Consider the following 112,031-nt stretch of genomic DNA (forward strand, 5'->3'; position numbering starts at 1 on the left):
GCTGGGGACCGTGGGATAGAGAGGATTGCTCCGCTGCTGAGAGTTTGCAAGGCGCCCAGACGACCAAAAAAAGGTGGTACCGACGAATCTGCGAAATCTAAAGTCGTCGTAACAGAATGGCAAACTTAGAAATGCGCATGACGCTTTCGCGACAAAGAGCGAAATCGCTGCTATTTAACCCATTTAACAATTGTAATGAAGGTAACGGGGGTTAGCCCAGAAATTCTGAGTCTGCACTGTCATTCGGAAAAGGGCCATGTAAATAATTCGGCCCGAATCTACCGAATTGAAATCGCAGCCACCCCAAAAGGTGGTACTGAGCTAACCAGAGTCGACTTCGGTACTTTCGTCCGAAAACGAAATTGTAAAGTCTCTTAGCAGAGCACCGTCAGAAAAGCCAGTAAGCGAGATAACTATTCCTCGCATTAATATTCGGCTATTTATTTATCTTTAAATACTGGGGTATGATAGAGTGTTGAATCTGCTCGGGCAAAGAAAAGAAACAGGTTTGTTTGTTTTTTATAAAAAAAACAATGTTTTCAATTCAGGTAATTTTGACACTTTGCAAAATATTTGTTAGAATAGGTGGTGACCATTTTTATTTTTAAGTTGTAGCAAAGGACAGTCCTGTTGCATGTCAAGGATCAAAGGTTTACAATACTCTTCTCTCCTCCGCACCAATAAATTGCTCCTGAATTCAAAATATAAATACAGTATGTGACACCTTGGTTGTACATATGCATGCACACACAGAGAGTTAATTTTCATTTAGGCTTGCTACATAATGAAGAAACATACATTTTGATTATGTCCCTAAATATAAGTATATTTAAAGCCTCTCAGCAATACTTAGCTCAGTTGTTTGCTAGTTCCCTTTTACTCTGCTTTATAGTGTGGTGAAAGACTGGAGAGAGATTACTCCGGTTTTGGATAACTGAGCCCTTTCTTCCATTTTCATATTTTGCAATATTTGAAAATTTCCAGGTGTAAACGTTGGTGAAAACTGTTATTTAAACAAAAACCTAATATTCTAAATTTTGGGATGGAAAATCCCAAATTATTCTGAGATCCACATGATTTGCCATAGTTGAAAGTCTGAAAGTCTGATATGTTGACGTCTGGCAATGTTCAGATATTTAGGTAACATTGCTCCCCCAGCCCACCCCCCACACAGTGGTTCAACCTTACCCGTCCACTTCCTGTCAATGTATTTGAATGATTTATCTTCCCATTTTGTTTTGATGGTGGGTAGAATTTTGGCTTATCATCATGTATGCAATGAGTCTGGGAAATGATGTGACATTTCTTGGCTGGGCCAACATCTGTCAAGCAAGGGCCAAGCCAATGACACAGGATATTTTAATTTAATTTAATTTAATTTAATTATGTAAACAGAGTCTTTTGCATTTATAGTATTTCCTCCCCCCCCCCCAAAAAAAAGTGTTGGTTTTTTAAACCCATCCTAAGCCCAAAAGAACAGAGGATAGAAGCTGAAATAATAAAACAATTAAGAGTCACTAACTGATACAGCAGACTTAAATGTCTGCTTCAACCTCTTCTGTCTTAAAAAGCAAGCTACAAATGAACTTGACCATGCCAATTCAATTTCCAGATGTGTTTGAAACTCCCAAACTGAGAAAGAATTGTGTATTTATTTGTTTTTGCTTTTTAAAAAATGTTTCCAGGGTCTTAAAGCTAAAGGCAGACACCCTATTTTGGTCAAAGGTTTCCTTTCTCCCTTTTGAAAGCAGTACAGTATTGAGATGTGGGCAGGAGATGTTAAAGCAGTAGAGTGTGCTACTCATTTTGTTTTCCACCAGAGGGCACCACATGTTCAGGTCTAAAAATTTAACCTCTGGCTGATCTCTACAAATACATAGGCACGAACAAGAGGATTAGTGGCAGATTGATTTTGACCCCTGTACCTTTCCACAAAGGTGGTGTGGCTATAACTCCATTGCAGAGCACATGGTTTGCATGTGTAAAGTCCCAGAATCTATCCATGGCAACTCCTGATTCCTGTTTGCCTCTCAGTGTGAACCAGATCAACCTGGTACTCTTCCAATGTTTTCAGACTGTAATTCCCATCATCCTTGACAATTGGCCGCAATGGCCGAAGCTGAGGAGAGTGATATGCCCAAAGTATCTTGAGGGCCAGGGGTTGACTGTCCCTGCTTATAGCGACTGAAATCCACACATGTCTGAAACCATTTTTCAATGGCAAGAGTCACTATCTAGCCGAGGGGTAGCAAACATGGCACTCATCAGATGTAATTGGACTACAGGGGCCATGGATGCTGGGAATTGTAGTCCACATTGGAAGAACACCAGATCAGCTACATCCCTTCTGACACTTATTTGCCAGAACGTCCGTTTGCCCACACCCAAAGGTTGCAACTGCAGCAAAGGAGCATGTTTCCAGGCTTTGTTGAATGTCCTTTTCCTCTCCCTAAGGAGTAACCACAGCAAATCCTAACGCACCCAGAGTTCAGAAGGCTGGGGAGACTGTGCTCCACCACCACCCCCCCAGTTGTCAGTTGTTCCTGACCACTGTCAATGGTGTTTGGTGTTGATAAACAGCCTCGGCTCAGTATTCCTGAAGGAGCGATTGTTCAGCCCGGACACTGAGGTCCAGCTCCGAGGGCCTTCTGGCAGTTCCCTCCCTGCGAGAAGTGGAGGTTACAGGGAACCAGGCAGAGGGCCTTCTTGGTAGTGGCGCCCGCCCTGCGGAACAACCTCCCTTCAGATGTCAAGGAGATAAAGAACTACATAACTTTTAGAAAACACCTGAAGGCAGTCCTGTATCGGGAAGTTTTTAATGTTTGATGTTTTGTTATGAAGCTGACCCAGCCAGATGGGTGGGGTATAAGTAATTAATCATCATCATCATTGACGTTCACTGTCCCAGGATAATGCGGTGAAGATTCTGGGATGGGTGTTTACTTAGGCCTGATACTCCTCTGGCTACATCCACACACGTGAAAGTGTGTACTTTGGAATCTGCATGGAAGCCCAAAGCTTGCCTAGTTTTCTCTTCCAAACCTTGGAGGGTACATAAATACTGTGTATGTGTGTGTATCCCAGCCATCCTGTGTTCTTGCTCCCATCCAGCCTGGAAGATTAATGAGACTCTGTCTCAGCCCACTGTTGCTTTTGACCTTCTCTCTCCGTTTCTCAGGCCTTCTTGGCTTCTTCCCAGCTGGGACCAGGAGTATTCCCAGACAGCGTAAACATTTCACCAACCTGGGAGCGCAGCCAGGGTTCGAAAGGGATTATATATATAGTTCAGCTCTTGTCCAGAAGGGAGGGAACGGGAGGGCCTTGCGAGATCAAGAGTTGTCAAAGCCCAGGGGTGGGGGGTGGGAGAGACAAATGTTCCAAAACAAGGAACGGAATGAGGAGAGGCAAAAGAGAGCCAGCTGTGGAGGCATTCCTGCAGCTTGAAAAGGCACACCAATCCCCAGAGTGGTTTAACAATCAAGCCTTCCTTCCCAAGGGAACTCTGGGAATTCTAGTTCTGAGAAGGGAACGGGAGTCTCCTGGCAACTCTCCACAGCCACAAACTACAGTTTCCATGATACAGTGGTACCTCAGTTTACGAACTTAATCCATTCCGGAAGTCTGTTCTTAAACCAAAACTGTTCTTAAACTGAGGCGCGCTTTCCCTAATGAGGCCTCCCATCGCCAGTGCCCTTCCACCATTCGGATTTGTTCTTAGACTGAGGTAAAGTTCTCAAACCCAAGACACTATGTCCGATTTTGCAGACTTTGTAAACCTAAACCGGACTGTTCTTAAACCGAGGTACCACTGTACTTTGGGGGAAGCCATGACTGTTAAAAGTGACCTAAAGGCGCTTGACATGTCTGGTGTGGATGTGTCCTCAGGGCAGGACTAGGGATGCCCAGGTTTAAATCCCCTCCTTGGATGATTTTGGGCCACTCTCGGCCTAACTCACTTCGCAGGGTTGTTGTGAGGATAAAAGAACCATAGACACTGCCCTGAGTTAGCTCCTTGGAATAAAGGGCAGAATATAAATGCAATAATAAATGTATGCTCTTGCAATCATTTCAAGTACGTAGGTTTTTGGGAACAGTTACTTTCTAGTAGATGGGGAACCTAAGGGCAGCTCTGCTGGTTCAGGCCAGAGGCCTATCTCACTCAGCACCGTAATCACATCGTCTACGACAGCCTTTCTCAACCTGTGGGTCCCCAGATATTGTTGGACTACAACTCCCATCACCCCTAGCTAGCAAGGCCAGAGTTCAGGGATGATGGGAATTGTAGTCCAACAACATCTGGGGACCCATAGGTTGAGAACCGCTGGCCTACGAGAAGATTGCAAGCAAAACCTGAGCTCAATAGCAACCCTCCCCATCTAGTTCACCCCCCTGCAATGCAAGAATCTTAACACAGTCGCCCATCCAATCGGAAACCATCCTGGCTCCAGCAGCAAAGCCCATCATTCGCCTCTGGAAAGTACTTCCTGTTGCCTCTGCTGAATCTCCACAAATATTCACCTTTGCTAGGTCACCCTAGGTTCTCAGACTCTGGAGAGAGAGGGAGAATATCTTTTCTCCATCCATGCAACCGCGGCTTCCTCTGAGACACCATCAAGATATGCAGAGGTCCTCAAATCAGTTCCCTACATCCTGTGTTAGATCGGGTGACAGACCGCCAGTGCTCAGCTGCTGGGGAGGTGTTTTGATTGGCAGAATCTCTTGCAGAAGACACAAGGCTATATACACTCAAATGAGCCTCATGAGACCTGTGGGATACTAGACCGGCAGGGTAAATGCCAATTCCATGCTTGCAGTCTGCAGTAGTGCAAGTCCATTCTGTCAGCTCCACATTCTGCCACCTAATTCTGCTGTTCTGTACAGATCCGGAGTGATTTCTGTAGAAGAGAGTCAAAACGTTAAGAGAAAGGAGAAGTGGGCTGGAACGGCAATGGCAGGAAACGTGGGGAAAACATTAACAGATTAGGACATATTTTTTAAAAAACAAAACCACACAGCATTACACAGCACTTTGAGCAAATAAAAGAAGAAGAAGAGAGAACTTAGGTTCAAAAAAATAAATGGAAAGTCAGACAACCACTGGTTAGCTTAACACATACTTCAAGAAGGCAGCTGAGAGAGAGGAAACCATATAGCAGTATTTTAAAATTTTGTTGATTTCTTAAGAACAACGGGTTGCACACATGCAGTAGGTAAATATTTAGATATGCAAGTATCTGAGTTGCACACAGCTCCTGATCAGATATGATTAGACCTGTTTTGAGCATAATGCTAGCATTCACTATGCCAAACAGAAAACTGGTCCAAAAACCATTTGAGCAAATACACAATTGGATAACAAACTCTAAAAACAGAGTCCAGAACCTGCTCCGAGCAAAACTCGGCAGGGAGCATTCCTACCACGGGTGTGCTTGCACCTACCTTAAGAACAACAGTTGTTCGTTGCAAGCAGTAATTTTAGTACAGTGGTACCTCGGGTTAAATGCTTATTTCATTCTGGAGGTCCGTTCTTAACCTGAAGCACCACTTTAGCTAATGGGGCTTCCCGCTGCCGCCACCACGCCACGATTTCTGTTCTCATCCTGAAGCAAAGTTCTTCATCCGAGGTCCTATTTCTGGGTTAGCGGAGCCTGTAACCTGAAGCGTATGTAATCCGAGGTACCACTGTGCTACTCAACTTTGAGTAGCACCAACAGTGCTGAACAAGCATTTTATGCCTCCAACTAGTGGCTGTTTTGTGAGTAGAAGTGTCACTGAGGTTGAACATTAAGTTGGTATCTCAGCTCAACAGAGCCATTGGGCCAACTTGCCAGGCAAATGCTCCCACAGGTAACAAAAATCCCTGCATATAGAAGGCCAGGCTGAAGGCTAGGTTGGGAAATCCCTTTCTGTCTTAGCTTTCAACCTGCAGGGTTATGTTCTTGTATATATGTTATTTTGGGGAAAAGAATATTTACACATTTCTGCCTTCTGAAATAGTACATATATGGTGCCGAAGAGCAGCTTGAAATAAATGTTGCACACTTCCTTAGAAGAACAAAACACACACACATATATACAAACGAAGAAAATTAAAAATGGCCAATTGTGGCTCACAATCTATAGTTCCCATAAAGTTAACTTGGACAACTTTTGCTTTTTTTCCCCCATAAAAAAGATTTATTTTTCATTTTAAAAATATACAGAATAAAAAGTGCCAGAAATTGGTCTCCCTTGCTCCACCAAGGAGAGAGCAGAACAGAAATACATGGTCAAGTGCAGACTGAGACATACAGCGTGTTCTGTCCCCATGTGTGAACACCCCCCCCAGCCTCATGTGGCTAAGTATGCGAATTAAACAATTGCTCCTTATAGGGAAAACGATGCTTAAAAGCCAAGGCAATGTCTGTCTTGAGGCATACAAGCTACTGAACTGGTGTGGCTCATAGTAAGCTTTTAACACCGACCATGGTTATTGGGACTCCAATTCCCATCATTTCCTGACCATTAGGCATGTTGGCTGGGGCTGATGGGAGCTGGAGTCTAAGAAAGAGGGTACCGCATTGGCCAGCCAGGGTTTATACAGTCTGTCCATCCCCCCAAATAGCCTATTATTAACACTCGTTACTGTGCTGAATATTAGGCATTTCTGATTAGGCAAGTCTCTCCAGATATGTAGTAATATTGGCATGTGTTTTAATTTGCTTTTTAGCTTCCTGTTAATTGCTAATTATTTTTGAATGCTTTAATAGTCGTTTTTAACCGCTGTTCGCTAATAATGTTTTATTCTTTCTTGAAAACTGCTTTGAGGTTTTATTACAGTCAAGCGGTGTATAAGCCTTGTAAAATAAATACATAAATAAAATAAACATTGTGCGCCAGGCAACATCCTGGACTGCCATCAGTCCTTTTCTCCTTTGCTAAGTCATCAGCGACAACTTTAGCGGCTCACTAGAAATGCGAATCGGCTTTTAACTAGGGATGTGTGCCCCCACCCTCGCACCCAAAAGGCATTTTATTAAGCAAATAAAACATCTGCAATGGTGAGTAGAGAACACAGGAGGAAAGGGTGTTTAAAAAAGTCCTCCTTTGCCCATTCAAAAACTCTTGACTCTCCCCCACTCACAAAAGCTACTTTTCCTGTAGGTCCCTGTATCTCTCTTTAAGTCATTGCGAGGGGAGGGGGCAGATGGCAGGAAGACTGATTTTGAGCAGATGAACATCCGAGGAGGAAACAGCAGTTCCTTAGCTCAACCAGAAGCGACTTGCAGCTGCTTTACTTCCTTGTTTGTTTTTAAGAACGCATATCAGGCGATGTCTCGCTTTAAATATCCCGCCTATAAAAACAAGTTGCGTCCTAATCTAGTGCAGGGTTATCAGACCTCATTGGGCCTGGGATTTTTAAGAAAATGTCATGGGTGCCAAATACACACACACACACACACACACACATTTCACAGATAAAAAATCAGAAATCTGATCTGGTGATCAGAAATACACGCACACACGGAAACAACAGGCAAAACACTGACCTCCCCTCATACACACGACAAATAAAACAAGATTTGAAAAAAGGCACCCCCACAACCAAATAGCAACAAAAAGGCCTTCCCAAAATCCTCATTTTAAAAACGGGAAAGGCAGATCTTGGGCAAAGGGGGTGTATGAGGGCACCGCATTGGAGACCTAACCTCTAGCCTGGTCCAGCAAAGAGAACTCAAGGCACATGTAGGCAGATGTGGGCCAACTCAGGGGCTGCCACCAAGTTTTTCAAAATTTGCTGGGAAAAGTTGCAAAGCTAGGCCAAATTTGCCCCCTGCTCCTGACACTGGGGTCACCAAGGTCAGGTTTTAACTACCACCCCAAATTATAATAGCAGGCCTCTGAAGATCGCAGGCTAGGCTGGGTGGAGCAGGATGTCGGTGGGAACAGGAGATTGCTCAATACCTTGGCCACAAGCTCCCATCACAAGGATTCAGATAACTTTGTGATTCGGGGCCACATAAATAATTTGCTGTGGGGGTCTCGTGATGAACAGGTCACACACAAAGCGCTGATCTGTCTGCTTGTACGCAAGGGGTGTTTTGTAGGAACAGAACGGATAACCCCCCCCCAAAAAAAAAGCAGAAAAAAGAACACCAGCAGCTGTGGGTGGTTCAGCTTCAGATATTCCTTCAAGTCATCCGCTTCCTCCTTGTCCAACAAAAATATACCATTTCCCTTCAAGCCCAGCAGCTGAGGATGAACTGTCCTTCTATAGAGAAAAAGAACCGCGGTGTCTTCAACACCACCCAAGGGAATGAGTCATCTTGAAAACATTCCCTTGCTCAATATCTGGAAAGACAGGGTTTCTCTAGAAATTGCTGCCTGGGACCAGGGACAGAGTGTGCATTTATGTGTGGGGAGTGTGTGTGTTTCTCTTTCATGTGCACACAAAACACACACCACTCTGCTAAAACTGCCCACATCCTTTCTCTGACCTTAGGAGCCCTCACTGCTGCCATTAGGTTGCACCCCCCACCTAGCTTTCTTGCCAGCACTGGGAGGAAGGGAAGATGTTGCCGTTGCTTAGCAACCCCCACTTCCAGAGCTGGTCCAGCCCTTGGCCAGCCAGTTCAGAGGCACAAAGCCTGCGGTGGTGCTGATGGAAAACAACAGGACGGCTAGCAGTGGCAACCAACAGTCCGGCCAGGGCTGGAAAATGTGTGACTGTCCCAATGTTATTGGGCTCCCAAGTCTTATCAGGACTGCCAGCCAGCATGGCCAACAGTCAGAGATTGGTTCCTTAAGTTTAGAGGACTTATAGGGAATATAAGCAACTAGTGGGCTAAAATAATTTCGCTGTTTCTGCAGTTGCATTCCCATCTAGCCAACTTTCTGGGACCTACATGGTAGTGGTACGTGGGGCAAAAGTGGACAGACTGTGAATTTCTACTTTCACAAAGTAGGCTGATGCCTGTCCATGCACTCACATTAAGCTCTCACTGCCCAGGAAAGGAAGAATCGTCGTCAGATTTCAAGGGCACATTCCAGCCAGGCAAAAACACTCAAGGAAGACGGGAAGCAGGACCAATGAGGAATGTGGCCTGGGAACAGGGGGAGTGGCCTACAGAGAGCCCCCCAGGGGCCAGAAAGAGAGGCCTGGACTTGAACCCAGGGCCAGAGGTTCTCCATCCCTGCCATAGAGGTATTCCTCCTGGAGTGAGGAGGAAGACAAATGGCAAGGCAGGTTGACTCATTCAGACCCGCCTACCCATTTTTTAAAAATCCCAGCTCGTTTGAGTAACACCTTTCTCTCTCTCTGGTTTTGAGGGGGACTGCAAGAGGGAACAAAGCCACAAGAAAACAAACCACAACCAAATAAGCAAAGCCGCCACCCTTCTCCCAGGGGGAAAGTGCCGTCTCTTTACTCAAAGGCCACGTTCGGTAAACATTTCAGTGCATCCCGGAAACTCCATCGGGCAGCGGCAATTTGGGCAGGGAATTCAAGTTTGCGGCTCCTTTTCCATTTCAAGAAATCCTTCTGCGTTCATATACCTTTTTATTTCCTTTTTATTTTTTCCGGGGGACACGAAATAATTTTGTTATAAAGGTTGCGGGCGGAACGAACACCTTCCAAAAAAGCAAAAAAAATAAAAATAGAAAGAGGCGAGGTCACAGCCACTTTTGATAAAGTTCCAGCGACTTCGCAGTCCCCACAACCAAGCCGGTAATCAGGACGTCTGCAAGGCAGTCCCTCCTCTCCTGGAAATAACAACTGTCCCGGGAGCCATGGGCCAGGCCAACAAGCTTCACACCACCTGCAGCGCCGTGGCTTCTCCATCGAGCTGGTACTTGATCTGGTTGAGTTCCTCCAGCTCCTGCTGGTGCCGGTCCGTTTTGTGTCCCACTAGCGAGCGGTAGAAATGCAAAGCGAAGATGATGAAGACCACGCCCACCGGGACCATAATGATGGTGGAAGCCATGGCGGCGTTCCACCCGGAGTTGTCCGGAGAGGCCGAAGTCGGGGCCGGGGCGGTGGCGTTGCCGCCAGAAGGGGCCGGCGCGGGGACGCAGCACTTCCGAGCGGAGGCGACGCTTCCGACGGGCAAGAACTTGACCCAGCAAATCAGCACCACCTCGGTGAGGAAGAGAAAGATCCCCAGGGCTGTGGAGAAGCCCCAGGCCAGCTCGATGTAGCGGTGCATGCGTTCGTGGGGGGACTCGTTGACCGAGTTGAGGTTGTGGATATTGCTGACGGCCTCGATGTTGGGCAGGATACAGGTGCTGACCATGAGGGCGAAGAGGTGGACAGCCACCAGCACCGTCGTGCAGGCGCTGAACGCCACCAGCAGCTCCCGGGGGTAGTCGTAATCCTCCAGTTGCACCTCGACCATGGCGACCTGGGGGGAGAAAGGACACACACACATGCAGAATTAGGATCCGATACCAAATAGGCTAGTGCCAATGCCAGTCACGCTCAGAGCAGTGTTAGAAACTCAGATATATAAGCTAATTGCCATATGGCACCTTAAAAAACACTTCCACTGAAGGAGCAGGTCCGTAGCTTGGAGGTAGCTTGGATCCTTTGCAGCCGCTTGAGGCTCAGGTGGCCTCAGTGGCCCTGAGTGCCTTCCATCAGCTTTGGCAGGTGGCCCAGCTACGCCCCTATCTGGACAGGGATAGCCTAACTACCATTTTCTATGCTTTGTTATCCTCAAGGTTATACGCAGGGCTGCCTTGAAGACGGTTTGGGAACTTCAACTTGTGCAGAATTCAGCGGCCAGGTTGCTCACCGGAGCAAGACGGTTTGAGCATATTACACCGATTCTGGTCCGACTGCACTGGCTGCCAATTAGTTTCCGGGCCCAATTTAAAGTGCTGGTTTTGTCCTATAAAGCCTGAAACGGCTCAGGACCGCAATAGCTCAAGGACCGCCTCTTTCCATATGGACCTAACCAGACTCTGAGATCACCTTCTGAGGCCCCCCTTTGTGTGCCTCCTCCTTGAGAGGTCCAGAGGGTGGCAACACAAGAACGGGCCTTCTCTGCAGTGGCTCCCAGTCTGTGGAATGCTCTTCCAAGGAGAGTTCGCCTAGCACCTTCATTACACACCTTTAGGCCACAGGCAAAAATGTTCCTTTTTAACCAGGCCTTTGGTTGACTTATACCCTTTTAAAATGCGGCTCTTTTGCGGGGGGTGTTAGTGCATTATTGTTTTTATTTTGATTTTATATATTGTGATCTTTTCTGTGAACCACACAGAGACCTCCAGGTATAGGGTGTTATATATATTCAGAAGAAGAAGAAAAAGAAGTTGCTGTTATCACAACTGGGGCTGATGGGAGTCGGAGAGCCCCATGTTGGCTACCCCTGTGCTAAGCAGTCTGCATGTTGGCTTAGGTCATGGGTAGGCAAACTAAGGCCCGGGGCCCAGATCTGGCCCAATTACCTTCTCAATCCAGCCCACGGACGGTCCAGAAATCAGCGTGTTTTTACATGAGTAGAACGTGTCCTTTTATTTAAAACGCATCTCTGGGTTATTTGTGGGGCATGGGAATTCGTTAATTTTTTTCCCTTCAAAATATAGTCCGGCCCCCCACAAGGTCTGAGGGACAGTGGACCGGCCCCCTGCTGAAAAAGTTTGCTGACCCCTGGCTTAGGCCCAGAAAGACCCGGCAGGTTTGCTCAGAAATTAAGCCCTGCTGAGTTCAAAGGGACTTGGTCTTGTGTTTAGGATGGCAGCCCGAGTTTCTTTGGGATGAGGGAGCATCTAAGCTGCAGCGTCTTCGTATGTTAGTTTATTAGTTACCAAAATAAAGCAGAGCACGAGTGAAGAGGAACAGGCACTCCTAAAGCACGCAGCAAATCCAGCCACTCCTGTGTCACATTCTGAGAGGAATTTGCAAAGCACCCCACCCAGAGGCTGCACCCCGCTTTCCAGTTAACCCCTGAAATAAACTCTCCGCTTTCTACCAATCTGTCTGCGGTTTCCACACACTTACTGGTTGCCCAGTCCAGAAACAGCCAGAGTCATGGCAGGGACATAAAGGGTCGTTTGTCAACTTGAGGCAAGAACCACAGCTAAAATATGCGCCGCTATAGTGTTTCTGTGCATGTACAAAGCACTTCCAAAGAGATAGTTTAGTAATTCTCAGAACCACAGCCACCTAATTCCAGCATTATTATCCCAATGTGGGAAGACAGGCCAAGGAGTTGTGGCCCCACAATCAGTGCCTCTAGTTTTCAACTGAACGTGGCTGTTTGGGGCAGTGACTTGATATGGGACTAATATGGCTTGCCCCACAGATATCTGGGGAGCGGGTGGAGCAGCTCCTCCAATATCTCTGCAGCTCCCTCATGCTGCTGTCAAAGAGAGCCAGTGTGGTGTAGCAGCTGAACTAGGGACTAGGATCTGAGAGACCAGAATTCAAATCCCCACACAGCTCATTGGGTAGGCATGTTGGCAGCTCTCCCTCACGGGAGCGTTGTGAGGAAACAAAGAAGTGGCTTGCAGGAGGGCCACCTACACTGCCTTGAGCTTCTGGGAGGAAAGGCAGAAAACAACCGGAAAATGAGGGTTCTGTACAATCTGCCTTTGGTGCCATTCCCCACGGCAACACACACACAATTCAGCGGCTGAGGCAGAGACCCATCATAGCTGCCCTTAGAAGCGGCATTCCTGCTAAACTCCCACTTGGCAGTGGGACCCTTTGCAGGGATGGCGGGGGGGGGGGGGAGAGTGTCCCATATTCCCATTTGTTCACAGTTCCAGCTCTGGCTAGGATCCCAGGGCCTTGGCAGTTTCCCCAGAGAATGGGGATTGGTTTGGGGGGCAGAGGAAAGAGAGAGGGAGGGAATGGCAGAGGAAGGAAGGATTTAACCCACAGCAAGAGAGTTTTCCACAGCCTGGGAAGCAAAGGAGGAGCAAGAGGTTTAAGGAGCCCCCCCCCCCCAGATATGGGGGAGCCCCTCCAAACAAACTGAAGCGTGTCCTTAAAAAACCTCCCCAAAGTAACCCCAAGAGGGGCTGCTGCGTCACCGCAAACTAACCCCCTCCGACCTCGAAGCCCTGAGTCAAGTTACGTTGAAAGGGAGGCGGTGGCGGCCGAGGGCTTATTTTCAGAAAGTGGGCCACATTAAACCGAGTGATGACAGCTGGCTGGCAAGGGCCCTATGAGGCAGCACGTGCCACAGACTCAGCTGGAGGTGACAGGGAATGAATGGGAGGAATTGGAAAGTCAGGGGGGAAGGGATGGGGGACCCACAGCCAGGGTTCAAACGCCTCCCCCCCCCCCCATTGCAGTCTGCTACTGCAAGGCCTGGCCCTCCAATGACCAGGCTCTATTTCTCTATTTTCTTCTCAAACATCCTGGCCCCCCAAAAGCTGCAGTGACTCAAGAGCATGTGCAGAGCATGAATTTTATTTCTGCGGCGGTGGTTCTCATTCCCTCCCCCCTCTGGGCCACATTCGGAATAAAAAGGGGCTGACACTGCCCTGATTTTTTTATTAATAAGAAAGGCATTGGAAAACAAAAAGAAGCAACTCCTAGCAGTGCTTGGACTCAACAGAGAACACAACTACTTTATAATATGATCATAAAGTATAAAACGAGGCTGCTACATAAGAACATGAATCACTGCCAAAATATAATTATGAACGAGCCTCTTACATAGGTACTTTAAGTATGTATACAAGCTCAGTGAGAGGTGTGAGCTTGCTTTTGCCGGGTAATCTCATTTATATTAGGTCTAATATGAGACTCCGATTCTCGTTTCCTCATCAACACAAAGAAGCCTTTCTCTTTTCTGATCTTTCATATTTGTCAGACTTGAAAATCCCTGTTCACAGCAATATGCAGCGGAGAACTGTGGAAGAATAGCCAAATGCTCTTGAAGAGGCGCGTGGGTAGTTTCTGGTTGTACAGTCGTACCTTGGAAGTCAAACGGAATCCATTCCAGAAATCCGTTTGACTTCCAAAACGTTCGAAAACCAAATCGTGGCTTCTGATTGGCTGCCAATCAGAAGCCATCGAAGTCCCGTCAGACGTTCGGCTTCCAAAAGAACATACACAAACTGGAACAATCACTTCCCAGTTTGCGGCATTTGGGAGCCAAAATATCCAAGTTCCAGGGAGTTCGGGATCCAAGGTACGACTGTATATCCCCCCCCCCCCCGCAAAATATATATATATATAGATAGATACTATACTGCACTGAAATGTTTCTTTGATTGTCCTTGAATCTTCCCCCTGCACCTGCTACCCTCTCCTTTGAGAACCACTGACTAAGGAAAGGGAGCCTCATCTAAACGCCTCTCCACACCCACTGGAAACACATTACGATGTTTTAATAATTGAATATTAACAGCTGTGCAAACCTGAGAAAACCCCGATAGCTGCTTGTTAGCTTCGGGGGCAGGACTGCTGGCTAGGTGGCAGCAGCTGTAGCCTACTCAACCTTGGACCCTAACAAGTGCCTCTGAGCATATGCAGAGTGCCTCCCACGTGCAGAGTGAGGAAGACGGACAGGAGAGGTATGGCTAAGGGATAGCCAACATGGCAACCTCCAGATGTCATTGGGCCCTCGCCCAACTCCCATCCGCACAAAGTCAGGGGTGATGGGTATTGTAGTCCAACTCCATGGGCTACCCCTGCCCTAGGCCCAGAAGAAAGCTACGGCTGGATCTGCAGCAAATGTTGTGCATTGCTTGGAGGGGAGGAAAGGAGGCTCCCTCACGCAGCTCCCTGCTCTAACCACTACACCACACTCCTGCTGCCCTTTGGCTCCCAGGATTTCCTGCTTTAAGAGTGATCCAAATGACAAAGCTCATGGCCAGAGTTCCCCACACCCGCTCTGAGCCTCGTTGGGAGGTCCCTTTTGAGAGCGACTGGCCGAGAAACCCAGAATATCGGCTCAGTCAGGCACACAGGGTCACTGAGGGATTTTGACCAAGCGTTCAACTCTTGGCTCCTGCAGCCCAGTGAGGGCCTCCTGCCAGCAGCCGCCCTGTTCACAAGCTCTAGGAAACTCAGAAGCAAAAAAGCAAAGAGCCCCCAATGCACATTTGCCTTGCCATCATTCCTGGGAAGCCAAAGCCAAAAGTGTTTGTGCACCTCTGAGGCAAATTATGTGTGCAAGGCACACTCACCAGGGTCATACATCGTCTCCCAAGCAAGACTAGGCTAGAAGCCCCTCAAATTGCTTCAAAAAATGAGAGGTGCAGGCCACAGACATGCCCGGAAGTATGTGGGAAGTCGGTTCTGCCGTGACCCACAATTTCCAGGTGACCTTAAACTGGCGATTCAGCCCCCTATGGGAGAAGGTCCCCGTTCATAAACAAAGCAGGACAGAAGAAGCTCTGGGTGCACTCAGAGGGCCTCACAGGGATCCTTACAACAACCTTGCTAGGTAAGCCGGTGACCTTCCCCGCTCTCCCCCCGGCCAATCATATTACAGGGCAGGTGGTGAGGGACTGTGGCAGCTTGCCTAAGCAGAGGCGAGATTTGAACTCAAGACTTCTCCACCTCAAAGCCCAGGCATCTTAGCCACCAGCCTTCCATTTCCAATCTGCCCACCCCACGCCGCCACCCCCAAACCAAATGGCGCTCCCGTCAGAGAAGAGCCTTCTTCGCGTTGCGTTTCACAAGCTCCCCCACCCCAAAAAACTGGTCCTGAAATAGGCCTTGCAGCCGGTCTCCCTTCTCAGATCCTCCCTTCCCTGACTAAGCTCCCCCTGTTGCTTTGGTTACAAGCAAATGAGATCACGCCGTGCGGAATGCAGTCTTGCCTTGGGACCTGGCTGGCCAAAGAGGCAGGGAATCTAAATGCGCCAGGCCTGCACTGCGCATTCTCCCTTTCAAGCCCACCCTCCTTTCAAGGGAACCTGGGCCGGCTCAGGTACGCAGGCCCCACGCCCCTGCTGCTATACTCCTGCGACAACCCTGCGAGGTGGGTTGGGCCTGGAACGACCATCTGGAGGTCAGCTTTGCGCCTAAGTGGGGATTAGAAAAGTCCAAAACTCCGCAGTTTATAAAGTCTGGCACCTTAACGCAGGTAGAGAAAGCGCCTTTTAAAACGGGCCAATTTGGGGCCAGGGCAAAGGACAACGAGCGAGGGCAACCACAATAGGAAGGAACAGATGGAGGAGACATAGGAGCAGCCTTCACATCTATGCTTGCAATGGGAAAATAAACCCCATGGGACTCAGGATTGTATTTCCAAGTAGACACACCTAGGATCCGGCTGCGTTAAAAATCCATGCAGCCAATTTCGCCGTGGGCATCAGTTAACTACCTCAGTTCAAGCCATCTGTGCGATATGCCCATTCATTCAGGCAAAATATGGGGGTCATATTACAGCCATATAGCGAAGCAGTAGGACTGCAGCTCAGTGGTAGAGCATGCAAGGAGGCACTGGGTTCAATCCCTGGCTCCTCCAGACAGGACTGGGGAAAACGTCAGCCAGAATCCCTGGAGAGAAGCTGCCAGTCAGTGTAGACAGTACTGAGGCAGATGGGCCGGCATAAGGAAGCTCCCTGGAGATGCTGGAGGTTCTGCATGCAGAGGAAGAGGCTCTGCCCCTCAGCCATGGCTTCTCTCCCCCCCCCCCCAAAGTAACAGACTTTCGTGGGGTTATTTACACAGTTACCATCATGCTGCCCTGCCACCTCACAGGGTTGTTGTAAAGGAGAAAGTACACACAATGTGCTCCGTATGTGCAATAGCCTTATACCTGAAGGAGCGTCTCCACCCCCATCGTTCTGCCCGGACACTGAGGTCCAGCGCTGAGGGCCTTCTGGCAGTTCCCTTGCTGTGAGAAGCCAAGTTACAGGGAACCAGGCAGAGGGCCTTCTCGGTAGTGGCACCCACCCTGTGGAACACCCTCCCACCAGATGTCAAAGAGAACAACTACTAGCAGACTTTTAGAAGACATCTGAAGGCAGCCTTGTTTAGGGAAGCTTTTAATGTTTGACGGACTATTGTATTTAAATATTTTGTTGGAAGCCGCCCAGAGTGGCTGGGGAAACCCAGCCAGATGGGCGGGGTATGTATGTATGTATAAATAAATTATTATTATTATTATTATTATTATTATTATTAACGACAACTGAAAAAGGCAAGAGATGGGGAGCTCTGCTGGGGGATGAAGTATTTGTTGATAGTTGAAAGGACTGATGGTCACACAGGGACCCCGGGTTCAAAACGGAAGGACAAGGAATGAATAAAGACACACCCTCAAGCACAAATACATATGCAAGCATTTTGTGCATTGATGTTCTAGTGATGATTTATTTAAAAGGAACTAGTTCATGCCCCCCCTTTTTTTTTGCAGATGCTGCTGGGTTTTGAATTGCAAGCAGGAGCCTACAGGATATAGGGTGTGGCGCTCTTGAAAGTAAGTTTACCTAAGGTGGGAGAAAGCCAGAATCTGCTGGATGGGATGGGCGGCCCGGGATCACAGGAAGAAAAGAAAGCAGAGGAAAATCGTCCGGAGCCCGGAACTAAAGGCTGGGTCCATGCAAGAACCGCTAATGCCAACAGCATGGTTTTAAGAGCGGAAACTTCAATCAGATACAGCGCATGTGTGTGTAATCATCCCCATATCACCACCATCCTGTTTTCAGTCCTTCTATTTCTGAGGTTCAGGCTGTGTGTGTCACTGCTTCTCCACCCACCCACAAGAGCCAGACATCAACAGCTTTCTAAGAAAATCAGTTGGGGTGGGGACCTTGAGAGGCTGACCATGCCAAGTAGATACAGAATGCTAACTGTGTGCAAGTGGCTTTGGATCAGGAGCACTTCACGCTGCAACATTTTGTTGCAAGTCCCCAACTATACAGGCTGTATTTACAACTATTGAAGAATGGCGGCATCTTAAGCCAAGCACTTCCAGTCCTAGGTAGAATGCCTTTCTCTCACCCTGCAAAATACCTCAAGGCAACACGTCCATGAGCATGTACAGAGTGCGTTTCCTTTGGAAAAGGAGTTTAAGAAGGTTGTTGTTGCATTTTCCCCTCTAAGGGACCTAAAAACACATTGCTTCTAAGTATATGCACAGTCTAATTCCCTTCTGACCAGAAGCAATTATTCTCATAAGGGCAGCATATCAATGAAAGGAGGATCTTTAAACTGCATGCTGTTTTTGTTTTTTAAACACAAACAAACACTAAATACACACACACACACACACACACACACACACACAATATTTTGTCCAACTTTGCATCCTTCTTTGTGGTAAAACCAGAATGTTAAACTCTATCCAAATGGTGGTGCTGTATGCCCCACTTACGAAACACCCCAAAGTGGAAGTTTAAACCGCATCTGAGATGCTTAATTCCAGGAGAATCCATGTGAAAGGGAGAAAAGGGGAAGCAAACGAGAGTTTTGGGTCACTAGAAAGTAAAAAAAAAAAAGGTCTGTAAGTGTTTGGGTTGCAAAGAGCAGCCTGAACTTGCACATTTTAAAACCAGAGGCGCCAAACTACCGTACATGGGCATCTTCCTTTAGATGTTCCCCCTGCCCCCGAATAGTTGTCCATCTGTATAATTTAATTTTAATTTCCTGTCCCATTTCCCTCTCCCACCAACCTTGCCTGCCTCTTTTGGCAATCAACAGGCTGAAACATTGGCCAAGGCACTCATTTGCCTATAAGCAAATATCCCCAGGCTGTCTTCACCCAATTGTGCATTTTTCGTATCTGGGAGTTCTGTCTGGAATTAGTAAGACATTTGTTACACACTCAGTGTGTCTCTTAAGAAGCTTCTAAGCAATCCTGTTCTCAGTTAAACATATATCTATATTATTCTAGTGGTGGCGGGAGGGGAGCAGGGGCAAGGTTAAAAAAAAATCAAAGAAGGATGCTTTGAGAAAATGCAATGCACAGCACTCCACACTCCAATTCACTGAATTCACTGCATATGCTCATTTGGAGCCAATCTGTAGGTGCTTATAAATAATAAAAACAACAAGGGCTGTATAATGACCATTAGGAATTGCACAGCAGGTTTTGAACCCAGCTCTGCATCTAATTTTTGAGGCACTGGCAATGTGGACTGGCAAGCGGGCTATGGGCCCAAGAGAGTTTGATGTAGGGTGGCACCCCCACACAGATTCAGGCACACAGCTGGTCAGGCTTATCGTCGGAGATAGAAAAGCCCACAAGTGGTTCTCTTCTTTCTTGGCTGCAAAATACAGTAACAAGAAACCTTCCACAGCAACCAAAAATCAGCAGCTTTACTCTGCCTAATGGTAGGGCCAGCCTGACAATTGGAGTCATGTCTCCTGCTTGTGGGTTTCACATAGGCAATGTCTGGTTGGCCACTGTGTGAACAGGATGCTGGATTCAGATGGGCCTCTGGCCTGATTCTGCCACAGGGCTCTTCTTAGGAGAGCAGGGTTCAATTCCCCACTCAGTCCTGCAGGGTGACTCTGAGCCAGTCACTCTCTCGAAGCCTAAACCACCTCACAGGGCTGTTGTGAAACGGGTTGGGAAGGAAAACCCTGCATCCTAGCTCATTGGAAGAAAATGTGGGATGTGTATTTTATTTTTATTTTTTTAAGTACAGTGGTACCTCGGTTTTTGAACATAATCCGTTCCGGAAGACCATTCAAGTTCCGAAATGTTCGTCAACAAAGACATTCGAAAACCGAGCTGCCACTGTAATGGGAATTATTTTACACGATATGCTGGGGTCAAAGGTGGCAATTCTAAGCCTTCAGTGAAATGCAGGGGAGCCACAATTTTGTGGTTAACTTGGATTGAGGGGTTCTCTGTGCATGCTCAGACACCCTCTCTACTTCTGATGCATGGCAGAATCCCTGGAGTTCTAGGTTAAGCCCTACGAGCAGAGAGTTGTGGAGAAGAACTGAGAGAGGGAGGTTTGAGATGGCTCCAAAATGCAAAGTCACATGACAAGGAACATAAATCTAAGTCTAGAGAGTATTTTCAAACTATGTGGGAAAGACAGATCCCTTTCCAAGACACCCAGGATCTGAATTCCAGTCACATTACAGCACACACCAACTTCTTAAGCACTTCAAATGACAGCCTTATTGCGGCATAAGCTTTTGGGGACACAATCAGATACACTTAGGGCCCTTCGAACATTTCAGGGCGGACATACTGCTTCAAGTCAGTAAATGTCCCACAACTTCCTGATGGAATCCTGTATTTTCTTTTTTTTATTCCAAAAATGTTCTGGGGTGGATTTTTTGTACTATAGCATCAGAATGCACCTCCAGATGGCAATAATGAAGCAGGAAGAAGCGTGGGCACTACAGTTTAAACCCATCACTAATGTGCCATCACTGCATCCATGGCATATTGACACTTGCAAAACAACAAAGCAAAACAAAACCAACCACCACCCAATATCTGGAGGAACTACATGTGCCACAACAAAAGCTCTGGCATTTAAAATGCCGCAAGACTCTTTGGGGTTGTTTGCAGATCTGTTTGCGAGGAGAAGAGGCAGGAGGGATTTGAGGGCTCTCTCCAAATCAACATCCGTTCCCCAGCTGGTGGCTTAGTTTTTTAGCTCAGCGGCAAGTCAGCAAATCTGTCTTCTCTTGCAAGGATCGGGCCCTGTTCCTACATGCTCACTGCAGCTGAACAACAGCCGCACAGAAGGGCCACTAGGCTGAAACCATCTCAAGCTTTCCACCCTATTTTGGAAAGGATAAGTGAGGATGAGAGAGAGAAAGAAGAATGGACCATAATGGGGGGACCACACCTAACTTCTCTGCTCCAACCCACCAACTCCCATGCCAGTCCTCAAGTGTCCTGCATGGAACCGCTTGGATTTTGGATTTGATATCCCGCCTTTCACTCCCTTTAAGGAGTCTCAAAGCGGCTAACATTCTCCTTTCCCTTCCTCCCCCACAACAAACACTCTGTGAGGTGAGTGGGGCTGAGAGACTTCAAAGAAGTGTGACGGGCCCAAGGTCACCCAGCAGCCGCATGTGGAGGAGCAGGGACGCGAACCCGGTTCACCAGATTACGAGACTACCGCTCTTAACCACTACACCACACTGGCTCTCTACTCTCCACTCTGGAAAGACCTGATCCTGTTTTACAAAAAAAGTAGATTTTGGTCAAAACTCCTAGGCTCTTTTCATAACTCTAGGAAGCACCTCACTCCTTGAACCACAAGCCAAGGAGTGAGGCAGGAGATTGAAGTTTGCAATAGTTAATGTACTAGGATTATCTGGGACAAGGGAAGAAATGACCAGTGGTTAGTGGAGTGAGATGTCCAGGTTCTCCTTGGAGGAGAAAACCGTAAGCAGGCTTAGCCAGGTGTGAAAAGGAAGCAGGGCCCATAAGTTCTTCAGAAAGTGAGCACAGTGCCTAGTGGTTACATCCCTGGAACAAGAGCTGTTGCTTCTGTGTTCTCTGGGCAATGTGAGGGATGCACCCAGTTAGGAAGCATTATACGGCCAGTGGATCAGCAGGTCTGGGTTATTTCTTGGCTGGGGTGGGGTAGAGTGGGGAAGCACAGTTACAGCAGAGTTTCCCAAACCTGGGTCTCCAGCTGTTTGGGGACTACAATTCCCATCATCCCTGACCACAGATCCTGCTAACTAGGGATGGTGGGAGTCATAGTCCAAAAAACAGCCAAGTTTGGGGTTAGAATCACAGCAGTGTAGAGTTGGAAGGGAACCCCGAGGGTCATCTAGTCCAACCCGCGCCAAGGAATGTCAGAGTAGCCTTCGCCAACCTGGCGCCCTCCATGCGCTCTGGACTGCGGCTCCCACCAGCCCTGGACGGGACGGGCGCTGCGAGACCAAAACCTCGTGTGTGTAGAAGGAGGGCGCCCCGGGGGGCCTGGCGGAGGCTGGGCGGGAACCCCCCCCCCCGGTCGGGCTCCATCCTTCCCAAACCGTGGGGTCTCTCCTTACCATGGCGAAGCCGGAGAGCAGCGCCGAGGTGCGGCTGGACGCCTTGAGCTTGGCCCGGCTGAGGTAGAGGCGGCGCCAGTTGAGCGCATGCAGCGAGTGCTGGTTGGCGCTCATGAGCTCCAGGTAGCTCCGACGGACGAACTCGCGGTACGTGGCCGAGACGCCCAGCGTCTCCGAGGCCTCGGGGTTCAACGGCTCCCGCTCGCCGTCCGCCCCGTCGCCGTCCGCCCCCTCGGAGCCGCCGGCCGCCTTCATCAGTCCCGGAGGAGGAGGGCAGCGGGGCCGGGCGCGGCGCGGAGGGACAAGCGGCAGCAGCAGCAGCAGCAGCAACGCCGGCCGAGGGGGCAGAAGTTGGGGGGCTGGAAGGGGCGGGCAAACTCCGAGGGGCTGCGAGGAGGGAATAGAGGGGGCGCAATAGGGATGGGGGGCGGAACCCCCGGAGGAGATGGGATAAGCGGGGAGGGAGCGGGGAGAAAGTAGCCGCCAGGTGTTTAGCCGGTCAGAGGTTGGAGGGGGCGCCCGGAGAGGAAAGTGTTGTGGGGGAGGCGCCCTCCGCAAATTGGGGAGAGGGGGCAGCGGGAGCGCGGCGAGACCCGCGAAGATCAAAAGGAGGAGGCGGGGAGGAAGTGGGTGGGAAGGAGGGCAGAAAAGAGGGGCGTCGGGGAGCCGAGGAGGGGAAGCCCCGTTGGCGGGAGAGCGCGCGGATCCGACGCCGCGCCGGGGCGAAGAAAGTTGCGCTTCGCTCGGGCGGCGGGGCTGGGCGAGAGAAGGCGGGCGGGAAGGAAGGAGGGAGGGAGAGAGGGCGGGGAGAGAGAGGGAGGGAGGCAGAAAGAGAAGCAGAGGAGTTTGCTCTGGCCGCGGGCGGCGTTTAAAGGGGAAGTGGCGACGCGGCAAAGATCCGTTTCCTTTTCGCGAACGTGGCTCGATTTTACTCTCCCAATAGCCCTGCGAGGTAGGAGAACCGCGGGGAGACTCAGCATTGCGAAGCGGAGCCTGGTCTGCAGGAAGCGGGACCGTCCGGGGCGGAGATGGTCACGGCGCAGGCCGAGTGCAGGATTACTCAGAAGTAAGCCCCTTGGAGCTTCGTGCAACTCGCTTCTCTGAAGGGGCAGGCGGGGAATAAAAGGGATCCAGGGAACCTGCTCAAGCCGGGATCCACTGGCTGACAATCCGCTCCCACAGACCTTTTTTCTCAACATGTCTTTGGAGATCCGGCTGCGTCTGTATTGGAACTTAAAAATGCGTTTTAAGATGTTTTATCACTTGTTGTTTGCCACCTTGGGCCTCTTTGGGAGGAAGGTTGCGATATGAACATAATAAACCAGGGAAAGAATGAAAGAAAAGAGTTTTCTGATTCAGAATATGAGAGTACAACCTTTGGCTGATTAATATTCTACTACAGCATTTTAAATGTGTTTGGGTGGGTTATTGTTTTGTTGTTTCTGTTTTAACTGTTCGTGCTTTTATCTTGTATTTTTTATCTCGTGAACTGCCCTGAGATCTTTCTGTTAATCAGTTTCATTAAGAGTTTTCAACGTGCGATACAATAAAAACCAAACTAAATAAAATTAAAATTAAAAATACAGAAGAAGAAAAATAAATGAGGGAAGGGGGGGAAAAAGAGGAGAAAAAAGAGAATAAAAAAGAGAGATAATATAATATAATATAATAAATATAATATAATATAATATCACAAAGTTGTGTATCTCCATTATATTTTAATTTTCAATCCATGTGCAGAGAAGTGAATCTTGCCAATAGCTTTGCTTCTTCATCTTCACACCTTGAGAAAAACCCCTCATACCCGCCCTGAGATCTTTTGATGAAGGGCAGTATATAAATCTAATACAGTGGTACCTCGGGTTAAGTACTTAATTCGTTCCGGAGGTCCGTTCTTAACCTGAAACTGTTCTTAACCTGAAGCACCACTTTAGCTAATGGGGCCTCCCGCTGCTGCTGCACGATTTCTGTTCTCATTCTGAAGCAAGGTTCTTAACCTGAAGCACTATTTCTGGGTTAGTGGAGTCTGTAACCTAAAGTGTATGTAACCTGAAGCGTATGTAACCTGAGGTACCACTATAAATAATAATAAAAGCACCTGATGTAGAGTATATGAGCAGCCTGGACAGCCCAGATGGCTAGAGCCCCGAGGTTGCAGGTTTGATCCCTGGATGTGCAGCTGCCTATTCCTGCATAGGGTTGCATTAGATCAGGCATAGGCAAATTCGGCCCTCCAGATGTGTTGGGACTACAATTCCCATCATCCCTGACCACTGGGCCTGTTAGCTAGGGATGATGGAAGTTGTAGTCCCAAAACATCTGGAGCGCTGAGTTTGCCTATGCCTGCATTAGATGATCCTCAGGGTCCCATCCAACTATGATTCTATGGGGGACGCTCCTTGGCTCCACCAGAAAAGGCACGTCAGATGAAACCAGTTCTCTGGGAGGGGAAGCATTAAACAGAGACTTGAGCAGGAGGCTGGCTTCTCATTTAGGGCAGAGGTTTGGTCAACATACAACACATACGTGAGGTGACGCAGCAATGCCACACCAGCAAGACAGGGCATGTTTGGTTTTTATCACTGTGCCAAAAAAAAATCATTATAAATAACATGCCTTATATTTACATTTGAGCAGGTGAACCTGACCTGAACTGGATGGTCAAGTGTGCTTGAAGGAGTTGCTGAACATTAACTGGCCTGGAAGAACTTCATTTGTAGCTGAACCTTAAACAGGAACTGAACCAAATTTTTCATGATTTGACTCACTTGCTGAGGAATGGCTGCCAGTCAAAATATTTGTGGGCACCAGGCTGGGGAAAACTGGCATACAGTGGTACCTCAGGTTAAGTACTTAATTTGTTCCGGAGGTCCGTTCTTAACCTGAAGCACCACTTTAGCTAATGGGGCCTCATGCTGCCGCCGCGCCACCAGAGCACAATTTCTGTTCTCATCCTGAAGCAAAGTTCTTAACTCAAGGTAATATTTCTGGGTTAGCAGAGTCTGTAACCTGAAGCATATGTAACCTGAGGTACCACTGTATAGGAGTTCAGCCTTAAATTTAACCGTTTTTCCATATTTTGGGGTGCCCAGTTGGCTGTGTTACAAACACTGTGTTTGTCACCCAAATGCCGAGCAAAATATTTTCTCTGAAACAGGTACACCGAAACGTTAAGCTATTGCTTTTAATGTCACAGGGACAGACCATTGGTTTTTTATTATGAGCATTGTACTTTTATGGCAGTACAATGTCATATTTATACATTACCCTGATAATTTCCTATGATTAGATTAGCATTTGAGTCAATGTTTGTACGCTTGTTGTACATGTGGTTTTAAAAAACAATAATTACCCTGATTTTTATACCTAAGCACACAGAGATTGCTACTGCGATAAATTTATTATTTTCTCTGTCTGTTTGTCAACCACCCCCACTCCCAGCACTGCTGTCCCGATTAAAAATCAGAGTTGCCAACTTTTGCTTTAAAGTCGCATTGTTTGGTCTTAAAACCGAGAGATCTGACCACAGATGTGCTGCGTCAGGCCTGCTGCAAGCCAGCAAGGCTGACCTGCAGCCAGTCACAAGCCACCCTCATGCACAGTCACTTTGGATGGGGCACAAAGCAGGGGGAAAGGCAGAGGGGGGTCAGTTGAAAGATGCTGCAAAGGCCCGCCCTACATCTTCGCCCCACAGTGAAGGGAGGGTGTGGGGCAGAAGGAGATGGCAAAATCCTGAGACAATTGAATGGACTGCATCCCATCAAGGGGAAATTGGGCAGTGCTATTTCTACTAGATATGGAGACCAAACCACTGGCTAGACTTTTCCTGGGGACTGCCAGATGGGCTGGCCACATACAGCGGCAGCTTCATCAGAATATATTCTCCACCCATGAGGCTGCATGCACGCCATTGCATTTAAAATAACGGGAACTGTAATTTACATCTCATAGAGCTGCAATTTTCAACACCCTTACAAACAGCCAAGGAGAACTTAATTTTACAAATACAGTGGTACCTTGGTTCTCAAACACCTTAGTACTCAGACAACTTGGAACCCGGTTTGCAAACTTTTTTTGGAAGCCAAACGTGTTCCGTTTTGAGTGTTACGCTGAGGTCGGTCTGTTTTTGCTATTTATTTTGCGTTTTTGTGGCGCTTTTGTTTTTGTGATTGTGTGGAACCCAGTTCAGCTACTGATGGATTGATTGTGTGACTGCAGTACATTGTTTATTGCTTTCATTTTAAGAATCAATGGTCTCGTTAGACAGTAAAATTCATGTTAAATTGCTGTTTTAGGGATTGTTTTTTTAAAAGTCTGGAACAGATTAATCCATTTTGCATTACAGTGGTACCTCAGGTTAAGTATTTAATTCATTCTGGAGGTCTGTTCTTAACCTGAAACTGAAGCACCACTTTAGCTAATGGGGCCCTCCTGCTGCTGCCGCGCCGCCGGAGCACAACTTCTGTTCTCATCCTGAAGCAAAGTTCTTAACCCAAGGTAATATTTCTGGGTTAGTGGAGTCTGTAACCTGAAGCTTATGTAACCTGAAGCTTATGTAACCAGAGGTACCACTGTACTTTCTATGGGAAAGCACACCTTGGTTTTGGAACGGACTTCTGGGACGGATTAAGTTTGAGAACCAAGGTACCACTGTAAATAAAAGGGGAGAAAAAACTGAAAGGGGAAGAAACGTGGAAGGGAACGAGATCCATCGAGGGCGTAACACACAAAACCCCTTGAAGGGAAGGGATATTAAGCAGGAGAGGATTCAAACCAGTGGAAGGATGGAATCGATGTGGGGAAATCGGCCCTGTGTGCCACTGCCCAGCGGTGGTTGAAAGCCGGAACTGCAGGGAATTCAGCGGAGAAAAGGAATCTCCTTTCATCAATAGCCTTAGAGCAGGTCAGGTGAAGAAGGTACCTGGCTAAAAGCTTCTAGGTCAGAACAAAGAAACTTGACCATCTTCACACACCTAGTCTTGTGCCCTGGAGTACTTCTGTGGTAGGGCTGCCGTACGTCCATCTCAACCTCCAACAACTTTCGGGGTGTCCTGGTTTTTTACTTTTGAAATATGGCAACCCTAGCTATGGAGACCCGAGGGGGCTAAAAAATAATGCAGAACAGCATCAAGAAAGATGGAGTGAAACCCTGGTCCCATCAGGCTCACACGCAACTTACTTTCTCCTTCCTATTTATCAAAAGTATCGGGGATTGGAACCGGGTCTTCTGGAGGGTTTGCAATGCCTTCTCCTTTTGTGCCAGCCATAACGTTCAAACCGTGTTCTCAACCATAACCAGTGCCTTCCCCTTTCAGCTGTGTAACAAACTGTTTTGGAAACGGGGTGTCTCAAACACAGCATTTGCTATAAGACTTGGGGGTGGGTGGACGAAGTTAGCTGGCCTACAAGATTAAAAAGTAATCATTTCATTAGGATTTTCCTTTTGGGATCCCGATCAGCAGTTTGGGCCCTATGCTTAAATATTTTATTTATGCATGCGAGTGATTCAATGACAAAACAAAGCCTATCTGCAAAATAAACACGTGTTTTATAGGTTTGATATACCTATGCACCATAGGTTTATACAGGAATTTCTCAACCAGAGACTCCTGTTTCAATAAAACAAATGGTTTTGCTTTATTGTGTTTTTAAAGATGTTTCTATGTTTTTATAGCGGGTTTTTATACCGGGTTGAAGCCTGTTTTCGCATTAAGTGGTATATAAATCAATTGATTACATAAATAACAAGAACTAGTGTGGTTTGGCAGCTACAGCAACCTTTATCAACCTGCTGCCCTCCAGATGTATTGGCCTGCAATTCCCAAAGGCCCTGGGCCAGTACTGGGTTCGAATGCTGGATCCAAGCTCAAAGATCAGCGGGTGACCTTGGGAAATTTAAACTATCTGTGAACCCAAGGTACGCTTCCCACCCCCTGCCCCCCCCCCGGAAGCTGCCCACTGCATCTTTCAATGAGTCACAGTCCGAACTGTGCACCCTCCCCCTTTGAAACTTCCCAAGGGACTGAACCAGAGCAGGATCACCCTCAGTGTGGAGAGACCAGACAGAATTAGGAGTCATCTACTAAGGGAAAAGAAACAATATAGAGCATCTTGGGTGCCTTTTTGAGCCTCTCTGTGCCATACTACAAATGCAGCAAGAGAGAGGTGGTTGGATGGACTGAACCACTTCAGGCTGTTTTTCTAATGTTCCTTGCATTAAATCAATCCCTGCAAGTAAAGAACTAGCATCTCAGGAAGGGAGCTCCTTTCCCTGCCAGTTTTTCTACTTGCAGAGAATTCTTTTTTAAAAAAATAATAATGAGTGCATTCAGAATTTCTACCCTCGACCTCCCATCTCGCCTTGTACAGACTTTCTAACACCTAATTTTGCTGCAGGTATAAAGACAAAGGCCTGTTGACCGTCAGGCAGGGGCACATTCAGAACAGCGATTCACACAGAAACACAACAGGTGAGCTCATCCGAAGTTCGCAGTCACACACTCTAAAATGAAATAGTTTCTGATTCAAAGCTGAAAGGTGCCGCCAGTTTCAGTCCTGGCAAAATGGCATCTCGAGGTGTCAGATATGCATCCGTCTTAATAAAGACACTGTATAATGCAAATCCTCTTCTCTCCACTGACAACCCCCCGCCTCAAGAAGACTCAGCTATCGGACCAACGCAAAATAAAAACAAATTAAAACCTTTAAAAAAAACAAAAGGAGAGTTTATAAAAAAATATTTCCAGAAACCATAAAACAGAACCCAATGAAAATAATAATAATAATAAAAATTAATTAAAAACCCCAACATTTTTTTATTCGCAACATTTCTTTCGGAAGGAAAATAAAACCAGGGGAGGGGGGAAATAATGAAAAACAGGCTTTTTAAGACCAAAACATACTTCCTTTTTTTGATTTTTTTTTTTCAGTTTTCGTTTATATAGCAAACAGTTATTGTACAATAATAGAACCCCTGAAATTCAGATTGGAACCTGGTCTCGCGCCCGCCCCTCCCCGGCATCCGAGCAGTTCCCAAAGGGTGGGGGGTCTGGGACAGAGATGTGCAGGTCAAACATTGCGAAAGACACATTGCTCCAAAGTGGATTCTTTAAAGTTTTCGCTTTTTCTTTCTTTCTCTCCCATCTCCCCTCCACCTCCCCTCCCCGGGGCTTATCTTTGTCTCGGTGGATACAGGTGAGGAGGAGGAGGAGGAGAAAAAACGTGGGCCTGTGTGCGGTTTAAAAGTTGTAGCCAAAGATGGAGAAAATCGCCTTGGAGGGGAGGAAACGAGGAGGAGCTGGAATATAGCTTTGGTCCGCTAAACTGGGGAAAGGGGTTTCGTGTATGCAATACGCCAGTGACCGGAAAACGTTCCGTATTATACCTCTTGGGGGGCAAATCCCTTGGAACATTTTGTGGGAGGCTACATCTGTGGGGTGGGAGGAAAGGTTTCTTCGTTTCATTTTGCGGGGGGGGGGGGTGATAGCAAATGCATCCCCCATATTCTTCTATCATTCCAGAAGCAAACCATTTAGGCTTGAGAGACAGCTGCCTGTATATTAATGCTCATATGCCTTTCAAGTGATTGCGGGTGGGAGAAAATACGGGTGGTTGGGGAAGGGGGAGCGGAGGGGTGGGCTTATCACCTGCAGCCCCCCTCCCTGTCCAAAGGGAGCATTTTTGCCCCTCTCTGGGGTTCATCTGACTTCCCACCCCTCGCGGCCCCCCGCCCAAAGCAGCAGTCTGTAGCACAGTAGCGCACCCTTAGATGATAATTCTCGCTTTTCTCTCTCTCGCTTGCTCTTTTCACCGTTTCTTTTAAAACCTGAGGTATTTTTCTTTTCTTAGTTAAAACATCCATTAAAAACAAATATTTTCTTTTCTTAAAAAAACAAAAAAAACAAAAAACCCTAAACGATATGTCTGAAAACAGCACCTCCGTCCCCCTCATTTGGACAAGGGAATCTGAGGGGTTGGGGTGGGGGTCACCACATGGCACAGGGAGTGTGACCCCCTACTCCTTTTACATTACGTGTTTTTGCCTCTCCCCATCCTCCACAATCCATAAAGCACACAGTGAAACCCAGACCCATAAATTGCCATTTCTTAGTGTACGGGTCTCCTTTGGTCGGAGGAGGAATTGAGATCGAGGAGACAAGGAACAGAGCAAAGGCTGCTGTGGCGAGAGCAGGCCTCATTTGCGCCAAGGAGGGTGAGCCCTGGAATCAAGTAGTACGCATTTATGCTGTGTTCAAAGGAGAGTTAGAGTTTTTTTGAGGATGTTGGGGGGGAGAGAGGACTGTTTGATCTTCTCCCTCCCCCCCATAAATGCACAATACTGACCTCCCTTCCTTGCCCCACACTTGCCTCCGTTGTATCCTAGCCCCTCTCCCTCCTCACAGCTCCTCACCATCTTTAATACTCTTTTTGTTTTAGGAGCTTCTAAGAGGCGACTGTGGAAGGAGGGAAATTATTCTATGAGGAAGGGGAAATCCAGAAAAGAAGGGAGCAGGGCAAGGGGAGAAAGTAAGATACCTTGGCCCTCTTTGGCTAATCAAGTGAGAGGGAAGGATTTTAGTAATAACAAAAAACAAAACAAAACAAAAAAACCACCACGGACAAATGAAATTTTTAAAAAAGCAACGATGAAAACCGATTTTCTTAAAACAATATAAAAGCACCCAACAGAACCTTAAAAAAAACAAAAAGACACCAAAAACCTCGCCTCCGATTCCACAACCTATCGCTGCGTGTGTGTTTTTTCAAGTAATGCTTTAGTAATAAATGAACGTTCAAGTATATATTAACAAAAAAAAACCAACAAAAAAAGAAGTAGTTATGGTTACCGATTTGACCAAAAATAAAATAAAATAAGAAAAACCACCACCCAACCCAGCCTCAAGCCATTTCTCCTCTTCCTCCCCATATGATGGCGGCACCCTCTGAGGACCCAGGCGGAGGTGGAGGGGAAGGGGGCCGAGGAAGAGAAGGGGCTCCGGGAAATCTTTGTAACAAGAAAGTTGGGTTGGGGGGGGCGGCAGGGAGGCTTCCCCCCACCCAAGCTGTGGGAATCCGGGTGACCTGCGATGATGCCCCCCACTGGCGACTGACCGCCTCTCCCTCCTGAAACCCAGCCGAGTCCCATCCCCGTTGGGAGGAAACCTAAAGAAGCAAAAATGGCTCAGTGAGCAGAGCTGGGCACCTTGGACGGCTGCAACCAGCCTCCCTTCCAGGGACGGGCCAGCGTGGCGGAAGGGAAGAAGAGCTCCCGTTAGCCACATCAATCCCACCTCCGCCGCAGAAGGGAGCCAAGAAATGGCCGACAAACAGGCACGTCTTCGGTCCGGAACATTCTTTTTCGTGCCTTTTTTCTACAGTATTCCCCCCCCCCCTTCTCCTCCTGCCACCACGCTCTTTAGAAAAGGGAAAAAACGACCACGGGGGTGGGAAGAAAACGCAACCGAGGGGGGAAACGTGTGTGTTCAAGTTTGACAACTCCGCGGCCGAGAGGAGGGCGACCAGAATTAAGACAAGGCTACCCAAGCCCAACATGCGTGGTGCTGTGGGAAAGAAAACGCAGCTCTCTGCTCTCCCCCCTCCCTTAAAAGTGGTTATTAAAGCTTATGGACCAAAGAAGGAAAGTGGGGTGGGACAAGGGTTTGGAGGGGCTGGCAGAGAAGGGGGGGTCAGGGCAGACAGCAGGATCTCCTCTCCTGGGAGGGGTTTTCAAAAGTAAAAATCAAGCATAGCAAGACAGCAGGCTCAAGCCGTTCATCTTGCTTGCCCCCCACCCCCCCAGGGGCTGACACAGACACACATTACTGGCAGGGGGCAGGGGGCAGATAGAAAGGAAGGATCATGACTTCCAAGTTGGAAATACTGCTGGAGTGGAATGGTAGGCGGAGGTGCCAGGATGGGATGGAAGAGGAATACACAAGGGGGGTGACAGCAGGCAGGGCTGTTTGGATTAACAGGTATATGTGCTTTGGGGGGGTGAGGGTGGAGAATTGGTGCGTGGTTCACATGTATGGGTGCAAGCGGCCACCTTTTTATGGTGCTCCTGGTAGCGACACCCCCAAAGTTGTCTGACTGGAGGCGGAGGGAGGATGCTCCTCGTGTTAATTTCTCAACACGGCTCCTCCAACATTACCTTCGCGGTACGGAACGGTGTCCGGAGAGGGAGGCCTTAGGAGCTGTGCTATGCAGACAGAGGGCAGCAGGAGAGGCGCCGTGCCTGCCTGCGCACATGTGAAGGGCCGTGGCACTTTCAAGGCGCTCCCTCCTTACGAGCTCCTTGCATGCACAAGGGATAGCGCTGAGAGAGACGGGACGTTTCAAGTCACACTTGGCCTTGCGTGCTCCCTTGCAGCCTTCTGATGTGCGTTTCCACACAGGGACGTACAAGGTGGATCCGAAGCGTTTTTGGGAAGGATATCCCAAGCTTCTGAATCTCTCCACGGTCTACCAGTGAACTGGGGTGGGGGGCGGCTGGGGACTAAAGACGGGGAGGCAAGTGTTGTGGGACGGACGTTCTTCGGGGAGTCTCCACGCACACAGCTTGCGTGCGCATGCGTGTATGTCGATTGTGTGTGCGTGTGTAAACAATACAGCAGCGGAGACGGCATGTGTACGGATTGCCATGTGCGCACATGTGGGGGGGGTGTTATCGTTTTGGCTTGCAGGGCCAGGAACACGGGGTCCAGATCTGGGCCGCGGGAGACCGCCTGCGCATTCAGCCCCCGCGTATGCGTGGCGACCCACGGCCTGTGCCCTCCCAGTGGAAGTGGGGCGGACGGAATTTCAGTGGGTGTGTAGTGAGGGGGGGCAGGAGGGATCGAAGTATCAGCTGCCTGGCTCCCCCGCCCCACCCTTTGTAAAAACCGCACTGAAAAAATGAGTGCTTGGGGAGGGAGGGATGGGGGGAAAGACAGGCAGGCAGGCACACACACTTTCAAAATCATAAAGGCAGCATGTGGGGGGGCGGGATGGAGGAGGTTGGAGTGCACATATGCATTGGGGAGAGGGCCGGAGTGAGAAAAATAACCTGACACCATAAAATGAGCTGCCTTCCTCCTGAGCCAGCATTTCAAGGCTGTGTGTCAACCTCCCTCACCCCGAGAGAAAGAGACCATGGTACCGACTGCGGCACAGACAGGTTGGGGTTGGGGGGGGGCGGAGAGTACGACGCAGTGCATGATGGGAGGAGGAGGAAAATGCCTTTTCCCAGCATTGTAAAGCAACAAGGCTACCCCAGGCCCCACTTACTCCGTGGCTCTGTCCTGGAACGAGGGGGGGGGGTGGAGCAAGAGGCAGACGACCCCCACCCTGGCAGGGGTGGGGAGTGGGGTGGGGTGGGGGGAGCACAACCCTCCACCCCTCTTCTTTAGCTGCGCACGTCGAGGGGGGTGGAGACGCCACTCCGGTTCAGTGCATGGCTTTAAGTAAAAAGGTTCTCTCAGAGTCCGCGTCCGGTTTGTCCGACTGGCAAGGCATAGTCTCCCTTGCGCCTCCACCCCAGGGCGGGTATTAGCTGTCCTTCAGCAGCAATTTCTCCTCGGGGCAACGGAAAGGAGGCTCGGGAGGCGCCGAGCCAGGGGCCGGGGGGACGGAGGTGCTGTTGGAGACAGAGTCCTCGGCAAAGCGGGCGCAGGCCTCGGGCGTGACGTGGTGGCAGGTGCGCAGGTCGATGCGGGAGAGGCGCGGGCAGCGGCGGAAAAGGGGCAGACACTGATCCGTCAGCCGGTTGCACCCTGCGGAGAAGGGGTAGGGAAAGGGAGAACAGGCAGGTCAAAAGTCAGGAATAAAGGTTTTGCTTCAGATCCCCCCTGGTGTGGGGAAAGCAGGTTCGTTCTCAAAGGAACAGGGACCAGGCCTCCACCCTCCAAAAAGGCAAGATTACTATCTCAGCATGGAAAAGCAAACTATAGGCTAAATCTGCAGCTTGCAAGAATTCAGGGAAATTTGAAAGTGAGGACGCAAAAAATAAGGTCTCGGGGATGGAGTTTTTCAAGCCAACGACCCACCGAACATGCCTGGCATGTAAGTTTTTGGGGTTTTTTTAGGTGGCATGCATAGGAAATATCTAAGTTCACTTATTCTAAGGGTGGAAGGCATATCTTCACTACATATTTAATAGGCCTAATAGTAATTTCATCGGCTGAGGGAACTATGGGAACTGGTCTTTCTAATTAGATTCTCAGCATAGAATGAACATACTACAATTCCTAGGATTTGGGGGGATGGCTGGGAGCCATGATAGTTTAAGAACTTGTAAAACTAGCACACACTTATAAGGCTGATACACCCTGCACAGTTGTCTAGCTGCTCTTTGCGTTGTCTCCTGACAAGAAGCAGTCATTCTTGTCTCTTTCCTGAGCCACACTTGGAAGTTCTGAGGCTGTGCTTGGGACTAGGTGGAGGTAACAATAAAAATTACATCTGTGTTGTTGTTGTTGTTGTTGTTGTTCTTGTTTAAGGACAACCATTCCCTGCAACATTCAGATCTGGCTAGGGAAAGGAGGGGGCAGACGACTGAGGCTTGCATAGGCAGCACAAGACCCAAAAAGTGCCAGTAGGGACGTCCTAAGTGGTGGAGACCTATGATAAGACTTGCCTAAAGAGCAGGAAAGGATTGGTACCAGAGCAACCAGGAGAGAGTCAACATGGTGTAGTGAGTGTCAGACTATGGCCTGGGAGAGACCAGGGTTCAAATCCCCACCCGCCAACAAAGCTGACCTTATGACAGTCAACCAGTGTGGTGTAGTGGTTAAGAGCAGTAGATTCGTAATCTGGTGAACCGGGTTCGATTCCCCACTCCTCCACATGCAGCTGCTGGGTGACCTTGGGCCAGTCACACTTCTCTGAAGTTTCTCAGCCTCACTCACCTCACAGAGTGTTTGTTGTGGGAGAGGAAGGGAAAGGAGATTGTTAGCCGCTTTGAGACTCCTTCAGGTCTAAAGCGGGATATTAAATCCAAAATCCAAAAACCTAACCAGCCTCGCAGGGCTGTTGTGAGGATCAAAATGGGCTGGGGGAGAACCACGTTTGCCACCTTGAGCTCTTTGGAGGAAAGGTGGAATATAAATGAGACAAACCAAAATTGGTAAGAGAGAAGACTGAGGAACGACATTCGGGGAGAGGAAGGAAATCCCCGACACTCACCGGCGAGGTTGAGCTCGGCAAGGGTCTCTCGGAGTGGGGAGTTAGCAGCAGTCAGCAGGTTAACAGACTGGTCGCCCACGTGGTTGCAGTGGCTCAGGTCCAGTTTGGCAAGCTGGGGCGTGTGCCGGATCACCAAGCGCAGCGAGGAGTCCGTGATGTCCAGCCCAGAGAGCCGCAGCTCGGAAACATTCTGGAGCCGACCCCGACTGTCGGTCTGGCCTGGCGGTTGCAGGGGGAAGGAAGCAGACGAGTTAGGCAGGGCAGCCAGGCCAGAGGGCGCAATCCCTTTTGGAGGCGGCCGGCTCAAGCTGCTGTTAAAGGGTGGCAGTTTGAGGTTTGTCCAACGGCATTTGCAGATTTTGTATCCGAGGAAGCCCTCCAGAAGCTGCTGCACTCCAACTCCCATCGGTTCCAGCTGGCTGAGCCAATGGCAAGGGTTGATGGGAGTTGTAGTCCAGTTTCGAGAGGGCGTCGCCTTGGCTGCCCCTGAAACACAAGCACCCACCCCCCAGAAACAAGGCAATGGACTGTGTGGTATTTTTAAAAAATAAAGAAATAAGATTCCAGGTTGATGAGCAAGGTGCCCACTTTTACGGATCACCTTAAGTACAGACAAATCCCCTTCTCTTAGCAAGTATTTCCAGAGGAAGCTAGCTAGGACTGTTGTCTATACGGCATGAAACAAAAAATTCCCTGGTACTTAAAAAACTAATCAGGATGGAACATGATTGGTTGCAAATTTTAAGCAATTGTTTGAAAGGTGCAGGTCAGTAATATACAGTTAATGATGTCTAATGTCCTGGAAGAATTTTGCAGGGAGAGCAAGGAACACAATCCATTATTTTATGCCTGCAGTTTGATGAAGGAAAGGAACAGAGTCGACTGCGGGCCCTTCCCCAAAGGGCCTCTCCACCCCACCCCATTGCGCGCCCCGTTTTACCCGGCTTGGCATCCGGGGCAGGCAACAGCAGTTCGCGGAGGTGAGAGTCCTTGACGTCCTCAATCCAACGCAAATCCAGGAGCCGCAGGGAGGGGAAGTTGGCTGTGCTGAGCGCCGACACGGAGCACCAAGAGCAGCCTGTCAGGATGAGTTCCTTGAGGCCTGGGGGGGATGAGGAGATGACACTTTGTCACTGAGGTTCTCCTCCGCACCTTCAGCTGGTCCTGCCCCCACTTCCTTTGAGAAGTGACGAGTGCTGCTTCGCAGCTCAGGGTCTCCCCCCAGTAAAAAAATATACCCTCGCACCCACCGTCAAGAGGGCAGGAAGCCTGGAGGGCAAAGGACTGGGGGGGGCACTGACTTCTGTGCACCCAGAGAGCAGAGGCTAGAGTGTAGGAGACTTGCACCTGTGTATGGAATTGCTCCTGGGTCGTGACCCTGGCTCCCCATCTCCTCCACCTGCTGCCCACCCAACCAAACCACCTCCTGCTTCAAGGCAGAGTGGCTCACTGAAGTGGGACACCTGTGGCTGGGCTGTTCCATGTGAGACTCAGAGTGTGGGGGGATAGGGTTGGCTCTCCTGATTCAATGCTCCTCTCCAGAAGCAGAATTTTTTTCCTGGGGCGCCTGTTTGTAAAGTAAAATGCTGAAAGAGGAAGCAGGCTCATTTCTCATTTTGAAAAAGCAGGGAAATATTTTGTCTTGTATCGCAGGCTCTTCAAATGCTAGAAACTTACTCTTTAAAAAATAATGATAAAAAAACCCAGGGATTTGATACCATGGTTCATTCCAGGGTGTGGGGACTCCCCCCACCCCATCCAATGGGTGCCTTTGCTTAAAACAAAGTACATTTGGGGGGGCATGAAGGTGTCAAGGAGAAGATTAAGAGGGAACCCCTTTCCTGGTCATGCAGTTTTTCTCATATATATATATATATATATATATATATATACACATACACACGCATAAATATATATATATCTCTCTCCAAAACATCCCCATTCACTTCTTATCTTCTTTTCATCCCAATTTCATGACCACACAGGTTTTCCATGCAGAAGGATTAGTGTTTTCCTCCCCTGTTGCATGGGGAGGGACCACTCCATAAAGTGAGGTCCCGCCTCTATCGGAAGTGTCTGCCCTGAATCAATCAGGCCGCCCTCCCAAGACATCGCCAAGGAAACCAAGGCCGAAGGCAGGAAATGCCACCTGGACAACCCTGTCGCCATGGGGACGTTTCGGATCCCGATACCAAACACAGCTATCATTTTGACTGTGATAATTTTTGTAAGGTGCCTTGAAAGCCTCTCTGTGCTGTACAACAGGATGCAAATGCCTTAAAGAAGTAAAATAAGGTGGTACCGCCTAGGCACAGTCCCCCTTCTGGACACCAGACATTCCCTTTAGCCAATTATCTCCCACCTCCTAACAAACAAGGCCCCAAAAACTTCTTTACTACTCAGTCCTGAAAGCCATATGCCAAACCCTGACAACTCAAGTCTACTTCCGGCTGGGCTTACTTTCTCAATGACTTTGCTGAGGCCCAGATAGTTAGCGACAGGGAGCCACTTCTTCGTGTGTCCCCTACATGAGAGGTCCGGAGGGTGGCAACACGAGAACGGGCCTCTTCTGTGGTAGCTCCCCATTTGTGGAATGCTCTTTCCAGGGAGGTTTGCCTTGCCTTTTAGGTGCCAGGCAAAATATTTTCTTTATAACCAGGCCTTTGGCTGATCAAACATTCTATGGCCTTTTAAATGTGCTTGTGGGAGGGGGGTGTTATTGGTTTGTTTTTGTTTATGTATTATGTATTTCCTGTTCTCATTTTCTTTATGGTGTGTGTGTGTGTGTGTGTGTGTGTGTGTGTGTGTGTGTGAACTGCCCTGGGAGTGAGTTAGTTAGTTAGTTAGTTAGTTAGTTAGTTAGTTAGTTATACCCTGCCCATTTGGCTGGGTTTCCCCAGCCACTTGAAGTGGCTCCCAACAGAATATTAAAAACACAATAAAACATCAAACATTAAAAACTTCCCTAAACAAGACTGCCTTCAGATGTCTTCTAAAAGTCAGATAGTTGTTTTTCCCCTTGACATCTGATGGGAGGGCATTCCACAGGGTGGGTGCCACTACTGAGAAGCCCCTCTGCCTGGTTCCCTGCAATTATTTAATAAATAATAATCATGGAATCATAGAGTTGGAAGGGACCCGGAGGATCATCTCGTCCAACTCCTTGCGATGCAGGAATATGCAGCTGTCCCTTATGGAGATCGAACCTGCAATCTTGGCGTTATCAGCACCACACTCTAACCAACTGAGATACTTATTCAGATAACAACAGTAACTGGAATATCTGAAGACCAGGGCGGGGTGTGTAGGTCTGTAAGCACTTTTGCTCCTTCCAGAGCCTCTGGCTGCTGGGAAACAGAAGCTGAAAGAGACGCTCCCTCTGAGCCACAACATCCAGTTGCTACACCAGGTGTTTGCAGGCTGGGGTGATTTCTGCCAAGACCTGCCATGGCCCAGAGATCCAGCAGCAGCATTGCAACTGGGCTGTGTGCTCATATAGCCGCTTTTGCCGCTCACTAGAAACCACTGCCTAACTTTAAATCATTGTGCGCCACCTTGAGACTTTTGATTAGCAAAGGGGGTGTAAGTGCTCCTCCACACACCCCACACACCCCACAAAAAACCCACAATACCTTGCAACCTGTTGAGAAGCCACATTAGCTGCTTCTTGGAGATGTTGGTCCAGCTAAGGTCAAGGCTGGCCGGCTGCCGGCGGATGATGCCACTCAGCATGGAGGGAGTGATGGATTTCCGACGGCTCAGGTCAATGTGCGTCCATAGCTGCTTGTCACAGCACCTGGGGCGAGGGGAAGAGCGGCAGAAGGGGAGAACTCAGCCCAGGAGATGGCGGGGGTGCAAAAACACATCTGTGTGCAATCGTTCATTAGCAGGGCTAAAAGGTTTAGAATTGGTGGGTTGATCCAGGATTGTATATATAAAAAAGGTAAAGGACCCCTGGCCTGTTAAGACCAGTCAAAGGCGACTATGGGGTTGCGGCGCTCATCTCGCTTTCAGGCCGAGAGAGCCAGTGCTTGTCTGCAGACAGCTTTCCAGTCCTGTGGCCAGCGTGACTAAAATGCTTCTGGCACAATGGAACACCATGACGGAAACCAGAGCACACGGAAACGCTGTTTACCTTCCTGCCGCAATGGTACCTATTTATCTACTTGCACTGGCATGCTTTCGAAATGCTAGGTTGCCAGAAGCTGGGACAGAGCAACAGGAGCTCACCCCATCACAGGGATTTAAACCGCCGATCTTCCAATCGGCAAGCCCAAGAGGCTTAGTGGTTTAGACCACAGCGCCACCCGCATCCGGGATTGTACTTAATGTAGGAGGAGTCCTGCTGCATCAAGCCCAAGTCCAGCACTCTGCTCTCACAGCGGCCAAGCAGGTGCCTACAGGAAGGTGGCAGGCAGGACCCGAGTGCCACAGCAACTCTTCCCAATTGGGATTCCCAGCAAACTGACATTCAGACAAACACTTGGCTAGTAGCCACAGGCGACCAAAAATTCAGTGGGCTGGTGGAGGTGGAGAGGCAAATCTTTCCCTTCCTTCCCAAGGACGTTTGGGTTTCTGTCCTGTGCAAAGGAAGAGAAGCCTCTCTCTCTCAGCTCTGCCATCCTGTTTGGTAGAGGTAATTTAAGGCTACTATCCTGCTTTTGTGCATTGGCTGTGAAGAAAGGGGTTTTCCTCTTCTGCGTCCAGCATGGAAACACAAGAGACCAGCCTCTTAGCTGGCTGGTAAAAACCCACTACAGGCTATTAAGGGCGCAGGGTGGGGTTCATTCACAAGACATGTGAAAGGTCACAGGGTCTTCATTCCTGAGCTAAAGTTTTCATTCATTTGCTTCCAAACTATGTCTCAGAAGCAGGACAGCCGCACAATTAAAAAAATTTCTTAAGTCAATCCAATGAGTTTTTAAATGACCCGTCATATCAAGTCAATTGCCTACATCTGCATGCAACAACGAGAAGGGGAAAAAAACAGTTCTGGAGGGGGAAAGGCATCCTTCCATTGGTCTTTGATGGTGAACACATCTCTCACAACAAACACTGTGCAAAAACAGCCTTCCCACTCCTGCCTAGAGAGTGAATATTGCATCTGCCACTTGTCGCTTTTATAACTGCATTAAGAAAAAACTTTTTAAAAATTCTGTGTTGCTCAGTTAAATGGAAGTGTCTGTATTGGTCTGTAATCAATCAACCCTGAATTGATCAAAGGTTGCAGTTTGACCCAGCAGTTGCCAGGAGAGATGGAGCTCCTCAATGAGAACCATCAGAAATGGCAGACTAGCTTTCCAGAAGGATAGCTGGACCTCCCCAATACAAACTTCCCCTCTGCAGTGTTTAATTTTTGGATATCTTTGCTAATATTTCTTTCTTTCTGTTTTAAACCCAAAGTCTCCAAAAGGCGTGATTCCCAAACCTGGTTGCTAGAGATCCTTTTAACTAGAGATGCTGGGAGTTCAACATTGGACCCTCTGCATGCCAAGGACAAGCTGCAACCCTAAGTTATGCCAACATGACTCTTGAGAAGTCAAAATGGAGCATCACATTAGGCAATGAATATACAAATGAATGCTCCCACCCCTTTTCCTCTATCCCCATAGCCCTGATACGTTTCGCATGGGCTGGGCATGGGAAGCTGTTTCCTGCCCATCGGAAAGTGAAACTAGCAAGGCGGAAGTGGTTTTTTTTTAAAAAAGGAAGTGTTTTGGGGGTTTTTAAGCCCACTTTTAGGTTCTGACAGCTACATAGCTAAAGACCCCATGTTCAGACAGAAGAGGTCTGCCACGTAGAAGGAGCCGCTCCATTTGCCTGCGCACAGCAGGACGACCTGCAAGACAGTGGGACTTTTCTGTAATGGCGTGAAGAAAACACCTCCCTGCCACCAATCCACATGGCAAGACACTGCTGGCAAATGACACCAAAGCAGGCTAAGATGGCAAGCACAGGGAGGAACGTGGCAACTGTCCTTGGCATTTGAGTTTTGAACCCCTCCTGTGCAAGACTGTTCTGCCTTCCCCACCCCTCACTCCTGTTTCTTACTACTTGCTTTGCCAAAAATGGATAATAATAATAAGATTGTTGACATAGATATGCGTAGAAGCCTTGAAGAAGAATAGGGCTTGAAAGCAGAAGGATAAGGCAATTTCTTAAATCCCCGAAGCCTTCATTATCACGTACAGAGAAACTTCAAGTGCGTATCACTGCGTTTGTTCTGATTTCTGTCTCATTGACCTTGGCCTCTTCCTTCCCACAGTTGAAACTTCCAAAAATCAAGGTCATCTTTTGCTGCTTGCCTTGCTTTTACAAAGCATGCCCAGGCTGGTGGAAACTGCTCGAAAGCACCATGTCCAGCAAGGACGCTCTGCTTATCTAGGGGGAGAGGACTTCCCAGCATTCCTTGAGACCAGTGAGATCTTGGGTCATAACTGACCTTGGCCCGGTCGATCTCGTGAGGGTGACAATAGAGGGAGGAAGAGATATGATACCAGCCCCCCTGAGCTCCTTAAGATACTGAGCAAATAAAGAGAAATAGTGAGCGTAACCCAGGAACAAGGAGCACACACGTGAAGAGGCTGGGAACCTGCCTGCCATAAAGTTGGACAACTGCGCTTATCTAGTTCAGTGCTGGCAACACTAACTGGCAGCAGCTGTCCAGGATTTCAAGAAAGGGACATCTCCAATATAGCGGCCCTGAGACCCCTCCTTGGTTCATTCCCGTGCCATGCACAGCTCAGTGCAAAGAGAAATAAGCCCCCCATTCCTGGCATGGGCAGCTCTCGCCAAGAGAAATCCCACGCATGAGCTCAGGCAGAAAATCTCCATCAGAACATTACAAGGCTCCCTAACGCAGACCAGTCTTCCCTCCAGACACAGCAGTCCCCATTAGGGCTGGGCGATATAGCGATACATCATCCAAAACCGGTTTTGAAGTCGTATCGTGATATCCGTTTCCTAACTTTTGAACTGGCAATATATCACAAAGCATGTTATGCATGTATGTATGCTATGCAAAAAATCACAATGCGGGTGGAAACCGTGAAGCCAGCCAACGAGTCTCTCGATTTCTGCACCCCGTTATCTGTGCTGGCTCAACTCACAAGAATCACAAGAGCAGGCGCCGGCAAAAATCACAATGCAGGAAAAACCGTGAAGTCAGCCAATACCTCTACATCCTTATTTCGGACATCGTGGTATCAGCATATCGTGATGTTTCACTGGTGATACATCGCAATGTTGAAAACCAGATTATGGCCCAACTCTACTACCCATCCTGAGATTGTCGGTGTCACCATCAGCGCTTGTGGCATTCGCACTCCTGTCTCCCCGTCATCTCCATTCACAGGTTACGCAGCTGCTGAATATGCCCATCCTGGGTCTGCCAAACAATATGGCTCCAGGCAGTTCAGGGAACGCAACAGGAAGCAGCTGTACAAGTGCGACCTAAAATCTGCTCCCCCACCCCGCCCTGCTCCCGGGACCTCTCTGGCGCTCCCCGCCTGCTCCTCCGGGCAAGCCCCCGGCCACCCCGGCACTCACCAACGGCTCCACGTCCGGCACACCCTCATGCAGACGCACAGCTCCCGATAGCTGAGGTATTGGAAGACGGCCAACCAAACGTCCCGCTGCATGATATGGTCGGATCCGCTGTCCAAGGGCAGGGAGTCGGGCTCGGGGCTGTCGGGCGGCGGACGCACCACGTGCCGCTCCAGCTGCAGCAGAGGCTTGGGCGGCGAGGGCACCAGGGGCCAGTTGAGGAACTGAGTCCGCGCCACCATGCGCAGGCCCGTCTGCCCGGCGGGCCGGCCCGCCTTGCGCCCGCCCGCCTGCTGCTTGGCCCGCTCGCTGCCCCGGCTGGTCGGGCGGTGATTGTTCTCTTTCTCCTGAGAGTTCCCCCGAGCTTTCGGCTGCTTGCCGTTGCGCGCTGTCTCGGAGCTGCCGTTGCGACGCCCGCCCTCCGACGCCTCCTCCTCTTCCTCCTCGTCCTCTTCCTCGTCGTCCTCGCTGGCGCTGAAGCCCAGGGCGGCCAGGCGCTGGGAGCGGGTGGCTGGGGAGGCGGCTCGGCTCGACACGCCCCCGCTGGAGCCGTCCGAGCCCCGAGAGTCCGTGTCGGAGTCAGAGTCCGAACTGGAGCTCGAGCTGCTGCTGTTCTTCACCCGCTCCAACATCTGGCACATCTGCTTGAAGCGCTCCAACTTTTCCCGCTGGTGGGACTTGTCCGACTGCGTGGAGGGCTCCAGGGGGCCCGGAGGACCCTTCGGCTTCTGGCGGGAAAGGAAAGACCGGTAGTCAAGAGAGCTTGTGCCCTGGGTTGCTAGCTTGGTTTGGCTTTCATCCGGATGCCCTCCCTGCTTGCAGGACTACAACTCCCATCATCCCTGACCATTGGTCATGCTGGCTGGGGGTGGATGTGTCTTGGGAATTCACTCTCTGGAGGGCACCACAATCCCACCCTGCCTGGACCTTTTCATCACATGTTGTCTTGAAAAAGAAGCTGAGGTAGCTCAGTTGGTATGCGACTCTTAATCTCAGGATTAGGGGTTCAAGCCCCATGTTGGGCAAAAGATTGCAGGGGGTTGGACTAAATGACCCTAGTGGTCCCTTCCAATTCTACGATTCTAGGATCCCCGTTCTAGGATCCCCCTTCCAGAGGGTGTTTACCAAGACTGGATTAAGACCTTTAGAGGCCCTAAGGCTAAGCACTTAAAAAGATTTTGGTACCCCCACATATATCTAATTCAAAATAGAAATCGTGTAATAAATTGTTATTGTTTGAAATTAAATAAAACATACAGTAAGATGGAAAATGTCTATTTTTTTTTTTGTACACTTCCACTTTATTCCATGAAAAACACAATTTAATTACCGCATTTTTTGCTCTATAAGACTCACTTTTTCCCTCCTAAAAAGTAAGAGGAAATGTGTGTGCGTCTTATGGAGTGAATGCAGGCTGCACAACTATCCCAGAAGCCAGAACAGCAAGAGGGATTGCTGCTTTCACTGCGCAGCGATCCCTCTTGCTGTTCTGGCTTCTGAGATTCAGAATATTTTTTTTTCTTGTTTTCCTCCTCCAAAAACTATGTGCGTCTTGTGGTCTGGTGCGTCTTATAGAGTGAAAAATACAGTACTATCTTACAGCTGAATTAACGTAGATAGATTTTGTCTCAGAATTTGCGAACTGAAAAGTGAAGTTGCTGGTCCATGGTAAATCCAGCAATGGAAAATTTCTGTGGTGCTCCCCTCTTCCCTTAATGTCCTAAGCATGTGCTTATTTTGCTTTATGGTAAATCCAGACCTGGCGCTTACCAATGGTAGGGTTGACATATTTGTTTCAAAACAACGGATTCTTGCCAGGAGGGAAGATCCCAGCATCCTGCTACCCTAGATATATATGAAATGCAACTCTCAACACTCAAGAGACACAGCCTGGGCTCAGGGCTCCCACGTACAGTCTGCTTGGAATTCCACAACAGAAGACAAGGCGGAATGCAAGCGGACTGAATAAAGCAACCCCCAACCACCTCCCAAGATCAACAGAGAGCAAGCCCTTTAAGTCTGGCCTCTACGTGATCCAGCTGCCTTCGTAACATCTAGATTAGATGATGGGGAATGCACCCACAAAGGTGAGTGATTAGTTAAGGTCTCTAGAGAAAACTCCAGGTCCAGCTGCACCCCCCTTCAGACAGGAGGCTGATACCACTTTCTCCACAAATCTAACCATGGAGGTGGGCAAGGAATCTACTTTGCTGCCGTAGCAGCATCTCTGACCAAGCATTTAGCAGTTTTTGACTGGACGCTGCTTTTCTGCCATGCCCTGCTTTGGAATGTTTCTGTAACGAAACTGTTTCAAACAGTTGCTTGCAGGGCGCTTTAGCGAACGTTGTTGTTGGAAGACAAGACAGAAACATGGTTGTTGTTTTTTAATCAAGTTGCCTGGAGACTCACCAAAGCCCAAGTTGGGGCATCTTCTGGACAAAGCGGGCAAGTTTGGAAAAACCAATAGCCACTGGTCAGTAATTTTTTTACGGAGTGTTTTAGTGTTTTCCAAATGACGTTACCTGCCTTGTGGCTTTGAGATGGACAGGTTATAAATCAAATAGTTGTAAAGGATCAAGTAACCACATCATGTTTGTGAAAATCGCAAACGCCTGTATTCGCAGCTGTATCTCAGTGCTCTTCACTTATGCATATTTGACATCCCGCTAGGAGGGTGCCGCTGTCAGCCTGGGGAACTGTCCTTTGGCAGGATACCCCCCTCCCCAAATGGTCAGGTGGGATAATATTCCCTGTCATATGACTGCAGCCCCACCTAGTGGCCAAAGGAAACACGAGCGCAGTCCTTCTGGATCAGATCAATCACACCACAGCGTTCTGTTCTCACATTGACCAACCAGATGACTCTATGAGAAGGGCAACTCTCTCATTCCTGATCCCCAGCGACAGGTATTCAAAGGCATACTGCAATTCTGGAGCCTTATTCTCCATCCATTCCACTAAACCCCTTTTAAAGCCTCCCAAGTTGGCAGCCGTTGCCGCAGTCTGTGGGGTTGCTGGCGATGCACATGAAAAGGATGCATCACTTGGGGTGCCCCTGAAGCCAGCTGGACCGGCAAGAATTTTTTGGGGGGTAGAGTAGCCACTTAGTGACAGCATCAGACTACGGTGTGAAGGCACCTGGGAAGCTCAACATGTCCTGCTCTGGATGAGAGACCAATGAAGGCAATGAAAAAACTGAGAATATGCTTAGCAGAGAATCCCAGCCCACTTTTCCTGAAGGCGTTTCCCCCCCCCCCCCCCCATGTGGGATTGTGGCTCAGTGAGAACATATTTTGTATGAAAAAAAAGAAAAGGGTCTCTGCTCAGCCCTGAAGCTCACTGGATGACCTTGGGAACAGTGTCGTCTCTCAGCCTAATCTACGTCAAAGGGCTGCTGCAGGGATCAAAAACGGAGACGAGCCACATATTGCTGCCGTCTGTTTCCATGGGAAAAGGTGGGATAGAATAAACAAATAAAATTCAGCCTTGAAACAGGAGAAGGCTGCTGCTGCCCAGCTACCTCCTATCTACTGCCTCAGCCAGAACCAAGGACTTGCTCTTCTCCTTTCACCACATGAAACTGCTTCTGCTTCTGCAGGATGCCTCTCTCGGTACCAGGCATTGCAGAAACCCACTCGGGCTTCCCAAAAGGCCTCCCCTACGTCTGATTGGGCAAGGCTCTTCCTACGTGCCTGAAGGCTGCCAGCCACTCACAGACGCCCCAGCTAAACCCCACCTCTCACCTCTAAGTCGCTGGCGGTGATCTGATTCAAGTGGATGGAGGGGTGGGAGATGGTGCCCTTCACCTCAAAGTCCCCGCTGCCCATGCGGCTCCAGGTCTGCATGGATTGCAACTTGTTCCCATCGGGCTGCTGCTCAGTGGCCTGGAAAGGAAAGGTGCGGGCAGAGGGGAGAGAGAGAGAGAAAGAAAGAGAGACAAACAAAAGTTCAAGTGAGCTAGAGAGAGAGAGATGCGTCTTAGGACACGCAAGCGACTTGAGAAAAACGTGCACTGAATTGTGTGAACCTCCGTTTGGAATCTGACAACAGCAGCCCCCTGGGCTTATATGAAAGGGATTGGGACCTGGGAGATGGCTCGGCATTCTGCCCAGTGAAAATGCAGCAGGCTCGGCCTCTGCCACTCTAGAGGACGGAGAAGGAAACGTCAGGGAAGCTGATTGTAGCTAAATGTTAGGAGAAACTTCCTCAACAGCACAAGCTGTTTGACAGCAGAAAGACAACTGCCCCAGGAGGTGGGGGGTGGACTCTTCTTCGCTTGGGGGTGTTTTTGAGACCAGGTAGCGGATGAGCTAAAGCTGAGCAGTCAGACATCTGCTTAGCATGCAGAAAGTCCCAACTTCTCCTAGTACGACTGGGAGAGACTCCCTGCCTCAAATCCTAGAAAGCTCCGCTGCCAGTTAGTGCAGATTAAGACTGAACTAGGCAGGCCAATGGTCTGAGTTGGCATGAGGCAGCTTCCTGGGTTGATACTGTACGGAGGAGGATGGAATGGAGGTTCTGCGACCTGATGTTGTGCAGAGCTATGCTGGTGGACAGAACAGGCGCACGTCTTGCTCAAACGTGCTAGAGAAATACAAGGTGCACTCACATGCTGGTAAGCAGGTCACTCCCTTTCCACTTCTCTCCGCACAGCCTCCGTGTCCTGGTTCCCCCTGCTATCCCCCTGTTCTCAAGCTGGGCGAGAAAACTCACAAGCACTCACCTTCTTCAAATGCTTTTCCCGCGTGCCTTTTAACTGCAAGAGAGAAGAGAAGACTGTTGGAATTCTGGGCTGCAGTGTCTCTAATTCAGAAGACCCAATAAGGATTTTGAGGGCAAAGGAAAGCCTTTGGGAATGAGGGCAAGCTGGGAGGCTGTCCCATCAGGTGCAGCAAGTTACTGGGTGTAAAGAAACAAAGGGAAAAGGTGCAATGGGATGTTCTGGAGGAAGGAGTTAGCTCTCCCCTCTGCCCATCCCTCTTAGTGGGGTCAGCGCAGAAGACCAAAACCATAAGCCTGATCAACAACTCAGGGACTAAAAATGCCCATTTGCGGGGTCCAATGTAAACCACACTTGCAAATGGACAAAGCAGGGCTGACTGTCAGCACCAATCATTGGGTCTGAGAAGCTGCCACCCGATGCCCAGTGACTGATAGGTGGGCAGCCCCATATACCTGCCCTAAGCAGGGTGCTGAGGGCAGGCCAGTTCTTGATCTGGCTCTGGAGCTGAAACACATGCTCCATTCCTGCTCCAATGTGCCAGGAAGGAACTGGAACTCCTGGATCTCACTCTCAGTAGGAAGGAGTAACAGAGCTCAACCTCATGTTAAGCAATCTCAGGCCTAATTTCAAAAAGCCTCTGCAAGCCATCAGTTCAGATCACTAGGAACAGCCGTTTGTCCCTCCTCTGGCCCCCACCCCATTGGGTCAAAAGAAAGAAGGGGTGTCAGAAAGAACCTCCCCGCTCGGAGGCAGCCTGGCACAGAATCTCAGCTGCTCTGAGACAAAACGCGAAAAGAGCTATTGCCTTCGCATATTGCTCATGGCCTTCCTGGAAGCAGCTGTCTGCCACTGCGAGGAAATGGGATGCTTGGCCAAAATGGAACATTGGTATGATCCAGCTGGAGTCTTCTAGTGGGGTGATCCTAGGAGGCCAGAGGTCCTCCACGTTTAGTGGGCTCAGAAACACATTTGGAAATCTGAGGAACAGGCTCCATGATTTAAATCGCCCTTTGACACCTTGCCAATGTAAATCACCTTGATTTGAAATCAAACCATCCCCCACCAAAAGGGGGGGAAAGATCCTGAAAGGCATTGTAAAAAAAGAAAAGGGGGCAGGAAGATAGAGGGGCTTGGTTAGCACTGAAGGAGGGTCTCAGGGGGGTGCTGTGGTGCCCAGAACCACACTGGAGACCCCAGGAGAGGGCCCTGGGTCCCTGGCCAGGCACGCAACATCCGTCAGACAGAGCGGCAGCCTCTGACCTTTTTCTTGGGCCCTGCGTCTGGGGGTGGCAGCTCCTTCTCCTTCTTCCGCTTGTGGGTCCCGGCCTGAACTGGGCTTTCCTCCGTGGGTGGCGGGGGCAAAGGCGGCGCCGGCGCCAACTTCTTCTTGTTCTGAGCAGGCTCGTCCGTCAGCTTCCACCGGACGCCATCCTCGCCGTTGTCGGAACGCCGCTTCCCCGTGCCGTCGCCCGAGTCCTGCGGGCGCAAGGAGGGGAGAGGGGCAGGGGCAGTTAGCGGTCACCTACGTGCAAGATGGAGCAAGGGAAGGGGGAGGAAGAGGGCAAGCAGCCTGCCAGCCACTTCCTGCTGCCCAAAGAGAACAGGGGGATGGTGGGATGGGCTTTGGCAAAAGCGAGAGGACTCTCAAGAGCAGCAGGATAGGGGTCACCTGCATTGGGCACAGACCCGACAGCAGCAGGATGCGGCCACTCGCAAGACGGCTCAACACATGTGGGGAGTTTTATTTTAAACATGGCAAGTTGTCCTTGAGCGTGGACTAGCGTAAACATGTTTTCCAGACGGCAGACAAAGAGCCAGACACTAGTTTTGCTCAGGGACTCCAAAGGGGGATAAAAAAGGAAGGCGGGAAGAATAAGATTCTTGCATTTCTTGCAGGGTGGATAAAAATCAATGATTTTTTTATTTAAAAGTTTTTTAAAAATCAGATTTTTAAAAATTTAAATCAGATTTTAAAAATAAAATGCTTTCGGAGGAAAAATCTTTCTAAAGATAGGTTTCTATTTAAATTACATAATAGTCATTTGTTTCAAGTTTTTCATGTGTGCTAAAACTCGGTCTAAGTTTGTTTTTTTAATTGTTTAATCGCATAAGTTAACAAACATGTATACATATGCTATAATGTTATTGCTTTAGTTACATAAATTGTTTAAATTATTATTAAGGAAATGATTGTTTTTCTCCTTCCAATAAAGTACAGCAGAAAACATTGTCCAAATATAAATAGTTAACTTATTAAACCTCACAATAATTTCATAATTATCTGTATATGTGTTTCTAATAATATAAACAAATCAGTAATTTTTGTAAACTGTAAAAAGTATTCTGAAAATTTATTATTCCAAAACCAAAACCTTCATCTGGTTGTAAATATTAAGATTATACCAGCAAGAATGAGTCTTTCTGTAAGAAAATGATTTAAATCAAGTCTTATTGACTAGTGATTTAAATCATGATTTAAATCAAATCCACCCTGATTTCTTGTAATCTTTTCGTGCTGAGGAAAGAACTGGTGGAAGGCAGGCAGGGGAGACATCACCACTGTGATACACAGATTCTCCCCTGAAAAGCACGACAGCCTTTTCAAAATGTTGCTCCTCGTGGGCAGTTTCCAAAATGGAAAATGTGCCCTTTTATATTTATCATCAGCAGAACATCAACCACAACATTCGTTTGCCTCCTGGAGGTACACAGTTGGCTGGGACACATAAGGAGTGTCAATTTAGGGGACAAAACTTAATTTTTGCAAATTTCTTCAGTGAGAGGTCTTAATACATTTCTGAGCGTGAGGAATGCACATCTGCTATTATTTTTGTGACTGGGTAACATTTAGCTTGGTGAGTCTATGTTTGGTAAAGAAGCATATAAGTTGCTTTCTGAGAATCAAATAATTTCAATTTTATCTTCTGAACATGTCAGCTAATGTTAAATAAAATAATAATAATAATAATAATATATAAAACATTAATATATAATACATTTATATGATTTTTATGTCTTTTACACACAATTTAGTTTTGTTTGGTAAATAAAATAAATATTACCATATTTACGCAAATCTAACGTGCCATTGAATCTAATGCGCACCTCAATTTTCAAAACCTTGGAACCAAAAAAGTAATTGCTTGCGAATGTAAATGTGCCATCAAATCTAATGCACACCCTAATTTTCACGACATAATTTGGCCAAAAAAATTACCCATTACATTTGAGTAAATACGGTAATTAAACCAGAATAACTTTTGAATTCCCAAGTCATGTTGCAACTTTTTAGCACCCTTCATTTTTGGAATTTGGAAGCTGAAAAAATAAAACTTGCTCCAAATTGGGGCGGGATCTTTGCTGTACGTAACTTCCTCCTCAGGAGATTTGAGTGGATCTCTCCACTTTAAGCTTCAGACAAGCTGTTAAGACCCCATTTTAGGGGAATGCCATTTTATACATACATATCTAGATACACAAGACCCTGGTTGGGGAGGAGAGACCCGGTTGCATACAGGCGATGATTCACTGGGGAGAAATCTGAGGGCCCAGTGATTCAGCACCCCCTTTGCCTCATGAGGTCTGGAAGCATGACTCTACCAAGGCAACAAGCAGCTCCGCTCTCTTTTGAGGATGGTGGGCCAGGAGGCCTCAAGAAGAGTTTATTTCCACATGACAACAGGAAATACTGAGCAGGAGTAACGGGAGTGAGGAATTTCAGGCCGCGTATTCCCTGCGCCCAGGGCCCCACAACCATCCATCACTCCCCCCCAGTGCTGGCTGGGAGGGGGCGAGGGAAAAGCACAGAACCTGGGAGCCTAACCTGGATGTGGAAGCAGCCACTTAGGGCAAGGAGCCCAAAGGGCAAAATCAAACTGAAAGGATACACACACAAACCTGGCTCCATTACGCCCACCCTCCCCAGCACATACACACAGAGCCTCCCAAAGCAAGACTGGCCTGGAAGGGCACGGATGGCCCCCCCAACCCACACTGGGCTGGCCGTGCAAAGGTCTTCCATCGCCCCCACCACACTGCAAAGCAGACCCAGACGTACTTTCATCGATTTGCCTTCTCTCTTGCACTTGGGGCATTCCCAACAGTTTGGAATCTCGTTGTTGATGACCCCTTCGGCTTTCCCCATCTGCAAAAGAGAAAAGGGGTGACAGCATCTGTTAGGCCCAAAGAGTGGGGTTGTTGTTGTCGTTTGAAAGGGCCAGTTTCTCTCTCTCTCTCTTTCGTTCACTCCCTCACCTTCAAGCAGCCCGGATGCACAATCTCGTTGCAAATGGTGCACTCCATGAGCGACAGGTTGAACTTCTCCTCTTCGCCCTCCACTGTGTCCTCTTTCCCGGCCTCCCCACACACCAGGCACACGGCCGTGTGAGGTAGAACTGGCTGCAACGAGAGAGGGGTGGGAAGTGAGGGGCAGGGGTGGAGGGTCGGGGGTAGGGATGGGGGTTCACTCATGTGAGGCTCCTTCCCACCCCGCAGAAACAGGTTATAACGAGGAACTGCGGGAAAAGTCAACGAATCGACAGTACATTAGATGCGTGCAGCGGCTCTCCCATGCAGCTGAGATGCCTGAAGAAGCCTATCTTTGGCAATTTCCCAATCCATCGTGCTCGTGGGAACGCACTGCATTTTTTCGCCACTGAATGCAATGCCCGGTTCTAAACTTTGCATCAGAAGTATTGGTTAAAACGCGTTCTATGCGAACTGGGGTAGCTCAGTTCGTAGAGCATGAGGCTCTTATTCTCAGGGTTGCAGATTCAAGCCCCACGTTGGGTAGGTTCCTGCTTTGCCTCGAAGGCTCCCTCGTGGTCCCTTCCAACTCGACAATTCTATGATTCTGTAATTCTTTCACAAGGAACACACACCCCACACACATACACAGAGCACTGGGTTCCTGAGCTTTCATAAGAGGGGCAATCACTGACATAAGACTTTGAAACACAAGACAAGCCACTCTACAGATATTTCAGGGAAACAATAGCACTCAGCAATTGCTATGGGACTTTCTATGAGACTGGGGAGAAATGATCGGATGGGAGGCTCCTAGAATAACTGCGGCTTGCAGCATCTAAACAGATCAAAGATTACTTTTGCTTCAAATCAAACAAGTCTCCTGCAGCCTATAGAAAGCAGATCCAAAACATGCGAAACAAGAAACCCAAATCATGTGATAAACTCAGTTCCTGGGCTACACAATTCCAGGATTGGGAGACGGAGGCATCTTTGAATGCTCACATATACAAACAAAAGCCTGCAAGCAAAAGCCGGCTTGCAAGAAGAACCTGCAGCTCTTCTGCCTGACATGGCAGCTGTTTAGATGCAGAGAGTTCCTTTGCAAAGTTCCTCACTTGCTCACATGATGTGATCTGGTTTTACATGCAACGCTCAGCAGGTTCCAACATGCAGTAAAATAGCTCGAGGGACAGTGCTGACACATCAGAGAGCACGTGAGGCAAACTGAGTATGTGAAAGCCCTCCTATGTAGAGATGATAATAATAATAATAATAATAATAATAATAATAATACAAATCCTGCATGCAGAAGGGAGTAAGTCAGCATGTCAGGCAAGACACTTTCACTTTCCAAGTCTCCCTCCCTAACATACTAGCTTTCTATATGTAGGGAGCAGTGTGGTCTTGCACAGATGCAGATATAGTTGTAAGCATGGAGAATTCCTCCATGCCAAGCCCCCCACCTGCATCCTGAATTATTAAACCCCGGTTAGAACTGTACCCCACACTTTTTTTCTACACGTCTGACGTATCTGAGAGTCACACGCAAAGCCAGAAGAGACAGGAACATGCGGCAAGAATGAGGACTTTGAAAAGAGATGCGGCTGGCATTTTTAATGACCTGCCTCAACCCTTGAGAGAACCTGGAGTGCATGAGAGTTTATGAAGACTCCCTCAATGCAGGCTTGACGGCATTTACCTTCACAATCCTAAGGACCAGAAACTTATGCCGCATTTAAAATCACGTTCAAATTTTCTTAGCTAATTTAAAATCACAGCACATCTCAAGCAATTAACCCAGAAATCACTTGTCATGTTTCTTTCATGGGCAGGCAAGTTAGAAAATGGACATAATTGGAAACACAGTTCATATTCCACATTGGATGGTTGGCGATGAAAGGTATGGTCTTTGGCTCTTTTAGAGAAATTGGCACAACAAAAGAGACATTGAGGAATCATCTAAGAGCAGTGATGGCCAAACTTGGCCCTCCAGGTGTTTTGGGACTACAATTCCCATCATCCCTGACCACTGGTCCTGTTAGCTAGGGATGATGGGAATTGTAGGCCCAAAAACACCTGGAGGGCCAAGTGTGGCCATCACTGATCTAAGAAGATACCTTTACTGAACTTTAGTGTCCTCTCCTATAAGTTAACAGAGGTGACTCTGGACTTTCATACGGCATGGCAGTCCAGTTCATTTTGGAGCGAATAGTGACACACACTTTGAATGCCGCTATTGGATAGCCAGTGCCTTACCACTTTGCCGTTGGGCATATTAGTTTTTCCGTGAAAACTTTAATAAAATCAATGGGTTGTTTTTTTACGCCTCCCTTACCAATCTGCACCAACCTGCCCCTCTATTTGCCGCGCTGGAGTCAGGGGACCAGCAGCCCCAAACCCTGGACAGAAACTCACCCTGCAAACCACCCTCCCTGCCACTTCCCCACTCACCGCCGTGCACTGCCGCTGGAGGCAGGACTGCTTCATGCGCCCTGGCCCCCCAAACTTCTTCATGTCCTTGCAGAAGTGGCACTCCCCACACTCCGACCGCAGGCAAGCTTTGCACTTCCGGCACCGCGTCCGCCGCCGGCGAGCTCCAGCCCCCGCCCCTTTGCTGGACGACATTGGCTACGTCCCGCTTCAGCTACTCTCTGGGCTGCAAGGGGAGAGAAAGAGAGAGAGAGGTGCGCAAGCGATGAGCGAGCCACCGCTTTCCAAGGCGGGCAGGCAGGTGGGCAAGGAAAGTGGCAGCCACCGAGGTGAAGAGGCAAACTGAAACGCAAAAACAAGTGAACCGAGATCCTGGCATAATCGTCAAGGGGAGGAAACTGTTAAACATGCAATGTGCTGGAAGAAGAAACTGGAGCGGTGGAAACCCTTTGCTCACAGGCCCGGCTAAGACTGCCAAGATTTCCAATGCGGCCTGCAAGGTCATGATGGACGCACCAAGGCCACCTGCCCTACATCTGATGTCATGTAAGGGCCAAGCAAAGATGTGGCTCAGATGAAAAGGAGGGTGCAGACAAAGCTGATCAGCCCTGCGCAACACGCCAGATGCAGAGAGCAGACGTCCCCATCATCAAGGCGTCATGGAATGAACAGTTCAGGTCAAGAAATATTGCACCCATTCAAAGTGAAATTGGGGCAACCCACTACATCAGGACGCCTTGGTGTCCCTCCCAGCTTTGGGAAGGGTGAAGGGACAAGGGGTCCAGCGTCAATATGCACCTGCAGTTTGGCAGATTCAGGGAACTTGGGGTCTGCAGTAGGCCCACAACTCTAAGCCTGTGAAGAACCTTAGTGCCCCACAGAGGGTGGAACAGCAAAGCAGTGCATCCCATTGCCGTCTAGGCTAGGACAGGTCACGCGACAAACCCGGACGTCTTGCAGAACTTTTCAGTCAGGCCTGGTTCTTTGGTGCGAGCAATCAAGAGCCTCATTTTGCAGCTCTCATTTTGCCACAGACTGCATTGCTCAACTTCACCTACAGCAGCTCGTTCCGTGCTATCGCTCTGTGTGTGTGTGTGTGTGTGTGTGTGCGCGCGCGCACACACACACACACACACAGGATTTTCATTCTTCTCCAAGATCAGGGAAATGCTCCGTACACGCGACAGAGAGCTCTTGACATGCTTCTTGTTATAAACAGGAAGCCTGTGTATATGGCGATGGCTTTAGATTCTGTCCGAAACAGAACTGGGAGGGGAGGAACACTTCACACCCCTTAGGAGCAAACCACTTTACTGGAGCAGGGAGAAAAAGGTATATGTGTTTGCAGGCCCCAACTGCCACAAAAACTAATTTTTAAAAAATGCTCTCCTGTTGAACAAACTACACATATACACAGACATAACACCCTACAGCTCTCTCAGAAATATCGCACAGCAGAGTAAGGAACCAAGAGAGATTACAATATCAGCACCAAGAATGCAGAGCAAATCAACCTTTGCTGAATATAACCGCACGGCAAAGTTCAGAAACAGAAGTTTTAAAAAGAGAAAATAAACTCATTGACAATTTTAGAACCTCTGCTTCCCAGCATCTGAAAAGTCTTAAATCTTCTACGATCCTGTCCAAACTTAATAAAACCCAATATTGATAGTTGCAAAACTACGACTAGGATCCAAAAACAAACAAAGCCAACAAGCCCAATCCTTCTCGCACAATTAATTCTATGTGCTTAAAAGGGCTTTGGGACACCTGCATTTCCGGACAAAGCTCCCAATCCCACAGAGGAGCCACTTTTGAATCCTCTTTATCTTTCTTTCAAAAGCAGCTGGTGTTATGGGATGAGGTTTGCTGTTTCTGTCTGTTTGCACCCTGATCTATATGAAAAAATACAGAAAGAAAGCTAGGGCTCTAGTTTATTTATTTCCTTCCCTGGGTTACTTGTTCCAAGACATGATCTTCAGGTACATGAAGCAGCAACCTTGCTAACACTAAGCAGACTGTGCAGCAACACCTTTTTATAAGCTGTTTTAAGGTCCATCATGGGAGAAATGCAGGATATATGGGGAGTAAATTTAAGTGATAAAAGGGGTCCCCATCCAACAGAGAGTCTTCTGGTTTGCCTCAGCCTCCGGAGAGTTCTCAAGGAAAACAAACTTCCCTCCCCTGTAACAGTTATCACACAAAAATGGGTTAGGAGTCAAAATATCAGAAACCCACAACAATGTTTGGAAGGGGGAAATATCAAGCAGGGAGGGCAAAAATTGCAAGAAGAAACCTTGAGCATATTTGTGCTCCAAAACAAAAAGGTTCAGCACCAAAGCTTCCATTTTCATCCCCAATAAAAACTGAGGTGCATGGCAACCTGAGTAAATGACGCAAAATTGAGAAGCTCCCCCCTTTCCACATTATTTATTCTGTTTATGCTCATGACAGAGAGCAAATATTTCCCTAAGATTTTCTCTCTACCCCTCCACCCCATCACTGAAAATCCAGCACAGCTCTCTCATCCCCACTGAGCCGCAACCTTTCAAACCTAGAAACACGGTCCTGATGCTGACTGCACTGTCTAAACATCAACTTTTGCACATGCCCAATACAATCACAGAATACGCATGGGTCTAGATGCAATTATACAGCAATAGCCAATAAAGAAGAACAAATCTAAGAACCTTTGCAGTGGGTTTTTTAGTGTTATTGAAGGAAAAGCGCCCAATTAATTATTTTTTTACAGCGGTTGGAGGGTGCGTTTTTAAAAAAGGGTAACTCTTCTGAAATACTTGAAAAAAACGTAGTTGTCCTCAGCTGATAAAATCTACTTAGTCTTATTCTGTTGGCAGAGGAGTAAGGGGCATCCAAGGAAATGCCTTGCTGATCGAGCTACTGCAATGGTAAGAAAGATGGACTCAGATCCTACCTCTGTCAGAGATTCATCATATATCCTTTGACGCATCACTTCGGCTCAACCACGGGCCTGGCTCTCTCTAAAATAAGAGCAACACTGAACCACCTCACAAAAACTCTGTGCAGGTTACAAGCCTGATATTAATGACAAAGCTGTAGCGGAATAAAAAGAAGCTGGATTCTAATAATGCGGCAGCTCAATGGGGACCTTTTAGGTTAAATCAAGGGATGGACTTCACTGCTCTCACTATTCTGCCTGCTTACACCAAAGTCACAAAAGACACTGCGATTTACAGCTGCTTTAATTACAGGTGCCCATGGTGCTGGGATGCCGGTTCTCCCCCCCCCCCCAATCTACTGTTTTATAGAAGGGGCTGAAAGGAAACAGGTGAGTCCCCCTCCTAAAGAGACAGGGAGATCAGCAAATGAGAAGGACAGCAGAAGCACCCTAGCTATGGGAGGCACCTTTTAAAAAAAGAAAAAGAAAGAGTGATTCTCTGTTACTTGTTAACATGTGGCTGCCAAGATTGCACTGCTTTAATGCGGTTTATGACAAGGAAGGGGGACCTGTGGCTCTCCAGATGCTGCTGAACTACAACTCCCATCATCCCTGGCCATTGGCCATGTTGGAATCCAACAACATCTGGAAGGCCACAGGTTGCCCACCTCTGGTTTAGAATGAGGCATTTGCAGGTTTCATGTCGCTAGGTGAACCTTCACGAGGAAATACTGCAGGCAGGGCATGAAAAATATTTCATGCTTCTAGAAACCAGTATCTGGTTTAGAAAAAAAGAGAAAAGAAGGAAACGCCAAGTCACTGATTGAGGGTGGGGGAACAAGTCAAATTCTTGGGAACCAACATGGTATCTCAAAAGAAATTTCCCAGTTCTGTCTGGAGGCCTGCTTGCCAAGCTGGCAGCTCAGATGTGGAATTGATACAAAAATGATAAACGACAATTATCAGTAGTATGGGCATGGGATGTTTGAGTTCTACCTTCATAAAACAAAGGGAAGAACTACTGTAATGTACAAGGAGCTTCCTGTCAATATGGATTGGAAGTGGAGCTTTTTGGGGGATAGGATACAGAGGAGAGAAATCGCACAGTAATAAACAGAGGATGAAAGCAAGGCTGTAGAAAGCTTTTCTATGGGTAGCACTTCCCAAAACATTATTAGTCCCACTGAAATAAAACTACATGCTTAATCTAAGAGCAACCATTTTCACAGGGCCTTTCTTGAAGCAGGGAGAGATGGAACAGGGGAAAGATGGCAGAGGAGGAGGATGTTGGCTAGAGGAGGCTGGAAACTCAGAAAACAGATTTCATATCAGAAGCAGAAAGGGAAAGCCAAAAAGGAAAGGGCTACATTTGCATCATTAGCAACTGTCGCTGATGACAATTGTTAATATAACACCATCAACAGGTACATGGCACAGTAATGCAACCAAAAAACAACTGGTCCCTGACCTGAGGTGCTTGCCCCATTGTCTCCTCCACCATCACTACTTAGATCCCAAGGCCTCTGAGAAAAGTTTTAAAAACCACAAAACCACAGCTGGTTCAGATATACTTCTCTGCTCTTTCTACATGATGTCCAGTTGAACTTCCCTTGCGCCATGACATCACCACATCCGTCCATTGGCAGTGAATGATGTGACAGAGCCACTGGGTTGTTAGAGAGGAAAGTTCTTCCAGGTATGACATAGAGGAGGGGGAAGGGAAGCAGAAGCAGAACTGGTGTTTTCTGAGCAAGTGCTGTTTTGCGAGTAACATCCAATTTTGCCCTAAATTCTCACGGCGGAGAGAAGCAAAGGAAACAGGGGACAAATACAATCAAGGGGAGTTAACACATATTTCAGAGAAAGGATCTGTCCCGGTTGGGGAGCAAGGCCTAAAGCATCAAACCAAAAGATCCAAGGAGGAATTAGAGAAGAGAAAGTGGTGGCACCACACTGAATGGCCTCTGCCTGCAATGAACTTACGGTATAGACAGCAGAACACTTCAGTTCCCCAAACTGGAGGGGGAGGGACAGACCTGGGCATGCCCATAACCTTTTGATGTTCTTTGCTGCAAAACATCATCACTTCATCTTTTGATAGATATATATTTTGTAAATTAGGGCAGGGGGTGCTATTAGGGATGAGCTGGTAAAGGGGGAGGAACAGGTTAGGTGGCAGAAGGCCTCGGTGAACCTGAATAAGCCACTTGATCTTGCTGTGCTCTCCCCCCCCCACACACACATACCACAGTGCCCCCGCTTGCAAATGGTCACCAAACACATCCCACAAGCAGCCCCCCCCCCGACTTCCTAAGGCCGCCCGCCCGCCAGCCGCCCCCTCGCATGTGGGTTCAGGTGGGAGGCAGGCAGGCAGGCAGGCAGTCGAGAGGGCCGTGGTGTCTATGGGAACTTGGCTGCGATACCTCATCACGCCCCAGCATGGCCTCAGAGCTGACAGGCCCGGTCCTGGCAAGGGATCCCGAACACCTCAGCCCGGCCCAGCACGGTGCCGGCTGCTGGCTCCCCTCGGCTCCTCTCCGCCATCTGCAACCTGCTTGACACATCTCCGCTCTCGCCGCCCCTTTAAAAGCCTCTAAGTCCAGGCAGCTCTCGGGGGCGAGCCTCCTCCGGCAGATCCCTCCGGATCCCGCAGCTCCTCGAGGCGGGAGAGCGGAGCCATCCCGGATCCAGGGCCCCCTGAAATCGGCAGACACGGCCCATCCCCTCCTCTCCTCCGCTTCCCTTCCCCTCCCCTCCCTCCCCCAGGGCTTAAAACATGAGAAACACAGAGAGAGAGAGGGAGGCAGGAGCGCTTTACGGCCGGCAATTCCTTCCCCTGGAAATCGGAGAGGAGAAACTTTGGTTCCACGCTTGCCCCCGCGCACACACATCCACACACACAGGCGCAGGACACGCGCGCGCGCCCCGGAGCCACTCCGCTCCTCTCCTCCGCTTCCCCCTGGTGCCCGTCAGATGCTGCTGCCCACCCAGGAGAGGACCCCCTCTTCCCAGTTAAAAAAAAGCAAGCCGGCCAGAAAAAAAGATGCACCCCGGTATCCGCTCGCTCGCACGCCTGCTTTCCTTTTGGGTACAAAAAAATAAATAAATACCGACGCCCCCCGCCCCCACTCAAAACAATCCAGCCCAAGGTGACAGCACGTAAGGGTGGGAAAGAGGGAGAATGCCCAAGAAAACAAAAACAACAAAGGAGATCCCGAAAGGAATGGGGAAACTGAGGAAAGCACAATAGTGTACCTTGCATTTGAGGGGGGGGCCGGGGGAGGGGGAGGCTTAGAAGCTCCAGATCCCACCTCCAACAGATACATTCATGCAACCCGCCCGGTAGCTTAACAGCACTCCCCCCTCCCCAATCCTCCTTCCCTGCATATGAGTTGTTGTGATGTTTTCACATGCTGTGTGCGTTCACACGACCTGCCCTGCATATATAGCTAATTTGGGGGGAAAGGGGTTATTTTGCAAAGCGACTGGGGGTCCTCCTCAAAAGCATCACGTTGGAGATCGGAGAGGGAGAGCGAATAAATTCTGAATGGGGGGGAGGGAGAAAGTGTTGGCTTCGGGAAAAAAGGGACAAGGGTCTCTATTCCTTGAAAAGCATTCTTTCGCAAAGCCAAGAAAGATTGGGGGCGGCGGAGGGACTTACCTTTGGGAAGCGCATCCAGGCACCAAAGATTCTTCCTCATCCATCAGCAGCCTCCGAAAGAGAAAAGATGCTGTACGTCTTACAATCGCTACACACACCACACACACACACACACATATATCTACACAAACACTCACATATCACAGACAGGCACCAGCCAAATGTGCCTTAGGATGGGAGGAGATTGGAGATGGGGAGCAGCCCCCCCTTTAAAATCCATGAAGGGTTTGGGAGCGGGGAGCGAAGGAGAGATGGGCTACTCACCTGCTGTGTGGCCATGGGGCGGATGGCGATTCTAATGCTGGGTTTGTTGTCATGGTGGGCAGTGGAGGGGGGGAGAGAGAAGAGATCCAACCAGTTGTTGAAGGATTTGTGTGTGCGTGCGTCTCTCCCTCAGACCCCCCCACAAAAATAGGGGGGTGGAGAAGAGTCGGAGGGGCGGGTCGATCTCCCCAAAGAGGCGATTACAGATTCATAGCAGCAGTTTCCCCCAGTCCTCTCACCCCCTCTCTCCTATTCTACCCTCCACGGTTTCCTTCCTTGCCCTTGGGAGAAAACAAGGGGATGATGTGTGAGGAGGCTTCCCTTCCCCCGAACATCTAAAAAATAACAAGGAAAGCTCCCCCTGTGGCACACATCTACTCAGGGACCCCCTGCACCCCTAATTTTGGATAGAGCCTTGGGCATTGCCTATGCGCGGTGCAACCTCCAGTAACCCCCCCCCTCCAACCCTCCTTGCTTCCTCCTGACTCCTCCTCCTCCTCTTCTGCCCACCACTGAGATTTTCCTTAGTTGCCAGAACACCCACCCTCCCCTTTTCAAATGTAGGCAGACCACTCCCCTCTCTAAGCCCACTCCCCACTCCTTGGGCTTACTGGAGGTGGGAGAAGAGGAGGAGGAGGAGGAGGAGGAGAAGGGGGACTTGCCCCTTGGCTTGTTACTCCAACAACATCTCCATGCACTTTGGAGAGCAGTGGGGGGGGGATCAAAAGGGGGTGGGGGCTAGGTGAAAGCTGTCCCCAAATGTTATTGATGATGATGATGATCAGCCTTTCCCTTTAAATCAGGGACATAGCTCTGGCCTCACTCTCACACACAGAGCCCAGATGGAAAAGGCCCAGTGCCTTCCTTGGCGATCTCTCAGCCTTCTGCCCCCCTCCTAAGCAATGAAAGGGTGGGGGTTGTTAACCTTGCAAAACCCTTGCTCCTGCAACGGGGTGGGGCCCTCTAGGCGCTCCCCACTGCCAGCCCCCCGCCCTGCAATCCAAGGGGGGAGTGGGAACCTGGTGCCCCCCACCCCACCCTTTTCCTCAAGGGGGCTCTGCGCTGCCCAGCTGTCCCTCCCCCCACATAAGGGAGGGCCTTTAAACCCACCCACCCCCCTCCAAAGGGGCAGGTCGGGGAGTGGGGTTCACTCGCCCCCACAGCTCCTCGGAAGGGACAGAGCTAGGCCCCACGGTGCTGGTGGAGCCTCCTCCTCCTCCTCCTCCCCCAGCCTCTCTCATCCTCTCCTCTTCCTCCTTCCCTTTCACATTCACTCACTCACACATACTGATACACACACCTCACTCAACGCATAACACACACACACAAAACCGTCATGGCGGTCTCGGGAAGGCCAAAAGGGAACACTCGCCGCGCGGGGGCTCATGGGAGAAGTAGTTTTCTCCGCCACCTCAGACGCATCCGCCTCTATGGGCACCTGGGGGAAGTTTGGACTACAATGGGGATGGCGGCCAATGCCTCCGCGCAATGCCGGGTGGGGAGTGTAGTTTTATTCCCCGCCTCTACGCCTTGGGTCCATTGGTCGCTATAGCCCCCGAAGAGGTGTTTGGACTACAGCTAAGATGGCAGCTCGCGGCGGCTGCGTCCCCAATGCCTCATGGGAAGGGTAGTTTTGCTCACTCATCGGATCAGGCCTGTGTAAACCAAGTTCTCCGAGAGGTGTTTGGACTCCATTTAAGATGGCCGCTGAGGCGAAAGGCATCATGGGAATGTAGTTCTATCCTCCAGGCCCGTGTCTGGTTATTTCTCAGTGCCTTTATCGTTTGCCTCAAGGAGAATGCCTGGACTACAACTAATATGGCGGAGTAGGAGGGGAGGGGGGAGAGGCATACTGCCGAACGGAATTGCGGGAGGTGGTGTTATATAGCTCAAAGCTAATTGAGTTCTGTTCTTATTAAGTGAGTAATTCCCATTTGCCAACATTGCACGTTAGTGGTCTGGAAGGCGAACCAAAATGCAGATTTTTTCATCTGCATAGGATTGCCACCGTTTGAGCACTTTACCTCTGAGCATGTACAGAGTTCCTCTTCTCTCAAGGGTATTAACGTGTGGTTTGTTTTTTACCCTACTTAAAATGAAATAAACAAATAAAACAAATGTAGAAAACTTATGGGAGAACTCCTGCAATTAAAATGGCCTTGTTACCAAAGGTAAATCATTTTATTCCAGTTTTCAGCTATAGAACTTCAAGCACAACAGATCGTGAGATGACAGATGATTTCACTTATGTTTCTTTGGAATAATAAAAGACCAAAAATAGAAGCTGTTGCAGTTCAGTTATGAAAGAAAAGAGGAAGAATGTAAGTGGTATAGCTAGTTATATCAATCAAGTAACTAACTGGTTAAAAGAAACAAATTCATAAATATTGCAATTTAAAGAAATTTTAATAAAAGCACCAGTCCATACCACATTTGACAAGACTTTATAATCAGCAATTTGTTATGAATTTGGGACAAGTATGGAATCTGCCTCAGCCCACCCATCTTGCTGCATAAAATTGATATTATATGACCCACAAGGTGATTCAGGTTTAAAATTTCAAATGTAGAAATAACATGATTTTCCCCACTATAGAATTATTCTAGTTGGCAGCAGGAAGCCAACATATAGGGGAGGTCAAAAGCAAATTTAGTGATTTTAATCTGTTTGGGACTTGAGTAATTTCAGATCAGTTCATATGAGACTGATAATCAGTGAAGTAGAGAAAGAACCTTCGATAAATTTATCTCACACAGCAAGAAGCATCTCTCCAAAAAGTGTAGCTTCTTAGATACAGCATATCTGCATGATACCTCTGGGTCCCTTCCAAACCTCTGATCCTGTGTATGTGAAGTTAGAATCTATGAGGTAAAAGCAGCCAGATCTGTTCCTTTGATAAGGTAATGGCCTTGGCTGTCCAGTTAAGTACAGCACTGTCATTTACATGTCCCAAGAGGCTGCCATGGAGACAAAGAGGTGAGCTTATTCCCACCTCCCCTTGCTAGATGATGTTCTTCATCGAGAGAGATTTCTTTGCTGATACTGGAAACCCAAGGACATGTCTTGCTCTGTGCTGAACCCAAAGCTGGGCTTTGGAGCTTCCATGAAAACCTAATGGAGAAGCAAGATCTGTTTGAGTATTAATGCTGTGAGCACTTTCATCCTTTGCTCAGGATGTATATATGTGTAAATAAAACCATATATCCTAAAGACACCACAGTCTCCATGGACCTTCACTCAAAGGAAAGCAAACCCTGTGTAAGTGCAGGAACCCCTGAAGTCCCTCGCTGCGGGCAACAAAATTTATATGTAGGGAAGTTGAAGTATTGCCCAATATTTGTATTGATTTATAAAAACATTTTTATTCTGGCTTTCTGCTCTGAACAAGGGCCCCAAGGCGGATTACAACCACAATATCTCAATACATTTAAAAACAGAGTGTTGGGAGTCAGAATAATACAGCTAAAATTGTTGTCGCATTAAATGACGAACTGGCTTTATCGTAAATCTCCAGGCGTTTTCCACACATGCAATACAAACAGCTAAAAATTGCTTTGAAAACAATGAAAACAGCAACTAACCATGTTTTCCGCCTTGCGCATCTTGGAGGAAAGGTGAAAAGAAAATGTAAGAAGAGAGTCGAGCAGAAAGAAAGAACTCAAGATGGGTTTTTAAAACAAGACAAATAAACACCCGAGGCAGGGACCTAAAACTGTTCCTTTATTTATTTTTGAAAGCCACAGCTAGAGAGCGAGATTAAAATATGCCCCTCTTGTGTCTTCACCACCACACTTGCACATTCATGATTTGGTAGGCAGGTGCCTCCTCTTAATTTTGGAGAGCCTCCTCATTTTGACATTTCTCGGTGATTTTTGAAGTATCAGATACTAATGACAGAAAGGCGCACTACAGTCGAGTGTTCCCGGGTGACGCATACCATTAAATGACAAGGATGGCCCCACATGCTGCCATGCTGAGACCCTGAGCAGAGCTCGCCTCAAGAGAGGCCCTGCTTCTCAGCTACTGTCATCAGTACTCCACTCCCTGCCCCAAGGTGACCATCAAGCCCAGGGTCAGAATGCAGAGTCATCATTCTGTGGTAGAGCAGCTGAAGTCCGTGGTTCAATCCCTGGGATCCCTAGGTAGGGCTGGGAGAGAACTCTGCCAGACACCCCAGAGAGCTTCTGCCAGTCAGTGTAGGGAACAGTGAACAAGATGGACCCATGGTCTGGTCGCTTCCTGTGGTCCTCTGCAATTTGGGGCTGTGTGCAGAAAGACCTATCACACCCAGCAGTGCATTTCTGAAATGGCGCTGAAGATCTTCCTTCTACCGGCCATGAGGGCTAGGCAACCTGTAGTCCTCCAGGTTTGACCGCAGTGCTCATCATTCCTCCTGACCACTGGCCAGGCTGGCAAGAGTTGGGGTCCCATGTTCCTCAGGCTGTGGCCCCACTGCTGACGCCTGCCCAGAGAACTCAGATCATCCCCAGAGGACTGGTCTCGCTGACTTCCCACAATGTCTCTGACGTAGCTATTAAGTTGTGGGTGGACATAGCAGACGACACGGAGATTTCTCCAAGTAGTTCTTTATAAGTAAGCTGCAACTGAACTGAACAGCAAACAGCTCAGCCAGCCTGCTTTGATAGGCAGCTGGCTGTCGACATTGTAACAACAACAACCAGGGTTCCCCGCCTAAATTAACTTACATGGACCTGATTGAAAACTATATACACAATACCCCTGGTGGCCAGGTGAGAACTTCAATACATAACACCCCTCCCCACCGAGATAAGGCGTTAGTTACAACCATAGTGGTTCCATTACATACAGCAATACCCTTATTGGTTTCAGTAAGGCACATAAGCATATTAATTGACCCTATTCACCATACAGCTTTACATGTTCAGTTTGTCCGGTGAACATAGTCTTTTAAATAAGCTGGGCGCTTGGAAACCCTGCCAGACCGCCGAGGGCCAGTACCAGAGTGGTCTGAAGCATTGTGGGAAGTTTAAATGGTGGCTTGCCCCTGGCACTCATTAGAACATCATTGCTGCTACCAAGACTTTCTGTCTCAAAAGGCCACAGGTGGAGACTGCCAGAGGGCCCTCAGCCTTCTTGTGGGCTCCCTTCTCCATCTGCGAGTCCTTGGGATGACAGACCCTCCAAGTGTCCCTATCTTCCAGGGACAGGCCCAGATTTACAGAAGCTGTCCAGGTTTCTGATTTGATCCCAGAATGTCCCTCTTTACCTTAGGACGTTCCTATTTTCATTGGGGAAGTGTTGGGAGATATGGAGTTGACTCAGGGGTCAGCAAACTTTTCCAGCAGGGGGCCGGTCTACTGTCCCTCAGACCTTGTGGGGGGCCAGACTATATTTTGAGGGGGGGGGGAATGAATGAATTCCTATGCCCCGCAAATAACCCAGAGATGCATTTTAAATAAAAGCACACATTCTCCTCATGCAAAAACACACTGATACCCAGACTGTCTGCGGGCCATGGAGTTATGTAATCCCCGAGCCAATGAGATAACTATACAACATTTAGAAGACATCTGAAGGCAGCCCTGTATAGGGAAGGTTTTTTAAAAAAAAAGTTTAATGTTTTATTAATTTTTTTATACTGGTTGGAAGCCGCTCAGAGTGGCTGCGACAACCCAGTCAGATGGGCGGCATATGAATAATAATAATAAAGTTATCACTATCATTATTATGGACTAGGACGTCCCTATTTTCATCAGAGAAGTGTTGGAGGGTATGGGATAAGTGCCATAAGATCAGAGGCAATATCCCACACAGATACTCTCTGGACTCATGCAGCCCCGACCTGAATGAGGATATCATAATGGATGGGCAAAACCTTTAAAATGCTAGCAGCGTAATAATCCTGTAAATAAAGAACATTAGAATTTAGGGACATAAGACGAGCCCTGCTGGATTAGGTCAACAGGCCACCTAGCCCACCATCCTGTTCCTACAGTGGCCACCCAGATGCTTGTGGCAAACCAACAAGGCAGGACCCAAGCTGCACAGGAGCTTTCTCCCTCCTGTGACTTCCAGGAACTGGTATTCAGAAGCCTCCTTGTCTCCAACTTTGGAGGCAGTGCATAGCAACCATGGCTAGGCTGATTAATCGAATTTAAAAACCAGAGGGACCCGGGTTCAAATCACCACCAGTAGGCCATTCAGCAGCTCCCTTGGTGCGGTGAGCTTTGCCTCATCACTCTCTCTCAGCCTGACCTTCCTCACAGAGCTCTCCTGAGGCTAAAAGGCCTTGATGATCTGATCTCCATGGGAAAAAATCTGGGGTGCGGAGGCAGGGAGATTAAACTGCTCAGTAATAATCCTTGCAGCCTTTCCCCCCATTGGTGGATTCCTATTAAATGGCCTTGAGCAGCAGCAACACACTTCCAACAACCTTGTGGTGGGAGCAGGTAGGGAGGAAGCATATTTCTGAGAAACATTTGGCAATGAAAAACAAGGTTATAACTTAAAACATTTAGAAGAGATGCTTATCCATTTAAAGTTTTACCTTTATACATTTTTGTTTGTTTGTTTAAAGATAGGAGGGATACGCCACTTTACAGATTTATAAGAAATGTGGACTGTTATAATTTTTTATTTTATAGAAGTCCGGTGAAACTTGCAATCACATATCCACGCTCTCAACCATCCCCACTTTGTTCTCAAACACGGAGGGGCTGTAAATATCCAGCAGGTGGCACCACTGAGCCAAATGACCAAAAGCAGAATGTTATTAAAAAATTAAGCTGGGATGGATTTTTGCAACTGTTGCTGTTCTTCATTGCCTGTTCATTTCTTCTTGCTGCCTCCTCTTCCTCTGGCGTTGCCCCCAAGCTGAATTGCAAGCCTCTCGGGGCAGAGACCTGCCCTCTTGCACACTCTATAAGGCGCCAAGCACAGCAAGGGCGCCATGTCAATAACAGTCAAATGACCATCTTTGGACTGAGACTGTACAGCTTTTGCAGACATAAAGCCAAGCGCATTTTAGATTCTGTCAAGGTCAGATGTGGTAAAACTTCAGGGTTGAAGGATATCTTTTTTGTTGGAGTACCAAGGTCTCATCAGCCAGTGAGGTGCCAGACAGTGCCTGAGTGTGTTTTGTTTTGGCAGAATTAGCCGCAAATTGGTGACAGTTCATGAGGCGGAGTCCATTCTCTACCAGAGCCTGGGAACCTATATGCTGGAATTACCTGTATATATATATATATATATATATATATATATGTATATATATATATATATGAATTTGCATTCTAGTTACGACAAAGAAGGTGGTCCTAACAGCCTAATTTGAGGTGGGGAGCAGGAACCTTCTGTGGGAAGGGGAGGGGAAGATAAAAAACACAAAATATGTACTTAAAAACAAGACTAATAACCCAGGTCCTGGTCTGACTCTAAGCCATGGGTAGGCAAACTAAGGCCAGGGGCGAGTGGTCCAGGAATCAGCATGTTTTTACATGAGTAGAATGTGTGCTTTTATTTAAAATGCATCTCAGGGTTATTTGTGGGGCATAGGAATTCATTCTTTTTTCCCCCCTTCAAAATATAGTCCTGCCCCCTACAAGGTCTGAGGGATGGTGGACCAGCCCCCTGCTGAAAAAGGCTGACTACCCCTGCTAAGCGCTGCACCACAATGGGTCTCATTGCTTATCTTTGCTGATCTCCTGGGGAAATCTGCTGAACCACAACTCCCATCATCCCAGACCACTAGTCATGCTAGCAGGGGCTGATGGGACTTGAAGTCCAATGGCATCCAGAGAGATACAGGTTCTCCACCTTTGATATAAAGTACAGTGGTACCTCAGGTTAAGTACTTAATTCGTTCTGGAGTTCTGTTCTTAATCTGAAACCGTTCTTAACCTGAAGCACCACTTTAGCTAATGGGGCCTCCTGCTGCCACCCCGCCGCCGGAGCACGATTTCTGTTCTCATCTTGAAGCAAAGTTCTTAACCCAAGGTACTATTTCTGGGTTAGCGGAGTCTGTAACCTGAAGCGTATGTAACCTGAAGCATATGTAACCCGAGGTACCACACTATGGATCTCTGGGCCCGATGATGCCTTCTTCACCCTTGAAATAGTGTGTAGAGGAGCAGGTCTTTATATGCGCATGCATGCACTCTCATTAAACTTGTTGCGAAATAATGTATTAAATAATATATCTAGCAATATCCCTTTCAGTTGTTGTTGTTGTTGTTTTTTAAATGCTCACAGTGTGAAACAGCCGTCCAGAAAACAATAAAATTCAATGCAGGGCATAGAAAAGTAGATATGCTGAGACTAAAATGTCCAGAAATGTAAAATAATAATAATAATAATAATAATAATAATAATAATAAAGCAGATTATCAGGTTAGACACTTGCTTAGAAAAGAAGGTGGTCCTGCGGCAATGGAAGAACGCTCAAGAAGGATAAGGCAGCTGCCCTTAGGATGGCAGTTCTACAGCTTAGGTGCAGCCACCGAGGAGGCCCTGTTCCAAATCCCAAACAAATGTAATTTAGATGCTGGTGGGATGTGAAGGAAACAGTCTCCAGAAGTCCTTAATAACGCGGAAGAAGATGGTCCTGCAAGTACGCCAATCCCAAGCCATTTAGGGCTTTGAACTAGGCCTAGTAATTAGCTAGAACCAGTGAACATTTGCAATAAGGGATTTAGGTCCTTCCCCTGATTGACTCTGGTCAACAGCCTAGCTGCAACATTTTGGACCAGCTGAAGTTCTAAATATCTTTCAAAGGCAGCCCAGCATAGCATGCATTGCAATAATCAGCCGTGATGTCCATTTCTCCAGCTCTGCCTGTTCTAAGATGAGACTTAGATGTTGGAGAACCATTGCGATGCTGGAGCTCATACACCCATATATCTATATCCATGGGCTTCGAATGCAGAAACTTTCGAATGCAGAAACCTTAGCTTCAGTTAAAATCCAGGGGACGTGTTAGTCATGAGGACTTAAACGCCAATGCTTCCAACGGGAACGAGGTACCATCAATTCAGCTTGCAATGCAGTTAGTTGCCCCACAAAGCCCCACAGCACTCTGGTGGTGCTATGTTAGAATCGTAGAATCATAGAATTATAGGGTTGGAAGGGACCCTCAGGGTCATCTAGTCCAACCCTCTGCAATGCAGGAATCTCAACTGAAGCATCCATGACAGATAGCCATCCAACCTCTGTTTAAAAACCGCCCAGGAAGGAGAGTCCACAACCTTCTTGGTAGTTGCGCCCTCCCTGTGGAACACCCTCTCTTCAGATGTCAAGAACTATGGTACATAACTTTTAGAAACAAAATGAAAAATAAAATAAATAAAAAATTCCTTCCAGTAGCACCTTAGAGACCAACTAAGTTTGTTATTGGTATGAGCTTTCATGTGCATGAACACTTCTTCAGATTTTAAAGTTTTATTTTATTTATTTTATTTTGTTTCGACTATGGCAGACCAACACGGCTACCTACCTGTAACTGTAACTTTTAGAAGACATCTGAAGGCAGCCCTGTATCAGGAAGTTTTAAATGCTGGGTATGTTACAATGTTTTATATACTGTATGCTGTAAGCCATCCAGAGTGGCTGGGGAAACCCAGCCAGATGGGCGGGATACAGTATAAATATTATTATTATTATTATTAACCTCCAGGGGCAGGCCGTTCCACTCTCGAACAGCTCATTAATATGAAGAATAAATCTTATTTTTCTTTTTTTACTTTACAAGGTTTTTATTGTACTTCACCAGATCTTAACATATTACATTATTTGTAAGAACGGATTCCACATATCATTGAATCTGTCCATGGCAAGTCTGCGTTTGTAGGCACCTTGTTCCTATGTTGCGCGTTTATAGAAGTCTTCAATCCAATCGTAGAAGGGAGAAGAATAAACCTTAGTAAAGTTAATACGAAGAATAAATCGGCAAGGGTTCTCATGCAAAGCGGAGCCGTGGGGAGCACCCATCCCAGAATAGCGCGTGCATGCGAGACTTTTGAAAGAAAGCTGAAGACTCGCAATGCTCAGCATCAGAGACAGAAGAGTTTGGGACGGGGAAGCCGCCTGCGCGAGGAGTTAAAGGCACCGAGCTGCGATTTCCTCCGCATCCTAGAGAGAAGCGGGAGCGCAGCGACCCTGGAGAGCTGGAGGGACGGTACATGGCGGCGGCAACTTCCTGCAGGCAACCCAGACGCACACGCGCGCCCGGCTGTGCGCTTCTCCTGCCCCCGGCTTAGGGGGTGGAGAAAGGGGCTGGGCCCCCGAGGTCGCGCCCCCCTTCCACTCCCCGCCCCCCAGCGCACAGCCCCATCCTCCCGGGAGAAAGCGCGCAGGGGATCGGCGCCCGCCGTGCGCCCCGGAGGTGGAGCGCGCTGGGTGAGTGCGTTTCCCTGGGCGCGGAGAGGTGCGGGTGGCCAGCGGACAGGAGCAGGATCCTGGCCACGGGAGGGAAGAGGCGGCTGGGGAATAAACCCCACCCGGGTTTGGGGGGAGGTGAGGGGTGTGGAGAAGATCCTCAGACGCTTATGCCCGCGTAGTCCGGCAGAGCGCAGCCTGGCACGACCACCCCGCACCGTCCCCAAGAGGGGCATCAGGGCTGGCGCAACCTGCTGTTGCGGAGACAATGGCCATCGGAGGTTGGTACCAGTGGGGAAGGAAGGGAGCTCCTTCTCCTTCTCTGGCTGGTTCCCCCTCACCGCCTTTCCATATATATCCAGGTATCCCTTCATTCTCACCCAATCCTGTCCACCTCCTGATTTCTGAAAGTCTCTGCCAGTTATCCACGGCGAATGTTTCCATGAAATTGGCACGCGGATGTTGGGGTGGGTAAAACGTCGGTTGCGCCCCCCTCCACGCACACAAACTAGGCTTTCTTTGGCAAGACTCAGTTTGGCACACCCCTGGGAGCCTCGATGGTGCTCCTCTGGAGGCTTCCCCCCCCGCCTCGGCAAAAAAACCCAAACTGGCTAGGCTCCCCTCCCTTCCCGTAGCCACAGCCCTGCCCCAACACCCTGTTCTTAGAGGGGTTATTTCACTATTCCCTTGCAGTTTTGTCTTGCCTTTCCCTCAAGATGCACAGGGTGGCAGGAGGAGCCCGTTCCCCTGCATGAACAAGCACATGCATGCACACACACATTATAATCAAACAACAACCCTGTGAGGTAGATTAGGCTGAAAGGCTGTGGCTGGCCCCAGGCCACGCAGTGAGCTTTCTAGCCAAGCAGGAATTGGATCCCAAATCTCCTCTTATCTTTTTTCTCTTTCTCCTTCCCCACTTTTCTGTCAGTTCCCCTCTTTCTCTTCCCATTCTGCTTTTTCTGTCTTTGATCCTTCTGTCATGGATGCTTTCGCAGTGATTCCTGCATTGCAGGGGGGTTAGTCTAGATGACTCTCAGGGTCCCTCCCAACTCTTCAATCCTATGGTTCAATGAAGTGAACATTTCTATTTCATACTGCATTTATTACATTTGGATCGTGTTTGCATACAATTTAGAACAGTGGGGATTTTGCCCTTAATTGAAACAGGGACTTGTCATTCAGAAGAAACACTTGTTATAAATGACTGCAAGTTTTATTTTGTATGCACGTTTTTAATAAAATGTGTTATCATCTTGAACTACATGGGTGAGGGAGGGAAGTGTTGGATTCACTGAGCATCAATGGGCAGCAAGAAAGTATGTGAATATACGGAGCTGTCTTCTGTCGAGGCAGACCATTGGTTGATCTAGCGAACTATTGTCTCTGCTGATTGGAGGTTGTACTCCAGGGTTTCAGGCAGAGAGAAGTCTTCCCCATCACCAGCTAAGACACCTGTACTAGGTGATTCTTTTCCAGCTGAAGATGCCCAGAACTGAACCTGGGATCTCTACATACAGTGCAACTCCCTCACTCCCCCCCCCTCTTTCTTTGTCTTTTAATAAATAGCATTATTTGTGTTGTATAGACCAGGAATCTGGATCTGTATACCTCAGTTCTGAATGTGCAACTTTTCTTTTTGGCCGTTCAGAGAAAGCAGAATAAAGAGTGCGGGGGTTAGGGAGGAGCTTAATCTCAGAGTTGTGGGTTCGAGCCCCATGTTGGGCAAAATGATTCCTGCATTGCACGGGGTTGAGCTACATGACCCTTGTGGGCTCTTCCAGCTCTTAAAATTCTATGATTCTACGAGAATGAGATGGCAGGATGAATTCAATGGACCAGTTCCTGGTGCAAGCGGGGGAACTGCATTTTGTGACGTGCATTTTTCCTCGCAACAACCCTGTGATGTAGGTTAGAGAGAGGGGGATGAGGAGTGCCCCAAATGTTACCTAATGTAACATTCTGTTTCATATCAAAATATACAGTGGTACCTCGTGTTATGTACTTAATCCGTTCCGGACATCCGTTCGTAACTGGAAACTGCTCGTAACATGAGGTGCGCTTTCGCTAATGGCGCCTCCCGCTGCGCCGCTCGCGCATGACTTCCACTTGCATCCCGGGACAAAGTTCGCAACAAGGGGCATCTACTTCCGGTTTAGTTGAGCACGTAACCCGAAGCGTTCGTAAGGGGGACGGTACTTAACACGAGGTACCACTGTATGTTAAAATGAAGAATGGAATAACTTTCTTCTTCTTCCTCTTCTTCTTCTTCTTTTTACAGACTCCAAGACCATAGGAATCATAGAATTGTAGAGTTGGAAGGGACCCTACTTTTTGCCCAAAGTAGAAAGAAGAAAGCAAACCAGGGAAAGCAAACTGTGCTTGCCTTCTATATGCCCCTTGCATCCCCACAAATTGGCTTGGTGTTTTTTGGTGGGGGGAGAATGCTCTCCCCTGAACACCAGGTGTGGGGAGGAGATGGGAAATGGTTCTGTCTGACAAGCTTCACTGAATTCCTTTCTAAAAATCACTTTTGCTTACTAAAAAGAAGAAGAGAGCTGCCCTCTTAGGTTGGGATAACTATCTGCCCCAAGGATTTCCAGACCTACAGTGGCCCACAGGCATCGTCCAGTTGGTCCGCCGTGTCTGTGGAGAACCCTCGGGAGCAGCGGCTATAAAATGGGGGGGGGGGGGGCCCGGCCCATGAAATATTCATACTGCTTTTTAATTGTATTTTTATTGCTTCTTTCATTTCTCTATATTGCATCTTATTATTTATTCTTGCTGTTCGCCTTGCAATCTGCGCAATCCAAATTGAAATACAGTCAGATGCAATATATGAGAAATGAAAGAGGCAATAAAAACACAATTAAAACTTCCGCAGCCTCCAGTGCAATGCATTACAATTGCTGTGATGGGCAGGAAAATCATTAAGACCCTCCGCAATTTTCAAGTGGCCCGTGGGGAAAATGTTTTTGGGGGGACCACTGATCTATCCATTCTCTGCCTCCTGTTTCAATTTGAGATGCTTGGAAGAGACCCGACGGGACTGCAGTGTTCAGATTTCACCGTCTGCTGCTGTTGTTTTCTCCCCCCCTGTTGTGGGCAGGATTCCCCATTGTTAAACCCAACATGATCTCCTGGATGGAGCAAAGGGATGAGCCGCGAGTCCTGAACCAGGACCTGGAGCGAAGGCCAGAGGAAAGGGAAAGCACAAGGGATGCCCACACAGGTGAGAGAGTGGCAAAACTGTCACAGAACGAGGGAGCAAGACTAGAAGGGGCCAGAAGCCTCTGGGAAGGTTCTGCGGGGATCATGGTATTGTGGTATCACTTGGATGTACCATATTTTTCGCTCCATAAGACGCACCTGACTATAAGATGCACCTAGTTTTTAGAGGAGAAAAGGGGGAAAGCCCCATTTTTGGGGGGATCAGCTCAAAGTTGTGCAGCTTCTTTTGCAAAGGGGAAAAGCCCCTTTTTTGAGGATCAGCTCAAAGTTGTTGAGCCTACTTTGCAAAGGGGAAAAATCCTGTTTTTATGGGGTTCAACTCACATTTCTGCAGCTTCTTTAGGAAAGGAAAGGAAAGGAAAGGAAAGGAAAGGAAAGGAAAGGAAAGGAAAGGAAAGGAAAGGAAAGGTTCCAGACAGATAATCAAATCAGCCAGTCACATGTCGCTGGGGAAACAAACAGCCTCCGTCTGCAGAACATTCAACTATGGAGACCTGGTCAAGGGGCTGGGGCCTGAAAGGCAGCCAGCGATCGATCACACATTTGCTCCATAAGATGTACAGACATCTCCCCTTACTTTTTAGGAGGAAAAAAGTGTGTCTTATGGAGCAAAAAATACAGTAAGTGGTTCAAATTTGGGAAGAGCAGCAGAGTGCTCGGCTTTTGCCTTAACTTAGCATCCTGAAGCCTTGTGAGTTCAGAGGCCCAGGCAGGTGAGGAAGCAGGGTGGCAGCTCAGTGGTTGACGCGCCTACTCTGCGTGCACAAAGTCCCAGGTTCATTTGCTAGGTAGGGCAGAGACAGACCCCTGCTTGAATTCCTGGAGAGCTGCTGCCAATCATTGTGGACATTACTGAGCTAGGAAGACCCAACGGTCAGACACAGGGCAAGGCAGCTCTGTATGTTCCTGGACTGGCACATATCTTCCAACACAGTGATGCCCAAATCCACACCTATCAGCCAATCACCCATTCCCACCATCCTTCTGAATAATAACCCTCCCCACCCTCTCACTATATATAAGGGTCTGGTGACTACTGTTTTAGTGTATCTGAAGAAGTGTGCATGCACACGAAAGCTCATACCAATAACTAACTTAGTTGGTCTCTAAGGTGCTACTGGAAGGAATTTTTAAATTATTTTAAATTATTTTATTTTGTTTCGACTACGGCAGACCAACACAGCTACCTACCTGTAGCCCAAATCCAGGACATTGTTTTCTGGGTCTTCACTCCCCCATGTGTCACATGACCCATGTGAGATCGTGTCCCCACAAAAGCGCTTTTTTTCAGACACACCACCCAAAACGCGTGCTTTCGGGGCATCGTGCTCGAAAAAAGCACAGCCCGAAATTGCATGAAAACGCGGTGGCCATTGGATGGCAGAATGAGGAAATCCCGACAAAAGAACAGTGGCAAGAGAAACTGATGAATTATGCAGAACTAGCTAAATTGACACACAAATTGCGAGACAGGGACAACTGTTATTTCAAGGAGGAATGGGAACTTTATACAAATTACTTAAAAACACAACAAAATGAATTGGACTCCTTGGCAGGTTTTGAATAAACATACACCAATTTATTGATTGATAACATGGTAGATAGATAATGTAAGGATTTGTATAATTTTATAACATGCAGAGAATAATATGTGTTGAGAAATCAGGAGCTGAGGGAAGTCTCTGGGGGAGGGGAGGGAGGGTTTGGGGGTGGGGAAAAAGGGGGGGAAATAATGAATATGTTATGTTTTGATAAGTTGTTATGTTGAAGTTGCCAATATAAATATTTTTTAAAAAGAAAACAAAATGCGGCGGCCATTTTGGCCGCTGTCCTCTTGCGAGAAAAAGCAGGAAAGCCCTGTTTGTTTCCAGGGCAGTTGATGGGTGGGGGGCTAGCAAGGTGGGGGGCCATTTTCAATTATGGTGCTGCAGTTGTTGTGGAAGGCGCTCCTCACGCCCCCCTGGTCTTTGCCTAGCATCATCTCTCTGTTTCTGTTTCTATTGCCTGTGGCAATATAAAATGGATTTTAAAAATAAGTAAATAAATGCAGAAACCACAAATAAAAAGTTTTAAAATCACAACTCTTTTGTTCTCTTTTCTCAACTCTCTCGCCAGATGAGGGAACAACCAGTGAGAATGAGGACTGGGAAGAGGAAGAAACCCCGGTTGCGCCGGAGGACCCCAACTCCGAGGACCCCCCCGTGGTTTCCGCCCCGGTCCTGGGCTGGGAGGAGGCCTGTGAAGTCCTGCAGGGGGGCGGCAGCAGCAGCGGCGGGGAGGGGGGCGGCAGCACCAAGGCGAGAGGGGCCAAATCCGGCCGAGGGAGGCGCCCCTGGGGTAGCCGCCCCTGTCGCCGCAGCTACCGCCGCGTGGCAGCCCCTCCCACCCGCTTCTTTGACTGCACGGACTGCGGGAAGAGCTTCACCCTGAGCTCTCACCTGATCCGCCACCAGCGGGTGCACACGGGGGAGAGGCCATTCGGCTGCCGGTCGTGCGCCAAGAGCTTCTCTCAGCGTTCGGACTTGGTGCGCCACGAGCGCACGCACACGGGCGTCAAGCTCTACCGCTGCACGCAGTGCGACAAGTCCTTCTCTGAGAGCTCCCACCTCATCCGCCACCAGATCATCCACTCAGGCGAGAAACCCTTCAAGTGCAACGTCTGCGGCAAGCGCTATGGCGACAGCTCCTACCTCACCGTCCACCAGAGGGCGCACACGGGGGCCCGGCCCTACCGCTGCGCCCGCTGTGGCAAGAGCTTTGGCCGCTCCTCCACGCTCATCCGCCACCAGCGCGTGCACGGCGACCCGGCGCCTGCCCCAGGAGACAAACCGCGACCTCGTGGAATCTGGACGGCCTTCGCTCGCCTGCCCAGCCCCAGCCCGAGCGATGGGGACTCGGAACAAACCCTGTCTCCGCAGAGGTCGCCAACATTAGCTGGGCCTTCCCTCATGCCCTCCATGCTGCCCCTGCCGTCTTCCCCTCGGATTGACCCACGCTCCATGAGGATTATGGGGTGGCAGTGGGGCGTTGAATAAAGGGTGGGCGTCTGGTCCGTATGAGACACAACGATACTGGTGGCAACCGGTTTCTGGAAAGCGAGATGATTAATGCATGTGGCCACAGGATTTGATCGCCAAGAGGACATCGGTCCTTGGGAGGAAAGAACGGGTGATGGGGGACTGGTTGCTCGGTCGCCATGGTGACCGAAGAACTGGTGATTTTACCACAGAGCGTTTATTGACCACCAGGCAGAGGTTGGCCGTGGGCTCTTTGCTGAGGGCAATTTATTGTTGGGGTAGAAATGGGTTAGGGGAGTGGGGTTCCCAACACTAATACTTTGCTTACCAGAGCCGATCCCATTCCTGGAAGGGTATTCTAGGGCGATGCATCTGTTACCAGGGCAACGGAGCTGGGTAGTTTGGTTACCATGGGCGATCAGTTGCTACGGAAAGGTGAATTGGATGGTGATTCAGGAAGTTACAATTCAGGTTCTCAAAGAAGCAGAAGGAAAGCAAAATTAGTTCTCAATGAAGTTGATTATTTTGTTCACTTATTCTGCTAAAGAAAGGCTGAGATGAGGAATCCTGGGTTGTTATCCAGATAATTTAAGACAGCAGATATCTTAGTAAATCACTGGTTGTCAGAAGGGAATGGTAAAGATTGGCTGTGCCCTCGTTATAAGCGGCCAGTTTCCATGGTAGCCAAAGAATGGTGGTTGGGTCGATGATGAGTGGAATCGGAGGCCGAGAGATTTGACTGAGGAAGGGCAGCCCACAAATATGGCAGCTGGCGGAGGGAGAAGGCCCAACAGCTTCAGGGTTGGGTGAGCAAAAACATCAGCGTTTCTTTATCGGGTAAGCTGTGTGAGATAAGGAACTTCTCAAGGGAAGGGAAGTCCAATTTGAAAGAGGTGCAGATGAGTTTTGGGGAGTCCCATTGATCACAGTTGGTTGCTAAGAAGTGAGGAAACAGGCAGCTTGGGTGTTTTCAGAACTTTGGTTGCTAAGGAGTCAGGGACCAGCCACTCAGTTGCTAGGGCTTGTGGCTTGAAAGGGAGGAGATTGGCAGATTGGTTGCTAGGAGATGGGAGGTAGCACAGGTGTGAGGAGATGGGTGGTTTGGTTGCCATCTTAGTCGTGTCCTCTGTGGCTGTTGTTTTTCCCCCATTTAGGCATCCCAAAAACCAAAACTCGTTAAGGTGTCTTCAAGCCTTTTTTCATTCAGCCCGACATTTATTTTCTGGTCAGCAGGTGGACTGGCCAGACCTTCAAGCCTCGGTTCTATGTTCCACCTCCAACTTCCTGCTGGGGCTCTTGGGAAAGGGGGAGGTTTGGAAGGCAAGGAGATTTTTGGATGGCAAAACGGACACTCCGACCAGGAGACAAGGTGGCCATCTTGTGGGAGGAGATATTTGAAATGTATACATTGGGGCTGGAACCCAGGCTGGCGTTAAGTCAACTTTTCTTCACTGGTAAATGTTCTGCCTGTTTCAGAGAAAGGTGTGTGTGTTTTTTAGGAAATTCTCAGTACTGTAAGATGACAAATGTATTTATTGGTCTTTGCCCTCCCTGCTCCTCCATACTTGTGTCTAGAATTGTCTAATTTAGACTCTAAGCCTGTTACAAGCAGGGGCCTTTTATTAAACAAATGATTATAATACGATGGTGATGTCTGCAAAAAGCTCATGAGGGGACTCTGTGGTGCAGTGGGAAGTATTTCTTATCAAATAATAATAATTACAATAACAATAATAACGGTGATGCTTTAAGAAGATCATTGTGAGGGGACAAACCTGTGTCTCTGCAGATACTGTTGGGACTCCAACTGCCATCAGCCCCAGCCAGCATGGCTAGTGGAGGGCCATAGGTACCCTACCTGTGGTCTAGATGTTGGACTTCAGCTGCCATCATCCTTGACCATCTAGCAAACTTACCTGTTGTCTCCCAAGTTTCATGCCACAAATAAAATAGTTGAAGCAGCATGATCCCTTTTCAATTATTTGTCCACACATTCTGAGCCACTGTTGAGGCAGGTTCCCATTTTGCAGCTTGCTTAACCTGAGGGTTAGTATCCAGCCCTCATGACAATCTTTAAGATTGGGGGGACAACAATGACTTGTGGTCATCCAGACATCACTGGACTCCCAACTCCCATCATTTCTGACCATTAGCTGGGGCCACATGTTCTCTATCCCTCATGCAAGAGGTTTAGCAGAAAGCAAAACAGATGAGGTACAAGAGCAGAATAGGAGAGAACAAATAAAATGGCATTGACTTGCACTCTGTCATTAATTGTAGGCCGTGGCCTAATTTAACATGGGAGTGGCAGAAGTGTGGGAGAAAGGGGAGCTCTTAGTTGTCCGTGGGAATGAGCATTTCAGAACAGACTTTGTCTGAATGCGAGCTAGGAATGTGTCCCTTGATATCGCCAAGTGAGGGGCAACCAAACCGCCATGTTGCAGCATGGACACAAGGTGGCAACACTGAGCCATCAAGAATGCATAAGGAGGGTTTGTTGCCAAAAACACAATCTGTGAAAGTTCCACCCCTTCTGAAAACTGTAAATACAGTGGTACCTCTGGTTAAGAACTGAATTCGTTCTGGAGGTCCGTTCTTAACCTGAAACTGTTCTTAACCTGAGGTACCACTTTAGCTAATGGGGCCTCCTGCTGACACGCGATTTCTGTTCTCATCCTGAAGCAAAGTTCTTAACCTGAGGTACTATTTCTGGGTTAGCGGAGTCTGTAACCTGAAGCGTCTGTAACCCAAGGTACCACTGTAGTATGGTTAAAGAGGAAACTTTAATTTCATCTACCGTATTTTGCGCCCCATAGGACGCACTGGCCCATAGGACGCACCTAGTTTTTTTGGGGGGAAATAAAGAAAAAAAAATTATTTCCTCTCCCAGGTGCGGGGCTGGAAGAACCAGGTCAGGGAACAGCGGGAAGGCGCACTCCGCCTCCCCGCTGTCCCCCGAGCTTGTGGGGCTGGCGATGGGGAGAAGTGCGCTGAGCCCGGGACTGCAGGCACCTCTGCGCGGCCATCAGGAGCCGGGCGGGACTTCGCGCCCCGCTCCCGATGGCCGCGCAGAGCTGCGCTGAGTCCGGGACTGCAGGCAGCTCTGTGCAACCCTCGGAGCCGGTCTCCTGAGGGTTGCGCAGAGCTTCCTGAAGCCTGGAGAGCGAGAGGGGTCGGTGCACCGACCCCTCTCGCTCTCCAGGCTTCAGCGAAAGCCTGCATTCGCCCCATAGGACGCACACACATTTCCCCTTCATTTTTGGAGGGGAAAAAGTGCGTCCTATAGGGCGAAAAATACGGTACTTAAAGATGAAACTTCAGTGGATATTATATAGTCTGCCAACCCAATCTCCACAGCGGTGCTGAGATTCTGAGGGTTCCTGTCCCTTACACCACTGTTTCCTTTGGAAATGAGGCACAGTGGTTTATTTATGATATATGGCAGGGGTCAGCAACCTAAAGCCCATGGGCCACAAGCGGCCCCAAACTGAGCTGCCTGCTCAGCAAGTCCCTGCACGCTGTGCTATACTGGCACAGTGCAGCGTGGGGACTTGCTTCCACGGCTTCGGAAATAGCGTCTGCGCAGACACAGACGCCAGAAATCAGCTGGAGTGAACCTTACCGGTGAGGTAAACCTTGCTGACCCCTGATATATGGCTTATTTACACACACACACACACACTTCTTTCTTCTTCTTCTTTGGCGATCACTTGTAGCCAAGTAAGATTGTCTTCCATAAATACTGTTTTAACAATGAGTCCGTAAGTGACTGTGGAGGCCAATTCTGGATCCACACGTCCTTCCACAGTGGGACATTGGTTTCTGGGCGGGAGTTGATCATGGTCTGGATTTGCCAAGCGTGCCTTCGTCTTAGTACGTTTCTCTCTTACATCCTGAGTTCGAGCATCTTCAAAGCCTATGACACCTTTGGTGAAGGCTGTTCTCCAACTGGAGCGCTCACAGGCCAGTGTTTCCTAGTTGTCAGTGTTTATACTACTTTTTTGAGATTTGCCTTGAGACAGTCTTAAAACCTCTTGTTGACCACCAGCATTACACTTTCCATTTTTAAGTTCGGAATAGAGTAGTCGCTTTGGAAGACGATCATCAGGCATCCGCGCAACACATAGCTGTCAACTTTCAGATTTGAAAATAAGGGATCAGCAGCCTCGAAAATAAGGGATCAGCAGCCTCACCTGTCCCAGGGACAGTCTATGGGATATCTAACAATCCAGGATAGCAGCGGGAAACGGCGCTGGGAAAAGGGAATTTCCCGCAAAAAAAGGGAAGGTTGACAGCTATGGCACAACATGACCACTCCAACGAAGTTGATGTTGAAGAATCATTGCTTCAACACTGGAGATCTTTGCTTCTTCCAGTACACTGATACTAGTTCACCTGTCTTGCCAAGTGATGTGTAAAATTTTTCGGAGACACCTTTGATGGAATCTTTCGCCTGCAATGGAGCGAGTCAGAGCACTGCCATCCCAAAAGGGCCTTGCTTTTCCCATAGCCACAGCCGAAACATGCTTTGAAACGTGGCTCTGGCCCTCCCTCCAGCTTGCTGATTTTTATGGACTGCAACATCATTGCAAAAGCTCTATCCTAAAACTCTCCCTTTGTCTTTCTAACTAACTGACCATGGGGGGGGGGCACCACCCGTTCGCCCTGTGGCACAGAGCTTTGTCCCAGCTAATGGCTCCTATTTAGTAGGCCATCACCAGGCTGGCTCCTGACTTGTATTTTAACATGCTAAATTAAATGTCTGGCACCCAGGAATTAGAAGGGGAGTCCAGGCACCCCACAAACTTCAGCTGATGTAGAATTCAGTGGCCAAGTTGTTCATCAAGGCAAGACGGTCTGAGCCTATTACACTGATCTTAGTCCGACTGCACTGGCTGCCAATCAGTTTCCAGGCCCAGTTCAAAGGGCTGCTTTTGACTTACAAAGCCCTAAATGGCTCAAGACTACAATACCTCAAGAACCACCTCTCCCCATATAAATTTTCTAGGATTCCACATACATCCTTTGAGGCCCTTCCTCGTGTCTCCTTCACGTGAGGTCCAGAGGGTGGCAACACGAGAACAGGGCCTTCTCTGTAGTGGCTCCCCGTCCGTGGAATGCTCTCCCCAGAGAGATTCATCTGGCACTTCATTATACAACTTTAAGCGCCATGCAAAATAATATTCCTCTTTAACCAGGCCTTGGGCTGATTAATATTCTACGGTCCTTTAAATGTTGGGGGGGGGGGTGTTTTGTTTTGTTTTTCTATTTATTTGTGCTTTTGTATTTTTTTATTCTTGTGAACTGCCCTGAGAAAGGCAGTATATAAATTTAATAAATAATAATAATAATTGTGATCATAGCAATACAGAGCTATTGGTGCAACTACCCTAGGAACGGTGTGTGCACCGTTCTGACCACTGAACCTTGAAAAGGATATTGTAGAGAACCTCAAAAAGGTAACTTCCTGCTGAAATCCCGTAACTTATTATACTTCAAATGTTCCTTGGTTTTTGTTTGTGTGTGTGTTTACCACTTTGGATGTGCTAAAGCAGAGCGAACGAGCGCAACAATTTAATAGCATTGGGGAGGCATCACAGAACAACTCATAAAGTGAAATAGTGTGTACATGAGCCAGTAAAAATCTCCCACTAATGCACTCTTATTGCATCAATAATAAGTTACAGAGTAGACGAGGCGGGGAACCCACCAGACTGCAGGAGTCCAAAGAGTATGTTGCCTTAGGCAAACAGAGGAAACCTGGCTCAGCACACATGCTTTCAACCGCTACATGAGTTCCAGCTCAAATGAAGCCCTGGGAAGAGAGCAGCTTTGCTTATGATTACAATTAATTCAATTTATTTATCACTTCCGACAATCAAGGAAGACTTGAAGTGACTTTTTTTTTTTTAAAAAGGAATATGCAAAACATACCACACATAGCAAACATTATCCATTGAAGCAATACTTTACACTCAGGCTGCTTCCGGACAAGCTATTCATTTAGTATTCATCCTGATTTGTTTGCAGGTAGATTAGACACGAGCATCCACTTTCGTTTGTTTGCAGGAAGGTGTGATCTTGCGTCAAAGGAAGTGTCCCACACTTTCCCGTGGGTTTCCCCACCATTTTCTTGCAAAGAGTCCAGTCTTCTAAAGAAGCAGATTCGTTGCACGAGACCTCTCAAGCCCCTTTTTTAAGTGCGCCGCCTGAATATGATGGTATGTGACTGAATCCCGTCCAGAAATAGTGATGGCCTAGAGGTGCCTTAAAAAGTATTTTGCATTTTATACAATATATACAATATTGTATTTTATACAATAATCAGGATTGTAACTCCTAGATCGGAACAAAATTATTGCCCAAATACTTGGGAGAATTTTAAAGAACAGTTTTTGCCTGGCACTGAAAAGTTGTCAGTGCTGGCGCCAGGCAAGCATCCCTAGGGGGAGAGCTTTCCAATACAGTATTGCATAAAAGATTTTGATGTGGCTTTTACACTGAAATGAGAGAAATTCAACAAAACCCCAAAACAAAAACCAGACTGTGAAACAACAAAAACGTTCTATTGCATTTAATTGGACTCCCTTTCAAATAAACTCGACCGACCCCTCATTTCACGATGCCGTAAGTGAATCTGAAGAATTGGGTTGTAGTAATAGCAAACTTAGGAAGCATCTTAAAAAGCAGAGACATCACCTTGCCAACAAATGTCCGTATAGTTAAAGCCATGGTTTTTGCAGTAGTGATGTATGGAAGTGAGAGCTGGACCATAAAGAAGGCTGATCGCCAAAGAATTGATGCTTTTGAATTATGGTGCTGGAGGAGATTCTTGAGAGTCCCATGGACTGCAAGAAGATCAAACCTCTCCATTCTGAAGGAAATCAGCCCTGAGTGCGCACTGGAAGGACAGATTCTTAAGCTGAGGCTCCAATACTTTGGCCACCTCATGAGAAGAGAAGACTCCCTGGAAAAGATCCTGATGCTGGGAAAGATTGAGGACACAACTCCGATTCTGACCAGGGCCCCATCTACACTGCACGCCTTCCCCCTGAAAGAACCCTGGGAATTATAGTTTGATAACACTGCTGAGAGTTGTTAGGGGACCCCTATTCCCCTCATAGATCTACAATTCCCAGAGCAGTTGAATCATCAGTCTCTCTTCTCTTGGAACTGTAGGACTGTGAGGGGAGATATCTCAGTTTAACCTGCCTTTCTGATGAGCTGTATTTATGTTTCCTTATACAAGGCCATTTCCCCCCTCCAAAATATGTAATGATTCATTCTGGTAAAAGGAAGGACCTATTTTTAGTAGACATGCAACATTCCAGCTAAGGAGCAAGGACATTTTAGTGGCTTGTTTATCTATAAAATAGTTGAGATTATTTCCTCCTTTAAAACAATACAGAATTACTTGGAAAGCCTGCGGCTCCTGCTTATGTTATTAATCAAAACTGTTTTAATATGAGAGATGTGTGTTTTAGGAAGTGGGCTTGGGGGTTTTGCAATCTTGATTTTCTGCTTGGCACACAGTCATGATCCTGCACACAACTGGGCCCCACCACCCCCACCAGCAAACACTGTTACCAGAAAAATTGCTATAATCGCCTGTACCACCATAACTGCCACCAGCTTTCCATGGAGGTGTTAAAAATCCTGCGTCTGGGCGGTACCGCTTGAGACTGTAAATGGGGTGTTTGAAATGCTTCATCTTACAAAAAAATTATCTTTGCATGCCTTCCCCCCTGAAATCTAATTGTCTGTGTGTAGGATGTTTTCCCCTTCAAAATGGAAGAGCGTTCCAACGCCTGTAACCCCCACCTGTTGCCGTAAGGGGTACAGCCAAGCCACAAGGAATTGCTACCTCAGTGAGAACTAGGCCCTTGGCAACACCAAACTGACCGTCCCCATCAACGCCCTGATCCCCAGCCTTTTTGGACCCTGGGGAACTCTTGGAAATCTAAGGAACGATCATGAGCCCCACAAAATACCCATTTTACAGGAGAAAAGCTGGCAGAGGAAGACAGAAACCAAATCCACATATTAAAAAATTGTTCCAGGAAAATATATAAAATATATATATATATATATTAACAGTTTGTATTTCATGCTGCAAAATGTAAGTTCTCCTTAATACAGTAATCATTTCTCTGCCAGTCACTTGATAGCATCTGTCATGTTACTTTTGATTTAATAATAACAATAATAATTTATTTATACCCCGCCCATCTGGCTGGGTTTCCTCAGCCACTCTGGGCGGCTCCCAACAGAATATTAAAAACACTATACAGCATTAAACATTAAAAGCTTCCCTAAACAGATGTCTTTTAAAAGTAAGATAGTTGCTTATTGCCTTGACAGCTGATGGGAGGGCGTTCCACAGGGCGGGTGCCACTACCGAGAAGACCCTCTGCCTGATTTGAGGCTGGCATGGTGAAGGCCAGCTGTGGCTTTTCTGCAACAACAATGAAAACCAAAACTCCAAATAAAGTTTCCCCCCTCTCGCTGTCCCAGCTAACTGCTAGTTTGAACCTTGCATGGCTGCCCGCATCCAGGGATCCCCAAGTTTGACCAGTTATTTGTTGAAGCGCTTAACCAGAGTTTGTGTTTCCTTTGAAACGAGGCACGGCGGAGACTGTGGCATCTTTATGAGATATGGTTTATGTTATGTACTGAAGTTCTCACCCTGGCCACCAGGGGTATTGTGTATATGGTTTTCACTCAGGTCCACGTCAGTTAATTTAGGCGGGAAACCCTGGTTGTTGTTGTTACAATGTTGACAGTTGGCTGCCTATAAAAGCTGGCTGGCTGAGCTGTTTGCTGTTCAGTTCAGTTCCAGCTTACTTATAAAGAACTACTTGGAGAAATCTCTGTGTCGTCTGCTATGTCCACCCACAATTTAATAGTTTATTTACACACACATACAACCTGAGCCTACGATGGAGGGGTTCAAAGCACCAACACCCCAAGAGTCATGGCCGCAGCCTTGGCTGCAAGCAGAAATGAGGCATGTCTCTGTCTCACAGGCTTCAGCCTTCTTCCTCCTCCAGCTTCTAGATTACACACCTCAATTAACCACTTTGGCCTTTCTCTTTCTAACTACTGGTGAGTTGAGGGAGGAGGGAGGACCACCCATTTGTCCCCTGGCGCTGAACCACTTCCTTTTTTACCTTCATGGGCCATTACCTCACCAGAAAGCTAGCCTGGGTATTCCAGGAATTTGCTTAGAAGTTAACACTTGCCAGATCCAAGAATTAGAAGGGGCATAAAGTCAGCACCCCACCCCCCAACAAAGAACAGTATAAACAAACAAGCAAACGAGAAATAGAAATTTATTTATTTGGTTTTTCAGGTTAAAATTTTACAGTCACATATCAAACATACAGCATAAAAACAAGATTCCAAAGAACTTTCCCCCTCCCCTTTGTGGGCCTTATTGTTAATCATTTCCTCCTGCATCTTTGTGATAATCCAAATCTTTTACATCTCCATTGTGTCCAAAATTCACCATTAAGCTAAAGTGCTATTCCAAGCCTACTAACGATTTTAACTGTTTACAATGGTTTTTTAAGATAGGTTATAATTTCCCCTCATTCCTTATTAAAATTTTGGTCTTCCAGATTTCTGTCTCTTCCAGTCATTTTGGTCATTTTGGCATAATCCATCGATTTGATCTGCCATTCTTTTTTTTTTTTTAATAATATTTATTACTTTTATAGATTACAAAAAGAGAAACCCTCTTCTCCTGCTTCCAAGGGGGGTTTGTATTTTAAACCGATGGAAATTTAATCCTTTGCCAAAAGCTTTCAAAGACTTTAACTTGTAACGTCTTTGCTTCAGTCTATTTACAAAAACGGAAGGCGGACTTCCTGTTTATGACCTCCCGCTTCAGTGCCAAATTAAAGTATTTAAAAATCCAATTTTCCGATTTACTCACGAGTAGTTGTTTAAAATCCAATTGTCCACAGGAAAAAGTCAGCGCTCTCCGGCAACAGCAATGCGGCTTCACTCCGTGAAAAAAGCAGTCGATTCAAAGCACCGCGCCACTCACCTCACGTCGCTCCAGATCCCCAAAACAGGGTTTTCCCGCGAGTAGAGGAGGCGCAGAAGGTGCCAGCTGAATCCCAGGTTCACAAGCTTCTCCCGCTTGTGATTTCAATGGGTCTCCACCTTCGCCGTGGCGGTCAGACCCTGTTTTTCACGGAGCAAGTTCCTCCCGAACGGAGGAGCTCCGCCATTGCCGGAGGCGCCAACCCGGAAGTCTTTGATCTGCCATTCTTCTCTGGCAGGGACTTTATCTTCTTTCCATCTCTGGACCAATAACATCCACGTAGCCGTGGTTGCATACATAAATAGTCTTTTCTGCTCCCCTGGGATTTCTGCACCTATTGCGGTTACCAGGAAGTCTAGCAACAAACGAGAAATATGGTGGGTAAAGAATTGCCCCAGAACTGTTGTCAGGCACATTGTAATCGACTCTTATTCCTCCAAGGAGCTCAGGGCAGTGCGCTGGGTTCTCCCCATCCACCCTCTTCATCCTCAGAACAGTCTCTGAGGTCGGCTTAGAACAGGTTTAGTCTAAGTCAGACAGTTGGTCTATCTCACTGGGTTTACCATCAACACTGACTGGCTCTAGGGCACGGGTAGGCAAACTAAGGCCCGGGGGCCGGATCCGGCCCAATCGCCTTCTCAATCCGGCCTGCAGACGGTCTGGGAATTAGCATGTTTTTACATGAGTAGAATGTGTCCTCTTATTTAAAATGCACCTCTGGGTTATTTGTGGGGCCTGCCTGGTGTTTTTACATTAGTAGAATGAGTGCTTTTATTTAAAATGCACCTCTGGGTTATTTGTGGGGCATAGGAATTCGTTCTTTTTTTTTCTTCCAAAATATAATCCGGCCCTCCACAAGGTCTGAGGGACAGTGGACCGGCCCCCTGCTGAAAAAGTTTGCTGACCCCGGCTCTAGGGTTTCAGATGTGAGATTCCCACTCCTACCTAGAGATAGTGAGGGGGGATTATTGGGTTGTTTTTGATTTGATTATGTATTTTGTGTTTTTATATTATGATTTTATTCTATGAACCGCCCTGAGACCTGCGGCTATAGGGCGGTATAAATTTTTTAACAACAACATCCACCTGGGACTTTTTGCATGCCAAGCATATGTCTCATACCAGTGAGCTGTGCTCCTTCCCTGGGCTTGGTTCAGCCTCAGGTTTGGCAGAGAGACTCGGTGGCTGACCCACGGCCATGCCATGCCTTTACCTTGCCGCTTTCTACCAGGGAAATTTTTCTAAGGTAGTCTATTTTAAAGTTTTTATGTGTTTATATGCCTATCACACTTTTAAACTTAAAATCTATTGTTGTATATTGTTTTAAATGTTTGTTTTGCTATTGGGATTGTAGTTCCATTTGTGTTTCTCAAGCTGGTCTCTGACCGTAATAAATTTCATTTCATTCATACCAGGGAAATCTGATCTTGACCACTGAATCAGAGCAAACATCAATTGGGTTTTCTCCAGACTGACATTTATTGCTAAAGAGCAGGTTTTCCCAGAGAAAGCAAGGGCAAAAACCACTCAGACCCCTGCCTAGAAACCGGACAAGCGGAAAACTTGACTGATGCTTTCTAGCATACCCTCCAACATTTATCCAGTGAAAATAAGGGCACCCCAACAATTATCTGATGAAAATAAAAGGTTATCTGGTGAAAATAGGGGTGTCCTATTCCATACCCTCCAACAATTTGCTGATGATAATAGGGACCTCCTACCATGTCCTCCAAGGGACACGGGTGGCACTGTGGGTTAAACCACAGAGCCTAGGACTTGCCGATCAGAAGGTCGGCGGTTCGAATCCCCGCGACGGGGTGAGCTCCCATTGCTCGGTCCCTGCTCCTGCCAACCTAGCAGTTCGAAAGCCCGTCAAAGTGCAAGTAGATAAACAGGTATCACTCCGGCGGGAAGGTAAACAGTGTTTCCATGCGCTGCTCTGGTTCGCCAGAAGCGGCTTAGTCATGCTGGCCACATGACCCGGAAGCTGTACGCCAGCTCTCCTGGCCAATAAAGCGAGATGAGCGCCACAACCCCAGAGTCGGACACGACTGGACCTAATGGTCAGGGGTCCCTTTACCTTTACCCCTAAGGAAAAGCGGGACATTCCGAGATCAAATCAGAAACCGGGATGGCTTCTTTTTTTTTTTTTTTTTAAATATTTTATTAAGGATTTTCTTGTTTTACAGAAGTGTAGTGCCTCGTTTTTTGTTTTTTTTCATGTAACATTTTTACAAATCCGTTTCATTTGTTGAGGCATTAGGGGGAGAAGAAAAAAGAAAGAAAAAAGAAAGGGGGGGTGGAGAGAGGGAAGATGGATGGGGGTGGGGTCGGGTGGCGGTGTTTCTATTATGTTTAATGTATGTAGAGTTTGGTGTCAGCGTTGCTTGTGTTGTTCACTTGTGTTCCTTTGGTGGTGAGAGAGGTTGGGGTTGGCCTAGGGTGTGATTGTTTGCTTGTGATTGGCTGTGGTGATCTTTGTTTTCGTGTGTGAGTGAGGTGGGTGGGTGTTTTGGATCAGGTTAGCCATATTGATTTGTATGCTGTTGGTGGATTATTGTCATTGTCCTGTTGGGCTGTGTATGTGATAAATGGGAGCCATACCGGGGTGAAGGCGTCTTCTTCTGTTTGTCCCCGTGTCAGTTTCAGTTTATTAGTTAATTTTTCTAGTAGGGCTGTTTCCCATACTATTTGGTACCATTGGTCCATGCTTACTCCTGACAGGTCTCTCCAGTGTCTGGTTATGGTGTTTCTGGCTGCTGAGAGCAGGTGGGTTATGAGTTCTTTGTGGTGTAAATGGGCATTGTTGTCTTGGAAGATGTTTAGTAGGGCCAATTCTGGGGTGATGTCTATTACTTGCTTAGTTATTTTACATATTTCTTGTATGGCTGTTGTCCAGAATAGTTGGATTTTGGGACACTCCCACCACATGTGGAGGTATGTGCCTAACCGGGATGGCTTCTGTAAATCTGGGACTGTCCCTGGAAAATAGGGACACTTGGACAAGCAGGAGTGTGGACAAGCCCTGAGCTGGGCTTCAAACCCAAGTCCAGTTCTACGCTGCAACTGCTACACCAGAAAGCCCTGCCAGGTGTCTCTGCAAGGCCTCTGAGTGTTTGAGGAATGCCTTTGCACTTTTATTTATTTATTTCACAAAATTTATATGCTCTTGATTGTAAAAAGAAACCTCAGTGCAGCAGGGATTTGAACCCAGGTCTCCGAGTTTTCCCTGGAATCCAGCCCTCAAACTACAACTACACCATTGTGGCCAGGCAGGGGTTTTATAAGGTAGAAATCTGCTCCCTTCCATCCAAGAGCAGAACAGAGAGAGAGAACCCAGGAATCCTGACTCCCCCAAACCCAGCCAAAATAATTCCAGTGCCAGATTCGAATGGAAGCAGCAGCAACGAAAGTCAAAACAACCATGCTTGCTGTTCATTTATTTTAAAAAGCGTTTTGCGGGGGGAGAGGCAGGAGGCAGGCAACATGAGCTTGAGCTTTTGTAAGTGGCCTCAGACAATGTCGCCTGGGGCTAAGTCCACCTGCCTTCCTAGCCAGGATGAGTCACTTTCACTGTCCCAGATTTTGCTTCCGATGCTCAGACACGCTGGGGAATCTCCAGAAGAGGGGTGAAGGCGGATTTCACCACCTGACGTCAAGGTCCAGTCCAGATGAAGGGATAGGCCCAGACTTGCAGTGGAAGAAGTTGGCATGTCCAGGCATCCGACTTCATTTCCTTAGCGACAGAGAGAGAGAGAGAGAGAGAGAGAGAGAGAGAGAGAGAGAGAGAAATCAGTCACTGGGAAGGAGAGTGTGTTTCACTGTCTAGGGCACCTAATAATTAACTCTTGGAAAGGTTGCTAGTGAGTGAACCAAGACGAATTTTAGGTCCACCCCATAAGACACAGCCAAGGCCCCACGCATCAGAAACCGGAGCCCGAAACTACTTTGCAGGAACAAAATGATTAAGCGTATTCTGCTCACCCAGTAATGCTTGCAAGAACAAGAAAAAGGAAAAAGAAAGGAAGTCGTCTCGTTTAGTGCCTCTTCAAAAATATTATGGATGCAGCTGGATTTATAAGGTTGTTATGTTTTGATTTGCAGCTGGAGGGGGACTGACCACGGTTGCCTTGTCATCAACAAGAGCAGTACCGGATTTACGTGTAAGCTGAACAAGCTATAGCTTAGGGCCCCACTCTCTTGGGGGCCCCCAAAAAATTGAAAGGAGAAAAAAACTGGATGTACATTTCCAAAATATAAGATAAAAAATAAATAAAATTAAACCTACATACAGCAACAGTGTTTTGTGTTGTGTAGGCTCCTATGATGTAAGTAATGGGCCCCGCCTGCTCCCTAAAATTGTATTTCAGTTCAACAATTACTTTGATAAAATACATATTTTGTTATGTGCAAATGGCTTTAGATACCTATTAGGTCCATAAATTACCATATAGCATAAATTCAACATAAAAAACAGTGACAATTTGTTGTTGACAAAGGACAGCTGAACATATAAAGGGCCCCATTACCTTCAGTAGCTGAGGGCCTCATCAAACCTAAATCCGGCCCTGAACAAGAGTGTTGCTTCGACTTTCTTATACTCTGTGTGTGTGTGTGTGTGTGTGTGTGTGTGTGTGTGTATCTATATATATATATATCTACACCTCAGGCCCAGAATATTTGCTTGAACTTTGAAAGCAGGTGGGGATGGGAGCTCAAGAAAGTGGCTGGGGGCTGATGGGAGTTGTTGTTCAAAACAGCTGGACTGGAGGGCACCATATGCTGGCAAAGTCTGAGCTCCATTATCCTGGCTCTAAGCATGTTTTAGGGAAGGGGCAGTGGGAAAGCAGATGAAGACTGAGTAGACCGTGCAGATATAGGCTGGGTGGGCGGCCCAAGTAGAAGATACCGGAGCATCTCCTCCACCCTCCATTGTCCCCCAAAGCGAAGGGTTGCTCAAATGTCTTTTCTGGACTTGTGGCCGTTCCTGCTGGCAGGAGTGGCCAAAGGTGGTTGCAGAAGATGAGGCTTCTGGGCCTCTGACAAAAGGAGGAACAGGCAGAGATCCAACCGGTAAGGCCTCTCTCTATTGTGTGTGCGATGGGGAGCCACACCTGTTGATGCGCTGCCCGTCGAGCAGCCCTTAAAGGCGCGGGAGGCTTGCCAGGGTGGGTGAGAAGAAGGGCAGTCCAGCTGCCAAGTCTTTATTCATGCCACCTCTAAATCCTCTTTTTCTGACCTGCGTCATGTGGCAAGCTGCACCTGCTAGACCCCCCTCTCCTGCACACCTGCTAAAATGTAAGAAGAGCCCCCAGGGCCCATCGTCCTGTTCTCCCAGTGGCCAGTCAGGCGCCTGTGGGGAGCCCACAAACAGAGCCTGAACGCGCAGCCGCTCTTCCCACGCAACTGGCATGAATGGGTGGCATGCCTGACTAAGCAGGCGCGAGATCTCCCCTACTTGGCACCTCGGTTTCCCTTCCCTCCGCCTGGCATATGGAGCCTGCGATGGGCCCACCAGACTCCGAACGCACCCCACCCGTCTCTGAGCTGGAAGGGGACCCAGTAGGCCTGGCTCCTTGCCCGGCGCTTTGCCCGCTGCTCCTCTTTCTTTCTCGAGCGTCTCCGGTTTCTTCGCAAACAGTAACCCGATGCCAGGACGTGCCAGGAGGCCTGTAACAGGCAGGTGGCACGGCCCGAGGCCTTCACTTGTTTGTCCAACTCGATCAGAGCTCCCCGTTCCCCACTTCTGGAGCCCCACAGATTCTCCCCGAATGAAAGCTTTACTCCCGAGTAGGAAAAAGCTTCACAACCTCTTTCCTCACCCCACCCTGCATTCGCCTAGTTGGGTAATGTACATAATGTACACAATCACACACAAAAGCAACCCGACTCTTCCTGCTATTTAGAGAGGGGGGAATGTCTGGCTCTTGGCACCATAAAACTGTGTCAGAATGTGGAGCATAATGCCAGTGTATTTGGGGCTGGGCGGGAAGAACGGATTTAGGGTGGCGTGAATGGAAGCTCCTTTCTCTCTCTCTTCTACTGCCCCCAGGGCAGAGTTCCCAGTGCCTTTACCAGTTGCTTGGCGGGCAGGAATCAAAGAAGGTGAGTGTTTTGCCCCCTGCCCGGAAAAACAGCCTGGGGTGGGGGAAACTTTGCCTGTTGGATTTCTGTCTGCTAAACATGCTGCCAGGAAAGACCTCGCAACTCTGAGCAACCAGAGAAAGTTGGTCAGGCTTGATTTGTTTGGAATCACAAGGTCATGGCAAGGATCCGCTTTAGGGACAGGAATGTGTGCGGCTGAGAGAGGAATGTGCTGCGTCAAGAAAGGAAGAATCTGATCCGGGCCCCAGACAGTGGGACGAGCAGGCCTTGGCTCTCTGCCCCTTCCACACCCTTCCGATTTGGCCGCCTCAGCCCCGGGGGATCCTCCCTTCATCTCCGACTGCGGCGGGGAGACTGATGAGCAACATGTCCCACAGCTGCCCGGCAAGGCCCTGCTCTTTCCCTTATCCCTAATCTGCCCCCCAAAATTGGGCAGGCCTGGTGGCAGTCGCGGGCTAGGAAGACGAGCAGGTTGAACGATGCAATCCTCCCAGACAGGCCCAGTTCTTGGTTGGACTAGATGACCCCCTACCAAAGAGAGGGGACTGTCAGAGGCAGCTGCTGTTGCCCCTCCTCAGCAGTGGGGTGGTGGTCTGGGGTCGCCCATGCCACGCCACCTGGGCCTTGGCAGCTGCCCAAATCGTCCAGCCCCATCTGCCAGAGCAGAGCCTCACTGGTTGAACCAGCAACCTACAGCCCTGTGCAGTTCAGAAAGGAAAATGCCCTCCTGGTTTTTCTTTTCGTTTCTCCCTCCTTCTCTTCCCAAGTGTGCAGGAAATTGGAGAGATTTCACAATCTGCCCCTCCCCTCCCTCCCTCCCTCCTCCCCCCCAGCCTAGTGTCTTAGGAGCAGGAAGCAGAAATGATGCTTCCTCCCCCCCTTCCTCTTTCTGTAGGAGGTGTTTGCCCACAGAGGGGAGGGGAGGAAGGCTGGGGAATTTCAGAAGATGGGGACAACACCTTGGCTGCATATAAAGAGCTGTCTCAGTGGGGCTCATCAACCAGCAGCAGCAGCAGCAGCCTCAGGGCAGAGGAAACCCACAACTAGAGGGCATCTCCTGGTTCAGAAAAAGGCAGAGAGAGATCAGGACCAGACATTCAAGCATCCTCCACTTGGGGGCAGCAGAGGTGATCTGAGAAAGCAGCGGGATACCCACATCCTCCACTTGGGGGCGACAGCAGCCATTTCCTGGAAGGAGCGATACCTTTGCCAACCATTAGGGGGTGACATAGGGAACTTGGCATTTCCGCTGGGATTCAAAACCGTGAGGAAACCATGACTCTTTCTCTGGGTAAGTGCAACCTTCCTTTTTCCCCAAGGTGGTCTAATACATGCATGTGTGTGCTTGGATTTTTAAGGTGTTTTTTTTTTAGAGGTGGGGAAAAAATATTGAGGATTCTACTTGTTACATTATGGCTCTAGTTATCGCATCAATTTTTTTTGTTAATGTTGTGGATGCAAGCTAGCACTATTTTCTCTTAGTTATTTCATTTTATCCTTCTGGGTCGTTCTCCCCTGCTCACCCTCAAAACAACCCTGTGAAGTAGGTTAGTCTGAGAAACGGTGACTAACTAAGTCACCAGGTGAGCATCATGTCTGAAATGGATTTGGTCTCCCAAGTCGCAGTCCAAAGCATGTTATGTCTGCATTGAGACGTTTGTGTGTGTGTCGTTATTCGATTCATTAATGCCAAATCATGCTAAGACATGAAGTGGGTTTTTTAAAATTTTATTTATTTATTATACATTTCAATAATTTTACAGCCATTTTAACATTTCAAAACCTGACTTCCTCCCCCCTCTTTCTGTGGTTCCTAAAATTTATTTTTAATATTTTCTGCATATCCAAATTGACTTAATTAATTCATTTATTCATCTACTTTAAATATATACTCTTATGAAACTGCAGGTTATTACAATAATCCTGCCAATGTTCTTATCTGTTTACAATTTGTCTGTATATATTCAACAAACCATTTCCATTCTTTTATTTAAAAAAAGTTTGTTATCTTGATTTTTTATTTTTCCAGTAAGTTTTGGCATTCCTGCGTATCCCATAAATTTTTGTATCCATTCTTCTTTTGCTGGGACTTCTTCTTCTTCTTTCCATCTTTAGGCATGGACATGAAGTTGCTTCTGTAATTGGCCCTTCCCTTCCCCATGGCAACACAAATTAAATATTAAATGAAATATAATTGCTACCCTTTGCTTCCATTCTTACTTATCACAGGATCTTTCCATCTCACCCTTTCCTTCAAGGAGCTTAAGGTGGCATATAAATAGTTTGCGCCCCTGTCTCTTTTACATTGTATCATCACAACAATCTCGTGAGGTAGGTCAGGCTGAGAGTGATTTGAACCCTGGTCTCCCAGGTCGTAGTCCAACACTCTAACCCTGCAGTGCTCTCTGTCTGCCAGGGCTGGCCCACCCACGAGGCGGGCTGAGGAAGCCGCCTCAAGTGGCAGGATCAACAGAGGCGGCATATCTGGAGTGTTGCCCGTCGTTGTGGTAGCCAAGGCTGCTTGTGGTGCGCTCCTTGGAGGCTGCATCTACTGCCTCCCACCACTGGCTCAATGTGCAGGCGCACCAGCCCTATGGCAGCCAACCCAGAGCATCACCAATGGCAAAACACCTGTGCCATGACGAGGAGAGTTATGGGGAAACCGGGAGTGTAAACAAGGCGCTTCCTACAACTCTCCTCGCTGTGGTGCAGACATCTTGCCATTGGCGACACTCCAAGCCAGTCGCCATAGTGCTGGTGTGCCTGTGAAATTGTGGTCAAGGAGGTGGTGGCAGCAGGTTTTTGTAGCAGTGGCGGCAGCAAACAGGGAGGACCAGCACTTTTAGTTTGGCCTCAGGTGACAAAACGACCGGGGCCGGCCCTGCTGTCTGGTCCTTGGAACGTTCCCCAGGCCACACCCTCTCCCTAGACACCCCTCATTGGTCCTGCCTGCTTCATGTGGCGCATGCTTTTGCCTGGCTGGGATGTGTCCCTGAACCCTGCCAACGCCTCTTTGTTGTCTGACTGGAGGCTAGAGAGGGGCGTGTGTCGAAACAAGCCTACTTTACATGTGTTGCTCTTCCTACATTGACCTCTGGCTCCAGGTGGCCCTTGGGAGGTGGTCCAGAAGGAAATGCGGCCCTTGGGCCCACCCCTGCTCTAACTAACCCTTACAACCATCATTGGCTCTACCCTTTAGAAGTGCCCTAAAATCCATGTGCCACTTCCTAATGGCAGGACTGTGTTCCTTCTTCGGATGACTGCGCAGCGTAAACAGAGGCTGCCTTGTGGGTCCTTAAAAACCTCAGACTGGCCCTGTCTTGACTCCCGAGGTTAGGGAAACATTGACCTGATGGAGATCTTCAGGCAGATGGGAATGGCTGTCTCAAGGATGCTGCCACATTTTGGGAGGGAGGTTGAACTTTGAGCGAGCTTATCTCAAGACTGAGGCAACGGGAGAGACAGAAAGCGAAAGGGAAGTGGCAGCAACGGTGGTGAGGAGCCACATTCAGAGAGGTGGGCCCAGTTAAAAAAACCCAACCCTGCACTGAATATTCATTTGGTTCCTTTTCAGCCAGAAGTCTCCTCGTCATTTGTGCAGGCCTGGTCCACATCGTCTCCCCTGACCGGGATTCACCTCTCAACACCCTCATTGGCCAGACCTTCAACCTGGCCCGCCTCATGAAAGCCAACAGCACCGCCCTTCTGAACACCTATGTAAGAGCTTTGCCTTTTTTCTGGAAGAGCGGCTTCTGCGTATGCTTCGCAAAGGTTGTTTCCCTTTCCAGCTATTTCCCAATAATCCCTCTAGTTCCTCAGAAGCCTATTACCTTGTGGGCATTCCTCAGGAGGCAGCTTTCTCATGATTCCCCACTTTCCTCTGAAATCCGGTGTGTTGGGTGGGGGTGAGAGTTTGCCGAGGGTTTTTTGTTTGTTTGTTTGTTTAACGTTACACCTTCAGTTCAAGTGCTTTTCATGAGCTGAACATGCCACCCAGAATGTAACCCAGAATCCTCTGGATCACCCATAGCAAGGGGGTCCTTAATGGAGAAGCAGCAAGCAGCAAGTTGAAAGTCTAAACATATATATATATATATATATATATATATATATATATATATGTAAGTATGTTTTTAGAATACCTGCTCTGTTCCAGACCTATATTCTGCAAAAGAAAGAAGAAATAAAGTGAGGGCAGGATTATGCAAAGTAGGCAAATGAATCAAATACATATGCATTTCCTTATTTCTGCCAGTCCTGGCATGACAGAGAGGAAACTATGCAGAGCAGTGGCGCTGCTGACATCTGAGAATCCTGCTCAGAGCCACCGTCCCTTGCAGTGCTTTTAAGATTTTGCCTGCATCTTTTCCAACCTTTCCTTGCGACGTTAAGGACTAGAAGCGTCCTTTCTCATAAAAATGAAAGGTTGGGATTCTGTGCCCAGGACCAGTTCCTGAATTTGGTTGCAGAACTACACAACACATTGGATATATGATCAGCGTTCTTTGGTATGGAGGACACAAGGCCCCCTTTTTAAAGTCAGGGGATATGTTTGTAGTGAAGTTATAGGAGGCTCTTTGGGTAAAAATTTCCAATGTATCCTTGGGACGTTTTCATAGGTGAGGCTCAAATCTCCATTATTGTCACCAAAGCTAAAGACTTAAGAAATGACCAGGCCAAGGTTTATCTAGTCCAGCTTTCTCCTTCCAACAGCACCTGGTCATATACCTATGGAAAATTCACAAGCAGCTTCTGAAGGTCACAGCCCCATCTGACTTCATTTGAGAGCCAATGTGGTGTAGTGGTTAAGAGTGGTAGTCTCGTAATCTGGTGAACCGGGTTCGCGTCCCTGCTCCTCCACATGCAGCTGCTGGGTGACCTTGGGCCAGTCACACTTCTCTGAAGTCTCTCAGCCCCACTCACCTCACAGAGTGTTTGTTGTGGGAGAGGAAGGGAAAGGAGAATGTTAGCCGCTTTGAGACTCCTTAAAGGGAGTGATCCAAACTCTTCTTCTTCTTGCCCCCAGCATTTGTATATGCAGTATCTGTATATTAAGGTGGCCGCTTACGCATAACCAACACAGAGCGTATGCATAACCCAAAAAACAGAGGGTGCAGATTTGCACAAAAATTGATGTGCCAATTTATAAGTGTGCATGCACCTTCAGAAAGAATTGCTATAATTTAAATCAAATTATATGACACATCTCACTGTCACATTACAAGCTGGACTGAAGTAAAGCTTAGCTGGTTAGAGCGTGGGGCTGATAATGCCAAGGTTGCAGGTTTGATTCCCGTATGGGACAGCTACATATTCCTGCATTGCAAGGGGTTGGATTAGATGATCCTCAGAGTCCCTTCGAACTCTAAAATTCTATGATCCTGTGAAAGGATTTTAAACCTCACATGTGTAATCACTGAGGGTTAGGGCTTGTGGACCAAACTTGGCCCATGAAACCGTTTTCCCCAAGCAACACCCGCTTGCTCCGCACCCGGTGTCAGGAGCTGTACAGGTAGAAAAACGGCTGCCGGTGCACAACCAAGAGCCTTGAAGTGCTAGTGACTTTGGGGCTTCAAAGCGCTCAATCACCTGTTATCATTAAGATAACAGGTGCCTTCCACTTGCTGAATTTGGCCCGTGAGGCTGGGATCTCCTAAGGATCTGGCTCCCCACCTCTGGTGTAAATGCTCTGTGCTGGAAAGAGGGCAGGTGGTCTACTCCTTTCCCTCAAGGCAAGGCCACCAAGCTCCATGCCTTTCACCAGATCAAGCTTAGGCCCTGCAGGACTCAGAAATGCTGCAGACTGGGCGCCAGTCCTGGCAACGTAACCAAACAGGCTGTGCCCGCCTCAGGCTACGGGCTAAAGGCACCTGCAGCCAAAGCAGCACCGAGCCCTTTCCCTTCTGGCGGATCCAGAGCAAACCTGTATCGCCAGCAGGAAACAGCACGGAAAGGTTGCCCGCGGCTGCTCCATTGTTCTCGCAACGCTTGTTCCTTGACTTTGCAACATGATCGAGGGAGAGAGGAGTCACTGGTCGCCCCCCCCCCCCGCCAAAGCTGCAATCGAGAGCACAAATCTCCCGCTCTCCGGTGGCCGCTCCTTCGCCTTTATTCTGATCCCTGCACGCAGTGGCTGAGTGCCCAAAGATTTGCTGTGCCCTGCTTCCCGCAACCTGCCTGGGCACAAGATGCCAGATGTAGGGAGGTCATTGCAGCCTGGGCTCTGGCGTGCAGCCAAGCTGCCAACGGCATCCTCGTAAAAAGGGGGGAGGGGGAAGAACTCAGGTGGAACTACGGCCGGCTGATCTGGGGAACAACGAAAGGCCTGTTTTTGTTGGCCTTCCCTGCAAGGAATTCCAAAGGGATGAAGGAGCCTGGTACTGGTGGGTGCCACCCCCAGGACTTCTGAGAAGTGACGAGGGCACATTTCACAGCAGGCACCCTCGAGCCCACATGCACGTCTGCTGCTCATAATATTTAACCCCTTTGAAAATTGTCTACCTTTTAGGTAGTGGAAACAAAGGAAGTTGGCTTAAAATGAGCCAGGTCATCGGTCCATCTAGCTCAGAAGCTCTCCAGAGTCTGAAGCAGGGGATTTTCTCAGCCCCAGACTTTCCTGGAGATGTTGAGGATTGAGCCTGGAATTGTTTGCATGCAAAACACATGCCCCGCCACTGAGCCGTAGGCCTTTCCCTGAACTGCCGGTGGTTTCCCTGGAATACATTGCCCACATCGGTTTTCCTGTCCCATGCCTTTGGCAGAGTCTCAACAGGTTTTCCTGGCATGTAGGTGCCAGGGACCAGCAGCCCCATAAAAACGGAGCGTGTCGGGAGACAACGCAACCTTTATTGACGGTTATTTCTCCAGCGCATTCCTGCGCCAGCTTTCTTCTGCTTGGAGGTTACGGGTGATTGAGTGGCGTACAAATCCTGTTAAATTGAAAAACACAACCTCTCTCTTTCTCTCTGTTCCCAGCTGAGTCACCAAGGCAGCCCGTTTAGCGACTCCGGCTTCGATGCCCGGAGGCTGCGCTACGAAGGGGTGCCAACGGCCGCCATCCCGTTCCTGGAATGGCGGACTCTCAGCCACTTCAAGCGTGTGGAGAAGAATTACGAGGCCTACACCGCCTTCGCGGAGTTCCTGCAGCTGGTGCGGGACGACCAGTTTGAGCTCAACCCCACCAAAGTGGAACTTCTGGATATGCTGAAGGTGACTCGCTTGCGCATCCAAGGCCTCCTCAGCAACTTGACGGCCATCATGTCTGCCTTGGGAGCGCCGCCCGCTGCTGTCATGGACCCCCTCATGCTGGAGTCTGTGGAAGCCGACATGTTCGAAAAGAAAGTCCGGGGCTACGTGGTGTGCCACACGTACAAAGAGTGGATTGACAGGACGGTGAAAGACTTCTCTCTCCTCGCGGAGAAATTCCCAGCCTAAGGATCGCTCAAGGAGTAACTCCCAGGTTAAAGGGTTCATCTGTTCTCCTTGCCGCAGATTTCTTAGGGAAGCAGGCGTAGGGAGAAGACAGACGCAACACCCACACACTGGTGGAGAAAGTCTGGAAGTGCCCTTGTTGTATCCAGTCCAAACTTTATCTATTTATCTCCAGAGCTGAGCTCTGGAAAAAGCAACAACTCACTCGTCAGGTTTTCAGTAGAAGCCTGTGGTTGTGCGTGATGCTGATTGGGTGCCTCCCCTGGCTGTGCATGGTGCTCATTGGCTGCTGCTCCCCTGTGATGTCACCAAGGGCCTCTCCAGATCATGTACTAAAAAAAAACCTTTCCCATTTTAAATAATAATAATAAGGCAACAAATGATAAATGCATAAGAATGTTTATGCAGCATTTTAAAAGGTGTGTTTAAAAAGACAGACAACCTACCTGCAAGTGTCAGTGAGGAGGAAGGGCAAGGCTGTTGGTTGAACATGATTGGCTGGCAGACTTGCCTGTCACTTCAGTTCTAAGGCCTTGGTCACCCCAAGTACTTTAAGTCTGTCTTCACCCTATGAGGTCAACTTGTGCGCATGTGCTTAGCGAGATCTCTTGCATTTATGCTTCCTGGTTTTGCACTTTGTCCTCCTGCTGGGGGTGGTCTATTATTTTCAGTGGCAAGCAGGCAGGCATACACGTAAACTGAGATTAATATGATTTCAACTCTACTGTTACAGTGCGGGGGGGGGGGTGAGAGAGAGAACTAGATCTGTCTACTGATCTGTCCATCCATCCCAGCCTTTTCCAATTTACTGCTGTTCAGGTGTTTTGGACTGCAATTCCCATCAGCTCTAGGCAGCTTGGCAGTCCTTGCAGGGGTTGATGGGAGTTGTAGTCCAAAACATTTGGAGTAGGCCACATTGGCAATTCTGATCTATATACAAGCACATGTGTACGCACACACACATGCATATTTATAACATGATTGTTATTTATGTCCCAGCGAAGTTTGCATGGGTTATTTATGTACTATTTAACGAGGGGCAATGGGATCTAATTTATTCTGTTTTGAGAGGGAGAGAGAGAAATTCCACAGAGGGGGTGCCCATTTAGAAAAGGATGGGAAATTACAAAATAGACTGTAAAACGAGGACACTAATAATGTATGTCAATACTCTGGTGCTTGCAACCCAACACATGGCTGTCTGTGACATGTCAGTGTTTCATATCCATACTTGACACTTTCCAGTGGATGTAATTTACATATTCATCAGTACTTCCTCAAGGAGGCGGGGGCATCACACATAGACATTTGTCACCTGACAGGACCGGCCCAAAACATTTCATTGCCTGAAGCGACGACCGTTGGATCTTATGTCAACAGTGTCAACAGAACAGCGTTCTCCCTTGCATCTTAGGGCAGAAGGCTAGTTTGTGGGATGTGAGGCAGGCTGCAGGGCACATGCCGTTCTGTCCCCACAACACCTTGTTGCTGCTCCATGCCCTCCAGCATTTACTACCTGAGGCGGTTGTCTCACACTACCTGATGGTCCCTTGAGCACTCAGTGGTTATGGATGATGGGAGATGTGGTCCAAAATATCTAGAGGACACCAGGCTGGGGGTGATGGCCAATTCCCTTGATGAATTTGTGAACTTTGCAGTGCCTTTCAGGCGATGTGAGGAGATAACGGGAGTTCTATCTGAGGTAGCTGTTCACACGTGCACATTACTGCTTGGTTTGATGTCATCCTGGTTAACCACATCTGAAGAGCCCATCAGACCTGGTGGTAGTGAGGAAAAGAGTTATGGGACTGCTGTTATTTGCTCTGTGCCTTAGATATTTGTAACAGCAGTGAGGTATAGCCATTTCTGGGATGGTTGGGTATGTAGGGAGTAAACTCCTGAGGATATGCAGCCATCTTGGGTAAAACCAAGTGGCTTTAAAATAAAGTCTTTTATATTCTTCATAATTTTTCTCACCTCTCAATGATATAAATTGGTTTTTTAAAAAATGATTTTATTTTGTATATTTTTAAATACTTAAAAAAAAGAATGTTGAAAATAGTATATTTTTGGTACCTCAACGATCATCCATTTTCCTTTCAGGATTTCTTTGGATGTATCCTTGCCTTTTGTACATACATGGGACTTTATTTTGTCTAATAAAATCCATGACATTGGAGGATCCTGGGGTTTCTCTCTCTTTTTGTCTGTGAAGGTGAGGGTGGGCAACAGTACAGTGGTGCCTCGCAAGACGAAATTAATTCGTTCTGCGAGTTTTTTCGTCTAGCGAATTTTTCGTCTTGCGAAGCACGAAATCCCATAGGAATGCATTGAAATTCAATTAATGCGTTCCTATGGTCAAAAAAAGTCCAAACAAAGCCAAATTTGGTACAACAAGAGTTTATTAAGTGCTCTTTAAAGTCACACATACTGTAAAGAGCATTTCAAAAATTGAAGGAACAATAAATTAAGTTTCTAAACATGACAGAAAAACTTTTAAAAATCAACAAAGTGTACAGTACATTTTCTAAGACTCTGGGGGACAACTCGAAGAAGGTTCCTCTTCCACTCTTTGCTTCTTGCTGAAGAACCCCCTCCTCAACTGTTCCCCCAGCCACCCACCACACAGAAATTCAAATCCAGAATTTTTTTTTAAAAAAACAGCAGAGTGGCCAAATGGTCACAGAAAATCATAAAAATTCAAAAAAAAACAAAAACCAAAAAAACCCCACACAAGCTCCCAGATTCTTGCAAACCCCTCCTCAACTGTTCCCCCAGCCACCCACCACACAGAAATTCAAACCCAGAATTTTTTTTAAAAAAAACAGCAGAGTGGCCCAATGGTCACAAAAAATCATAAAAATGCAGGAAAAAAACCACAAGCTTCCAGATTCTTGCAAACCCCTCCCCAACACCCTCTTTGAATTCCAAACACCCCAACCCAAAATCCAACCCCCCCAAAAAAAGTTTTAAAAGTTTAACTTACCAAATGGCTGCAAAAGAAGTTTTGGAAAAGCTTCAAAAATCGCCAAAGTCTTCAAAAACCTCAAAAAAGGCTACCACACCGCATGCTATGAGTTGCTCCTCAAAGTCAAGTCACAACTGCACCTCTTCAAGCAATGCACCTTGGGTTTTAACGGTTTTACGAAAAAGGAAACAAACTTGCAAGACGTTTTCGTCTTGTGAAGCAAGCCCATAGGGAAATTCGTCTTGCGAAGCAGCTCAAAAACCGCAAAACCCTTTCGTCTAGCGAGTTTTTCGTCTTGCGAGGCATTCGTCTTGCGGGGCACCACTGTAGTCTATTTTGGCAGAACTAGGTTGAAGAAGAGCTCAAATTAACATCCAAAATCAAGAGTAAAAATGGTAACACCCCTCCCTGATGTATTTGCCCTGTGATCCTTATACACTGCCTGATTGAGAGACTTTCCAAAGACAAAATGTGAGCTGTACTATGCTTCTTGCAAAAGACTGGTGCAGGTATGCAATCCCTAACAAAAGGAGCCTCTAGTCAATTGCTAGTTTGCTGGCGGGATTCAACCACATACCAGAAATTTAGGTTTCATTAACTAAAGTATGTCACCGTAGCGTGACAAACTTACTTAAAAAAACCACAAACTTTTTGGAGTTAGGAAAGTGATGAGGAAATGCACTGAAAAGTGAGGGGCATACAAATGGTTAACAAGAAAACGTCTTAGCAAATCAGCACGAAGGTTTTCACTGTTGTATAACATCCTTGCAAACAAATCAGAATGAGCGCTCAGTAACGCCTGGGGATATTCTAACTTCTGTCTAAGCTTTGTGCAAACAAAGCAAATGGAATGGCTCAGTGAACAGGTCATTTGGAGAAGCCCCAAAATTGTGTTTGAGGAAACAGGAGACTTGCTTTCCAGACTTGCAAAATCCCTGTGCAGGTGTTATTAACACGGGAGCAAGAAGTGGCGGTAGGCCACGTAACCCTGCACCTAAATATCTAGCCCTTCCGTCTGGTTCCTGTCTTGATGTCTGCAAGCACAGCTTGCAGAATATCTGCACAGAGGGAGGGACAGTCGCAGTGTCTAAGTTAGGCCAAAACGGTAATAAACAATAGCTTAATGTGGAGCTGGGGAATCTGCGGCCCTCAGACGTTGCCAGACTACAACTTCCATGCTGCCTGGGGCTAATTGGGTGGGAACACTTCCGCCAGAAAAAGTATATACTGGTAGTTAAAAAGAAGTGCGTCCTCAGATATGGGTCCTGGGTGCGAAAATATGACATGAAATGTCCACAGTTAGTGGCGTAACCCTGGCGTTCCAAGCCGTCATGCTGCACGTATCTTTTGCAGGATAGATGTGTCCGTTGTCCTGCGTCACTTCTGAGGAAACAAAAGTGACAGGACCGGGCGCTTCCTGCCTTTGAAGCAGCTCCCTGGCACTAAAGGAGGAGGAGGAGAAAGTGTGACCTTTGTTTGCTGCCTCTTGAAGGCGTGTGGGGAAGCATGTCAGCCTCTGAGTCCAAGGTTATCTGCTCAGAGACCTGAGTGTCACTCTCCCTCAAAAAACGATTCACACCCTTTCCAACGAATTACAGAGAAAAGAAAGCAATGGACGGGAGCCAGGAATTCTGGGTGTTGTCGCTGGGAATGTGTAGAGATTGGAACTGGCTGTTGTGTAGGCTCTCTAAGCCCACGGTGGTGTTCAGTTTCTTCCTTTGTCTCCCCTGCTTTCTTTATAATTTCTAATTCCATCCTTCCTTTACCCCCCTACCCACCAAACACTACCCCCATCAAGACACGGCCACGGCTGCCCCCTGTTGGATGAGCGTGGGTGCATCTTATCCCTGTTTGCTTCAACCCCAAAGGAAGCAAAGAGAGGCCAAAAGAAAGACCCCACTCCCACAGACAAGCCTCCTGCTATGCTTTGAATGACGGGCCGAAATTCAACAGGTGCAGCTCCCCCCTGCCTCTTCATGCTGGGGGATTAAAAAAAAGAAAGCCAGTTGTATTATTGGCACCTTTCATCTAGCCGCCAGAGAAAAGATGGCAACCGCTGGTTTTTGTGAGAGGGAAGGGCTCTATAAGAAGGTTAAAGAAGGCTTCTGAGCATAGATGTGCACCCCCGGGTCCAGATCCATGTTTGAAGAGTCGTGAGATAGGAAGCTCTTTAGGCATCCTTTGAATTTCTCATAATTCCTCAGAGCAGGGTGTGCCAACCTCTTTTGGGCCAGTGGGTACATGTGGAATTTTTGAGAAAGTGGTGTGGGCGCCAGTCACAAAATGGCTGCCATGGGAGTACAGTGGTACCTTGGGTTAATAACTTAATTTGTTCTGGAGGTCCGTTCTTAACCTGAAACTGTTCTTAACCTGAGGTACCACTTTAGTTAATGGGGCCTCCTTGCCGCCGCCGCATGATTTCTGTTCTCATCCTGAAGCAAAGTTCTTAATCCAAGGTACTATTTCTGGGTTAGAAGAGTCTGTAACCTGAAGTGTCTGTAACCTGAAGTGTCTGTAACCCGAGGTACCACTGTGTGGCATAATGGCTGACATTTAAAAAAAAAAACACAGAAAAAGAGGCAGGCCCTCAAAATGGTGTGGGGATTCCCCCTCCCCAAGACATTTTCCAGGCACCACAAGAGGTGGTTGCAGCCATGGGCACCACGTTGGTGACCGGTGCCTCACTTGGTGCTAATCCAGCCTGACCCAGCCCACGAGGCCTACTGAATGGAGCAAAATTGATGGCATTCATGAAGCTGTTTGGCTCTTTGGAAGCTGCTTGTAAGGATTGTTGTGACAGGAGGGATAAGTCCCGGTGAGACTTTGGCTCCTGGAGAGATAAGGGAAACACTGTGCTTGATAAGAGGCCATGAGGAATAGTGTCAGGAAGCACAATAGCAGGAGAAACCGCAATATGTTTGCTTCTGTTTTGAGAAGCGGCAGATACGATGATGAAACATGTTTATATGCCCGGTATGACTAACAGCATGCTGTGAGGATGTCATTATTTATCCTGGGAAATTCTGATCATGCACAGAGGGTGAAGAAGCCGTAGCTATCTTGTGGGTGGGATTCAATTGCATACTGGCAAATTTAGGTTGCACAATTAAAGCGGATGTGGTGCACGTGTAACAAACCAACTTCCAAAACATACACACACTCCATACCTTTTGTGGCAAGTAAAGTGAGGGGGAAATACACAGGAAAGTGTGGGATCACAGCCGCTTGATGCAACATTGTATAGCCTTTCTTGCAAACAAATCAGAATGAAATAATAAATAGCAGCTGTCACCTCCCCACATAATTTGCGCAGACAATTCAGGGTGAATGCTCAAGACCCTTGTCCTCTCTCAGATCATTATAAAGAATGATACATCTAGACTTTTATCAACTTTCCCCCGTTTTGATACCCATAAGTCTCAAAGGGTGTACAATCTTCATCCCTGTATAGAAAAATAGTTGTACATGCATGAGTACTTTTCACGTGTAATGTTCGATGCGTGCAATATCTGTGTACATGATAACTGCGCTGTGCAAATAAAAAAGTGTACAGTCTTTCACCAAACACTTGAACAGGTGCAAGCTTGCACCTGTTTCCAGTGTAATGTGTGAACATGTTCAGGTTCACTGGACTTCCTCCTATTCCCCCATCTGCTTTCCCCCTTTTCTTTATTTCTTTGGCCACAATCCCACCATACATTTGAAGCACTATGATACTGTCATGAACTGGCGGGATGACAGGGAGGAGGAAGAGGATCCTGGCAAGGGGTATAGCCGGGGACTGGGACACCATGGAGCAAACTGGGGATGGGGAAGGAGAGGTTGGTGTAGGAAGCGCTCACAGAGTGATGGCGGATGACGAGGGGATGGGGGTCAGTGCACAGGAACCAGAGCAGCAGGACTCATCACCAGAGCCAGAAGGCCCCTGTCTCTACAAACATGGCGGGTGCGAAATAAATAATAATAATAATAATAATAATAATAATAATAATAATAAAAATAGAAACATGGCGGGCTCTGAGGTGTAGGGAGAAGTGGGCAGGGTGCTCCAGGAAGCTGAGGCAGGCAAGGGCCAACAGGCCAGCTCTCTAGCTGGCCAGGTGAGGCTCTGGGAGGAGGTGTGTGAATCCTTGGCTGGAGTAGGCTTGGACAGGTGAGGTTCACCTGCCTCATTGAGCCCAGATGCTGCAGTCCATCAGCATGCGAAGGGCAGCAGAGTCGAGGTGCTGTGTCTCCTTAGCTCTCCATGTTGATGGTCCTTCACTGGAATGTTGCTGGACAACCATGGAACTGGGCTTCAGGGCTGACTCTGGACTGTTTCCTGACTGCTGGACTTTGGACTTGGCTACTTGGATTGACCCTGAACCTCATTTCCTGACCTTTGGACTTCACTTGTGTGGCTTGACCTTCAGACTTTGAACTTTGGACTTGGCCTACTAACTTGCTGCCAGGTAGGCCAGGGGTTCAGGACAGGACTTTAAAGACTTTATGGCTTCCTGCAAAGACTCCTGGAAACTGCAGTTTGTCAAGGATGCTGAAAGTTGTTGGGAGTCTCCTATTCACCTCATGGAGCTACAATTCCCAGAGTTTCCTGTAAATTCATTGTTAAATCCCTCTAGGAACCGTAGCTTTGTGAAGGGGGGGGGGAAGGTTCATCTAGGTAGGGTTGCCATATGTCCTCTTTTTCCAGGGCACGTCCTCTTTTTCATGGGTAGAGTCGTCATAGTCATCCATAGTTAAAAGTAGAAGTTGGCAAATGTGTCCTCTTTTCTGTTCTTCAAAATAAGCTTTGTGAGTCCTTCCTATTTAAATCTCTGCTATTCTTTTATACGTCTCTCTGAATGTTTTATGTTTTTTGCAGAGGTGATAACTCTCACTCAGATTTTTCCTCACTTGGTCATGGATTAAGAACTCATAATCCATGGTGTTTATCATAGAATAGAATTGTAGAATTGAAGGGATCCTGAGAGTCATCTAGTCGAACCTCCTGCAATGCAGGAATCTTTTGCCCAATGTGGAATTCGAACCCATAACCCTGAGTTTAAGAGTCCCATGCTCTGCCAGCTGAGCTGTGTTGGGCTTCCTCTCCCTCTGACACCCTAGAAGGCCTTGGTCCCTTTGCCTCTATTGACCTTCGCCTGAACTGGCTGCCTTTTGGTCTCTAGTGCACATGAGCTTTCCCTCCCCATCCGCTTCTGCTCTCTGTGGTTTTCCTGTCCAGATAATGCAGATCCTCTTTTCTCCTTTCAAGTCAGTTTTTACTGAATCCAGGAATTTCTGAAGCAAGCAGAGGTTGACAAATCCTAGCTGTCTTCAGTGACCAACCAAATATCTGTGGTTACTGGAACCCTCCTTTCCCCAATGGGGCTCCACACATTTGAAATGGAAGTGCAAAGTTAGGGCAAGTTCTCTCCAGCTCTAGCTTGTACAGTAGCTGGGTAGTTCTGCTCCTTAAGGTCAGTGGTTTTTTCCCAAAAGGCAAAATGGGGAACCCTGACGTCAATGTTTCACAAAATGAGGTGTATGTATTGCCCTGAGCAGTCCAAACATCTTCCGGAATCCCGAGGGGCTCCCTCGGAGGCTGCCCCCCCCCATGTGAAGAACCTTTTTGGAGATTTGTCATGGAACTAAGGACACAGAGAACTCCTTATCTGGGCTGGCATCCAACAATTGGGTTTATGCAGGAAGTGGCGGGTCTGGTGGGTGATCGGAATTCAATGCGGTGCTTTATAGCTGAAGGCATATTTCATTTACTGGTTCCACTGGGTCGTTGGACGTAGCCCAGGATCTTTGAATGACGCAAAAGGGATATTCTAAAGCAAACAAACACATTCTTTGCCAGAGCTGTGTATAAATTCCATAAGACAAAACCGGGGAGAAAAATGTTGCATCCATCCTATAAAGTTGGCGTGGTTTGCTCTGGCATAATTTATTCTTCCTGTCGTGAGGGTTGTTATTATTACTATTTTTAAGGCATGTGAAGAAGCGTTCTGTCAGGTCAGCCTGCTTGAGCTTCTAGCTTAGAATTGCCCTCTGCTATACAGACTGGCAGTGGTGGTTTTTTGGGGAGATGTGTTTTACACAAGGTTGGCACCAGATTTGGGGGGAGCCCATAGCAGCATCCCAGGTCTTACTTGGACCAGAAACCTATACAGTAATATCAGAAAAGTTCATATATCTGTGGGCCAGGGTCTTACATTTTGGATAACTTAAAATGGCAGTCAGCCACTGTGGATGGGAGCTGAGCTACAACACCCACTGCCGAAGAGCATCCAGGGGCCAGGCCAGGAGGGCACAGCTGGATCAGGCTGACTTGGGGCCCTTCCAAGAACCTGGGGCCTTGTCCTACTTGGCTGGCTGCTGGTGCTGGGCCTGCTTTTACAGCCCCTGCCATAACATGATGCTTTAACTGAAGATGCTGCAGAAAGAATTGGGACCCGCACTCAAAAGCATATGCTCTTCAACTGAACTATGGTCTTTCTTCAAAAGTTCCAGCCTGGCAGTGCTGGGACCTGTATCTCCTGTTCTCCTGCTTGTCTCTCTGTCCCTGTCCACTGGGATGAAGCTTGCAGGCTGCTCAAGCCACAGCAATCTGCCCTCCTGAACTTCCTCGCCTGAATTCCTCCAAGTCCTGCCCAGCCACTTTCAGTCCGGCTATGCAACTTATAACCTAGTTATGTACACACCAACAGTGCCCGGTTTCTTGAAAATCATTATCCAGGGGTGTTGTGGGGTTTTTTGCCTAGGGTTAGGTGGGCAGTTTAATATTTTGTTAGTGTGAGCTACTAAACTCATGGTCCTTTGGGATTTAGCTGCCCCTACCTCACCATCGTGTTTCCAGAGTGGGAAGTGGTTGCACAATCTCCCCAGTGTCCAAAAAACGCTTGTGTATGAAATGCTGTGTGTATGCTGCTCATGCAGCAGATGGTGAGGCATGTTTTCCATGCTTCTGGTATATCAGAGATAAGGAACCTATCATCCCTGCCCCATCCTGGGAGTTGTAATTTACCCATTAACAGAACTATGAGTCCCAGCACCCTTAAAATGCAATTCCCAGGATTCCTTTTGTGTGTGTGGTGGGGAGAATGTGCTTTAAATGTATGGTGTGTATGCAGGTGTAGTCCAGAAACTGGAGGACAACAGGATTCCCAGCCCCCTCTTGGCTTTAAATTGGTTTAGGACAAGCCCTTTTGGGGAAAAGTAACACGGCAGGCAGCATAAATCCCTCTTCATAATGCGTGCATGGCGTAGGGTCAGTTATTGAGCCAGAAGTTGTTTATATGCAAGTTTCTGGTTTTATCTACACACACATAGACACACTGCTGAAATGAGTTCTGTTCCCTGCCAAATACTGTATTTGCTCAGAACTGCATGTCTCCACGCACAGAGACAGCTGTTCCCTGCCAGTTTTCTACACAGGCAGCACACACTTCTGCAGTTTTGGAAACTGTTTTCACTGTATTTTGGCACTTGTTTATATAGACCCTGAAGTTGACAGTGGGCCCAAAGCTCTGTAACACAGCCGCGTCGTAGTGAAATACCGCTCACTTCACTTCCACTTAAACGGTGGAGAAAGTTGTTGAAAAATGCTGAAGTGTTCTGGCTTCCAGTTTGGTACACCACCGCCTAAGTTGGATTCGTTAAGTCAGTACAGTATTTAGGAAGAAGTGTCTGTGTGCGTGTTTATAGGGGTGGTTCAGCTTCTAGGCCAGGGTGGTCCATCCCATGGGCCACATTGCCTCCTTTGGCAGCCAAGACCACAAAAAATACTGGGACAAAAATTGTAGACGGAAGCCTGCAAGCTGGGGGTCGCTTCTCTTCTGAGCTGCTGCTGCCGCTGTCAGGGCTGCTTCGCTTGCCTCGTGACTGTTTGCTTGCTGCCTTTTTTAGTCAGCGCCTCGCTTGCCTGCCTCAGTGGCAGCAACAGTGCCTATCACGATGGAACATGGAGGGATTTTCCACATGAAGTTAATTGTCGCACCTGCTGGATGCACTTTTCAGCAGAGATAACCGCCGTGCGTGCAGTTCTTCTCTTGCCCTTGGTC

At 48.0% G+C, this 112,031-nt stretch overlaps 4 protein-coding genes and 2 long non-coding RNA genes across 11 annotated transcripts; 3 read left to right on the forward strand and 3 right to left on the reverse strand.

Moving 5' to 3' along the window:
• Positions 1-6,148: 6,148 nt before the first annotated feature.
• On the reverse strand, positions 6,149-22,626 carry ORAI3 (ORAI calcium release-activated calcium modulator 3). The gene is made up of 2 exons (XM_080978935.1): positions 21,878-22,626; positions 6,149-10,379 (listed from the first exon to the last, which is right to left on the reverse strand). Exons 1-2 carry the CDS (start codon positions 22,130-22,132, stop codon positions 9,789-9,791), a joined length of 846 nt encoding a protein of 281 aa, XP_080835061.1. The 5' UTR covers positions 22,133-22,626; the 3' UTR covers positions 6,149-9,788.
• LOC308461797 lies at positions 15,248-18,109 on the forward strand. Its single transcript, XR_013978969.1, has 2 exons — positions 15,248-15,926; positions 17,310-18,109. It is a non-coding gene; the product is annotated as an uncharacterized lncRNA (long non-coding RNA).
• A 6,046-nt stretch (positions 22,627-28,672) lies between the features above and the next one.
• On the reverse strand, positions 28,673-62,280 carry FBXL19 (F-box and leucine rich repeat protein 19). Of its 3 annotated transcripts, XM_080978894.1 has the most exons (13): positions 60,830-62,280; positions 60,566-60,616; positions 54,006-54,210; positions 51,561-51,704; positions 51,364-51,450; positions 48,567-48,782; positions 47,307-47,339; positions 46,327-46,467; positions 42,587-43,311; positions 38,671-38,834; positions 35,979-36,140; positions 35,039-35,257; positions 28,673-33,627 (listed from the first exon to the last, which is right to left on the reverse strand). In XM_080978894.1, the coding sequence occupies exons 3-13, from the start codon at positions 54,177-54,179 to the stop codon at positions 33,404-33,406; spliced, it is 2,289 nt and encodes a 762-aa protein (XP_080835020.1). In that variant the 5' UTR covers positions 54,180-54,210; positions 60,566-60,616; positions 60,830-62,280; the 3' UTR covers positions 28,673-33,403. The 3 variants fall into 3 exon arrangements, with proteins under 3 accessions (XP_080835020.1, XP_080835022.1, XP_080835021.1); XM_080978896.1 differs by lacking the exon at positions 60,566-60,616; XM_080978895.1 differs by lacking the exons at positions 60,566-60,616; positions 60,830-62,280 and adding an exon at positions 59,328-59,710.
• An 8,966-nt stretch (positions 62,281-71,246) lies between these two features.
• Positions 71,247-79,076, forward strand: LOC308461771 (uncharacterized protein). Its single transcript, XM_080978918.1, has 3 exons — positions 71,247-71,545; positions 74,209-74,415; positions 76,530-79,076. The coding sequence occupies exons 1-3, from the start codon at positions 71,452-71,454 to the stop codon at positions 77,447-77,449; spliced, it is 1,221 nt and encodes a 406-aa protein (XP_080835044.1). The 5' UTR covers positions 71,247-71,451; the 3' UTR covers positions 77,450-79,076.
• An 11,792-nt stretch (positions 79,077-90,868) lies between these two features.
• LOC308461158 lies at positions 90,869-92,876 on the reverse strand. Of its 3 annotated transcripts, none has more exons than XR_013978819.1 (2): positions 92,771-92,876; positions 90,869-91,218 (listed from the first exon to the last, which is right to left on the reverse strand). It is a non-coding gene; the product is annotated as an uncharacterized lncRNA (long non-coding RNA). The 3 variants fall into 3 exon arrangements; XR_013978820.1 differs by lacking the exon at positions 92,771-92,876 and adding an exon at positions 92,012-92,067; XR_013978821.1 differs by lacking the exon at positions 92,771-92,876 and adding an exon at positions 91,467-91,813.
• A 190-nt stretch (positions 92,877-93,066) lies between these two features.
• On the forward strand, positions 93,067-101,758 carry LOC308461157 (cardiotrophin-2-like). 2 transcript variants are annotated; one of them, XM_080977822.1, is made up of 3 exons: positions 93,067-93,587; positions 97,162-97,304; positions 100,563-101,758. In XM_080977822.1, the coding sequence occupies exons 1-3, from the start codon at positions 93,497-93,499 to the stop codon at positions 101,019-101,021; spliced, it is 693 nt and encodes a 230-aa protein (XP_080833948.1). In that variant the 5' UTR covers positions 93,067-93,496; the 3' UTR covers positions 101,022-101,758. The 2 variants fall into 2 exon arrangements, with proteins under 2 accessions (XP_080833948.1, XP_080833949.1); XM_080977823.1 differs by lacking the exon at positions 93,067-93,587 and adding an exon at positions 94,568-94,878.
• The last annotated feature ends 10,273 nt before the right edge of the window (positions 101,759-112,031 follow it).

This window comes from Podarcis pityusensis (assembly GCF_964106645.2).
Source record: "Podarcis pityusensis genome assembly, chromosome: 13".
NCBI classification, from domain to species: domain Eukaryota; kingdom Metazoa; phylum Chordata; class Lepidosauria; order Squamata; family Lacertidae; genus Podarcis; species Podarcis pityusensis.

What these genes read in the sequence shown, in the direction of transcription:
- ORAI3 (XM_080978935.1), bottom strand. Translation starts at nt 22,132, where the DNA reads ATGAAGGCGGCCGGCGGCTCCGAGGGGGCGGACGGCGACGGGGCGGAC. An exon ending in TGCTCTCCGGCTTCGCCATG is followed by an intron (nt 10,380 to 21,877) that starts GTAAGGAGAGAC and finishes TTCTCCCCCCAG; the next exon opens with GTCGCCATGGTCGAGGTGCA.
- FBXL19 (XM_080978896.1), bottom strand. Translation starts at nt 54,179, where the DNA reads ATGTCGTCCAGCAAAGGGGCGGGGGCTGGAGCTCGCCGGCGGCGGACG. An exon ending in GCTTCTCAACAGGTTGCAAG is followed by an intron (nt 36,141 to 38,670) that starts GTATTGTGGGTT and finishes CATCCCCCCCAG; the next exon opens with GCCTCAAGGAACTCATCCTG. An exon ending in TGCCGAGCTCAACCTCGCCG is followed by an intron (nt 33,628 to 35,038) that starts GTGAGTGTCGGG and finishes CCTTCTCCGCAG; the next exon opens with GGTGCAACCGGCTGACGGAT.
- LOC308461771 (XM_080978918.1), top strand. Translation starts at nt 71,452, where the DNA reads ATGGCCATCGGAGGTTGGTACCAGTGGGGAAGGAAGGGAGCTCCTTCT. An exon ending in GCCTTTCCATATATATCCAG is followed by an intron (nt 71,546 to 74,208) that starts GTATCCCTTCAT and finishes TTTCAATTTGAG; the next exon opens with ATGCTTGGAAGAGACCCGAC. An exon ending in CACAAGGGATGCCCACACAG is followed by an intron (nt 74,416 to 76,529) that starts GTGAGAGAGTGG and finishes CTCTCTCGCCAG; the next exon opens with ATGAGGGAACAACCAGTGAG.
- LOC308461157 (XM_080977822.1), top strand. Translation starts at nt 93,497, where the DNA reads ATGGAAGCTCCTTTCTCTCTCTCTTCTACTGCCCCCAGGGCAGAGTTC. An exon ending in GCGGGCAGGAATCAAAGAAG is followed by an intron (nt 93,588 to 97,161) that starts GTGAGTGTTTTG and finishes GTTCCTTTTCAG; the next exon opens with CCAGAAGTCTCCTCGTCATT. An exon ending in CCGCCCTTCTGAACACCTAT is followed by an intron (nt 97,305 to 100,562) that starts GTAAGAGCTTTG and finishes CTCTGTTCCCAG; the next exon opens with CTGAGTCACCAAGGCAGCCC.